The sequence below is a fragment of the Numida meleagris genome, chromosome 2 (genome assembly GCF_002078875.1).
Source record: "Numida meleagris isolate 19003 breed g44 Domestic line chromosome 2, NumMel1.0, whole genome shotgun sequence".
NCBI lineage: Eukaryota > Metazoa > Chordata > Aves > Galliformes > Numididae > Numida > Numida meleagris.
In genome coordinates this window covers 13,989,482-14,108,487 of record NC_034410.1, presented here as the reverse complement: position 1 = coordinate 14,108,487, position 119,006 = coordinate 13,989,482, and the positions used below count along the sequence as shown (strand labels likewise).

At 41.5% G+C, this 119,006-nt stretch overlaps 1 protein-coding gene and 1 long non-coding RNA gene across 19 annotated transcripts; one reads left to right on the top strand and one right to left on the bottom strand.

Annotated features, from left to right (window-relative positions):
• On the bottom strand, positions 32,947-76,870 carry ZNF438 (zinc finger protein 438). 16 transcript variants are annotated; one of them, XM_021386240.1, is made up of 9 exons: positions 76,399-76,869; positions 74,612-74,693; positions 74,092-74,145; positions 50,711-50,767; positions 49,593-49,704; positions 43,129-43,233; positions 38,883-38,906; positions 36,482-38,345; positions 32,947-34,896 (listed from the first exon to the last, which is right to left on the bottom strand). In XM_021386240.1, exons 6-9 carry the CDS (start codon positions 43,178-43,180, stop codon positions 34,284-34,286), a joined length of 2,553 nt encoding a protein of 850 aa, XP_021241915.1. In that variant the 5' UTR covers positions 43,181-43,233; positions 49,593-49,704; positions 50,711-50,767; positions 74,092-74,145; positions 74,612-74,693; positions 76,399-76,869; the 3' UTR covers positions 32,947-34,283. The 16 variants fall into 16 exon arrangements, with proteins under 16 accessions (XP_021241915.1, XP_021241911.1, XP_021241916.1 ...); XM_021386236.1 differs by lacking the exon at positions 49,593-49,704 and having other exon boundaries at positions 76,399-76,870; XM_021386241.1 differs by lacking the exon at positions 74,612-74,693.
• LOC110393397 lies at positions 75,271-104,068 on the top strand. Of its 3 annotated transcripts, XR_002434993.1 has the most exons (5): positions 75,271-75,853; positions 76,862-79,365; positions 80,964-81,049; positions 100,213-100,389; positions 102,014-104,067. It is a non-coding gene; the product is annotated as an uncharacterized LOC110393397 (long non-coding RNA). The 3 variants fall into 3 exon arrangements; XR_002434994.1 differs by lacking the exon at positions 76,862-79,365 and having other exon boundaries at positions 102,014-104,068; XR_002434992.1 differs by lacking the exons at positions 80,964-81,049; positions 100,213-100,389; positions 102,014-104,067 and having other exon boundaries at positions 76,862-79,807.

Below are 119,006 nucleotides of genomic sequence, written 5' to 3'. Positions count from 1 at the left end.
CCCCCCCTCCCACAGTGCCACGTGGCACTGTGTGCTGCGATCCTGGCAAAGGCGAGCCCTTAGTCAAGATTACCAAAGCTCAACCTCATAAACCCTGAAGGCCCTGATACACGGTGGTGACAGAAATGCAAAATGTTCTTTTTTCAAGCCTTTATTGTTCCAGCATGATCTGTCTCGAGTACCCCATGCACTTCACTGTGCAATCATAAAACAACATTTACACAAATGAAAGTCTTGAAAAATACACAAGAAAATAGGTTAATGGGACCAAAACAGCCTCTTTAGTTTCTTAGCAAAACACTTCCCAGATGAGTTATTAAAAAAAAATCTGTTTCAGAGCTTTTGACACTGTGTGGAATGTGTTTGGACATAATGGATCTCTTCTACTTTATGCTTGCAACCTATGAAAAACAGAAACTTATTTAACAAAAATTCTTGGTTTATAGAAAGCCACGTGGCTCAGTGTCAGAGATACAGGCCTCAATGGAGATGTGCTGTGGACATTAATGAGGCCAAGCTCCCCAGATCCATACAGCGAGCACCCCAGCAGGCTGCAGGCCCTTCTGCCCAACCAGGTGCTGCTGTGTCTTCAGTGCTGTCACCCACTCAGGCCTGTGCCTGTCCTGCCAGCCTGCCAAGTTGCTGGAACATGGCAGAGACAGAAAGGAAGTTTTCCACAAAGTCTGTACCCAAAGGAATGGTTCGTCTGGGTCTTCCTCCCTAACACGGATGGGGGTGTGCAAGTGCCCAATTTCCAGGCATTTTTTCTGGAGAGCCCTTCAGTGTTCCTGAGGTAAGCCCTCCATGAGCGGAGCAGCTGAGTGCTGTCAGCACCTGCCTCCGTGCTTGGAAATGGAGGAAGCCAGCAGCATCAAAGCCCAGGGAAGCATTAGCCGTTTCATCCCACACACCACATATCCCAAAGGCATGCTCTCTTCAGCCACATCTCCTTTACCACCTCTGGAGGCCGAGGTGACCCTGCTGTCCTTTGACTTGTACCTTTGTCTCCACAAAGTCCTGTTTTCCCTCCAGGCATACACAGTGGATTGAGCAATTTATTGTCCTTAAAGCTGGGGTCCCCCTGTGAGAAAGTGTCTTTTCCCACATCTGCAGGTCTTGCAATCACTTTGAAATCTGAGATACACTTATGGTTTGGCTCCGTTGCTTTCTGCACATGTTCGCGTTAGTGAATGTGGGATTTCCATGCAACTTGAGACAGAGTTGCTTTGGTCACCACATTCGTGACCTGCCTGAACCCTGTCACTGAGGGTCCTTTGGCAGCCTCCAGCCCCCACTTTTAGTTTGCACAGCTCTCTCCTCTCATGCTCAATAGGAACTTCCTGTAAACATTCTCCATTTTCTCTAAAAATCTTTTCTACTATGATGGCTATGAAAAGCTTTCTAAAGACCAGTGTTTGCTGTTCATGAGGATGATAGTGTCCCCACATTCCCTTGGGCCCGAGCCTGTACTGTACACTGCCTGGGCAGGACCAGCATCGTGTCTGTCCTCTGCACTGCACCTGGAGGGGGTGGTCCAGGATGAGCCATACTGTTCAAGATTGCAGTTAAAGAAGTGAACAAGTGCTCAGAGCAGTGCCAGGGAAGGTACTTACTGGAGCACTGGTAGGAGAAAGCAAGAAATTCCTCTAAAAAGTAAGTTATTCCAAATACCTTCCTTCGTCCAGATCAGGCTGTCAGGACCAGCGCTGATCGAGCTGACTGCCTTTACCCTCACCACAGCCTGCTTCCTCACTCTTCTCTTTGAGAGCCTGCAGACATAAATCAATTGGAAATAAAAGTTAATTTGCAACATCAAAAACAGTCACATTTGGAAACAGCCTAATTTCCTGACACTCAAAAGCACATCACATTATAATTTATCAACCGTCACATTTTTAATGATGTCAGACATTTGTCATAAAATCACCATTAGATTGGTATCTAATGGCTTCTAATAAATGTCAAAACGAACTTGCAGATACCTATTTGAAATATATTAGAAGCCATTAAACAGCAATTAAAAGGAAGCTTCACAAATAATGTTTTATATTTGGTATGTCACAGAGCCACATGAGGAAGGGACAATGACATTTTGAGGAACCTTTAAAGTACTCCCTTGTTTCACACACTTCTGTAGTGATGCGGTGCATACTTCCCCACTAAGCAGCCCCCATCCAGCGCCCTTCCTGCAGAACGAGCAGGGCTACGAGTGGAAGGCAGCTGAGAAAATATCATAGAGGCATCATAAGATGGCTTGGGCTGGAAAGGACCTCAAAGATCAGCTAGTTCCGACCTCCTGTTGTGGGCAGGGCTGCCCCCCAGCAGCTCAGGCTGCCCAGGGCCCCATCCAACCCAGCCTTGAGTGCCTCCAGGGATGGGGTGCCTACAGCTTCTGTGGGCAAAGAGGGGCACACAGCTGTGCAGAGGGGCAGCGTGAGGCCACCATGGTGCACATGCATTAAGTACTGGAGCATGTGCTGCTTACTAATGACTCAGAGAAAAGAGCTCACACCACTGTGCCGCTCTCCCTGCTGCCCTTTCAGTTTTTGCTGAGTTTCTCCAGTCCACGTCTGAGCAAGCCTCACCTCGTGTCATTGGCACAGTGTGGAATGGTCATGTCCCAGGATCTCCTGGCAGTGCTCTGCAGATCCCTTTGCCTTCTGGTCCAAACTCCTGCAGAAGCAGCGTTGTGCTGAGAGCCCCCAAAGGCCCGTGCTGCATGCTGCTGCTCTGGGGCTGTTGTTTGAAAGGTGTGGTTTATCTACACACTAAGTGTGTGTGCAGACATGTATACATTTTACATAAAATATATGCCCAGGTATGATGCTCTTGGTTTCTCTCACGCACTAAGCCTTCTTGGAGCTGCTGTACCTTGCAAATGTCCGACATTTAACCTTTAGGCATTAGCAAGAATCCCCTGACCTTCACGTGCCTGTCCGATCACCACTCAGACACGGTTAAAAGGAAGGACTTAATCCCAGTGTGCACCATTCTCAAGTGAGGCTCCCTCTCTTTTCACCTCAGCCCCCAGAGAGGAGAAGGGAGGTGTGTGGCTGGGCCTGGGCTCATCCTGCTGGGGCTCAGGGAGCTGCGGATGGATGGGACAGGACGTTCGGGGGGGACGAGCAGCGGGCCAGTGCGTTACAGGGAGGTGTGAGCAGCCAGTGACAGCCCTTGTGTCAGTGCACAACTATGTTGCTACGTTCCACCTTCCGTCCTGTTTGTTTCTTGTGGTACTATGGCTACTTTCCTCTCCCATTTACACAGCTGAGAACTGATCCCGACTCAGAAGAGTGAGAAACAGCCCCGCTGCCTCCACCCACCCCATCACCTGCTCCTCGGAGGACCCGTTTATACAGCAGTACAAGAGGGTGTGTATTTGCATATTAAATGGATGGAGAAAATATGTAGCATATGCTGCAAACAGAACTAATGTCTAAACACACATGTAAACCTGGGCTAACGGGTCCTGCCAAAATATTGTAACCATCTGTTTTTACTTAGCTGTTTTTGAACAAATTATGTTTATTATGTTAATTTATTTTACTGTCAACAGCACCAAATGACAGAGTTGCCGCTAAACAACATCATTATATATCACATTCTGGCATAATACCAGCAGGTTTTTTTTAATGTGACAGGAATAAATGCATATTAAAATGTCAATTTGTTTAAAACCTAGTTTGGGCTGGTAAATACATCTGCACAAACCCAGCGTGTTCCAACATGCACTGTCTGTACAGAGACTCCTTAAAGACGGGCTCGGAGAAGGACGTGGGGTGCAGGGGTCCTGCCTGGATACCCAGGGGAGGGGAGGAGGGGGGCTGCTAAGTTCCTGCTGTGCCACATTGAAGAGCTGTGAGAAGCTTTCTGCATGGCTGCCTTCGTTTGCAGCATCCCAGAGTGCTCCCTCTGACAAAACAAGACAAAACAACTGAGAGCATGGAGGAAGCGATCTTCATTCCAGGACCACGTCCTGTTCCCCAGCACACCCTGTGTGTGTCCAGGTGGGAGTCCTCAGGAGTGAGGGATGGTGAGGGCTGCTCTGGGGGCCCAGCACCCTCTCACAAAGTTGCGCAGTGTCTTCCTGCAGTGGCACAGGCTGCTTCTGATGGCCACATCTGCAGTCTCTTGCACAGAGCAAAGACCCTGCTCCTCCTAGCCACCAGGTCAGGGAGATGGCCGGAAAACTCCAGCCCACCTCAGTTCCTTTACTGGGAAAATAGGCTCTCCCCTGCACAGCTGGAAGCAGAGAGTTTCATGATCTCCAGAAGATGGCTAGGAAAATGAGAGAAGCGGGAGTCCTCTGGTTCATGAGCCAAAACCAGGCAGAAGACAGCAGAAGACACTATCCCACCCAAATATTCCTCTCCAGACAAACGTCTTCAGATATATCTTCAGAAACCCTAAAGGACTGGAATGGAACAGGATGAAAGAGAAGCAAGTGGGAAAGGCCAAGGCGAGACCACGAGGGCAAGGAGTGCTCCGTGGCCTTTACAAACCCCCATGCCTCTAGCAGTCTGCTCAGGTAGCTGAAGGTACTCGTGACATATAAGCCAGTGACAAGGTGATATATTACAGGATATGGTACAACATAAAATGCAATCAGGCTGCAGCCTTGCAAAGATTCGTGGGTTTGCGTAACGATGCACACGAGCAGCGCTGCGAGCCCCGCGGACGGCTGCTGCACAGATGGTTAAAAGCCCTGCAGAGGTTATGGCCAGCGAGGAACTCTCCAGCCCTGAGAAATTCTAAAATAGCCCAATGCTGCCTCTAATATTGAATCAATTAGCTGAGAAACGACCAGAAATGTGACACTGCTTTCTGGGATCGTGAAGCAGGCATCTTGGGACAAAACTGTAAGACGAGGAACAGGCTCCCTTTGATTAACCTCAGGCTTTTGACTAGCACAGTGAAGAAATACCCAGCGCATAAATATTTTGATATCTCACTAACAAATATTATAAGCCATCACACCTTTGTTTAAACCTCCGTCCCCGACAAGTCCGGGGCTGATACGCAGAGCTGTAAAGCAATCAGTGTTTATAGCGTCCATTACAGCACCGGCCCTTGTGAAGTGCGGCGCCACGTGAGGCCGCGCACCAGGGCGCGCACTCGGGGGAGTGCCCCCTCCTCTCTCTAAGTTCTGGTTTTACTAAGAGAAAGGTTACAAGGTTTATATTTCAGGAGTTGAAGTCCTGAGAAAATAAACCTCAGTCCAAGTACTTGTCCAACCTACAACAGATATTCCATAAAACGTATGGGCTGATTTCACGCATATGGCTGCTCATTTTACAAGGGGATGATTAAGATGGTCATGGTTATGTTGGCGTTTAGTCCAGAAATGCCTCAGCTGCTCTGGATTCATTTAAAATCATAATGTACCTCTGTGTGCAGAAAGCGAGCAGCCAGCACTCCCCTGCTCTGCAGCCCTGCAGACCCAGCTCTTTGCTTTTGACAGTGTTTCCAGCACGGTTCATTAGACACCATTTGCTCCATCTCTCTCCTTGCAGCCTGCCATCTCCCCCTCCTCTGGTACCAGAGACCCCCCCAGAGCTTTCATTACCGCTTGCTGGCTGCCACCACTCAGGGCCTGTCAGAATGCAGCCAGCTCGGGTGAGCAATTTGTTGACAAGCAGTGGGAGCACAATTCTAAAGCTTTGCCCACCCCAAAAGTCCTTGTGCCCCAACCCAAAGGAGAAAGGAGCTGGCACCATCAGGAGAAGCAGCCTTCACCCCACCGGGAGGAGAAGGCTTTCACAGCATGTGCATTGCTGGGCTTTATTCCTGCCACAGCCGGTCCCCAGCAGTCACACAGAGAGATTAAAAGGGCAGACTGTGAGTCAAAAGGGGTAACCACCTTTTCCCATTTTAATCTGATTTGGCCGTCTCCAGCTCCTCACGCACACTACTTGATACTTCCTGCTCCATGAGATTGTCTGCAGCTGCCTGGCATCCCCTCCCCTCGCCTCCTCGCAGCTTGTCCTGCTCTCAGTTTATCTCCTTACTGTAAAAAGCAGAGGCATTTATTGCTGCATTCATGTTAAGTGATTACTGGGTAACGAAAATAAACTGCTTGTTCCTATATAATCATAGATCACTTTGCAGAGCGCAGGCTTCAAACAACAGAGGTAAAACTCTGCAGTGTTTTCCTGTGAAGCAATCTTCCTTTCTTAAAAAAAAAAAAAAAAAAAAAACACAACAAAACCTAAAAACCTGAAGTCTGTATCTTCCCACAACTGCAGCTGATTTCCTGCGTAAACTAAAACCATGTGATATTCCACAAATGCTTCCAGCTCTAAATTACAGGAAATGAAAACCATCATGGAAAAGGAAAGCTTTGGAAGAAATTCCCAGATCAGATATCACTATAACTGCGCTCCGGCCTGATGACAGGTCGCTGCTCTCTGATGTACCTGGGCGACATTAGAGGGGCTGACGGCCGATGGTGTGCGCTGTCACCCGGCCCTGTGCAGCACATGGGCACCTCCTACACCCAGAGCAGTGCTGCCTGGGTGCACAGCTGGAATTGGGGCTGAGGGTGTACAAGGAAATGTTTTTACGTGGCCTCTGTGAAGGTCGGTCTCTGAGCCTTCAGCTATGTTGAACTGCATGTGCCCTATGCCGTCACAGCTTGCAATTAGCTGCCCACACGCACCCACAGCTGCACACGCATGTGCTTTCCCACCACCAAGGACTTGGTGGCTCTGCAGCTCTGCACTGCTTAGGAACTCTGCAATAAGAAGCCAGGGTCACACGATGCTGTATGAGCCCATGTTGGTAGAGCACATAGACAGAACAAAAGGTAGGAAAGGAGCGCAACTGAGCTCACCCCATCCCACCTGAGTTTTGAATGTATTTTTGCTTCTTTGCAAGTGTTGCTGCCCACTGCTATCAATGGAGGCTGTGGGAGAGATTTCATAGAATCGCAGAATCATTTGAGTTGGAAGGGACCTTTAAAGGCCATCTGGCCCAACCCCCCTGCAATGAACAGGGACACCTATGCTAGATCAGGTGCTCGGAATATCATCCAGCCTGACCTTGAGTGTCTCCAAGGACAGGGCATCCACCACCTCTCTGGGCACCCTGTGCCAGTGCCTCATTGTTAATACTGTAAAAAAACTTTTTCCTTATATATCCAGCCTTATATATCCAGTCTTATTTATTCAGTCTTATATCAGCCATGCTTGCATGCTACTGTGGTTTGCAGCATTATTTCTAACTATCCAGGTCGTCTCCACTTTTTCAGTAGGTCTCTTGATGGAGAGCCCCTGCCGCCCCCACAGCTGTGGTGATCCTACCACCAGGCACACTCTCCTTTCAGCCTCGTTCTCCTTCCTGGCAAGGCCAGTGGGCAGGCTGAGATTTATAGATGCTTCTCCTGGTGTCCTCCTCCCATAGGTGACTGCAGAAAGGGGACTGGTGCATTCTGCTCATTTCTGTGTACCCCAGGACACTAAATCATTCCAGCACCGCTAAGAAATAGAGGCTCCAGTTCAACAAAGTAATTGCAATGCCCCTAGACAATTTGCTAATTTATATGCTAGGGATATTTTTTTCAGTTTGTTCAGCCAAAATAACTATAAATTTCCCCTTGAACCAATGCAATGAATAATTATCAGACTGAAAAGAAGTTGCAGTGAATTACTTACATTAAGGGCAGTTCTCGGGTACACTGTCATTCATTTGTCATTCCAAACATCAGAGGAGCGAGGCGTCACCCACCTCGTGCACGTGGCTCTCGCTCTGTGTCCAAATGACACCTGAGCACCACAGTGCCCCTTCAAATGCCTGAAGGATTGCCATCACTTCTTCACACATACAACATTTGGGACAACCCCCAGTGCTCTGGATGCGAAGTTCTAGGCTATCCTACTCCTGGTATGATGATACGGACAAGAGTACTTCAGCCATTTGCATGTGGGCTGGCATTGATTTCTGCCTTGATACCAGCATGTGGCGGATTCCTGATGGGGCAGAGCGCCACATGTTTGATGCCAAAGGAACCCAGACTATTTGCACGAACTGAAGAATTCAGCCAATACTTTTTATAAGCTGTTCTTGCTGAACATCCCAAATGAGAGGCTTCGGTGCCAGCAGAATCATTAAAGTGAGCCAGTTTGCCCATTCCCTACCCAGCAGACATTTCTGTTAGTGTAGGTCATTAGTTATTCCTGAGGTGGTTAGGTTATCGCATTGAATCTTAATCCATCTAATTCATCCCAACACACTCCCATTTGTTTCGAGTGCTTGCCTTTTAAAATACCATTAAATCATGTCAAAGGCCTTCTCTGCACCTGCCAAGAAAGCTGCATGTGTGCTGCGATTGTCTTTGCCAGGTGAATTCTAGTTAGCGTGTTCCTGGAGAAGACAGCTCGTTGCAGATCCCATTTCTCCTTCTCCTATTTCTCCTCCCCAAGCAGACTTCCTCACACGCACCAAGGGGTTTTAACTGTAACACCGCCAGGCTGCAGGCAGCCAGCGCTATCCTGGGCAGCTGCTGGCAGGTTCCATCGCCTCCAGCCAGCCTGGGTGTCCCACTTTCTCTTGCTAAGAAGTTATCAGAGGGAAGAGAGAGGATCGCCTCTGATAGCGTAACACAAAAATAAAGAAATCCCAACAAAGCCTGCCCTTATTCTGCATAAAGCCCTTTGGTTAAAAATTCTTAGCAGGACGCTAAAAATAGAGAGACTCTGCTGAGATCAGTGCACAGCTTTAAACCAAACATATAAATTAGTAAAGAAACGACATTCTCGGTGCTAGATAGCCTGTAAGTGAATTAGACCGAGGCTTTTGCAGAACAAAGGAACCCAAAAAACCCTAATTTCACTTTGACGGAAAAAAGTCTCTGATCATTCCACCTGCCACTTCTCTCTGTGCCAAGAGAAACTTGAGCATCCACCACAAATACTGAAGGGGAGTTGAGTGTTGCATTAGATTTATGTACCACTAGAGACTAGGATTGTATGTGCTGACTGAATTTATTCTAATAATGCAGATGGGAAAAATCCATACCGCAAATCACCTTACTTAGGTTGGTTCCACAAGAACTATTTACCCAAGAAGGAAAAAGCCCTGAGTGCTGATTGCTTGCTCTCTCACCCCAGAAGCAAGAGCTATGTATGGCCAGAGCCTCAGATCCTTTTCTAGCACGTCCTGAGGAGCTGGGGGGCACCCCTGGGAGGACAGCAGAGGGAGAAGGCAAAGGTGCCAGCGCTGGGGCAGGGCGCCTGGGAAGGCTTAGCAACAAAGCTGGGAAAATTGCAGGATTTGGAAACTTTGCGGAGAAGCCAGAATGTTTAAGGCCGGCCTGCCTTGCAGCCATGTCTTTAGCAGCCGGTTCGGTGGCTGCGCCCACACAAGGCTCTGCACTGGAACTGCCAGCAAAGCTTCCAATTAGCACCAATTTGGGATTTTAATGGGGCAGATACACCTCCCCTGGGAGGCAGCATGAGACCCCCCACTCACATTGCGTAAGCCACCAAAAAAACATTAAATTTAGTAACCACATTCAGTCACTATCAACCCACACTAGATTTGAACCATCCACTGAAAGGGGAAAGGTTAATGCGAGCTAATTTTTTTAATCATTGCTGTAACATTAGGAAGAAGCTCTGTTAACCTTTTGGGGACTGCTGACTTATTGCCTGGTGTACATTTGGCTGATCCTATAGGCTACAGTCATGATAGGGGAGTTTCCCAAGGGAGCAAATAAAATCCATGAGGTCCATTTTTCTTCTCAGCACTTGCCTGCTATAACACTGAACCCTTTATTAAAAATGTGATAAGCCATGCAATATATTTTCCTGTACATTACAGCCTTTAATCTTTAATGCTAATGACAGAAATGTTACCATTAGCAGGACCGTATTTTGCTCCACACTTTAGACATTCTTTTATAACCACGTTTTCCTGTCCTCTTTCAGGCAGATGGTAACTATTCCAGCTTGAATTCCATTTCATATTAGCAAAAAGAGAATGTGAAAAAGCAAACTAAGCTACAATATAACTGAAATAGAAGAAGTTGTGATGGTGAAATGTCGAACACTTCTTTCTAGCCATGACCACACTCTGACTTTGCTGTTATTAGGTGTGTGCCTCAAAACTGAAGCGAGTTTTGTAAATACTGCTGACAAAGAAGATTCAAACCACCTCCATCACCACGTCACGCCGGCTTGACTTGTGCCCCACACAAATGTTGAGGACAAATTATTGGATGATCAGCTGGAAAATTCATGTGTTTATAGAGCACGTAAAAGGCACGTTGGAGAGTAGGGCTTGGTCCAACAGTTAATAATAATGCTAGTAAAAGAGGAATTCCTATGCTCTAATCCCAGCTACGTGTTTCACTGTGTTCTTGGCACAAATCTTTGCAGCTTCCCCCTTCTTCAACCTTTGTAGCTGTTAAACGTAGATAATAGTACTGACTCCTGTGAGTCACACAGTATTGTGAATATTTGTTAATGGTGTTGTATCTGTTTAAAAGGTCACCACCACATTTCCATACAGTTACAGCCAACACCCAAAAGATTCTATGGGCTAACCACCACACTTCTCCAGGTAGGAAAGCAGTGATGAAGAAATATGTCGGGTGTGAGCTGAGGGCCAGGGGGTGGAGGCATAAGGGACACCTACCTTAGGAGAGGAGGGACACCACAGTGGGCACGTGCTGTGTGGCCCATGTGCTGGCTGCACCAGGAGGCACCTGGGGACTTGAAGAGCCAGTATGAGGGCCTGTCAGGGAAAAGTGATTGGTATGACAGGCCTTGATCTTCACACCTCATGATCTTCCTGGAGGCACAAGCACAGGGACAGGTTTTAAAGAAGATGGACATTCCAGTATTGTGGCCTCCAGTGACTTCTGTTACTTCTGCAAGGCTAAGGAAAGGGATAGGGCACCTGTGCAGTGGCAGACATTAGTGACACTATCACAGGCAAGGCCAAAAGATACAGCGCTAATATAGCAAAGCAGAGGGGAAGAAGCCTGCTCCTGCAATGGGCCTACTTTCCTCATTGTCTCTGGACACAGGGCCCATGGCTTGAAACATCTCCTCACCCCGCTAATGTGCAGGAGAGCCCAAGCACAGCTCCTCTTGCTTTAAACAGTGTAATGGTGTTGGCATGGACTGTATGTTTTATCTTTGAAAATCATTACTTCTTAGTACCAAGACCTTTCTGCAGTCAGCATGGCTCCCTAGGGCAGCAATCCTCTATGCCTGGGCTACAACATCAGCTCCAGCCCCAACGAGCTGGGGAGCAGTGAAGCTGTGTGAGGAGCAAAATGATGTGAGACTCTTCAGTGCCAGGAAGGCATAGGGTCAACCCTCTCCTTGGGGAAAGTCCAGTTCCCTTCCAGCTGCTTGGCTTTTTGCTCAAGGCTGCGGGAAGAGGAGAAGAGCCCTCCTGATTTTAAGGCAGTGACATGACTGCTTGTCCCTCCACTGAGTTTAGTGTTGGCAGTGAGTGCACATCAGGCCTGAATACCAAATTAAGCATTTCCTGAATTAGGCTTGGTCGAGGTGGGACAGGCTGTGCAGTGGGAGACTTCAGAGACCCAGGTAGCATTACTTCTGAAAAGTCAAACACACACAACCTCCCAGGCTTCTGCACAGTTAGATAATTTTTTTCCATTTTTCCTGTGCAAGGCGTGGTCCTGAACACCACACATTTTAGGCATTTATGGACAATTTTTACCTCTTATATGTGATTTTTACTATAATTTTAAGTGGATAAAGCAAATATTTGAAGATCAGCAGCTTCATAACCACAGTGTTTATGTTTTCCCCCCCAAACCTAAACTGTTCAAAATTCCATTTAGAATTGTAGAGGGGTCAGCATGTGAGAGTTTGAGTTGCTGAGAGCCCTGTGATAGTGGAGCATCTCCCAGTAGCCATTCAATGGGAAGATGCTCTCATTAAAATCTTCATGTTTCTGGCCCGATAAATCTGTATTCTTTCAATCTTCTGTTTTCATTAACAGCTCTATATTATAGGGCTGACATCATAATTATTACCTGCTGCTGAGGTTCTGTTGTGATTAATAGTTACAGTGTTTTTCTGCTACTTGCACTTGCAGCTATGCTTGATGTAACCAGTGTTAGTGTCTTTGGAGGCATCAAATTTCTGCATTTAAACTGAATATTGCTTGCAATTACAATACCGTAGTGCTAAAATGTGATCAGTACTCCCTAACTTACAGAGAAAACATTGAGTCAGCAATGGGTTTAACTAGCACGAGGCAAGAAACTTTTGCTCTCCAAGAAGCTGAAGGGCTCTTCCTTGAGAAGAAGGCACACTGATCCTCCTTGCTGTCATCAGTTTGGTTGCAATGTATTTTGTTACATAAAGTTCCTGTCTGGGAGATCTTATCTGTATATTTCCCTGAAAATATACAGCTCAGTAAGTAACAACAATAAATATTAATTATAGACAGTTATGGTTTTATCACACTGTACCTGTCAAAAGCCAAAAGTTTACCTCATCCTTTACTATAATATTAATTACCTTCCTGCCGGCTCTTCAGCTGATTTTTAACCTCTCAGTGAGAGATTAAATCAAGAAGAAGAAGGCAGGGTAGTGGTGAGAATAGCATTGCTCGTCTTGGTAATGATGGAGATCTCTTTCTATCTAAAAAATTACTTAGGTTTCCAATCTTTTTTGTTTCTTGGACTCTCAACAACTTGATCTCTGCTACTAATGACTTCTTGCATCTCCAGGGGGAATAAAGTAACAGAAAGAAGATAACGATTTAATCAAAGGCAACTCAAAACGGTCGCTTTGCTGAGCAGACATCAGCAGAATTACTGGTTTTCTCTACATTCCTTTCTGATAGCAATAAAGAAAATGCTGCACTTGATAAATAAGAGTTAATACACACCTTAAGTAAATATTTTTCTCTTTGAGGAAAGGATTGGTCTAATGTTATTGGTTGAATCATAAAACATTTATGATGCTGTGAAGATGTGTTTATTATACATTTTATCTTCACTTCTTCCTTTATTCCTTACAGTAAAATCAAATAATCACCAATAGCCTGATATTTTGCTGTAAAATTGAACCTGAACCACATGAGAATGTGGAAAATTGCTCAAGTGTGAACCTTTAATGCTCGAACCTTAACTAAGTAATGGACTGATCAGATGCTTTACATTACTCCAAGGTTCACTATCTCTCATTTTAAAGTGCTACTGGCATAAACATGTAGCCAGTGTATGGAGGAGTTTTCCTGCCATTAGTAATGGTGGATGGAGGCATCTTAAAAATTGATTTACCTCATGTCTTCGTTTCAACTTGGGAGAAAATGGCATAATCAAATCTATCATACTAAGAATACTACAGATTAGGTACCTGCTTTATTGTCCGGCCATAAATATCTGTACATTACTGTGATGACTTATTTCAGTACTCCTTTCAGTACTCCTTTTTTAGTGGTGCTAACTAGCAATTACTAGGGAACTTCTAAGTGCAAATTTGGTTTGAGTTGTTGGAGACTAACCAGATGAAAGGTGAATTTAGAGTAAAAATAGTGTAAGCAGCTTAAAGGCTTATAACTATAGATGAGAGATTATATTCTGCATGCGAGTTTTGCAGAGAACTCAGGAAAAAAAGTGTGTAATGTCACTCACAAGTTTGTCTCTTTGCATCATAGAAATGTATATTTTAGGATTAGAATCCTCAGCAAATAGGCATGGCAATGTTACAAGCTGCTGGAATGCCTCATTTTCTTTTAAACCTGTAACATTTTGCAGATATTTTATTTTATTCCCTTTCTAAAAAGTAAATAAAGGCAGACTGTGCTACTTAATAGCATTAAGTGTCAGTCTGCTCTGCTGGATGGACCCGGATCAAACAGTGTGGGTCAAAAAGAATATAAATGTTCCTGATATTCCAGCATATCCAGAAATAAACCGCATTCAATAGGAGGACTAAAAAGAAAAAGAATATACTTTTAGTATTTTTATTTCCAGCATTCTTTCACAGTTACTGGATTAACTCACCCTTCATCCCTGCTTTACTCATTCACATCTTGACTCCTTTATCCTCTGCTGGCAAATTGAAGGTCTGCCTTGTGGTCAGAGGTCACTGAATTAATCACTTTAAACAAGAGCTTTGCTGAGGTTTCAGAATTTCTAGCATGACCTATTTCTCCTTTCTGTTTTCCACAGCTTTCCCAGCTTTTCTCGTGTTGTTTGTAAAGGAAAATCGGTGGAGTGCAATCAAGAGACAGAAAGTGCCAGGAAATGAGTGGTGTGGTGGCCCAGGTTACAGGAAAATGAGCGGCTCACATCCCCCATTGGGAGGGGTGGTTTGCTCGTGGCGTCGCTCCGGTGCAGGAGAGCGCCGGTGGGACTCATGGGTGCAGTGATGCTGAGCCCCAGATGACATCTGCTGATGCTAGCTCTGACATCCACCTCCCATCCCAGCAGCTGCAGACAGAACCCAGTTACCCGGCACATCCAGCTGGAATTGCACAATGATTAATCTTACGCCCAAAGTACTTTCCAAATTACCATTCTATGAGTGTCACAGTTGCTTGGGTTTCAATGTTTTTCTTTGTTAAGTATTGATAATAGGCTCTGCAGAGAGCAAACTACCAAAATAAAAGAAATCCTGGGTCTGAAGCATTTTGGAAACCTGGCAGGTGAGCAGGCAGGGTGAACTCAGAGGGGCTGGGGTGCCTGCTGGGGGCTGAACCACAGCAGGACTGCATTGAGGTCAGTGAGGTGCCTGTGAGAGAGACACTGGGGCTTCCACTGAACCAAATAGGATTTAAAGAAAGTGCTGTAAGGCTCAGTGAAATTAGGGCTATGGCTAGGAGCCAGTGCCCAAAAATATTGCTCCTTGTTTTAAGATCTCTTTAGACATAGAGAACAAATTACAAACACAGCATTTCCCACTCACACACGGGGGAGGGGAGCAGATAGGAATTGCAGGCTGCTCTCAGCTGAGCCTCAGCCCCATCGTGCCCACCCAGAGCCCACAGTGCTCTCAGGCATTCTGCAGGCAGTAATTAATTACCATTTGCTGATCTCCTCTATTTTCTGTTCTTTCCATCTCCAGTACAACTTGAAATATTGCATTTAAAATGTAAAATAAAAAAGAACTAAGTCCATTAACTCAAAATAGGTCTCTAATTGACCTCTTAATACAGTATATTTAACATGACACCATACCATTTTCATACGCAAAGACGGTTCTCAATAATTCAGCGTACCTGTTCTCATTCTATAGGATACATCTTCCAGGGGAGTGGGGAGAGAAGTGTGAATTCCTCTCATCTGTCACTCAGATGCAGAAATGAACCTGCAGCTGCCACTGACGTGAAGCAGGGTGTTTAGCGACCGCCTTCCCTCGCTTTGCAGTGCTGAAACTCCCAGATCTTTATAGTTTTCCTATTAATAAACACATCACTAGAAATGTATATGTGAATGAACCTTTTTTAAGCCCTGTCAGCACCAGTGGGATGCAGTAGTGCATCCCGTCACAGGTTGGGCCGAGCCCTGCTGCCACAAGGCCTGCTGCAGGCCCAGGCCTTGCCCTGCCATGGCGGCACTCCGGGGATGCACCTCGCCCACCACAGCCTGCCTGGCTTGGGCACCCACAGCACAACCCATTTAAACAGACTTGATGTCATGGGAATTTGTTTAACTAATTTCTAGTCCTTAATTTTAAGCCCCCAGACCCACTTGAAACACCCCCTCGCTGAGGCAGTCAACAAGGCCTTTAATTTGCATTCGGCCTTGCGTTCAGCTGGGAACTGTGTGTGGTATTGACTGATGCTTGATTATGGTTTGGAAGATACAAACACTTAAATGAAGCACAGCCCCGCTGGAGGAAGGGCTTCATGCAGTCGTTACGCTGTGCAGGGAGCCCTTCCAACACACTATGGCTGCGTTCATTGCTCCCTCTTGCCGTTGGCTCACTGAGGGTGGGCAGTGCCCAGCATGAGGTGTTCTCACTCAAATCAGGTACAGCAGGCGTGGGATGTGTCCTCCCGACATGTGTCCTCCTGGATGGCAGCAGCTTTGCTTGAGAGCACACAGGTCAAATTGTCCCAGCCAGATGTGCAGCATAACTCCATCTCATGGACTTGTGCTGTACATAGCTGCAGGTGTGTTTGTGAAGTTCCACCTCCAGCAGGACAGGACGCACTGTTGAGGTGCACCCAGGCCACAGCATTTCTCCCCCATTGGCCTCCGACATCTGCCACACACTTGCTGCATGGCTGGAACACGAACAGAGCTTTTAATTCTGATCTTTGAGTCTCACATTCCTGTTCTTAAGTACTGCTTGTGTAATTTATGCCTTGCGAGACCACAGAAGTATGGTGGAAGTGAACTTCTTTATTTCAACTCCCTGATGTACAATATTTCTTTTGGCTTATTTTTTTCCTTCTTCTATGCTTATACATTATCATCTGACAAATTCGATGTATTCTCTTCCAGCAAGTTATTTGGACATGTACTTGTAGCTGCTTTTAAGGACAGTACAGCTTTCAGATAATTTCATTGTTATTTTATGTGCCAGATGTGGTTTGTTTTCCACAGCTGGAGTATTAGATAAACGTTGTGTAACGTCCATCCTTTCTTCTACAAACAGAAATTATATTCCACAGATAGAAGATAAGCGGGTCCCTGACTTGCCTGCAGAACCCTGTGCTGCCTTATTTCACTTGTCTCTCCATGCTGAAGGGAGTTCAGCCTTGTTGTCACCTCCCTGCCAAAATGTGAGCTCACTGCTCATCTTCACTATCCCTGGGTATCTACAGCCATGGATGTTCTCTGCACTTAACTGACTGCATTTGATCCAACACACCTACTGACCAGAATGTGAAACACCAAAAGTCATCTTTGTTCTCACCAAAGCAAGTTGAATGAGCCTCTTGATCAAAGCTGCCATGTTGTGCACAGGGGTGCAGCCAGCTTTGCTCCATCCCACCCATGCTCCAGAGTGCCCATAACAGCAGCACCGTGATGATGCAAGTTGCCACCACAAAAGCCTGATTTCATAGAATCATAGAATTAGCTAGGTTGGAAAAGACCTACAAGATCATCTAGTCCAGCCATCCACCTACCACCAATAACCCCACTAAACCATGTCTCTCAACACTATATCTAAATGTTTCTTGAACACCTGCTTTGCTTGTGCTAATCTGCTGGGAAGGCACCCAAAGAAATATTCTTTAAGGAAAGCACTTCACAACAGACATCCCCATGCAAAGCAATGGCAAACGGCTCCATGGAGCTGCCCAGGAGCCTGGAAACACCCATCCCCTCCACACCTAGGGCTGTACCCCAGTGGGATAAACCAATGGAAGGACTCTCCTGGGAGAGCACATCTGGGATGGGAACAGGGAGAGGATGTGCTGCTGGCCTCTCGCTCCCATCAAAGGATGCAAAATGCAAACAAACACATTTAGCTCAGCAGGAACCAAGCGGGGCAGCCAATGCATGTGTCCAACAGAGAGCTGCACGAGGTCTGGGTGACACTGACTTCCTTCAAAGAGAAGGACAGAGAAACAAACAGGTTTTATCAAACCCACAAGAGCTGCCACTGGAAATAACAGCTAGAGAAAACAGAGGTGTCAGCTGAGCAGAAAGCCAGAGTCAGTCCCGAGTTCCAACACAACAGTGCTTTGTTCTCCTTCAGGAACTGCTTCTGTGCATGTGTCTGTGCGTGCACCACTTCAAACGTTTGTGACGTGGTATTTGTCACCGTTTGTCCTTCGGAAAGGGGCCAGCCTCACCAGGGTGTGCACAGAGCGGAAGGGCCTCCGTGGCGCATGTTGACAGGCAGAAACAGACCAGTGCAATGTGGAAAGGCAGGGAGTGCGTAAATCACTGACGTGCCCAATCTGCAGAGATCTACAAAGCAGCATCTTTGAAGCATTCTATGTATTTTAACATTTTAATTAAATCCATGTTTTATGTCTTCATCCCATAAATGCCGTATGGTCACTGACTGTGCAGTTTTCTGAACTTCTACGATAGGGAACATGTGGAAGAAGAGTTCTTCAGACACCAGGATTCAATATCCTCCTGTTTTATTTTCAATTTTATAGGTAAAGCAGGTCAGGAACTCACAGACCAAGTATGAGGGCTTCAAAAGGTTTAAATGCAAGCAATTTTGGCATGAGAAAAGGACATGCACATACAGCATTTTCTCTTTTTGAAGTGTCATGCACACATTAATTAACAGATAGATCTTGCTGTAGCTAGGAAAGTTCTTCTGGCAGTAATGGACGTTCCCCAATGCCAACAGAAAAGGCCTTTATTGTAACTGCTGGAGTTGCACTGGGCACAGATTATATCTTGACTAACGGGATGTGATGTAATAAAAAGCTTTAGAGATAATGAAACCATCTTTTAAAAGTAGTGCATTGAAGTAGGCTGTAATCCATGGCAGGACAGGGTGAGTCGCTGTGCCCCTGCTCTCAGCAGGCAGGACCCTGAAGCTGCTCTCTCCTGACCCCACCACACATCCACCAGCCCACAGCAGCTTCCCTGCTGCCCACTGAAGCACAGCCAGAAGACATTTCATCACTTGGGCACACAGCCCTTGAAGGAATGGCTGACATAGGTGAGTAGGGCGCGATCAGAAAGCCTGACGTGCTGCTTACTTCATTATTCCCAAGCCAAGGTGTCATATAGGTAAATCTTAAGCTCACTGGGGCTAAGAGCTTGTTTTTCCTAATATCTCCATTGGCTCAGCATCGCTATAATTAAAAGGTTCTGCTCTTTTCACAGCATGAACTTGACACCACATACAAATTGTTCAAGATGAGCCCATGTTCAGCACACGCTGGGAGGAAGACCTGACAGCTCTGCTGGCACAGGACCAACGCGGCTGGGCACTGTGAGCCACTCTGCTGATCACACCATTCCTTAATATAGATATCTCCAGGAGAAACATGCTAATGTCACTTGGACAGGACACCTTTTCCCCTCATCTCAAAGCACACTCTAAAAGTGGTGGTATGAAATCACACTTCGAATCAGATCCCAAGAAACTCAATATCAGTGCGCCCAGATTTGGGTCCCTTCAGACCTTCAGGAGTGCTAAGTGGGAAGAAGAGGGGACTGAAACACCACTGCCCTCAGCATGTGCTAACAACCTCTTCTTGGCTTTACAGCCACTCGTGTGGACACCACGCTAATGCCTGAGTGCCTCATGGCATTGTGCAAAGCACTTCTGAGGTTTAATTTGTTGCATTATTCAGAATCATTTTACCAAGCTGCAATCATGCTGCTCAACCTGTTCTCTGGCTTGATGCTAACTTTGCAGTATCCCACTAAGGGACTCTTGTGAGAACTGCAGCTCACGCTCACTGCGGCGGAGCATTGACGAACTGCCACTACTGCAATCATTACAGATCAAAATCACTCAGAAAAAATGTCTTTAAGGAGCAGAGATAAAGTACAGGATTAAAAGAACAGATTCTTATTATTATATGATTATTTATTTCAAATAGCACCTCTGTTTTAATTCTGACCAGTATTTTGTGATCAAGCACGCAAACCTTGCATGTCCTATGCGACAAACATTTATTTTAAAGAGAAGTTCCACTTGGGCAGGTAGGTACTACACTGACTCACAAAGTACCTCCCTGTTTCCTAGATAACATAAAATGAATAACCTCGGGAAAATAATGCCCTGACTGCTGAGAAATGATGCATACAGCGCAGAGACAAATGGGAAGTATGCTCTGTGTACGTATTTACACGTTCCCAAGCTGCTCCTGCCAACAGCTTGCCACATCAACAACACATCTGGTCAGGTATTCTTCTGACACAGACAGCTCTTGGCCGAGCAGGAATTTTTATCTCAAAAGCAGCTGAAACCTTTGTTTACCATCTCATAGGACATACTGCTAGACTCTCCTGCTGAAGATCGCTTTTAATGACATGCTTGATGGGTCTGAACAGTGTATGTACACCAGCTTTCACCTTCACTATTAATAACAGCACAGTTCCTATCTGAAATGTCTTCTATAATTGTGTAATTACACACCTCATTTATCCAATTGTTAAGCCAAGAGTCTGATTAAATATTAACAACTGCTTGGTTCTCCTGGTGTCATTAGTTGGAAAGCAACCCTGTAATCTCAGGTAACACATGATGGTAATTATCCTTCACAGTCGCACTTAGCTGAAAATCCAGCACCATCGGCGCAGATAAGGGTGCCCAGCAGAAAGCACATTGCAGCTCTATTCCCTGTTATCTTCACGGTGCCTGTACTTCTGCATGGGCTTTCCGCTACATAAAAGCAAACAGGCAGGGAGCTGTGCGAGGAGGGCACCGGCTGGCTTTGCTCCTCTAATCCTATACTGCATAACCAGAAACTGCAGTCTGCATTCAAAAGCAAAGATGTGATTTTCATTTTGCATCAAAGAAGGGCCAGGTTGGTTTTGCACCAGCGAGCAGCCTGCTCTGTGACCCTCACAATTTCACTGAAATACATAAACCAGGAGTGAGCCACATTTCTGAAATGCTTTGCTTGGGAGGACCACCAGACTCTCAAAAATAAAATGCAGAAAAGAGCACCAAAGCGTTATAATCAACCCAAAGCAATGGCATGCAAATGTTTGTAGTGAAGCAGCCCCTAGGCAGGAGCCGGGCACGGGGCTGTGTGTGCGGTGGGCATTGCTGACATCCAGCCAGCAGCCCTCCAGCTGCTGCCATGGCGTTAATAGGGACTGCCAAGAGCAGCGGGGCTTTTCCCCCGTTAACATCTTATTACGATGAAAGGCAGCGTTTATACCTCCAGAAGTTATTGCTTCCAGGCCGTCTGTAAACACAGGTGAAACCAGATGTGGGCATCTGGATCAGGTTTCCAGGCTCCTCAGCGAGGACCCAATTCATGTGCAAGGAGTGTGGGAAGGCTGGGGGCGGTGGGCATGGGGCTGCCATCCCCTCCCTGCAGCGTGCTGCCGTGCAGCTGGTGGGCAGTGCATCTGAAGTAAGGCTTGCAAGATCGGGGTCAGAAATCAATGAACTCCATCAGCCGGGCCCTAGCAGCTGTCTGAAACAACGGGCTACAGTGGCTGATGGATACTGTAAGGTAGGGAAAATGAATTAAAAATAAGAACAAAATACGATCAGAAAGCACGCTCTCCAGCTGCTAGCCCTACTAGAGAGAAAAACCCAGGAGGAATAACTACATTCAGGTATGTCCCTTAAAATGCAGCCAGAGCAAGCTCTCCGTGAGGGGATAACACACTTATCTGGTGAGCAGGTTATGCCTGCAATTACCACACAGCTCTTTGAGTTTCAATTGATCAGTTTTGCAGCTCATAAAACTGAGTTATCAGTCATCGTGTTCTTTCCGAAATCTGCTTTAAAGGACTTCTACCCACCCCCTCACAGTAATCTTCCTGTGATATTTGCACCATTTGTATAAATAAAGGCTTTGGTGAGGCACCGTTGTCACTCACAACTCAAGTACCCGATGGGGAATTTGGACTTTCTGCCTTTGCATCTTTTTCCCTTTCTGGCCAAAGCTGTAGGAAAAGGGCCCCATGCTACGAGTGGTGCTCTGGGGCAGGAGGCAGGCATGTCCTGAGAGGTGGTGCCGGTCAGGAGGTGGGCACACAGTGGGGCACCCCGGGGTGCTCGGGGCACAGAGGGGCTGTCCCAGCTTCTCAGCGCGGGCTGGGGACAGAGCTGAGCACCGTCCCCTGCCAGGGGGCTTTCCATCTCTGGAAACATTGCTTCAGCTCATCCAGGAGCTGAGTGCTGAGCCATGAACTAAAATGTGCCAGAGGCACTGGCAGAACGTGGCTGTGACCTGCTGAGATTCCCCAGTGTATCATTCCCTTCAGAAGGTGATCGTTGCCTCCTGTCGTGGGTTTGTGATGTCGAGCAGAGAGCTGGGTGGATGCACTTCCCAGCACACTGCACAGGTCACCCACGGGGAAATGCCATAGTCACCCCTGTGTCATTTTCTGAGGGGAAAACCCATCCCAAGCAGTGTGTCAGAGTGGATGTGCAAATGAAGACTTTGTGGTTGATGAGCGTAAGAAACATCAGTGAGGACACCTGCTTCCAGAGGGTACCCAGTAGCTTCTGCGGGCTCCGAAGGGCCATAGGGAAAGGTGTTTGAAGGGAAGGAGGCACCGAGCTGGCCACTGCCCTGTAGGTGCTTCGGGCTCGTTGCTGTCTTTGAATGTTACAATACACACATAAAAGTCTGTTTAGTTACTTGAAGTGATTATAACAATTGCTCATCAGGAAGCATCTAGCAGGTCTCTGTTGAAAAGTCAAAGAGAATGTATAACTGTGTATATATATAAACAGATTTTTGCAGTACCACACGAGCAATCTTTTGTATTGCAAGAACTTCCACTGAGGAGAAAAACTGCTCAGAGGAATAAATATGTTCCATCAAGCCTGACCTGAATAAAAGCTTTCTTTCCTTCTGGCCCTGCAGATACATCCTAGAAACAACTGATTTCCAAAGCAGTGTTGAACTTGACCAGTTATTGTTTCTGATGCCAGGAAGAGAAGAAATGCAGCTTGCCATTCCTCTTGGCATCGCAAACACAAGCATGGCTGTGCAAAATCCTGCACATTTTCCCAGAAGATGTAGCCAGCAGTTCAGAAAGTCGAAGCACAGCTGAGGAGGAGCACAGCCCGGTGGGATGGCTGCGGCTCCTGCTCCTTCTCGGCGCCGGCTCCAGCAATTACAGTGAGTGGAGATGTGTGATCTCAGGGAGCCACCTGCAAAATCCCACACAAAAGTGTTCCCCAGAAACCTTCCGGCCTCATAAACCTCTCACGGGCCCCCAAAGGCCATAAATTCTGTGGGGGCTCTCATGACTGTTTCAGAATGCTTAATGTTTTCCTTCTGCTCTGCGGTTTTGCTGCCTGCCGTGGGATCTCTGCACCCACCTGGTGCTGGGCCCGGCTCTGTGTGCAAAAAGCACCAGGGAATTCAGCTACACTGCCTGGGCTGACATTTATAACAGGTAACGTCGATGCCACTTTCTTATGATTGGACTTATTTTAAATTGAAAGCAAAGAAGTGATCAAGAAAGTGAGTATTCAAGTCAGGATTTCAATTTCTAATGGCGGTCTTCAAGGAAGAAGTGAAAGAGTTTAATGAAATCAACTGGACTGAGGAACTCAGTGCGGGACAGGCATGAGGCTTCTGTCAGTAAACAAAAATGCTATTCAAATGCCAGCATCCAAAAAGCTGCTAAGGAAAATATCCAATCCTGCCATCTCAGGAAGGATGGAGGGAAGAAATCCCAGATGAGTTACTGGAAACAAAACTGGCAAAGCACAGCTAAGAAGGTACAGGGATGTGAACACTGCCAAATGAAAAGCTGGTAAAATCTTTCAAAGGAAATTCAGGAATGCAAGTGTAAAATGGACAGTGCGCACATCCCACTTCAACAAGATTTCGTTGCACAGAAACTGGGAATGACTGGCATGTCTCCACTGCAAACTCCTTTTGAATGAAGAGCATCCATGCATGAGCAACAAAGAGGCAAAAAGCAATCTCGGCACTTGTAGCATTTTAGTGCATCCTCAATATTGAACTAACACTTGGAAACATTTGAAGTCAAAAGATAATTAAAGTCATAAAGTCCTGCACATACTCCCAAGAGTTATCTACCTTCAATTTAATTTACTATAATTATTTAGCAGGATAAAGGATTTTTTGCACTGTGCAATGCATTAAGTATGAGCAACCTGTGACTCAGTTAAGAGATGCTATGCAAAAAATGGTGATTTAATGAAGTGCATTCACGGTGGGCAAAGGCTGGCTGAGAGAACGCCAGTGTGTGGTTGGGAGGCACCACGGAGAGATGGGCCACAGGCTTGTAGAGCGCCTGGCATTTCAAGACACTTCACAGAATATTTTTAATAAAACCGGTTAAAACGTTAGGAGAATCCTAATGAAATCTGTGAAGAGTTAGCAGGTATTGTAAGTCTGAGGGGAATACTGGAAGAGTTTGCCAGCAACGCCTGCAGTACTGGCCAGGCCAGTAGAGGCATGGGCTGCTCCTCCCCATTCTGCCTCCAGCTCTGGAGCTCCTCCTCTTCACTCTGGGGGGGCCCAAGGGCTGTTGGCTCCCCACGTTCTCTGCAGCTGAAGCAAAGCCTTTCAAGATTTAGGTATCAAAGTGCAACAAACCAAGAAGTACACTGATTATTTTAACATAAAAGTCGGATCAGATTTCCCCGGCAAAGCATTTTATGTGGGATAAAAAGTACCATGTTCCCAATGAAAAATCACTTTTTCTTGCTGGGACACTGCTGGAGATTGCAAACAGCTGCCCTGGTTCAAACATCGTCCCCATGAACACAGCAAGGATGGGAAATGGGGAAATGGCCGAGGCAGGCTCACGTGCCTTCCCCCAGCCCATGTCAGGTCAGCCTCGCTGCTCAGCCTCCTCTGGTTTGTCATTTGTTCATTTCTGATTTGTTTTAATTGCTGGAAAGGATTGTTGCACCCAGGCAGGAGGGGGATATTGATGGAAAGACAACAAAGAATGCTATTCGCCATGGCACATAAGAAAATCAAGCTGCTGTTAAGTTTTCAAGGCCATTTTTCCAAGTGTATTTCAGTCTTTCTCTTTGAAATCCCTGAAAATACTTCCAGACCTGCTTGTCTTAATTACTTTTCCCAGACCACCTATAAAACATCAACCAACCACCAATGCCACAGAAGGAAACTGTGCACGAGGGAGAACAATCTACAGCAAACAATGTAGCTTTACAGTTTGTGAGGAAGAAACTGCTTTGGCCTCCCGTGGCCAGTCCTTCCTAAATCAGCAATTTCTACTCGGACTGACGCACTGCTGCCCTTAGCTGAGATTTGGTGTTGCAGAGGCTTCAATGAAGAATATTACAACACAGGAATGTTCTGCTCTCTGCCCACCCAAGTGGACACCGGGCTGGAGGCACTGTGCTTCGTGCCTGTGCAGCGCTGCTGCTCCCATGGGATGCTCCCGTGTGTGAAAGAGCAAACAGGAGGGCAGGGAAAGCTGCCCAGGGGATTTAACACAGGGCGAGGAACCAAACAGTCTTTACATTTATTCGCCTGCAGCGACTTTGCTGGATGTAAACACCTTTACATCCCTTTTCGGTTACCTTTATTTGCCTTCAACCTCAGAAAATAACCAGCTTTTTCAACTCCTCTCCAGCATTTATTGCCCTAATTTGGTGCCTTCTGCAAGCTGCAATTTGTTCAGTGAGTCCAGACCAATTTATCCCAGTTTGAATTGTTACTGCACACAGCAACTGCCCTCTTTCTCAGTAAATAAATCTACTCCTCGATTCCCTTGTCTCAGCTTAGGCTTCTTGATGGAACCTCACTCTTCCACCTGTGGTGGCAGGGTATCCACCAGGAGGAACATTCACTGAACTCCAAAGGCAGCTCTGGGATTTCTATGACCCATTGTTGGGATCACTGCAGTCAGCACAAGGAATGACACTTTTCCAGTTACACATGCAATTTTAGTAGTTAATGAGAAGACAGAAGACACGCTTGCTCTGCACTTCAAACGAACTCTCGCTTTGCACCACCTGCTTGGCATACACACTCACCAGAGAAGAAAACCCTGTAACAGCCACAGAGAAACCCACAGGGCATGGCTGCCACCTCGCACTTCATCGGCCTCAGGCAGCCTGACGGAATGCTTCCAATAGGGAACACCCATATTGCACCGGCTGAAGTAGCTCTGGCCATCAGCACAGGCAGCTATGAAAGCCAAGTTAAAGAAGGAAGGTGGCTGCATATACCACGCTGCTTTAGTTCTCAGAAGCCCAGCATTTAGGAATAAAGTAATCACTTCAATTTGACAGTGAGCTAAGCACTATTTGCTGTGTTGTCTGAAAGCCTTTAGAAGGATTTGGATGCGTTTAGAGGTTTATTAGGACACCAACACGGTTTGCCTGCAGACAGTGAGGCTGCTGGATGGCTGGGCTGAACTGATGCTGATGTGAATTACATCTAACACCAGTATAATGAGGGGCGGGAAACTTGAAAGGTGAAAAGGTGAATGGCAGGAGGCTTCATTATAATGGCTTGTTTTTTTAAGGTTTCTGACACAGTAAACCAAAAACTCCCTTGCTTCACAGGCTTAAAGGTGATGAAAGTTGTAGCATCTCTGCTCCATGTGAAAGTACCACACTCGTATGATATCAGAGAGGAATACTAGAAACAAATACTGCATATAGAATTGAGCAACAATTCCAAGTGATAATCTTCGTACTCTGCCCCTGCGTCAGTGGGAACGTGTCTTCCAAGTCCTCCAAAGCTTAAAGATCATTTTCCTTCAGTTCTAAAGGACTTCTTAATTATACTTCAGTGTCAACAGAGCTGCTGAGCAGGAAGTCTAATCTACCATGAACTTCATCTGGAAGTTCACTCAGACTGCCTGCATTTGTCGGAGATTTCTTGCCGATTTTTTTCTAGATGCTTTGTTGTGCTGTTTTTACAGCTCACTCTATTTTCCCTTTTTTCTTTTCAGAATCCCTGCTTCGCTGCAGGCACACCTAGACAATGCACTGAGGGCAAAACCTAATTTTTCTTTTAAGTGAGGATGAATCCTTGTAACTGCACGAGGTAGGAAGCCACAAATGTCAGATTCTCCATATTATGGCAGATGTATCAACTAGAACAAAACCTTATTCGGCGCTGAGTAAATACTATTGCACTTTCTCCCCCTAAACTTGCGGATTCATCATCATGCTTTCCTTGAGCAGGGCTGCACAAGGGGCACTAATTCTCACGGCTGACAGTGGAAGCGCGGTGCCCAGGGCCAGACAGCCCGGACACCTGACAGGCTGCTCGAGCCGTGCCTGAAAAATGGGATTCATCTAAATGCTGCAGGGAGGAGGGAAAGGCTGAGCCTAATTGGTCCTGGCTGTAAAACTCAGATCTCAGTTTTCTCTAGAGATGTGCATTGCAGGAAACACTGCTAGTGAGCATGGATCTTTTTTAAAAGGGCTAATATAATCAGGATCTAAAGTAATTTAAAAATACAACACTGTGAGGAGATTTACATACAGTATTTGACAGTAAAAGCCATCAAATGCTTGTCATTAGATGACACCAAATTAATTATTTGGGAGAAATATTTCGTATATTAGCAATAAGGAAAAGGAGCGGTCTCACGTACAATGAAGATTCAGAACAATTTGTCGAGAACTAATTGAAAACCAGCTCTTACCCATTATACACGGAATGAAAACACGAGACTAAACCTCAGAGCTTACAGGAAGTTGACTATGATAAAGATATGGGCACAATTTGTTATCAAGAGACAGACAAAACGAGTTCAGTGTCAAAACATCCTCCTGTGCTGCACATTACACTGGGAGCTTCTCCAGGTGAGCGCTTGGAGGGGGGCTGGAACTAGGTGATCCTAAAGGTCCCTTCCAACCCAAATCATTCTGTGATTCCACGATGCCATCAGCAGCTCTCCTCAAGCCACGTCCCTGTGCCGCTGGCTGAACCCAAGCAGCCCCAACAGCCCCAGCAGGCCCCAAGCAGGCCCAGCAAGGCCAGCAACCCCAGCCCCATGCCCACATAGCTCCCCGGGGGCTCCGCGCCACTTGCTTTTTCAATCCTTCAGCTTATATAAGCACTTCATTTATCAGAGGGAAAAGGGGAAAATCCATTCGCTGCTGAAACAGACTGCCACCTGCACTGCTTCCTAATGTAAGCAAATCCCAGTGGATGGATTCAGCACCAGGCTTTTCCGCTTCACCAATAAATCACTCTCAGAAATATTGTTTAAACCTTACGTGGATTGCTAACGAGCAAGAGCAGCACGTTTTTTTATATGAAATTCAAACAATTCAATAATTAATCCAATTTCCTGGAAGAGCCCAGACAGCCATGGTGTATTTCAGGAATCAGATCGGCCATATATACATTGGTAGTATAACAATCATACTGCTAGTGCACTTAATAAAAGAAAAATAACAGGAGCACATTGTGTACAGTATGGCATTACAATGTCCAAAAAAAAATGTTCCACAGATCTAATTCTTTATAAGTTTGTGTGTGGTGGCTCGTGCATGCGTGTAAAGGGATGGGAAATTCTGCTCCTGGAAAACTTCAGACTATGAACCCGTGCAGACATCATAGTTGTCTCCTGTGGTGCTGGCATCCCATCCATTTCTCAGACCAGCTGTCTCGCCAGGTATAAATAAACCAGTGCTTTGCGTTTAAGGGGATGCAATCAGCGCTCGGAGCCGGGGCCTGCTGCATTCAGGAGTCTCAAAGTGGGTGGGGAGAGCACCACAAACAGCAGCAGAACGAAAACCGCTTCTGCCCTGGAAAACTCCTCCAGCAACGGGGAATAAAAATAAGTGAGCGTTCAAACACTCTGTACCACTTCTCTGTTTCATAGTTCACTGCTATTAATTTTAATTAACTTACTTAATTGAAATGGCCAGAGTTCTGTCCCCTTCAAAAAATGTCTTCTCACAAACTTTGATTAGCTGCACAGAAATACGGCAGATGACTTTAAATGGCACGAAGGTGGATTTATTGGCAGCAGTGTCAGGTTTGCACTTAGCAAGGAATTGGCAGATAGCAGAAAATGGCTGGAGAGGATTCAAGCTCCAAGGGCTCCGAGCTGTAAAAGGATTGATTTGAAAAGCAAAGCGTAACATATTTACTTCAGTTAAAATTAATAAAAGCTTTTAACTAAAAACATGAAGAAATTAAACTTCCACTGGAAAGCGATTGCATTGCTTCAAAGGTATGGACAAAGGGATATTTATTGCTTTCCTCCCTCGCCGTGTCATTTATTGCTTCCAGCAGTAGGAAGGTATATTGATCTCCTTGATCGGGTATATGTTCAGAAGTCAGATTAAACCTGAAGCTGCACAAAATTACTTAGCATACAGGAAATAAAATACTTTATTTTCATCCTAAATCAACTGTAGAAAAAAGCAGTATATTCACTGTGAATGAAAGGCAGAGAGCCCGAAGCCCCAGAAAGCACAGAGCACCGTGAGCAGGAGCCCTTTGTGCAGGTACACAAAGGCCTTGGCCAGGCTCTACAACAACAGAAAGGATGCGGTTTCGTGCCAAAACATGTTCTCACTACTGAAGCATCACCAGCTGAAACCATCACTTTATTTGGTCTTGGGGGGATTTTTTATCCCAAGTTCGGTTCTTTCTTTACAAATGTCACAAAATTGCTTGTAGCGGAGCTTAAAATACCAGCTCCCACACTGACACCTCATTAACGCTGGCAGCCCTGCCACTGGGGAAGGGCCAGCACAGTGCTGCTGACAGAGCGCTTTGCCAAGACGCCGGGCAGGCCAGGCCTGCTGCTACGGGGCTGCCGAGCCTTGCTGCAGCTGCCTCAGCCCCACACATCCCCAGTCTGCCAAGCCATGCACAGCTGCTGCAGCGTCGGGCAGCAGCACAGACATCAGATATGGCACCATTTGATTTTGTTGAGTTGGACATCTCAAAACTGCGTTCAGCCAGAATGGTTCACAGAGGATGCTGAAAAGGCAAGACAGCTTTAACAAGAGAAGAGGAGAAAGGAAGAGAGGGAGGGTAAAGGAAGAAGAGGCAAAAAGATCAGTCAGCATCTCTGCATTGCTGCTTTATGCCATCACACTCGAATGAGACACTTCTATGATAGCAGTGGGACATTTTATCTTTTTTCCAGTGGCACATAAAACGCTCAAATGATATTTAACTGCTTCTGTTTCTTACAGCTATGGTTAGCTTTTTTTCCTACTACTACTTCTCAGTGTTGTATCTGCAGGAAACTGAGCAAGCCACGTTTCCGCTTTGCAGGATGCAGCATTCTATTTCACTTTCTTGGAATAAAGCTGAAAGATGCTTTCCCCAGTAAACTGGCAGGTGATGGGTGCGATCTAGCGGCCTGGATGGAGCTCACCTATCTCCAAGTCTGTAACCAAGGCCCCAGAAGGGGGGGCATTCACAGTCAGCTCTGCTGTTTGGATGAGCTTATGGCCCAGGAAGCCAAAGATGCTACAGGCTCACACATCTCAAGTGACAGCAGACTCTAGAATCACATAACTACAGGCATCAAAAGGAGAAGTTCACAGGAAGGCTACAGCAGAAACTTCCACACACACAGGCCACTAAGGGCCACTCACACATCTTGCATTCAACAGGTTGTGCTGATCCCCATCATCACCGTCTGCTCTGCACATTGCTTCTGCTTTCTTCCACTGAACTATGCTACATGCTGCAAGCGCCTTAGAAAATGCCTGAAGATCATGCCTTGGGCCATGATATGCAGTGGCACGGCACAAATATTGAACAAAATTCAAGTCAGAGACAGCAAGGAATTTTTTAATTCTCACTTCCCCTGGCCACTCTTAATAACTCTGGATTAGAAGAAACTGTTGGCAACTACCAGTGGGTCTATCATCCACAAACTTCATCCACAACTGTGTGCAGAGAAACCCACGCACGGACAGTTTGCTTATATATCTCTTCCCAGAAGAATTTTCTTTTCACTGACTTAATCTGTTATTCTAGATTAAATTGTAAACTTCTGCAAAATAACTTAAGATTAACACACATGCTTTTGTCAGCAGCAGAAATGGTAATTCATCTCATCATTCCTAATGCTTACAAGGAAAAGTCAATAAAACATGAAAAAAGAAGCAGAGAAAGCTCCCTTTGTGCTTGACAGCCCCAGGCCTATCACGTTTTAGAACACTGCTGGCACTGCTACATAAATAAAATTGTCAAACAAAGCACAAATATAGAGGTATGTTACTGTCATTTTTAGAATTTCTTAAAGGTTTGCCAATAAGGAATTAGAAATTCACTCATGTCTGAAAAGTATGCAATTTTTCCACTTCAATGCACAATTTTTACTTTGGAACTGCAGAAAGGTCAGCCACAAAGTCACACACCGAAACCAGATCTTCACGTTGCCCTGCACCGTGCCTGCACAGCACGGTCACCCAGACAATTCAGTCCACAGATGTGTCTGCTTGCAAGGGGAAAGGAAGTCAACACATGCCTTCATGTGTTGAAACTCACTTGCCTGCTTGGGTCCTCTTCAGTCTTAATAACGAAGAAAAATTAGGACAATTTAAGAAAAAGTGGAAGAAACCATGAACTGTGACAGATCAGCTATAAAACCACACACTGAAATGAGGACAAACTCTGCCATTCTTTTTAAGCTATCAGAATTCTCTTCATGAGACCAGATTTTTTTCTGTGTCAGGCTCAGCATGAAGAGATTTTCATTTTTTAGAGCCACAAGGAACTTGACAAGCCAACCTACTATAGTTAATAGTGTGTTAATCTTTATGCATAATGATCGCAAACCTACATTGTACAGGTTTGGTAATAATAACTGACGAGCTGAATTTGAATTATACACTTCTTTCAAAAATAGATGCATATGTAGGTGGATGCGTTGTAGAAATATAATATACTACATGGCTGAGCCTAGATAAGCTGGTGATTCTCAAACGTCAGCATCATCTGCACAAAGTTAGGGTTGAAATCTGCTCTCCTAAATACCTGTTTATCCTTCTTATGACACTGATTCTAAGGAGCTCAGTGAATAGTAGATAAAATAGGTATCTAATGAGGTATGACAGAAACTCTGATGGAGCACAACAGCAGGCATCTAAATTCTAATAAATAAATGAGGTAAAAATTTACTGCCAGCAACTATGTCAAGTTAGCCATAGGAAACTGTAGCTCTGCAGCTGGAGAAGGGCAATACTTGACGAGCCAGAGAAGCAGAGAAACTCATCCAGCTTCGATTATTTATGGTGTGATGATGAAGGAACAATTTTCCATACGAGGAACCGCTTTAAAGTTGAAGAGTGAAGCTGAAACAGAGATTTAATGAAAAATAAGAGGGGAAAAAAACTAAATCTACAGAAACAATAACATTTGTTTTAACAATTTAAAACTATAAGTTACGTGCAAAACCAGATGTTAGCTTGTCCGACTTCAAGGCAAACAACAAACTGCACTCATGACAACCATTCTGTTGAACAGCAAACATGCACTATCTAACGTTACTGTAAGTATGGCTCATTTCATACTTCCAAATGCTATCAAAATGAACGCAAATTCAAAACAAACGCTTTTTTAAAACAAAGAATAGCTCTGCATTAAATACAGATGTGTTTTCAAAAATCCCAACCTTTCATGATCTACCATAATCCTAATAGCTTGAAATGTAAGAATGCTTTCAGGCTCAGAAAAAAAGGCTTCTAATTTTAAACATTTATGAGAACACCGAGAAGCAGCTTAGAACTACGCTTTAAAACACGTTTTCAGGCTTTAAATTGCTGAAAGCTGAGCCCTGTTTACCCATTTGGCCCGGACTACAGAAAGGAAAAGAAGTTCAAGAACATAATGAAAGTGAAGGATTGTACATGAGAATTTGCAGTAAAAAAAGAAAATCAACCAGCTCCTGCGTCCCAAACCTCCCCCAGCAGCACAGCAACCCCCCGCCATATGTGAAGTCAGAGTGACTCTTCTTGGTAAAGAAAATATAGCACCAAACACCACTCATCTATATCACTGGCTCTGATGCATCATTTTTAAAAAATATTTTTGGAAAGTATTTTTGGAAAGAAGGACTACCCAGCCATCATTTGTGTTGTTCCTGCATGGGAGGAACTCGGTGTCAGCGCTGCACTCATTTCAACTACACTTTTTAAACTACACTCAGTATATCGTATACATCAAAACATGTTTCTCACGCAAGCAGAAGAACTGTGTTTTAGAGTAGTTCAGCATACCAAGTATTATCCTAAAGCAACAAAACAACCAGTTGTGTATTCAGAGGGACAGTAAGAAAGAAGTTGCAAAAATCCACAGACACTTCCACCTTACCAAGCCCCCTCGCACTTCTAAGAGACCTTTCCTTTTTTATTTTTTCTCAGCTTCAGTCTTCGAGTTCAACGCTAAGCACAGCACTGTACAAGAAACGACATTCAAAGCCACTGGCTCATAAAACTGCCTTTACTGTTTAAAAACACGTACACAAAATATTCCAACAGCTTCTGGAATTCCCCTTGAAATCCCCAGCATTTTTTAGATCTCTTCACTACAATTTTTGCAAAACAGTGAGAGGCCACACAAGGCATTTTAGGAACGATTCTTTCATCATTGCAATCCCCCAATTACAGTTTGACCACGAGAAGAAATGAATGGAGTAGTAGTTTAGAAATAGTACTGGTGTGTTTTTCAGTTTGCCTTCTGATGACGCTGATGATTTCCGTTGAACAGCGATACAGTGACTTCACAGCATCACAAAGAATGGCTGGAAAGGGCCCCTGGATCCATCTGCACAGTAGATGTGGAAATACAAGTGAAAAAAACTCATTACCTGTATCATAGACTCAGAAGCAGAGGAACAATTTCCCTTTGCAGCTAAGTCTGGGCCAACAACACAGGTACAAAAGAGATACACCAAGAGTGTTAAAGGCAGAGCGCTAAAGGTGTTCACAGCAGTAGTGCCGCAGTCATTGGAGGAGCGTGGAAAGTGCTTGAAGTTCACAGTGAAGCATGTGATCTATTGCAGAATGTCAGACTTCCCTGCAGTAACAAACTCAAATAACTCTTTGTAAAACAACTTTTTTTTTTTCTTTTTTCTTTTTTTTTTCCCCCTCATAAAGCAGTCAAAGCTTTGAGGGTTCCATCTTCACAGGTAGTGACTAACTCTTGTTTTCAATCCAGAGGGGCAAAATAAAAATGTAGATTTTTCACTTTAAAGTCCAAAGATCCCTGCTATTACAAGGACTGAACATAACACCTAAGAAACTTAGTGTCCAAAAAGACTGAAATTCAGAAAACAAGATGTAAAAGATTTTCAAAGATAACTATGCTCCAGAATGCAGGTTGTATGTATGCACCTTCAAATGATCTACAGAACTGTACAGAAATACAGTTTCAGCACAAAATCTAGAAGCACAGTTGGGATTGAAATCACACTTTCAGTCTGGTTTGCCATTTCATTCAAGACTGGGATTACTTCATGTAAACTCATTTATTCCTGTGTGTAAAGTGTAATGGAACTTGAGCATCTTCTTCATTTTAACCATCAGCATCAAGTACTTGCTGCTGCAAATTCCTCATGCATGAGTACTAAGTACAGTATTTCATAACCAGCCTGCATGTACCCATCTGGAAAGATAATGGATTGATACATGTTCTATTTAACAAAACAAAGGTGAGCAAAGATTGTAACTGATAACTAAAAAACCCACCATACTAAGCAAACCTCTGAAGCAGTACATCTCTTGAGTCAGTTCATCAACACAGCATTGTAGAAGTGAGCCTCAATATTCACCAATACTAGGAAGTTCAAGAATTCCCTGTTTTGAAAACAAACTAAAAATTGTCCATAAAATAGAAGAGTCTTCACAGTTATGATGACTTTGCCAATGATTACAAAGCTCCTCTTTTCTTCCAAATAACTGCTTGCATAAAATGCAGTTATATCCAGCTTTAGACCAAAATTCAATTTTTTTGCTTGGTGTACCACAACCTACATTTTGCATCTCCTTGGCTGCTTCGCTACTTCCTGACTGAGTCATTTCACTTCTAGTTAATGTATCAACATTACTTTGATGGTGAAAGTATATTTGTCTTTTCAGTTTTGGAAAAGTATAAAACTCCTCCTCACTGGTACTGCATTTTGCTAAATGTCTTCTTTCATTGCGCTGTTTCCAGAAGTGAGTGGCATATTTGACCAGTTCTCCCCTAGCTCCTCTATTTCCTTGCAGAGCTCCTTCCTTTACTCTTCCCTGGATCTCTTCTCCATGAGAGCATAGTAAGTGAAACTTCATTTCAGCAAAAGACTGTGCAGTGAACTGACACTGACCACATCTAATCTGTAATTTCACTTCTCCTGGGCCATGGAATAGGTCTTCAAAATCGCATCTACTTCCCCTGTTAAAAGAAAGGAAATAGAAACTATTTCAGAACCAGGCATGCACTAAAGAGATGATAGTTTCTGTCCATGCAAGTTCCGAGAAGATATGACATCTATGAAACAGCCTTTTAATTAAGAACAGGTACTGTTACTACAGTATCCAATTTATTAGGAGCAGCTAAAAAAAAATAAATAAATAAAATAACAATAAGGCTGATTGCCTTCATAATAACAAAATAATATCAGTAAAAATAATCTTTTAATGCCACTAACCTTTTAATAAAAGGTGAATAACATTTTTTTTTGAGTTCCTGATTTAGTGATGTCAATTTAAACAGTTCTAGCTCTGTGCTAGAAAAGTGCAAACAAGCATTTCCAGTAGCTGACTACTAACAGAAACTATCCTGTTTGCACCTGACTGATATAAAGTCAAAACCACAGGTCTCACCTCTCACTCTGAGTTGGAAGCAGTGAAACTTCAAAGCTGCTTCTTTTTCTAAAAGTTTGTAAGAGCATTATAAAAGTTTAAAAAAGTAACTTACAACTGGACAGCCCCTTTCACTAATTTAGGACAACTCTGCAGTATGAAGGAAACAGATACATGTATGAGTTAACATGTCCCTGGCTTAAGTTAAGCCAATCAAAAGAAACTCAACAGAACCCTTCTAGCAATGTCTAGGAAACGGAGCACATTGTCATTTATTAGTATGCATTTATCAATACACATTCGACAGATTAGCTAACAAAATGGATATACTAAATGATTCACTGTATGACAACTAGCAAAGGCTGAAAGAAAAGCACTGGTACTTCTTAGTCTCAGCACTTTAAAAATTCTCTAGGTGATGTCCCAGGAAGTGGAACTACGCAAAGCAATACGCACACAGTGTGGTGCTAAGGCATCAGATTAAAGCACCAGGCTTAATAAAGCATACTTAAACAGAAGTAAATGCACAGTGGAGTTAACAAAAACACTTACCATTTTACTGTGCCAAGAAAATTCCCCTCGAACTCATAAAGCAGAAATAATGTTCTATCTACCTCAACATGGTACATACTAACTTTTTTACTTGCAAAGCAATAGCAAAAGCAGAGGTAATCAGCACACAAGACAGATTAGCTCACAGCACTCCAGAGAAGGAAATGGGATAATGATATCTAATAGTGTAAACAAACTACAAGCTAATACCGAAATATGAATTGCTTTTCATTTATTGCACTTCGTTGACTTATCTTCTGGGAAAAAACACAAAGTGGATACAATACAGAGATTCAAAGGATAAACAAAAACTGTTAATCAGAAGCTATCAACTGATCAAAATAGCTCCACTGGAAGTTCGGGTATTCCTAGAATATATGCAAAATTACTTTGGACATTCCAGTGTCAGTAATAATTTATATTCCATAAATCAACTAAAATATACTAGATAGTTTAATGCATTGACTAGATTTCATAGAAAAATATTTAAATCATTATCAATCTCACTTGAGAGAAAAAACATACCATGAAAAATCAACAATTTTCGTAACGGTGATGTTTATGAATTTCCACGGATAATATGAAATTCCATTTTCATTAGCATTTAATCACTGAAAACTCACCTTTCTGTTGCTTCTTCTGCCTCTTTTATATTTGTGTCCCTGTTCCTCAAAGCATCTTGCAGCTGTTGCTCACTACCAGAGGGCTCTGTGCTAATAACAACCCTGTGTACTTCCCTTAGGTGACCAAAGTATACTTTTGCATGGCCAAAAATTTTAGCACAGAACTCACAACACACAAACTTTTTGGGTTTGCCTTCATTGTGATGAAGTTTCATATGTGTGCTCAGGCTTCCAGAATGAATGTAAGCCTTCCGGCAAATTCGGCAAGTGTAGGGTCGTTTGTTTGTGTGTGCATTCATATGGTCCTGAAGATGGTGTTTGAACTGGAAGTTATGGTTACATACATGACACCTATGCCATGGTTTGGGCACAGCTGAGTATGCATTTCTACCTAAATCAGTTGATGTAGCTGATGTGGTATCATTATACTTGTAACTTAAATATTTACTGGCAAGTGAACTGTTTAAAAAAACACTTTTGTCTACATGGTCAGGAGACTTCGCCTCTGCTAGTGCTGCAGAAGTCAGCGGTGCAATCGCCTGCACAACTACCACTGGCTTGGGTCTAATACTACGGTATTTTTTCACTGCCTCTGCTTTTTTGTCTTCAGGTGGCTGAAGATCAGCTTTCACCCTCTCTCTTACTTCTCTAAATTTATTAACGATGCATTTCCTTCGCTTGGCCTGAAAAGCCAATAAATCATCTTGGACTCTTCTCTTCCTGCCTCTCCTTTTAGGGGGTGTGCCATTCAACTTTTTCAGGCTGTCAACATCCACTTTATTGGATGGAGAGAAAGTATTTTCCCGAGAGGTTTGTTTGGGGGCTTGTGTCAGAGATACAGCTAATCGTTTATCAGACGCTTTAGCAGGAGCATGAAAAGTTTTTGCCAAAGCTGGCGTCTTTTCACATTCAGATCTTAGTGAAGTACCAGATATATCCTTCACATTAGCACTTTGCTTAGATTTACAAAACACTGAGTTTTTCATTCTTGAGTAAGGCAAAATAGGAAGTTTTCCTGTTGGTGCTGATGGATTCATCTGCACTGTACTGTCAAAAAGTGCCGGTGACAGGACGGTAACAGAATTTGCAGAATTTGTGGGTTTTTCCTTTAGTTTCTCTGACATAATGAATGACTCTTTTGTGGTGGCAGATGCCGTCTTCACAGAGTCCAGGCTACATTTCACAGGATTACTTGAATTTTCTGACTTGTTTGAAGATTCTTTAACTATAGATGGTCCAGAAACATTGCTGATAGCAGTTTTTGTTTTGTTCACTGAAGGAGATCCAGATTCCACACAACTGTTTTTACTTGGTAATGTAGCAACCATCATTTCAGATGAATCATGGTCTGCTAGCATCACTGGCTCAGATGTATCTGAGCCAGAATGAGTTTTTGGACAGTCCTCAGCTAAGGAAGTCATGGGGGAAGTCTGCAACGAGATCTGTCCTTTGGTAGGAACCTTGCTCTGTGTATTCAAAACAGAGGCTTGGCTTGTTTTTCTGTCACAAAGCAATTTATTTCTTACAGATTGGTACCGAGGGATAGGCAACTTTATGTTTTCAGAATGGGCCATGTTTGATCGCTGGCTTGGCTGTACCATGGCTGGTGTAACATATGGCAAGGCCAAAAGAGAAAAAGTGCCCTCATGACCAGCAACCTGCATGACGGCATAGTTTTGAGCTGGTACCACCAGTGGTTTAGAACCTGCCACCGAAACTGGCGTACTTTGTTCAGGCAAAGATGACTGAAGACAAGAAACCACTCCAGATGTTAAAATTTTTGGCACCATTTTTGGAGCAATGGTCCTGAACTGACTTTTCTTCTGAAAATTTTGTATTATGTCCGTAGGGGATTTGCTGTTATCTGTAATAATAAAATAACACAGACAATAATAAAATATATAGTATTTCTTTTTTAGAATCACCATAGCAGAAATAAAACTGCTTACAAAGGATATCATTAAACACAAACTTATTAAAAATATTAGTTATTTAAATGAGCACTAAGTTTAGAACTGCAAAAGTCTCACAGACAGAACAAAAATACCCTCTGACAGAATGCAAATATGCATATGCAAAAGAAAAACAAGCAAAAAGAACAAGAAAAAACCATTTTCTTTTTCTTATTTTAAACGTTTGTTTCATTCAAGATTACAAGCTACATGACATTTCAGGACATATATGCGCATAAGCCTCTTCTGCCCTGGAAAATCTGCACTAGCATGGCTTCAGTATTCATTTGGAAGAACTGACAGGACATGGATTGTTTTTAACTTTTCACAATGTAGAAGCTTACTGAGCACATGCTTGATCATACCTTTTATTTGGTATCATGCCACCTTTCAAAATTCTCATAACATTTAGAATTTGTGGGTTTTATTAGATACAGACTAAAGCTTACCTGATGAAGCTGTCAAAAAACCAACTGCAATAAAACATGCCAACGTGTAAAAAAAATAAATCAAAGAGGACTTAAGATGAACCATTGCTAAAAACACAATCACACACATCGTTCATCCATTTTTACTGCACAATAGAACAGTACTGTTGAGTAAGTTATTCAATTATTTTCTTAAATATGTAATTTGCCTAAGTTACACTCCAGTTCTTTGCTGTTTCTACTTGTGTTGGTAAATGTCATAAACATTTTTAAGGGAGAATAGAAGGATAATTAAGAAAAATAATAAAAAAAAGAAAAAGGTAACATGTATAAAGTATAAGCCACATTCAGCTGCAGAGATATATATTGACCTTTCACATGCTCCATGAAAAAAGACTTGAAATAAAGCTAAATTGCACGGCTACCATTTCATGTAACAGCCTCATTACCCACTCTCAAGTAAATTCAATTAATGATGCTTCCAGTTCACACAAACTGGAATAGGTTTTCTCAAACAACAAAGCAAACAATAATCCAGCAATCTCAATCACCGAAAATTCAATCACAAAGATACCAGACATAAAAACTATTTTGGAAAGGCAAAATAAAAACGATGCATGTAAGAAGAAACAAATTTAAGAAAAGACTAACATGTGAATAAAACATGTAAAAATAAATGCTGGAATACCGAAATATTGCAATGGCAATGAGGTAATTCCATAGAGAAGTATCTATTCCTTTTTAAACCTTGTATTATGAATGTGTTTATACATCGTTACAGACTGTTACAGACTTAAAGAGGTAACTGTGAGTGACTACCAAGACTGGAAACTCCAGTAAGTTTATTTTAATACTGGATGTTCTTTCCAGACTTCACACACTTCGCAACATGCACTGTAAGTTACAGAGCTATCGCATTTCATGACCGAGACTCCTGGACAGATGCACATGCACACACATGGTAAGCACATGTGCAATAAATCCACTGCCTTCAGGACATGCTAGATTCACTGCTCAATCCCACAGAAACTGTACAGATCATACACAGTAGGGCTGATGCTTCTTCAAAGCCTTCGACCTACAGCATGTTTATAGAGCAACTATACGGAGCACAGTCCTTTGATCCTTTATTGCCATCTAAAGCATCAAAATCCAAGTCTATCATACATCTCCTTGCACACCCCTCCCCCCAATTCAGTGAATCTACTGAGAACCAACTGTACTTTTTTTTTTTTTTTTGCTTAACACCTGTAGAGATATTCACAATTCCTAGATATTCTGTGTAGACTGGACTACTGCATACATGTAAATCCTGCATCCTGCACAAATACCAAGAGATTCCTACACACAGCAACAAAGCCAGACCTCAGAAGTTTGTGCAACGTGAAAAAAGCAGAAACTTTAAAATTATCTTCTTACGTTCCAAAAGCTAGAAGCATGCACTGTTTTTCACTAAGCATTTCTATTTTGCTCCTCTCCAGGCACTTCACATAGATAAATCCTGATCTTTTCAACTGCTAGGATTGCTAATAGCACTGAGATTTTTTGTTTGTGCCCTCCATGGTATCTTCTTGTTGCTGACTTTAAGGCAATATCTTTAAGAGCTTCTGAGAAGTATTATAAATATTAACCAGACTAGACTCTGAACGTCAAAGCCAGTTACAAGTCAAACTGTACAATCTGAATGCATTAGATTATAGAACAAGTGTATTTTTCTTTTAGGGGACTGAGCGTGAGCATACTTCCCAGATTACGCCTGCCATTTACAGATATTAAGTATTCTTTTCAAACAAGCAGCTATTCAGCTTGCCACAGTAATCAAGATGATGCAGTTTCCATTTACTCTTCATGTCTGCCTCATATCTCTCCCTTTTTCTTCCTTTTTAAAATTTCATTCACTGATCTGCATAAACTTTTCAGGAATATCAGTGTTCTAGAGAACTGCTACCTGAGCTGCTTTATGCTGCAGGTTAGGAGGTACCTCCTCTCCAACTAATGGCAGCAAATGCCATGTGCTCAGGAAACTGATTTTGCTGGGGACATGCCACTACAATGATGCAGAGTTGGCAGATGAAGCATCAAGAGTGTTTAATTCATGGTTAGAAGCAAATGTTTGCAGTAATAACATATTACACTGGGTTTAAAAATAAGTACGCGTTTCTCAAATGCATTGATTTGCCTACTGCAATTCAAGATGTAAAAACACTCACACTTAAAGAAGGACCATCTACATTATTTTCACAGTATTCCACAAGAAAGTACCATTCAGCAGGCCAAGACTCTCATAAAAATTAACCGCAAAATGCTGTTTGAAACAAGGTCCATTTAGATCAACATTCTTCTTCTCCGGTTAATATAATGCTAAGTATTGATACAACTGCTTCAGAAGAGATCTTTATACAAATGCTCCTTTTCCAACTAGTGTAATTTTATCATGAATACTTTTTCCAGGCAAACCATGTTTGGTAGCAGTCTTGAGTACAAGTTATTTTTGTTTTGTTTTGCCAAGTTTACATTAGACCTTTTAGTGCAGAAATATTCATTGCCATGCCTCTGGAATGCAAAGGATACTTAGCTCTGTGTTTCCTTCTCATCCCACATAGCTGCTGCAGTTAAGCAGCTTAGCCAGTGCCTAAATATAGAGATAGGCTAGATGCAGAGTAGCTCTCCGATGATCTTTCAGGCTCATTTAAGATTGTGTTGTGGACTGGGAATGCTAATTGGAAGACCTGGTGGAAGATGACTTAGCGTCTCGGATCAGCAAAAAGGACCCTGCCAATCCACAATCTGGAGGTCCTACTGAGCCCACCCAGAGCATCCAAGTATTACCAATGATCAAAACCATTTTTTTTCATTTACACTTTGCTAGAAGTTTCAACAATATGCTTTGGACATACATATTGGTGCAGTAATTCATGTCTTCGCCACCCTGCCACTGAAGCAGTCAAATAACTTGAATATGCTGTGGCTGACACCATTCCAGGCTACCCGGATACTTAATATGCATCTTTCAGGGTCATTCCACTTTTATCCCACCCCATCTTCCAAAGTACTTCCATCACTTCAAACGACTCTTTTTTGACAAGGACTTGCCAGCTGATAGCTGAGCACATCAAGTCTGGCATCTGAGAAGGGGAACTGGCAGTTATAAGAGGCCTTGCGATGGAATTCTTAAAGAAGGCCCTTGTTTTTAGAATACAATCCTTTTACAAGTCATAGTCTACAGGTCTGTCATTGCAGGGCAGCAATTTTTATACTTTCTCCAAAACAATTTCCTTAGAAATAAAGAAAACAAATGAACGCATAGGATGCACATCATTCAGATATTGCAGCCCATTTTTAACTGATGTGTTTTCAGTCTTTCAAATGGGTATGCAGTTGGAGCAATAGGTAGACACTTTTAAATAATTAAGTACAAGGTTAAGTCAAATGCAATTCAATCCATTTGCCTTAAAAGTCTCTGTTGAAAGATTAATGGTTACCACACTCATACATGTGAGTATCAAATCACGGTGATACTTGCAGGATGTCATAAGCTTTCCCTACTCCTAAACTACCTCAAAATTGTATAGGACTGGCCAATGATACACCACTGAAAATCAGTGATGCGTCAAAGCCTCTGATAGAGTCATGCGGAGAAGAGTCCTCTGGAGGAATGAACATCTTCCATTGATCTGCCACTCGTTCATGGCTCCCTTTCCTTCACAAGTCATTCAAATCTAGTTTATTCCAATCTTTTCTGCCTTCTTTTTGTATGTCTTTCTGTTTGTTCTCGATGTACATATATAGCACGCAACACTGGTGAACTCAGGCATCACCAAAAGCACCAGAAGGAATTCTATTTCCCACCTAATCTGCTTCAAACATTAAAAAAAAGTTTAAAAAGAACACAACAAAAAACAGCTCAGAATTCCAGAAGTCACTGTGTATTAATGTCTTTTTTCTTTTTTAAATAACTCTTGTAAGCCTTCCTTACTTGTGCAGCCGTATACTTAATTTGTGTAGGACTGGACAATTGGCAGAATATAACACAGAAGAAGGATCGCTCAGTTTTAAAAGAAAAGGCAAAATATAGACCAAAAAAAGATTAATGATATTGTAATACGCATTTATGCTGTAGCCTTTTGCAAACTTCAAAAGGAAGGCAACTGAGTTCTTTGGGAAACCAAATGCGTAACAACTTTCTAACACACAATACTAGATTTATTTCAGTCAATGCTATACGAAATATCACTAATTTTGCCAAATCTCCATACACACTAAATACCTGTGGATACTGTCTTTCCAGCACAAGTTTCTTGTTTTTGCTGACTCAGCATACTGTGTTGAACACTTTGTTTCTCTGCAGGATTAGCATGCAAAAAACCACCACCTGCAAAAGTGCTTCAGTCAGTTACAAATAGATTCCAGCATAAAAAAAGTATATAAAACATTATCTTTCAGTTAACGCACTAAGAAAGCTACTGTTTCTTGGTCTTCACCATTTTTTTATCCTCAAAATGTTTTAAAATCCAATATATTACATGCCAAATACAAGGCAACAGTTTATAAAGGAGTAAAGCTGGTTAACGTGGTAAACAGACATGATACTTTAGCTTGAGCATCATGGTAGAGATACAACAGTACCAAAACCAAAAGCTCATAAAATTGAATTTTCCATAACTTTACGGAGTTTTTTTTATTATAGAAGGTTAAGTTCTATGCTGATTGACACTTCCCATAATCTTACATAAATTAACAGAATGGCAGCCATTCTAGAAAACAGAATTTGGCCTTTTAAGTTCAAAACTCCTTTTGCTGCATAACTGCAAGATGTGAAGTTGGTAATAAAGTGCGCAAGTCAGGACTGTCCAACACCACATGCTATAAGAAACAATGTTCAGTCATTTCTCTTTGCCAAATACAAATGGTTTGGGTAGAACATTCCATTCTAGCTACTTGCCTCATAATTTTCAAAAATTAACAGAAAATGTCAGCCATCCCCAGGTGCATGTTTTTTTGTTTTTTTTTTTTAAATAAAAATCTAGTAAATTACCAGAGGAAGACATTGACATTTGACACAGCAATTTCTTGTCTTCCAGAAAAGCTGCCCCAATTTGGCCAAAGTTGTAAGCTCTTGGCATACATTCAACAGATATTTTAAGAAAATAACTTTTCCCAATGATTACGTTGTACTGAACGTGCTCATGCTTCAGGCTGAGATGGGTTTTTCCAAAAAGTACAGTTTTAGTTCCAAACACCAATGCTGAAAACAAGGAAATGGTCTCTCTCTCCTTACCTCTTAACTGCTGGGCTCGTACAGCACAAAAGAGAAACTACATACAGACATACATACATACAGACATAAAAGAGAAACTACATACATATACAGAGGGCAAGCAGAAAAAGGACAAAAAAGTTAGAAATGAGATTTGGAAAGTGTCTAGGACAGAGTCAGACTGGGATAAAGGAATTATGAGTAGACTCAAGATGGGAAAGGAACATAACTATGACACGTAATTTGGAATGGAGAAGCACTTAAACTGTGAGGATAATCTCATATCTTGCACTCCTTACCTTACAATGCTTGAAAACATAATTATGTTTACATAGCAATCCTTTTGTGCAATTTAAATTAGATTGGGAAATCAAACACTATAACAAAGTACTCTAATGCAAGATTGGAAAACCACAGTACAACATTTGCAGAAAGACTAAGATACAGAACATACAAACATCTAGAAAACGTGTTCTGACATACCACTGGAGGAACAACATCAAAACAGCTTGTTAAATTTCTAAGAAGGGAAATTACATCTCTTTAAAGCTGCATTTAATTAATATAAATTTTAGCATCAATATAATTTGACAGTTGTGCACAAAGCGTTTTACTATTTAGAGACCTTTGCTTTAAACTCTGTGCAAGTTTATTATTTCATGGGATCGAGATTAAAGCACATTTAAAGAAATTCATTGAGCAGGAGGACACTTCCTGTATTCCTTAAACAGTTTCTGAAAGACTCTTCTTAGCTTCTTACAGTGGTGTTTGAGAACTTTAAAAAAGTTGGTTTTCTTTGAAGGCACTATCTTTCAAATTACAAGCTACTCATTTAATCTTAAGGTTAATATAATAGGCTTTAAACAGATCAAAACGTTTTCATATCAAGAAACAAGAACTGTCACAAGAAGAGCTAGACATAAAGCATCTGTAATTATTAATTTTATTCACAGTTGAAGAAATCACACACATTTTTTCTCTCTGACACAGTAAGAGAATTTAGGAATAATGTTTATGCAAATAAATCTAAGGGTTGCCTTGCCTCTGCAACTATTTCTTATCTTTACGCAGGTGAGAACACTGGTTTTTGTCTGTTTAAGAACAGAACATTTCTGTCTGAGAGATGCTGTTACATACATACACAATAAAAGAGTGCATTCCAGCTTCTACACATCTCTATACTAGATTCAACCATCAACCATGTCAAAACTAAAGCGTGCACTTTCTAGAAATCATGCTGCTCTGACACAGCTCAGTTGATTAAAAAAGTAATGATTTTGGTAGCACCACAGTTCCAGTATTTTACCTTTGTTCTTTTTGCCCAGTCATTCCACTCAGAGGATACCATCCCCAGAGATTAGCAAAGCAAGGCTTCAGTGCTGCAACCACCTGGAGGAACTAACTGTTCATAAAAGATAAAGGGAGGTGATGCAAGCACTAGTTATAAATTCATAAACCTTCAATGGTATTGTGAATATGAATTAGGTACTCTAGGAGGTGGGAACAAACATTAGTTTCAAAAGAAAAGACCAAGTGGATTTTTAGAACTTATCTTCTGGGAGACCTGCCAGCTGAAATTTCTTGAAGTAAGTTTCAAGAAACATACAAACTAAATGCTAATTCATTCATTGTAAAGTTGACGCCAGTGTGAAATCCTTTTTAACAGGACAATCAAGATCACATCAACCTGGACAAAATCCTGATACACCTAATGTAAATGGTAATTAATAGACTTTTTTTTTTTTTTTTAAGTGCAGGAGACAATAATGATGGAGTCTGCTACAAAAACGAAGGCAGAATTCTTCAGAAACTGTGCAGTACAAAAGGTCAAGTAGAACTATTTTATAAATAAGTCATGAAATATTTTGCAACTAGATTCTTGCTCATCTTTCAAATAAGCTGAGAACAGAATCAAATTCCAATTGAGATGAAGACTATTTTTCCTTCCATCCCTCTCTGTGACGGAAAGCATCTACTATTGTTGCAGTAGGGAATTAAGACTATAACATCCCAAACTTTTTTTTTTTTTTTTGCAAATGCTGGTGTGCAAACAAAGCACAAAAAAAAGAGTCAGACTGTTAATCTATTTTTATGTTAAAGTCAAAGCACTTCTATCTAAACAGAGCCCTGTGTAAGAGAAAACAAATGATTAATTCACTCCTTTGTCTTACAGATTCTCCATAGAGCAAATTTGTATTACTTGAGACATTAAAAGCATCTGTCTGGTGCCTTCTGCACTACAAACCTCGAAAGTGTTCCCTCACTGAAAATGAATAAAGGATCAGAAGATGGTTAGACATGGCCTGACTTGTTCTGAGTCTTCCCATATGAATAGCTTTTATTGTTCTCCAAAGAAAAGACCAGAATATAGAACACACTGTTAAACTTAGATGATTTTAGGAGAGTATTTTCAGAATTATTTTTTAAAATAGTTCATTTCTTTTCATAATGACCCAATCCAATTATGTTTTGAATGAGGAATCTCTATGGCTTTTGCTCGGAAATGCTTTTTAAGCTATTCCCTCATCTTCTTTTATCACAACCAAGTTTACTTCAGAATACAGTTATATGGCTTTGTCTGAGATATGCCAAACATTGCTACCTGTAATCAGTTCCCGAAAGGTTTAAAACAAAAGTGAAGATCACAGGATCATCACAATACTCCACATAGATTGGATATTTTTCAAAGGCAAAAACAGCCCCGTAGAGCAAATGAAAGTGAATCTCTACAGAAAGACCCAGGCTAAAACATTAGTTTTCAGAACAGAAAGTTCTCACTTGCTGCTACACCTGAACATGGCTAGGCCTTTCCAGCAGCAGGACATAGCAGAAAATTCAAATTACAGCATCAGAATGCTTCCTCTCACCCCATGCGTAACTCCCATTATCTTCAGTGCTTTCTGACATTACTACATTTGCCCACGCTAGCACTGTGTTACCTAAAGCAGCACTGATTTTCAAAAGATTGTACTGGATGTACTGCAAAGGAATTGATTGAATATGCTGCTGATAAGTGATAATGTATCAGCAAATGCTTGTGAAGAGCACCAACATACAATGGAATTAGAACAGGAACACAATTAGCAAGAATGCAGGCCAGAGATGACATCCTTCATTTGCTGTGTGCAAAAATACCATTACACTTCACATTGAATTCATGTTTATCTGGAGCGCTCACTGTGCTGAGAGTGGCAACGGCTCCTTTAGACAAAGCAGGTCCTGGTCACACAAGTCCAGCAGAGGGAGTCGGGTGTAGCAAAAAAAGCCCCATCCATCCACCCCCGGCATTGGGCTCCTCCGGCCTAAGCACTGAGGTCTAAGCCATTGTTGTTTTGTTCTCCATTGATTCAGTGCCAATTCAGCTTATATATGCGACTCATGCCAGTTAATCTACAGTAATTTTCAAACAAGAGAAAGGCTAGCCTACAAATCTAATTTTTTGTAACAGTAAATACAGCTTCTGCTGAAGAATCTCCAATGTCACAAAATCTTAACATACAGCCTTTACACACTTCCCAAGGTTACATTAGTATTGCAAAATATTCTACGTAGTGCAAACCGTTCCCTCAACTCAGTATTTTGAATAAACTTGAAAATGTGAAAGTCTTGAAGCAAAGCTGTTGAGCCTTCCTGTTAAAATCAGTTAAACAAGGTATTATCTGTTGAGCCTCCCCATTAAACTATTATCTTCTATAGCTGCAGTATAATTTTTTACACAAAATTATTTTAAAAAATAGGTTAGTGGTTTTTTTAATGTTGTTAATATCTCAAATACACCCGCGTTACTAAAAACATCAGTAAATATAACAGATTTTTTTCATAGACATCTGAAAATGAAGTTCTTTTTCCAACATATTTTCCCATCTCAAGCCATACCCTGAAATCTTTGTCAGACTTTCCTGCTTTCATCATTTCTCAGCTCATCACACAAACCATCTGCATAAATAAAGATGTAAGCATCTGCCGTATGGCAAATGGTCTCAGGGGCAGATGTTTTTATCCTTGCACTCATGTCACTGGCTTGGATACATTATTTGAACAGATGTACACAATCTGAAAGTGTCGTGTCCCACAGTGAAATGTCTCCAACTGCTTTCTATCAAAGTGCATAAATGCTATTTGCACCTGCATTTATGTTAATGATATAAAGGCAGCAGGGGTTCCAGCAGAGTGAGGGCTGATGGTAAAGAACACATTTACATGGTTAATTGAAGTTTGAGATCTCCTAGCACCTAGCGACTATACTAACATTGATATTAAACTATTGTATTAAATTATGCAATTCATTTTTAAAGTTATATGATTATTTATTAAAATATACCAAGGAGGAAAACTGTATCAGCATATGAGTATACTTTTCTAATGCATATTTCAGGAAGATGACATGGTATTAAACAAGTTCCTAGAAAAAGCACGATAGTCATATTTTACATAACATTGTACAATACACACCATTATTTCACATTAGAGACATTCAGCAAAAGCATTTTACAAATCTGAAAGTGCCACTCATACAACACCATGGGGATTTTACCTCTTTAAGGTTCAGAGTTATTTTGTGTCATTATAGAGCACTTGTTCAAACGCAAATATCTACATGGATGTGAATGACAGAATATGATATTTCAATTACGATTTTGTAATTTTCCTTGGAACTATGAAATCTCAGAAGTTAACTACTTCTCATTACTCAGAAAAGTGTATCTGTTTTAAATGTATACAATTGATCATTGTATATGAAAAATCACCTTTCTTATATAATATTTTAATATGAAGAAAATATGTGCAGAAGGAGCACGTTTCAGATTACAAAACTCCTGCTACTTCATGACAAATGGTAGCAGTGTAGAGTTTACACTGTCACTCAAATAACTTGCCATCACCATTACTTCCATAATCTACTGAAAAATAACAAGACTGTTGACAGTACAGAAAGGCTGACAAAAATGTTATATCACGTGTAGCTGATGGATAGGTTCTACTTCCAATGCCATTCATTTTCAAACCTTTTATTTGTAAGAGATATACCGATTCTACAGTTGCACATAAATCATAATAAATTGTTAATAACTTTGATATTTTCAAAGGGCCATAACATTTAAAGAATCAAAGGTCATACATGGTACAAGGACAAAAAGAAGTGACAGCCACAGAACACCAAAAATATACTGAGCTCAGAACACTTGTAGAGCATCATGATTTCACAGTGATACAGCTCTTGGTCAGGATCTGGTTATGAGCTCCATCATGAACAACACTTCCAGAATTTAGAACGTGGCTCTTATAATTCACTCCGCATGAAAGCTGGTCATGGGGTACAGACTACAATGGATTTTTCTTAAACAAACAAAATAAAAAACACCAACTTTTTTTTTTTGAGTTTGCAAAAAGCTTCACAATCTATATTCTCCATCAGTTACCCAGAAATAACTTTGTTAAAGTTAACAGAGTTTGACTACATGATGGCCACATACCCTTAATTCACCTTCTCCTTTAAATTATGGGAATTTCAGGTATTTCACTCGCAGGCATATGGATGTAGAGCAGACTGCAGGGTGTATGGCTTTATACAACAGTACGTACTGCCTGTCTTGATAGAACAGTCCCATTAGACAGAACTACATCAAAGATCAATTCACGTGATGTCCTCTCAGAATAGCTTCCTCAGAATTATTACAGACTTGACAGAACGGGTAAAGTATAAACTTATATGACAGCAAAAGCCCTGTGCTTCCCAACAAGTAATGATAATTAAGAAAAGCACTCTGTATAAGTACTAACAATGGAAACTTAACTGACAGCCTACAATGATTCAGAAGGGTCCATTAGGCTTTCTGTCATATCCATCAAACATCCTCTTACAATTAAGAACTACTACTAAAAACAGCGTAAGTTAAAAATCATACTTAAACACTAGTATTACAACACAGAACAACAGGGAAAGGAAACAAAAATTACGGCTGAACATCCAGAGACTTAGGAATATACAGCTGTGGTGCAAATATCTTCATTAATAATGAAGAAAAAAATTCAAGACACTCCACTGAAAAACTACATCAAAAGATGACTTTTGAAGAGACAAAACAGCAGAAATGTAGTCGAACACAAGAAATATTAATAAGGATAGAAATGCTCAAGAAAAGGTGAATCCAAAAATAAGGTCATATTAAGAAAATAGGTAATTTCTTGTTTGCGTTAGTCTTACAGAGCAACTTGCACATAGATCTGAACCCCAATTACATAGGAATCAAATATAACAATGATTTGCAAATATATAGGATAAAAATTGTAATAAACCCTGAATATTTAATTCTGCTAATTCCAACAAGCAGAGTTGTATATATGTTAAATTTTTAGTAACATTAATTAGCCATGTCTTAAAAAGAAAACAATCTTAGCTTCTACAATCATTTAATGTGATAGGTGTTACAGTGTAATAGCTTTTTTAAAAAATAATAAACAGTAATTAAAAATTAGGGCATGAGTTATGCCTACTATTTAAGCTTTTATTAAGGAGGATACTACCTCTTCCATATTTTCAATCACAAATGTCTAATTTCCCAAAGAAAAATGTATAGAAAGTATACTGTACCTGCAGAAAAAGTTAAAGGATTCTGCATTATGCCCTCTAATAGATATGACAACGTTCCTGGAAAGAAGAAATACAGATGCTTAGAAGTTCTGTTACTTTTTAAAAAACTAAAGGAAGTCACTAGTAGCGTAGAGTTGTATGAACAGACTTGCAATAATATTCCCACATTTTGCAGGGAAGATTTTTTAGTTCAAGTGTTAATATAGAGGGAGCAATTACATGTAAGGAGGTTTCTTATCTTCCTATAAATAAAATTTTAAGAAATGAATGTAACTGCTTTGCTATATATTTTTAAATGTACAAATTGAAGAAAACCTTGTGTTCACACTGAGGTCTCAAACTATTTTTAAAGCACTGGATAAAGAAGTAAACAAGTTTCTACTAAGCAAAACTTTTTATGAAAAGTAACATAACTTTTTTTATGCACACTTTTTCTTAACATACTGATAACCCAATTTATTCCTCATGAAACGAGCCAGTAACTAATTCTGAGATACAGTGTACAATCTCGGATCAATACAAAACCAAAACTCTCCCTACATGTCCTAGCAAACATGTTTTGAACTTGGCCTCAAAGGCCAATGTTTGCAGTGATAATTTAGGTCACTTAATCATTGACTCATCTATTGAAACATTCGACATCATACCAATGTTGTACTACATCCAAGGCTTACATAGCATAATGAAAGAAAACAGCAAAGAAAAACACAAATCAATTGCATCACTCTGAAAAGTAATTTGATGATGTTAACTCATCATACATGTTTTCTGTGCCTGTTCTTTTTTTCCATGAAGATCCCTTGACAAATTTTTAGTTACTGTTGGTATCCTGTAAAATGCAAATGTTTTCACATGTCATTTCAACCACTATTGTGCTACTATTGTTCACCTTGCAGAGTCAACACTGAAACTTTATTCAAATTGTAGTAACTTCTGGGTAATAGTAGCTTTTGCTGAAGTACAGAGGTCACAAACAATGACTATCCCTTCCATGCTAATCTTTTAATTTATCTAAGTGAACAAAAGTAAACTCAGAACCAGTGTATTCAGCAGTTCTGTATCTATTCAGCCTTCAATTTTATTTTCAAAGCACACTTCAGTCAATATATGAACTGAGATTGCATTCATGTGCCCATTAATACTCTTTTTCTCATCAGTTCTTCACTCTCAAAAGTGAAATAGCTCACTACGGCTACACACTAACAATGCTAATACATTTTCAAATTTTAACCTTCCAGTTCATTCAAAAAACATCGCACAAAAAGCAAAACCAAAAAGGTCCCTGAAAAAGTAAATCTCTTTCCCCTGTTGAAAAAGACTAAGTCTAGTAACAATAGAAAAATGGCAAGTTTTCCAAAATTATTTCAGCATAGATCCTAGTATGCTTGTACCTCATGCAAACCATACCTGAGTTTTAAACCACGTTTCACTGAATTGCTTATACGCATTCATATTTCAGTTTTTCCTACAACTAACTTAGGTTTCTTGTAATTCAAAAATCTCTGTTAAACTCAAAGAAAGAGAACACGTCATGATTTCCAATGGGACAATGCATTCTAAAGATACATAGTCAACGTAGGCTTAAGCATAAGTTTTCTTTCAAAAATCTGACTGCATGCATCCTCTATAACTGACTGATAAGCAGAATCTTCCATAGATGTCACAATGAGGAACACTAGCATGCATTTGTGAAGTAAACATTACACTGCCACCTCTCCTGAGCTTGACATTGGTTCTTACCACTTTATTTGATGCACAGTGTTTAACATAAATCACTAAGCAGCTACTTGTTAAGAGCTGACTATTTCTTTCCAGTGTGATTTGTCAAGTATGAAAGACATAATACAATTACAACATAAAATTACGCTGTTATCTACTTAGATTTTCTTTGCCATTAAACGGTCTAGCATTTGGAATAGCTGCATCATAGTTTGGTTTGGCTGAACATAACCAGCATGTTAAAGAATGTGACAGGAGTCACACACGGTTTAAAATTCTTGTCCTCCCGATTCTGATTTTGGAGGCTTTGGAAAGGTACCAGTCACAGAGCTCCAACCGAGGCGCAGCAGCGTAGTGCCGGCCGCCCGGGCCCTGTCCGTGGTGCTTAAGCAGCGGCCCGGCCCGGCCTGCCGCGCTTACACTGCTCCGGGCTCCTGGGCACCGCTCCGCGCCTCGGTTACACTCCCCAAGCGCCCCGGGGTCCATCGCGACGGAACGGGCCGTCGGGCTGCAGTCTGGGAACAAGAAGCTTCCAGGGATCGGTGGGGCTTTTACACGCTTACTATATTCACATTTCCATCAACAGCGATGCTGCCTTTTGACCACTGCCAGGCGCTACTCTGGGAACTGGTCCCACTGGCATTTTTCTATAAACACAATGATTAATGGCCCTCGCTCACTGAAAATTTATGACATTTTTCAGCCAGTCAGTAACATGCTTAACAGCTACTCAATAGCCACTCACATTTGATGGCTGCCCTAAAATGTATGCTGCTATCTGTTCAAAAAGTTCTGAAATTCTGAACGAATGCATGGGATTCAGGGATAGAAGATCTACATGGCTACCTGTAACTCACCTTCACATTTCTTTCTTTTTTTCATTTGCTGGCAAGTTTAACTCGTCATGTTTACTTCCTTCTAAAAACATCACTGTGTTCAAAAAGATCCGATCTTAGAAATAAAATTATTAACCGCAGTTTTTACATATTTCACATTCCTATGTCCAGAACAGATATTGTGTTGGCCACCACTTCAGGATGTCCCATTGGTTTTAATTTTTAATGAATACTGAAGTGGAAATCAGCCTTGCATACTTTCTTGTTATTACTGGACTTTGGAGCACTCCTATGGTTCCAATACCACTTCTTTCCGAATACAAAAGATGACAGTGAGCATGAACCAACATAATTAATTTTACATCATTCAACCAAATGACCAAACTTGTACATTTTTATAGAACCTTAAAATCTATTTTGTTCAGCTTGTAACACTAAGATAGGATAGTTAAAAAAGACATTCAAAATGCAGTATTCCAGAATTCAGAATAGTCCCTTGAAATCTGCTGTTAGTGGATCAGAGAATTTCAAGTAAGTGGAGTTCAAGCTGGATAGAATTAAAAAGTTAAATTCATCTTAATGCCACAGAAAAAGCTCTATCATGTTTATAGTACTCCTTATGTTACCACAAAATGAAAGGATCGATACCAGAAGGAAAAAAAAAAAATCAAAGAAAATGAAAAAGAGTCTTAAAACTACACTGTAAATTGGTCTTCACCAATCAAAGGAAGCAGAGCATATACTTCCAATAATTCAAAAGTAATCTTCGCGGAAAGACCCTCACAGGTCTTTATAGGAAACTGGTGTCCTGACAGACACATTGGCTCTGAATATTAGGTGAACTCAATTAACCTAATTTGATGCTTGCCCATACTAGGATGTTTATTTTAGATGTTATACAAAATCCTTTAGGATACTACACAGAAAATGATAAAAAGGCTGTAAAGGTTAAGACATTAATTTTACTGTTATCCTCATGCTTTAAGCAGGTGTCAAAACTAAAAATCTCATCCTCTGGGAAGGGAGAACTATCTACTACTGAAAGTAATTAGAATACTTACTATCTTAATAGTACTAAACTAAACCACTGTGACCCTAACTGAATTTATTTTTGGTACATTTGTTAAAAGAACAAAGCTTCTCGTTGATGACTATACCATCCAATGCAGTGAATATTAGTTCAGGTACTGGAAGAAAGCATTAAATCAAATTTTATAATTTTGTATGAAGTTTAATTACAAATTCTAATTTAAAACAAGGCATGTAATGAAGCATTAGTTAAATAGTATTACGTAATTTAATTTCAGAAGAAAAATATTTAGTCAAAAAGAAAAAAAAATGAAGTACTTAGCACAGTTTAGAAAATATGTTCTCCTAACAGAAGGCCATAAAATGTCAATTAATGTTTAAAAAGCAATTTCATTCACTTCATTTTTCACACCTGTTCTTTCACATACTGTGTCATCTTTTAAACAACGGTTCCACGCAACCACTGTTTCCCAACGTTTCGAAACTTTTTGAGAAACGAAGCTCCCCAGAAAGTACCGATTAGCAATAGCGTCCAGGAAAGTTAGCAAAACCTCAGTATTTAAAGGCTGAGTTAGACTTAAAACAAAAGATTAGAACATTGAAGCTATGCAGTATGACAAAAATCCCGAGGAAATGATAATGACATACATAAAGATTGACTAGTGCAACACACAAAAGGATTTGTTCAAGTAATTGTATTTGCCAAAAGCCTGCAGTGCTTTCACCATCCAAATCTGCAGTCAGAAGCTTTATTTATTATTACTCAAAATGTTCTATTTTAATCCTATTTTCCACATCAGTATTTCACCCTACATCAGTAGTTCCTTATCCTACAACTATGTATCCAAAGAGATATACATACACTAAAACAACAGCTCCCTTATAAGATAGATTACATACTATCAATGTTCCCATACCTAGGTAATTAATCAGGAAGAAATGCGTGTCTGTAGCAGAATTCCTTTGGCTGAGACCACTAGGTGACTTCAGCAGACATCCAAAAAGAAACAGAAGCCTCACTGCAATCGGTCCTTTTTTTTTTTTTTTTCCCTCCAGTAAGAACCCATCAGAACTTAAAACCCAGGCTATTTTTACATGTTTGGTCATCCTCTGTGATGGACCAGCCAGAGCACATTTCCTGAACTTCAAGCTCACTGAACGCCACAGTGGCAATCCTGGACAAAAATTCTTCACTTCGTACCCTGCTATGTGATCTATGTAATGGTACTCTGGCACAACGACATTATGTCCATCTGTCAGAGTGGAACTGTGCCTACATAGCAGGTTCTATGCTACTTTCAGTAATATTGTGTTGATAATGAAAGCTTACTTATGAAACAATACAGTGTAAGTTCAGCTTTTGACTGCATCTTCTGGCTTAAAAGAAAAAGCAACTGAAGGTGATTGCTTTTCTTCAGATGATTTATCTCTTGAAACCAACTTCTTCAATTGCACAAATAAAGACTAACACATACACCACCAGAAATGAGGATATCTCAAAAATTTTCTACTGATGAAGACAGCTCAAGAAGTCGCAGTAATTCATATTTCACAATCGTAACCGTCACTAAGAGAGTAAGCTCAAGGGCCCGAGAAGAATTATATAGAAGTTTCTCAGAAGTGTGCATGGGAGCAACATTAACTGAATGAAGAAGGCGAAATATCAAGTCATCATTTTATGAAATGTATGTGCACAAAATAAGTTGTAGCTGAACAGTTTTTTATGACTGAAAATAATCTATTTTCTATTTGTAAAAAAGACACCATTTCAAAAAATTTAAAAGAGCAAACAACAGAAAAGCTATTATGACTATCATTAGACAACTAGAACACCAAAAATATTTTTTTCCCACATTTCTACAGATTGTCATTTTAAATTTTTGTTCATAAATACCTTCCCCAAGTACTCCTTTAAACATTTGGATTGGATATAAGAAAAAAACTTTTTCACAATAACAGTAGTGAAGCACTGAACAGGTGCCCAGAGGGGTGGTGGATGCCCCATCCCTGAAGGCACTCAAGGTCAGGCTGGATGGCACTCAGAGCACCTGATCTAGTGGAGGTGTCTCTGTTCATTGCAGGGGGGTTGGACCAGATGACCTTTAAGGGTCCCTTACAACACAAACAGTTCTATGATTCTATGAAATGATGAATAAGTATGAATTGCTACGTTTTGTTCTGGATTCTGGACAGTTTGAAACAATAGTTTTGACAAATTCAAACTATTCATTTTTATAAGATACTACATGAAATCTAAGCTGTCAATAATTCTTACAACTTACAATCAAATTAGTTTAATATTTTTAAAAATCATGAGACAGAGACATCTAGCACTCTTACTTGGCAATGACTACTTCTGAATTCATTTTTAAATTCAGACTGTACAGTTCCTTCTTGTACTGCTTTCTTCTGTGCTATCCTAGCTCCAAACTAAGCACTAATTTATTGTTTTGGTCCAAGTCACAAATCTGCTTTGCTGCAGTTCTCAGTAATGCAGGTGCATGAGACGGAACCTATAGATCTTACTATTCTGTTAGCAATATGAAATGCCATTCATGGTGGAATTACAGTACACCATTAAGGTTTTCAGCCACAATGCAGACTGTAAGGACTGACTGAGATTTTTTTTTATTTTATTGATGTTCATAATTAATAATTGCTTTGGCCAAATAAGAACAGAATATATAAATTAGCTTTGCACTATGTATTTGTTAATAGTATCTTAGCTTTCCTTTCAGATAAGGAATGTCACAAATACTAGACAGTGGCCGCCTTGCACTTATAGCACAACTTAGTCAACATTAGAGAAACAGCCATAATTGCATACACCAGCACTCACACAACCATTCATGCTGGCAGGGATCCTGGCAGGCCTTCCAGCCCAAATTCCCTGCTTGGGGCAGGTCAACCTACCTTGAGTTTAAGGCTTTGTCGAGTTGGAGGTTTTCAAAACTCATCTGGACAAATGCCCTTAAAAATCTAATTACGTTTACAACTTGGCCAAATGGATAATCTGAAAAATTACAGTAACATTGAGCCTGTGTATGTATGACATTTTTCCAGCAATTCCTTTTCCAATGCTTTCACTGCACTTCAGAATTAGCTGTAAAGTATTTCATGCTACACCAAAGGATCAAAAAGAATTTGACTTTATGACTGGCAGTGAGAAAAGATACTTTCTAACAGAGTACCACATAGTTTTTTTTATTATTATTTACATACTATTACTCTAAAGATAAGCAAGTTATTTCAAGGGTAGAATGAGGCTTACGTGTTTGACAAAGTTACTAACAAAAATAGTTAAAGATTACTACAGGAAAGACCAAGAAAACATTACTTGTGTATTACTTTCTTTTTCCATCTTCTTCAACTTGAACACTTCAGGAATAAGCTATTACTGGTAGTTTAGTGACATTTTTCTGGCAAAAATTCGCTTTTAGGATCTTATTATCAGTTTAGACTACAGAAATAACCAACCAGGACTGCAATGCTGATAGAAAAGCAAGTGTTCTGTTTTCTTAACTTGGAATTCCTAACATATTTTAAGTATACTCAATACTTCAGAACTTACACACAGTCAAAACGTATTTGAATATCTCAGATAACAAAGCCATAAAGTTCCATTAAAAGTTTAATGGTTAAGGCAAGAATATAGTAAATTCACCTGCACAAGCTGACCAATTGAAGCCTGAAACGTGGCACTGAAGTCCTACATAATCATAGCTGGCCTTCAAATTATATGAAATCTAAATGAGAAACAATCAATCCCTAATCACTATTTCTATTTGGATGATGGTATTTTAGGTTACTTGGACACCGATTCCCTCAGGGGAATCTAAAAAAAGACACCTCTTGTGCCATTCACAAAGGATTTTGTACAGGGTTTTTAGTATTTTAGTAAAGTCTGGAAATGTTGTTAACACTCACCTTAGAAGACAGATAACCAACAGCTGACAACAAATCAGCAATGAAAAAACCACTCCAAACATTGCAAGGTGAAATATCTCTGCAATTCTGACTCAAATAATGGAATTGTTTTTGACTTCACAGCTCCAAAGTCGAATAGTACAAAATTCTGCCAGGTGATGTAAAGTGAGCATCACTTACAGTTGTTCCTGTAAGAATTTCTGCTATGGAGTTCCTTAGAAAGTCAACTAGATAGCTCAGAAAGCTACACTCTCTACCCAATAAAAACATTTGTTTGTGCAGCTACATCCAACATACAGAAAATATAGTACATTTTTTAAAAGCAACTTCAAAGAGTCTTATTTGCAGACTTAAACAAAATAAGCATTCAAAAGCTGGGAAAAAAAAGAGGAGCATACCAGTACACAGCAAAGACAACAAAGTGAGATGGCAAACTTGGAACTGGTTGATCAAGCAACGGATCTGCTAGGCCAAGGTGATATATACTCCCAGTATGTTAAAAATTGAATTGCCTATTGACTAATCACTTTTAAGATGTTTGGTTGTGCAAGATTCCAAGGACTGGCCTCTAACATACACTTTTATGCCTAAGACCAATCAAAGCATAACAGATTCTAAGGCCTAGCTTTCCCTCAGCAAAAACTGAATGATGTTAAACTAACATTGTTAACTATGTTGTATTAAGGACTGCTCTGACTTCTTTTATGCTACACCGATCCTGTCGCCAACCTATGTCTATAGTACCGCTAGCCCAGACTGCTGTGTTTCACTGCTAAGGACCTTTTTTCTGGATAGCTGAGAGCCTACTACACTTCAAGAACACATACTTTCAAAACTAGATATGCAAATATAATAGCTGTGTTTTCTTAATGATGCTATTCAATTAGGAATTATAACCTATGTTTCCCAAACATGGTAAACCAGGAAATGGGACTTAACACTAGGATTTGGAACTTAACAAACCACACTTCAAAAAGCACTGCTCTGTTATCAGCATTGTTTTGGTCACAAATTTAAAACCCAGAACCATAAAGGCTGCTAAGAAGAAACTTAACTCCCTCCAACCAACCAACCCTCGCATAGCACCTCAAGTGTTAACTAACATTGCATAATTTTTCTTCATTTAGATAAAAAGAATTTCAAACATACAACCAATGTATTCAAAACTTTCTTGCAAAATTAAAGCCAGTTCAACTTCCACAGCTCAATAATTGGACTTCAGCTGCAGAACCCTTGTGAAGATTGCATCAAGAGAAGCAATTGCCCAGCTGTGCGCCGAGAACACAAAGAGGCAGCAGCATCCTCCCTCCCTGCTGTTGCATACCCAAGCTGTTATATTCAGTCCTAGCAGAGAGGTTCAGCTGTTCAGACCGCATTCTTCGCTCTTACAGTCATATTTATCTCCTCTTTCAGGAAAGGACACGTCGCTTTGAGTTCTCCGGCACGGAATGCCCTGATTCCCTGGTTGTGAGCTCCCAACAGCCTGATGCAACTGACATCAACTGCTGGGCCAAAGGGACTGAGACACTGTTTCTTTTAAGAATGAGCAGACCATGGAACAGTATTGTTTTTTTTCCCCACTTTACCTGGTATAAATACATTTCCTAATACCAATCAGAAAATTTAGATAGACAAAAATACTCCACAGGCTTATCTACATTCAGAGATATTGCTTGATTGATAAGCAACCAGAAGCAACACAAAATAGTGTCTGTTGTTCAGACTGGAGAGCCATTTGCCACATAGGATACAGGAGAAGATCTGCAAAGTGTATATCCAAATTCTATGATTTACTTAATGATATTTTGTAGGAATTATTATTGTATGTCTGCACAACGTTACCAATAAAACACAGCTTACTACAGAAAATCTTCATGCAGATAAACATGCAAAGAATAAACTGAATTCTAACCTGTCCTACTTCACTGCCTTCATTCATTTATACTGTGTTCCTTTTATTGTGCAGATAATCCTTGCTAATATTATTTTTTCATTTTTGTATCCACTATCCCTGCTTGTTTGAAAAAAGGTTAAGGGTACAGAGCTTCAAAGACTATTAGATGTACTTAATGAAGTGTCCCCCAAACATGTTCATGGAGAAAAATATGTGAACTAAACAAGTCAAAATTATTCCTGGCTGATGTCCAACAACCAGCTGTGGTGCTCAGACTATGCTAACCCTGGGAACATTCTTCTTTCTCTCTGGGCCTCCAGCTTTGCCTTCTGTTCCTAAGGATATTTGTATTCCTAATTTACTCAGTTTAATCTCAATCTAAGCAAAACCAAACTGAATTAGTACTTCAAGAGAAAAAATAATTAAGCATGACCAAGATTTTAAAGCAACCAGGCTTTTGTGGTCTGACAAACAGTACATTTTCAACCACGCCCAGAAAATCTATGGTATTAATGGGACACCTATACTGCTTAAATCATTTCAATCCTTTAAATTCTGAAACTGAAGTTCAATCTGCTTAGCAGACAGAAATAAATATATTTTTGGCTAGTGGGACTAACTCCCATTTTATGGCCAAAACCAAACTTCAGTAGTCATATTAACTGTCTCTAAATTTCAGTAGAATTTAAATTATTTGACACAACGCTTAAGATGCACAAATAGAGTTAGGAAAGGCAACATTCACCTGCTACAGTATCATAAAGGGAAGAAAAGTAGCTTCTACAACAACACCAGCAACAGAAAAAAGGCTGTGCAAAATATGACTCTAACGCATAACACAACTAATGTGTAAGGGAAAAGGGGACCTAGTGACAAAAGGCATAGGAAAGGCTGAGGTACTAACATAATGTTGCCAACAACAGAGAAAGATGCAGTTCAGTAAGAGAATAGTACAGACAACTGGACTTGTACAAATCCATAGGATCATAAAGGATGCATCCAAGATTGCTAGGGGAGCAGGCAAATGTCACTGCAAGGATGCTCTATAACATCTTTTAAAGATAACAGCATAGCATTAAGGGAGATTCTCAAAGACTGAAAAATGGCACACAGCACATTTATCTTCAAGACAGGCAAGAAAGAGGAGCTGGGGAACTACAGGCCAGTCACACTAATCTTGGTCCTCAGCAAGCTTACAGAGCAAACCCTCCTTAGAGCCATTTTCAGCCGTGTGAGGGACAAGGAGGAGGCTGGGAACAGCCAACACAGATTTACCAAGGGTAAACCATCCTGTCACAGAAATTACTAAGTGAGAGCAGTGGGCACTTCCACCTTGGCTTTAGGAATGCCTTTGACATGGTGTCCCATTGTATCCCCACAGCCAAACTGGTAAGAAATGTATTAGGAAGTAGATGATGAAGTGCATGGAAAACTGGCTGGACCATCAGGCTAAGGGGCTGCATAAAATTCAACTGGCAACCAGTTATCAGTGATGTCTTTGGAATCAACACTGGGGCTAATGCAAGGCTTCTATTCAGAAGGACCTAGACAGGCTGGAAGAAAGGGCTATCAGGTATCTGTGACATTCAGTGAAGTTAAACGCAAATCCAAGTGCCTTCACATGAATTAACCCCATGAAGCAGCACAAGCTGGGGGCTGACTAATCCACTTTGATCAACATTAATTATGCAATTCTTCGTTAAATCTCCACTGACTGCCTACTACTATCTGCCTTTTGAAGGTGCTCAGGGTATACTTTTAAAATTTGGGCATGTTAGTTCCACTCCTCTCCAGTCTTCTAGAATCCCTCCACCGTTCCATGATTTGTTAAAACTCAAGATTAATAATTCACTTCGTTTCAAAGCTTCTTTTTTAGTAACCGTAGCTGTCAGTGAAGCAGATATAAAAACATTTTGTGTTAACAGTTGCTGGTACAATGATAATACCTCTTTCCATTACTAATAGCGCAGGAGGTGAGAGGTAAATGCACAATCCAGTCTCTTTCTGAATAGAGGACATAATATTTGCTGAATATTTATGTCTTTCTGTACATTAGAAATTTATCATCCTTAGCTGCTATTGGATTTTTATCATTACCAACCTTTTGTATCTTTATAAGAACACTCTATATATTTAAAGAACTCCATTGTACTCTGCTGCCCACAGATTTTATTAATATCTTTATCAACTCCATCAACTTGTCTCCCAGCTACACAGCACTTGCCATCATCAGCAATTAAACCCCCTTCTTACCTTGTTTTAAACAAATTACATTTTTAAAAACAAGAATTGGTCTAGCAGTATCTAAACGAGCAAGCAATACTCAACTTATTCAGATTCCTAAGTTCATGTATTCCGTAAACTTTGCACTTTTTTTTAAAGACTAAATTAGGAGATCAGAGCCAAGAATAAGTCCTATATAGATACAACACACAAAATTGTTTCACAGTTCCTAATACATCTATGCCATTTGATCTATATGCATCAGAAAGAAAATCTATATGGAATTAATCAGAAGATGGCTTTAATTTGCTACATACATATATACATCTGTATATATGCATGTGTATACATACATACATGAACAAGTATTTCAGGAGGTTCAGAAACTGACCAGTGGCAACGTCATTTATCAGCATAAACTCCCTGTACATGCAGTTGTCCAAATTCCCCTAGTTATCCTTTATTCACTATAGGATGAGTTTTAAGCAACTACTTACATTTCTAGGTCCCCAGTTCAATTTATTAAGAGCTTCTGTTGTATTCTGTCAGCTAAAATACTAGCACAGTACCAGTTCAGATGTTTTCTGAATTGTCACAACTGTTCAAGTAGACCGCAGAATATGTAATATACGAGACCATGAGAAAGTGCAGATGGCTTTGCTGGGACATTTCAGGCCTCATAGAGGTTCTCAAGTAAATGCTCAAAAAATTTGTTTTAAAACACAAGTTACTTGGGTCCATTACCATTTTCATTAGGAACCTATGATTTGCTTTAATTTATCATTTTGTTTTACTTGCACCAAGTACCAGAAATACACAAGTCTGGACAAAGAATATGGAATCTCAAAGATTTAGAAACGATTTTTAACATGGAAAGAACATTACTGAATATATTTCCATAAAAAGAATAAATAAACAGTCTCCCTTGCAGCAAAGCACGAAATCCTAAATATCAATTTCACTTATTACAAAGTTCATTCACCTTTCACTGATAGTGAAATAGCTTAAAATCTGTGTGGAACACTTGCTATTTTTTACATGCCGATTTTTTTTTTTCCCCCCATCAAACATTCATTTATCCACTCCAAATATGTAGCGTTGCAGAATCCAGAGGAAGGCTACTAAGATGCTCAGAGGACTAGTGCACTCTCCCACAAAGAAAGGCTGAGGGAGTTGGACTTGTTCAGCCTGAAGAAGGCTAAAGGGAGACCTTACAGCAGCCTTTCAGTATTTAAAAGGAGCTTACAAACAAGATGGAGAGTGACTTTTTACATGGTCTGGTAGCAACAGGACAAAGGGGAACAGCTTTAAGCTAAGAGAGGAGAGATTTAGATTAGGTATCCAGAGGAAAATTTTTAATTAGAGTGTGGTGAGGTACTGGAATAGGTTGCCCAGAGTGGCTGTGATGTTCCGTACCTGGACATGTTCAAGGTCAGGTTGGCTGCCCAGGGCACATCCTGATCTAGTGGGTGGCAACTCTGTCTACAGCCAGGGGATGGAACTGATGGCCTTTTAAAGGTCCCTTCCAACCCAAGCCACTCTATGATCCTCTGTGAGTTAATGGTTGAACTGTGAAAGACATTTTCTACTCCTTTTCTACAAGTATTTCAGATACGTCAATTCACTTACCGCATGCTTTATTGTATGCAGGCCTCATGATCCATAGCATGTAAATATCACTGATCGTGCTATAAGTCTGGACTTCAATAACTTTAAAAAAAACAGTGTGCAATAGCACTGATAAAGACTTCCACTCAAAACCACATTCTTTTGATTAATCTAAAAAAATACGCATTACCATTGACTCCAGATGAATAGCTACCTCATTTCTTCAGTATTTCAGGCTTCGTAAATATATAATTTGTAAGTATTTGCACAACTGTTCATTGCAGTAGCTGTAACATCTGCTGGATGTAAAGATGATGAAAATCCACAGAATGGAAACCAAATTCGTTTTATACAGATGTAAGAATGAGGTTAAAGTTTCTGAAAAGCAAAGCTTTGGACAGCATTTTTTGAAAGAAGCCACCAATAAGTAACAAATCTAGAGAATATATATATTTTTGATAGATTACATAGAAAGCACAAAACTACTTAAAGCATCAGACCAGATGACAAAAATAGGTATCTTTCTACACAGAGGATATCATGTAGTTATGTTTCCTAATCCCTTTCTAATTGTAAAATATTTTTATTTTCCAAACTGTTCATCTAAAAGCATACAATTAGCAAGTCTTAGAATATGGACAGCACTTCTGTGGTTATTTCATCCCAAATATTAAGTGTTATGACTCTTCATTCTCTCTTGGCACAGAAAAAAATACCTACAGGTCTATCCCTACACTTAAGCCACCTCTCTTTTTTGGCTAAGAAAGCAGTATCTAAACATGGTCAGCTGTGCAGAAAAACTTACCATTAGCTAAGCCTATCAGGCATTTTTATTCCTATATTTACCTACAGGGAACAGAAAATATTTTCACTAGTCAATAATAGCTGCAAATAAGCTATCAATGAATTTGTGTGCTTCCTTTACATGGTCAGAAATAACAGCTACCTGGGATCTTGTTTGTTACACTACTGCAAACATGAATAAACTGCAGCCACGTTTATCTTGCCTCTAAAAATCACTGCCTCCACATTTTTTTGTTAGAAAAAATCCACAACAGTACAAGCTGTATGTGTGTTTTGTAAACTTTGAAAAGAGAGAATTCCAAAAATAACTGTCCAGAAATAAGAAATGGAACTGTTAAATACTGGAAGTGGGAAACACATCATCCAGTACCCATGTGTGTTTGTGTCCCTTTCAAAAGAAAACAACAGGATTTTGTGCCTATCATGAGTCTGACAATACTCCACTAACCAACTTATGACAGTAGCAAAGATTCTCATTTGATTGAAAAATTACTATTTTCAGTGCCAGCTTGTTAAAGCACAGTTGGTCTTGTTGGTGTGTTATCTCATTTTAAAGAGTTTATACAGAAATCATACCCATTCCACTTTTTAGGTGGAAGATGGCAGCTGGTGCTTTGTTGTTGTTGTTTTTTGTTTCATTTTGTTATTGTTTGTTTTTGTTGTTTTTCTTCTCCTTAAAATCAGAGCTCACACCATGAAATTCCAACTGAGTAGTATAACTGTAGAGATTTTAGTCTCAAGAACTAACTGCAGTCTGACAAGCTGGTCTGTTCCTCTCTTCTTCCTTGCATACATTCTGACAAACTCAAATTTGTTTCAAGCTTTTCAGGTCAAATATTTTCACTTTCAGGTAACAAAAACAGACAAGGGAGTATTTAATTCTTCTAAAGTTTGGTTCATAAAACTCTTATTTTCTACTAGGAAGAGGTGCAGGGCAAGACATATCACAATGAACTTTAACTCTACTGCCCCACCTTACAACATTCTAACCTCCAGTACATTGCCAATATTTTATAATAAATATTACAGGATAAGGCTTGAGTGTTTTGAAAGAAAATACAGTGATTATTTCAGTATGCGTATATTAAAATAAAGAATAGCAAAAATACCTGCAGTGTGTCAGGAAGCATTACTAAACATACGCAGCAAGCAGATAGGTAGAATTAAAATGCGGTATGTAAATAATATGTAATGGCAGAGCTTTGCAAAAAGACCTTATGCATGCTCATACTTAAGAACGAGGACTATAGCCAACTCACGTAAGAATACTAGCATTAATATATTGACATATAAATAAATACGCATGTGTGCATGTGTGTAAATACAAAGAACCAAGATGAAGCTTAGAATGCAGAAAGCCTGAAATACACAGCATCTATTTTGAAGTCCATGCTGTCAAACTCATGTAAGTAGCCCAGAAAAACAGTATCTATAAAAGAGACTCTGAAAGATAGTTTTGTTCTGATTTTATTGCATCACAAGCAGCATGCATTCTGAGATCTTCCCATAGGTGGACATGTAGCCGCTTCTGAACTAGGGCAGATCCAAGAAAACTGGAATAGTCTACTGTTTGTTTTACGCACCAGTGGTAAACAACAGAAGTCTATCAGAATGCTAATGAATACTTTAGCAGTACTTGAAGTATATATGATAAAGTATTAAATCACTCAAATAAGTAACATAAAAACTGCCCTCAAAAATGTAGTCAAGCGGCACTCTGCAACTGAACTTCAGCTCGTGAACTTGGAAAGTGAGAAACCACCGCATCTAAAAACAAAACGCCTGCAGTTCTATAAAAATGCATGCCATTACACCTGATGTGTGTTACATTTGTTTACACATTGCTTTTTATAGTCTGTTTCGAACTGAGGCACTTAATTGTGCCTTAGATAAGTTAAATGAATTAATTACTATCAAATCCTAGACATATTTATGCACTTTGTCATAACAGTAATTTGCATGTCTCCTCAAGGAGAGAACTTGTAGAACTCTGAATGTAAAAATACAGTTGAGGACATTGTTTGAAAGCTTAAGAAACTCATCCAATTCCGATTATTCCCTAATTTCATACTAGCTTGCTAAAACCAATCACCCTTTTTCTCTGTACTGAACGCATTAAGATTAGGCCCAGTTCTTCCCTGCATCACAGCTACAAGCATCACCTCGCCTCCAGCACATTAAAGCCAACTAAACTGAAGAGTTTTATTGGAGTTAAACCGCTAGAAGATCAACATGAGCACACACACAGAGAAGATGGCACAAGACCAACAACACCAGCTTATATCCTTTAATGCATCTTCGACACAAAAGGCAGAATGGAATTTGCATAGGACTCTGAAGCCACGTACTTTTTAAAGAACAAAATTCAACACCACTGAGGGAATTTTTTAGTGCAAAGGTGAAATTTATAATGGAAAGTCACGTTTGTTATATTCTAAGCACTTCACAAAGCAAATTCAAGACAGGTCACCTTTAATTATAATATAACATGCAATTCCTCACTGTATTCATCTGAATAGGAGTGGAACAAAACAGGGAGAGAAAGAAGATCTGTATGTCCTGTTAGATGGCAAGCAGACTTTGGTATGGTCATACTTGTCCTCAACTAACTCTGAGTTCCACGTTTTCCTAATACAAAATCAAAAGCAAGCTGTTTTGAAAAAGCTTTAACCAAAAGCACTGCCCAGCTGTACTTGTTGCACAAGACACCCAGAACGCAGCACCAACCGGATGCATTAGGTAAGCCCTATGCGTAGCTGGATTTCTTACAAAATCTCAGGCACCTGGAAATCACATGAAGGTAATGACAAACAACTAAATCACAAACAAACTGTTGAATTTCAAGATACCAGCAGTACCTTCTGTCTGTTCTGTCATATTCATTTAGTGCTTCTTGGTTTCTTGGTTAGTTTTTTTGTTCTTGTGGGTTTTCCCTCCCACCTTCGTTTCCTTTTCTAGCGTGTTCATACTTTATTCCAGGCTCTGCTTCCTGTGTGTTTGAGTAACACGCTGGTAAGAACCTTCAAGTTCGACAACAAATACGCACATATCTGACAGCCACATTACCAACTACATGACAAAGAACGCAGTTAAGAACTGGGCAGAACACCTACCGCATCCCAGCTATAACTAAACCATCAACTTCAACATCCCCTGATAAAAGATGTTTTCATTAAATACACTCATCCTGTCCTTCATTAGCAAATCAGCACAGTTAACAGGAACACCACCTGGTCTAACTTCTATTCATATAGTAAAAGCATAGGCTTTGGAATGTATGAGAATCAAGCTAAGAAAAGGCACTATTTATTACCTTTATTTATTTGTGCCCCACTGAGCTGACACACAGTTATGCATTCACAAGACTTCAGACAGTCACTCGGTTACTATCACCACCCCACATCTTTCTGGATGCTGTGAGAAAGTGGCATAAAGGTCAGAGAAAGCAGAACTCACTGGCATTCTTACAGGTGGCTCTCCCAAATGGAAGCTGAAGAACAGCTTAAATGAAGCACATAGAGCTTTCAGTGCCTTTGCAGAACGGAACACTGCAGTTTCCACACCCCTGAAGCCAGCATTTTTGAGCTGTATGCAGATACTTGTATTAAAAAGGAAAATAATACTTTGTTTACTACTTGCATACCACGAATTGAAAATTAGAAGAAATACATGATAACTGAACTGTAAGTCAAGGAGAGAATCAAGTAGCACCCTCTCATTTTTAGCTAGATAAACAACTACAGCAAAGAATTCAAAAGAAAAAAAAAATCCTGGAAGCTCAACTAAGTAGTTCTACATTTAAACAACCTTAAAACCATTTGGCAATTATAATGGTCAGAAGTGAGACGCTATCTTGACGCAGTCAAGATCTTTTTTTATATCACAACCTATTTTCCAAATGAATTAAGAGAAGAATCTTTAATGTGAACTAGAAGTCATTCAACCAAGATTCAGCAAATTCTAAACCCACACACTTCATTTGCCACGAATTTAGCTGCTAAATCTGACTCTGAAAGGCTGACATGTTACCTTATTATTATTATTTTTTAAAGATTTCTCCTGGGTTTGCGCAGCAAAGGAACAAGTATGTGGCCTATCTTACACAGGAAGCAGAGATTTTTATCCTTAAAAACAGGAGGTTCGCCCACACGATCACCTGGGACAAACTTGGCCAGTGCAAGCAGGCTAGAAGGTTATAGGAGCCTGGGAATGTTTAACATCAAGAAAGTAATTACAGCCCAGCAAGATCAGAAGGAATTACACAGGAAACGTGAACAGTAACCCTTTCATGCCAAAAAAAAAAATCATGAAAAACTGAACTCTCTGCTGCCAAACTATGAGGCTCTACAAACCAATTGTAAAACGCGGGAATGGAAAAAACACTGCATATTACTAGGCTATAAATTCCCAACGATGTGATAAAGCTATACTTCCAAGAACAGAAGAAAACCTCTGGCCTTTCTTGCTGCCATTCACATACCATATAATTAAAGCTCTGAAGAAAAATGAAAACATTTCAAACACCGTGTAAAAATGGGCAATTGCCTCTTCTACATTTTTCCTTTTAATTCGATGCTGACCAAACAGTCTCCTCCCTGGAAGGTGGTCACACATCTTGTTCTTATTTAGTCCTAGGAAACTTCCTTCCAAAACAAACAGTACATTATCCAAGCAAGAATACTAACTCTCTCGGTTATCTACTGGACAAAATGAGTCTCCCAAAATCCTAAATAAACCCCATAGCTTAATGGGATGGCTTCAATCTATCCTATGCATTTGATGGTAAAGAGATTTTTATTCTCTGGAGATGCAAAGAGAATTTGAGTAGTCAATCCAGTTACAAAGCCTCCAAGTGCCATGCTGGAAAGTGAATACGATCATACATTCATGCTCTTCAAATAGACTCACAAAAAATTCCACATTAAGAGATTTTTTTTTTTTAAGCTCACACTGAAGAAAGTTGTATTACCCTATATCTATTGATAGATAATACTGTAAAGTATTAGCAAATAACTGTTACAAGAGATGCAATAAAGCAATGAAGTATCAGTGCTTTTATGAATTTGTTGATTAAAAACTACAATGGATGTATTCTCATCACATTATACAAAAATAAGTTCCTCTATAGTATGAGAGTACAGGTGATCTCCCCACAAATGGAATCTAAAAGTACTTTTCTGATTACAAAAAATCAATAAATCACTCAAACACCAGGCTTCCTAGTTATCATTAAAGTTACAAATCAGAACAGTGCTACTGCTGTCATCACACCTTGCACACGATGACTCATTTATTACAGAAGTCTTTCTTTCCCCAGTTATTCTACATGATTCTCATTCCGTTTCCTTTTCCTTGTTTTCACATCTAAGATAATCCTTTGTGATCCCTAGCTCTGTGTGCAGAACGAACTCCTGCAAGACCAATACCTATCTGCAGTCACTCATTCAGTAGAACCACCAAGGAAACAAAGCTTATGGAATATACAATATATGAAAGCAGAATACAGAAGAAACACACGAGAATGTCTAAAAACAGGCATGTTAATGGGGCAGATACAGTGCAGCAAATAACTAATTAAGGCCAAAAAGTCATTGCTGAAGGCAAGCTTACTTCAAGTCATAACTGCCATTTTGTTGGAAGCAAAAACTGAAATATGAAACAACTATATTTTCTTTATTATCTCTGTGTTCCCGTGTCTATTTATCTGCAGTGCAAAGATACTGAATCATTTTCCAACGCACAAGTCATCTGCCCTGGATAGAAATCAGACTGCTCTAACCTCAGTGGGAATTCCACAACACACTACTGGAGACACCCAAGAGATGTAACACTTTGTTGCTGGAGAATTAAGGCAACTTGGTCTGCAGAATTCCATTTTCAGAATTCTGATATCAAACTGCAGCTCCGGTCTGGGCGCGACATTCTAACAAGGAATTCTAAGAGGAAAAACTGTACCTAGTCTCCATTCAAAATGCTGCAGCTAAAAAGCAAGCTGGTTTGCCCTGCGTTCTTACAGCAGTACATCTACATTGCTCATCAGCAGAAAAAAATGGCAAGACTTGCTCTTAAATCTGAACAGCATACTCCAATCAAGATCTGACAAGCCCTGAGGAGAACAGAGCAAGCATACTAGGTATCTTACAGATACGATGCTTCTGGCAACTCATTCCCCTACAATAATTGCTTTTAAAAAAAAGTCAGACCTTTCCAGTATATTCTGATAAAGTGTACAATAAGTGGGATACAACCCTCTACTTCAAATCCCATCTCTCCAGAAAACGATAAGGGCTGCTACAATCACCATTAGACCATGAACACCCAAAGCAGGAGGCAGCATGGTTTTATAAAACACAAGATAAAGGAGCACCATCTCAAGAAAAATCAGAAGATTTATTGCTATCCTCCTCTCCAGATTACTGTACAAATAAGTAACATTTTTTCACTACAGGAGAACAAATCCCTCAGGCTCTACTAAGCATTAAGTACATCATTATAAATGCACGTCAAGAGCGAGTTGGCACAACTCTCAAACATAGCAACCTGTGATCAAAATCACTGCAAATTAGACCGTATTTGTGTTCTTATCATCTATAAGCTGCATAGTGGCAACAGGTGTTCTTGAAGTGCAGGTAGACAATGAGTGGGGAAAAAATTATTAGTGAGATAAACAAGCAATCATTCCACTAGCTAACTAATTAACACAAAGCACATTCAGAACCAGCCTCCTTACCAAGGCTAAGGTACAATACTCCCAATCTTTCAATAAAGAAAATCAAAAGGCAGTAACTTTTGAAGCATTCTCCCCATTACCAAAGTGCAACAGAGAAACCAATGCAGCCACCTTCCCCAGGATCCCACACACATCTGGCACACGCTGGTTTATGGAAAGACTGGCACCGTGCAGTGGTGGCTTCTGAACGCATATTTTAGAAAAGGCGGTGATCCCTGAGAAGTAAAGCAAAGCTTACTGTTTAGATGTTCCAACCATAAATAATGTTTAAAGTTGACCATTATTTTAGGCTTATCACCCCCGACAGAGTACCTCTTAATTACTGAAGTTTTTCTGTCTTGATGGGGGAATTTCCTGTTTAAGACTCATACAGAGAAAATGTTGCAGTATAAATCTTGACTATTCTAAGCCAGGAAAGTGTCCTACAGGCCAACACGCCTCCTCTTTAAGGCAAGTTCTCCATAATTACAGCATCAATTATAATTTCAGAGGTATATTTTGCTTTATAAATAAACTCTCCACTATTTGAACTGTGGGAAAGAATGCCCGTGCCAACGCACCAACCCTTGCAGCACAGTAAGTTTTGAACTGAATACCAACTCTAAATGTTACAATATGGATTCTAGCAGGGAAAAAACAGGAGGAAGATTTCCCTGTCACCTTCCCCTCAAATTCCCACATGCTTTCTGAACCTTTTTATTCCTCACAGCACCTCCCTGACATTTGTTCTTTGCTGTTCTAGAGCCAAATGTAACAGACTGACTGATTTATTGCTAACTACACCAGAAAGTAAAAACTGCAGCCTCCATTAAACGGGCTGAAAAGAACAGTCCAGTGGGAACGAGCAGGACCTGATTCTGAAGCCTCCTCCTGCTGAATACTGCTTTTGATGCTTTTGTATATAGGGGTTTGTGCCTGAGTTTGATAGAAACCGAAAGCAAACGTAGCTTCTTGGACTTGTCACCCTGCCAGTCTTTTCTCTTGACATGGCTCAAATTGACAAGGACCCAACGTTGCTGCCTAGAAGTTCTCCCTCAATGTCCCCACTGATGAGAAAATCAAAGCAACAAGTGGACACTCCCAAGAGAAAAAGCCATAGTACCTGAGGGGGGCTCCATTGAGATGTGACCTGATGCAGAGATACACAGCACACAGATCAGTAAGATGCAACACCCTTTTCTCCTGTAACCAAGCTAGGGACAAACGGAATTCCTCTACTCGCATCACCAATAGATGTGTGTCGGATGTTTGGATGCTCTCAAATTCCCAAATTAAAATTATCCAGAGGATGCAGAACTCACTTTGGTTTCTGCCTTTTTTTTTTTTTTTAAGAGGGCAAGTAAAGTAATTCCTACAGATATTTCAATCTTCAGTTATCGATAATGTCTGACTTTATACAGGAGACTGAGTACAGCGGTGTTTCTCTGACTGACCCTCTAAATCCAGCCAAACAAGTAAAATTCTCCATGAACTCTGAAGCTACCTAGTAACTCAAACCAAGCCTACTGATAGGAGCAGGTAAGCCTGTCAGATATGGCGTTTTTTCCTCCCACACCTCTTGCATGTTCTTGAATCAAACACTGCCTGAGCTCACTGTCCAGCTCCACAAACTGCGATAACATTTCCTAAAACGTTTAATTATGCTATAAATACCCAGGAATACAGTCCTTTAAAACAGATTTTTGAACGCTTCTCCCGCTCAGTTAATCAGCTTATTAAAGACAAACCAACACCTGCAAGTACTGCACTATAATAAGTCAAAGATGCACTCAAATTACCAAACACCACATAAGAAGCAAGATGGATTCAACCCTGTGGTTCGTGTGCTTTCATGAAGACCAATGGTAATATAGACCAAATAAGAGATGACACAATTCTCCAAATGCCACTTTAAGCAGTAAGAATCTTTTCACCAAGAAAGCAAGAGAAACCAGGGAAACAAGAAATGATCATAAGCTTTTATGTTCAAAGTGTTTTGCAGTCATTAAAGATGTACACCATAGGTATTACTTTAATATTTACATTGTGCAGAAGTCTGCACTTCATTCAACTTTGATAATGACACGCAAATACACTTCATGAAAAAAATGAGTACACCTTGATGATGTTAGAGAAATGATTTCTAAAAACCCAAACAAACAATCGAGTCAAATATGGAAACAAAAACTGCATATGTAACAAGGAAACTGCACATATTAGAGTGAATCTTTTTCTTCTTTGATCCCACTTGAGCAGAACACGGGCAACAGGGTTCTGAAACACTCTGTGGTATTTTCTCAATCCAGTTTTACTGAAAAAAAAAAAAAGCATACAAACCACAGGAAAAGGATACATTCAAAAACAAACAAAAAACCTCCATTCAAATAATGCAAAATTAAGGTGCATCAGCTACCTAAGGCTGTTTGCACCTCTTCATTTAACCTAAGGTAAATGCATAGCAGCTTACTAGAGCTGAAAGGAGGTAAGCCAGATACATCTACCATTGGAAAGAGGTACTACTTATGAAATTAAAATCCCTTCTCACAGTACACAATTTATTTGTACTTAAATACTGAATCAAACATTTCAACATTCTGTATGGATATTTATTGTATTCTTTCAGAGTACCCACCTTGCACATCCTGATCCTGCTATGGCCAATAAAGTATTTCATTCATCTTAATTCCTGTTTTAAAGAAAAAAAAGAGAAAGTCCCAATATCTCACAAAAGGTCAGGACATAATATTAAATTAGAAACAAAGGCATGTGTTTAAGAAAGCAGTAAATAAACAAGACTCCTACTAAAATGTGTTTGTTCTCAGTAGGGACAAATACAACACCATGTCCTTTGAGGCTTATCATACATTTACCATGATTTAGGTTACAAGACACAGTAATAAATGCTTGAATCAATATTGCTGAAATAACCGTAAGTTAACACATGCCTGATTTGACCATTTACATTCAAAACTCTAAGTTTCTGTACCGTAGTAATGTTGCCAGCAAATTTCCTACCTAAGTTACACTTTCACTATTTGACCATTTTCCTTTGACCAGACAACATCCATCTCAGCAGCTGCAAATATATACACAAAACTATCATCATTTCCCTACAAATGCTTACAACATTAAGCCACATCCATAAATATTACCTCTTCACACAAAACTCCTCAAAATACATCAAGTCACTGATGAAGAAAGTTCTGTTGGTCCAACACAGCACAATCACTGAACCTGCACATTAAAAACATATACGTATGACAACTGCCAACCATATCTGAAGTCTTATATGAGAAAGTCAAAAATCTCACCACACGCTGTCACTACCATTGCTAGTTCCAATATTCTCACAAATTAGAATCAGAAGATAAATAGGAAACTAGTATTTCCTTCATGAATGTTTGGATAAGCACTAGTTACAAAATTCACGGTCACCTTAAAATCTATTACTTGAGCAGCCTGTGCAAACGTTAAAAACCTTTGACTCATGTTGCTTTAATTCTGATCCTCCAGCTAGCATCATGCAAGAATTTTTTTCACTGAACCAACACTAAGCACATCACATCAGATCATTACAAAAAATACTTTAAACTGGCATCACAACTGTTGTAAGACTTTTCCTTTCTTTCCTTTCTGATTTTTATGGAACTCGGACAAAGTCCAATTCTTTTAATAGCCAAAGCAGAAAAAGATATGCCCTCATGCTGCAATGTACATTTTGCTTTGCACAAAAATAACTTCTAAAAAATAAACAAAAAGAATGAACTTCAACAGAACTACTACTAAAAATAAGTAGCTATGATAAGATTAAGTGGGAAAAAAAAAAACCAACTGAGTATCTTGGCTGCTGAGCGGCCCTGTAGAAAAACAAGAAGAACAAGCAAAAAAACCAAGCTGCACTCAGCAAATCCTGCGATCCAGGGGAATCGTACATTTACCTTATCTTAGCCATCTCCCTGTGATTTTATTACATAGTAATTATACCATTATTCATATCATGCTACAAATGCATCAGTGCAAGCAAATTCAAGACTGTAACTTCTAACGTGTGCTGCAAACTGCACAGCAGTTATGCGACTGCTGACTGAGACCTTAGCTCCTTACACAGCTCCAAGGAGATACAGTGAGAAAAGAACTGCTACTTTTTGCTTGGCTCCTGGCGTGAAGGGGACAAGACTGCCAGTAAAAGGTAAGGTGTATTCCACAGATTCCAGTTCAAGCACAGAACTGGGCAGTCTTTCAGCAAACGTGACTCTGGGACAAGACAAACTGCAACAAGCCCCTCTCGTGCGTTCTTTCAGGTCTGCTCCACTGAGGACCCGATGGCAGCCCTCCCACAACGCTTCTAGGAAGCCTTCACGCACTTCCTTCTTTGCTTTCCCCACGCCAGCCACGTAAGTGCTTGGGATACGGTCATTATCTCATTAACACGAAGCGCTGAGGCGGTGGGGAAGGGACAGGCCTCAGCCCCAGCCGGGCAGGAGCCCTCCGCCCCGATCTCATCTATTTCCAGAAAACCGAGCCCGGGCGCTCCCAGGCTCCTTCCAGAGCCCGGCAGCGTTACGGGATGGCAGCTCTGCCCGGAGGAGGCAGCAAGGTTTGCTGACGACGCCCGGGCCCGGAGCCGGGCACGGCGCTGACGGGATCTGACCCAGCGCAGCACTTCCGCGCCGCAGCTCCCAGCCCAGCACGGCCCGGCCCAGGCACCGGCGCCTCAGCGCTGACCCGGCCCCGCCGCTGCCCTCCGGAGCGCGGGAAGCGCCCCGTGAAACGGCCTCGGCTCCTCCTCCTCATGCCGAGCCCCGAGCCGCCAGCAGCCTGGCCGACCCCGCCGCCGCCGGCTTCCTGAAGGCCGAGGGAGGGAGCGAGAACCGAGAGCAGCCCCGCCCGCCCGCACGCCGTCCCGCTGCTCCCACCGCCGCGGGGGAAGGGAACTTACACGCGCACCCCTCTGCGTGCCCGCGTTACGCCGCCGGGACGTCACGGCGACGGTGTGGCGTCACGGCCCGCGGGGAGGCCGCTGCCCCGGCGCGGCGCAGGCGTAGTGCTGGCAATGCCGGGTGGCGGGGTTGGCGGGAAAGCGGCGGCCGCGGAGGGGTGGCTGCGGCCTGCGGTCGTTGGCCTCTGGACGCGGGGTTGCGTTAGGCTGCCCGCGCGCTGCATTGCTGCTGCCTGTATTTTGCAGTGGGTGGCTGTGCTCACCCTGAGCCACCCGCCTTATCTGGTCCAGCAGGCCCTTCATTTCTTCCATCTTCACTGGGCCCAGGGCCCCATCCAACCTGGCCTTGAGTTCCCGCAGGGATGAGGCACAGTCCAGCTTCTGTGCACTTTTGTCATATCAGCTGCACCACTCAGCTTAGTGTCTTCTGCTGTCTCCATCACCACAACCTCTTCTCTTGTAGGAGCTAGCTCTGCCAGGACACCCTGAGCCCACATTTACCACAGCTATTCTGTTGTGTCACAGCCATTTGCTGAAAAAGGGGATGACGGGGTCACAGAATCACAGAATGCCAGGGATTGGAAGGAACCTCGAAAGATCATCTAGTCCAGTCCCCCTGCTGGAGCAGGAACACCTAAACTAAGTCACCCAGGAATGTGTCCAGGCAGGTTTTGAATGTCTCCAGAGAAGGAGACCCCACGACCTCTCTGGGCAGCCTGTTCCAGTGTTCTGTCACCCTCACCGTGAAGAAGGGTCACCGCAGCCACTGCTGGGACAATGACAAATCTGTAAAGTTGCACTGGCATAGCTCCTGGGAAGTCAGAGTGGGGAAGGGGAAGTGGGGCTGGGCTAAACGTTTGATTCTGCTATCTGTTGCTGTCATATGAGAAATGCTGTCATAAGAAATTGCAAAAATAGAGGTCAAGGCAGGAGGAGATGCAAGAAACGTTGTACTCCTTTCCAAATCTCTGCATTGTTCCATGTATACCTAAGGCTGAAAAACTGAACTTTGTCATTTACACAGTATGCTAACATTTAAAGTATGTAAATATATATGCAGATTTCTTCATTTTGGCATATGAAATATCAGGTGATAAGACAGACAAATTGACTCAAAATCATTTGAGAATCAAGGTACATTTATAATAACTATACTTTCTTTAGTCAGGTGTTCTGCTTGGAACGTATGTATCTGAACTGTTTCTGTGCATCAGAATACTTCATGTAAAAGTCATTTACAGTTTCAGCAGGAACTGAAATTTAAACATAAATTTATTCTTCACCTTTTTGTGCCTGTTAAATCCAAAGCGTTTGGCAATTACAGAGCCTATAAAATACAATGAATTTGAAGGTGAATCCTCCAATTAGTCTTAAATAGTTGTAATTCCATTTGAAGTCATATAAGTCTAACTTGAGCAAAAATTTTGCTATACTCGTATATGCACTGACTTTTTGAACCACAAATGAGACATAATTACCATAGGATCGTTGTTGATATATTACCTGCCATCTGGAGAGACACAAAATATTCGTTCTGATGTGCAAATGTGTTTGTGCCTTTACCAGCTATTACTTTTCATTTAAAAACATCATAAAATACTACAGTGGATTTATCTGTTGCTGGTGAAAGAAAAGGAGATAACTGATGAAAATAGTGAGACAATATAAACTTCCACGGTAGACTATTCACTATTCACAGAAAAGATCGGTTCCTTCTAATAGAGTATATTAATTTTCCTAAAAGCACACTTCACAATAAACTATAGAAACTTTGTAGCAGTGGTAATTAATTTTAATCTGGAATGTCGAAGTTGTAAAACAGACTACTGGGAAAAAGACTTCATTGCAACTCTTGCTGAAGATGGTATTTTGTGTGGAATAGCCCCTGAGCATCATTGGTTATGATACTCTGAGGTACTGCTCTTTGAATATTTTAGGGAAAAGTGTGTCTCAGGTCCATCTTCCATTTTTTTTGAGAATGACTTTTGCTTAGAAGCAAAGTTGTAGAAGTTTACTCTTAGCACTGAAATTGAGTAGAACTTAAGAACTTGCTAACAATCAGTAATAGCAGAAGAAAATGAGAGTAGTGGTACCCGATGAAGATATTACTTCCTCTTCTTACAAACTACAATGGACAGAGATAATAACCATTCTAAAGATTACATTGGTAATTGTTTAGATTAAATATTATGTTGAGACTTTTTTCCTCCATCCTTTGTATGAATTACAAGAATGATAGTGGAATATCATGTAGAATAAAATGAAGAGTAAGTATACATAATTAAGAATTCTGATCATATGAGGAACTAATGTACAGTATGAACTTGCACTACTTAGAAGAGCATTAGTTGTTTAGAATAATTAAATGGATTAAAAATAGATGTACAAAATCTCACATTCTTTTCTCGTATTTAACAATATGGTATGTTTTCAGAATTAAATCAAGATGTTTGTTTGCATAGTAATACTTTTGCCATTTATCAACACAATTAGAAATGCCAATACATTAGACTGCAGTTTTTTCTCCTGAAGCCTCAGGAGGATCAGTGGTGCCCCATAAGTTTCTGCTTCTCTCTAAGAGGAGCCTAAGGCTACTAGCTCAAATTGACAAATCTCACCTCTTCAGCAGTCAGATACCTTCAGTGTAAGGGGATGGCTAAATGGAGGTTTTCAGCTAGTCATTTTGATCTAAGTTTAAAACTGACTGCACAGTAAGACTGGGACTGAACAAAGATCCAGATGTTAAGCAGAGGATGCATTTCAGTCTGCTTAAGTGGAATAAGATGGACTTGCAGGAGCAGGTAGAAGGAGGAAGTGTCAAATTTAGGGACAGTAAGCATAACAGTCTTGCACATAGTCTCAGCAATAAAAAGAAAGCAGCGCATAGCAATTACTGACTTAGTGATCCTTTTCTTATTAATTATTTCTTAAAGGTTCGGAACATAATTGAGAACTGTGTCATAATGCGTAAGTGTCAGAATAATATTGGTTGACATTTCCTAACTTCTCGGGATGTGATTTCTCAACCTCTAATATTCTTTCATCATAGTTTTTGTGTTGTAATATGAGGGAGGCCAGAATTCATATCCATTGTTATTGCTTCATAGAAGAGAGTAAGAACATATTTTCAGTATTTATTATTATTCTCTTAAGGTGACACTTTCAAGAGCTTCTAAGAAATCGTAAAGTAAGAAAAATGTGTCTTTGAACTGATTTTGTACCAGCTTAGAATGACTGATTTTTCAAAGACAGCAATAGATTTCAGCAACATGAAAGGTTTGACCAATGATGCCAAATAAAAATTTTTCAAAAAGAACAACAGAAACTGCTTGCTCTAAAGTGTTCATTTTATGCCCAACAAGTTGATCTCTATCCTTCAAGGTAATAAAATACTGTGACAAGCCAAGAACACATAGTTCTTGTCTCTTTTTTTGTTTTTCTTAATGAGAAGCCAAGGAAACCTACATGACTGAGAGGAAACCTGCAAGCTTGCAAGCAGGAAGAAGTAAACTCACTTCTCTCGGCGTGACAATTTTTTTTTTTTTTTTTTAGGTTTTGGATTTGTTTTTGGCTGTTTTTGTTGTTGTTGTTGCTACAGATGCAGAGTAAAAAGGCTCTGCAAGGAACTATAGCAATGGGAAGGAAAAAAAAAAGCAGAACTTTTTGGAAATGTAAAACTAAAAGTTATATATAAGTACATAGAGTAAATAAAAACATCAAAAATGGTAGGATAGAAAAAAATGAAATAATACTTACATGTGTGGGGAAAGTAGGCTTTTGCAAGCAGAATAAAGAGGAGAAAAATGGAAAATGCAAATAGATTCAAGATAAATGGAAGGGATTGAACTGAATGATTCAGCAGTAGCAATGTTTTGTGTTCATTTGGAAAACAACTTCCATAAGGGTCGAACAAATTACAATTAACAAACGGCTTATAAAACTTGTTGCTCCTAAAAAGCAGTTAAAAAAACATTTGAGAAATGTGTAAGCCGGTCAGCCAGCCCAGCTGCTGTGCATCCTAGGGGACAAGCGGTATTTTGTAAAAAATTTCCTGTAGCACTTGTTAATGAAGCCTGAAAAGAGGGACAAAAACTAGAAGACTGAAAAAACCCTCAACTATGGCCTCTTTTTCCAAAGAAAATGTAGAATGCCCCTTGTAATTGTAATCCAAAAAATAACACTTCATGTATCTTTTTCTGGGAATGCAGTATGCCAATAGATTATACTATAATTAGAGAAGTATAAAATTAAATTATTTTTGCTTAGAATTCTGAGTTAGTTCATAAAACCATCACATTGATGATGAAGAGAAATCTCATCAAGTCATAAAGATAAACTACCTGGGGTGAAGAACACAGCTCAGGGAGAGATGCAGTGGCTAAAGCAGGGTTCTTGCATAGAGGATTTTTTTAATTTTAACATCAGGAAATTTAAAATACTTCATTAATACCTCTTTAAGTAGTTCTTACATATAATTTCTTTTCTTTTGTCTTAATGAAATCATTCAAGTGCTTTCTCTATATGGTACACACAGAGCAAGAAAACTATTCTCCTTTTCCATTTAGGCTCTGAGCCTGAGTCAAAACTGTGGTCCGTGGAGTGGGCACATGTGAATCATCAAAGAAGGGGTTCAAGACACAGCTCTCAGCAGGTAAAGTGATGCTCACTGTTTTTTTGAGATAGGAAAGGGGTGATCTTTCTGGAATTCCTGGAACCAGGTCTAGCCATCAATTCTGACCTCTGCATTGCAACTCTGAATAAGCTGAAGGCTTGAACTTGCAGAGTCAGGCTGGAGAAGAAGGCAACCTTTCTCTTGCAACACAATCATGCCAGGCCCCATGCCAGTTCCAAGACCGTGGAACACATTGCCAGTCTTGGCTGGACTGTTGTACCATGCCATCATATAGTCCAGATTTGTCACCTTCTGTCTTCTGTCTGTTCGGGTCGATGAAATCTGAACTACAGGGGCAACATCTTCCTGGCAACGGCGCTGTCATAGCAGCTCTGAAACAGTGGTCACCTCCACTGGTGCAGATATTTACCAGCACAGCATGCAGGCTCTTGTTCACTGCTGCAGGAAATATATAGCAGTGGTGGTCACTGTGTTGAAAAATAGCGCTTCATAGCTGAGAATTTGCTCTATCAAATAGTGTTATGTGCTCTTTGTATCTGTTGTGCTTTCCATGGAAATAAACAGGAGGCATTACTTTTAGCACAACCTACCTATTTGTGTAGCTGTGTTTATTGTTGTTTTCTTTTACCATTACTGGCAGTTTTTAATTTCTGCATCCCTTGGTTCAGTGTACCTTACTACACAAGAGAGTTAGAAATAGATCTCAATTTACTTGGTTGCCTCCTGCATTTGTACAGTTCCCACTGAAGCGAGGTCACTGAACTAGAGAACTGACTCACCATCGATTCTCAAGCGCGTATGGCATCACACTGTCATTCTTGGCACGTGGAGCATGACCTCTTGTCCCACAGTGGCCAGGTATATTACCAAGAGTTTTTATTATAGTCACATATGTCACTCTACATTTAATTAGCAATATTTTTTCACATCAATGCTTCTACATGGAAGTTTTATTTCTTGTTTCCATGAATACCTCTGCGGCCTACAAATAGAAGTAAGAAATCAAAGGTCATCATAAAATGTTGCATTTCTGGAAAACAATAACATGGAATAAAGCCTGGGAAAGATATACTCCCCAGATGAATGAAAAAAATCATGGGAACTGGCTTTGGTCACTATGAAGTATCGTGCACTGAAACATCATCACATCAGATATCACCAGCAAAGTTTGGAGTAAACTTCTGGATACAATCAAGTGACCCATGGCCTTGGAAAAAATCTAACTTGAGGATTCGTGGGGAAATAATTTCAGGCTCTTAATTTAATAAAAATCCAAAATAATTGAACCCTGCAAGTCCTACAGTTTAAATGCAGAAATCCCATTTTTATTTGAATAGTGAGATTCTCTGTTGTGAACAGGTATGTCTTTAACAGTTCGTGAGTCAGAGACCTCCTGCAATTTTGCCCTTAATGTGAAAAAATCAGTCACCTTTTTTATACAGCAGGCTTCAGATAAAACACACAGAACCTTGGTGGTTATGAAAAGACTCTTTTTTTTCCAAGATTTTGGTAAGAAGAGGAAGTTAAACGGAATTGTAACCCTTTTTGTGAGTATATTTGAAGTGACTGAGGACCTGATTTTCATCTACATCAAGGCTTCTGCATTAAGCTGAAATAACCTTAAATGGGTACAAGCTGTAATTAGAAGCTAGTCCCCCGTCTCTCCTAGCTTAAGGTATGTGAGGACAGCGAATCTTTAATGTCTATAGATGCAGCTCCAGGGGAGAACCTCTGATGTCCACAGATTCAGCTCTAGGGAATAGTGACAGCCTGGCAGCAGCCCAGAAATACAATTAAACAGAAGTCTGTCTTCTGAACCCTCCTAAAATCTGTAGTTTGAAAGCATTCAAAATTTATTTTATTCTTTATAGTGGCTCTTTTCAAGGTTAATGTTGTACATATACGTGAAACCAACTGTTTTAGTTTTTAATCAATGGTGAAGAAGCCTAATAATTTTCATAGTTCGTTATCTGAACATTTTACATAGTTAACACATTTACTATTATTCTATTTTTCATATGTATTATATATTAATATAGGTATATTATAAGGCTATTGAGTAAGGTCCATCAAGAAGAAAATTGAACTTTACTTAATTGAACAAAGCCAGTTTACATGTTTTATTTATCAATTATTCAAATGCTACATTTCAGAAGGTATGTGTAAAAATAATCTAATATTTATATAGTAGATTGTGATTTCAAATATAGAAGCTATGCAAAGATAAAACCTGATTCTAGTTTTAAAACCAACAATGGTATGTTCTTAAAAGGACACCATCAGGCAGGAAAAGAGGTTCCTGCAAGAGTAAAATCTGTGGACTGTGATTTGCTGTCCATTTTCCCACCTTCATCGCACTCAGGACCGTTCTGGCACTCGCAGTTTTGCAAGGAATGCCAGTGCCAGCGCTAGGATGGTAAGGTGTTGGGCTAGCCTGCATGAGCTTGCTGCCACCTAAAATGTGTAATTATTTATGTCCAACGATACTCCACAATGGCATTAGGATGTTAACTCTTCTTTCTCTCCCTGTCTGTTTATTTCCATAGTAAGAATGTGAATTTTTTTTTTTTAGGTTCTGTCTTTTTCAGTTGTAGATGGAGTTTCTCAGTGGACTTTGTGTTACCATCAGGGCACTGACAGACAGGAAAAAAAAATAGTAGTAATAAAAATTAAAAAAAAAATTAAACCAAAATAAAAATAAAAAATAAAAGTGCTGTTGCAAATGTCTCATTTCCTTATGCAGCCAGGTTAAGGAAAGAAGCCAATAGGTCCTGTGACTGTCCAGCTCTTGACCATGAGAGCAATGAGAGGAAGGAAAAGACAGCAATTCTGAACTGGGATTCTTCAGTGAGAATCCTGTGCCAAGACATCTGTGTCCTGAAAGGAAAGAAATGAAACCACTGTGGTAATTTGTCTCCTGGGTTAAGGGCGAAATATGTCACCAGAAGGATGCAGGATATCCTAGGGAATTACTACCAGTTACAGTCTGCATGGTAACAAGAACACAAATGAGAGGAGATTACTGACTGAATTACTTAGCAGATGTAGGAGAGAAGGAAGGAGATGCCTGGTCCTGGGAACCTTGCGGTATCTCCAGTACAAAGAGCAGCAGAGGAGCAGGGCAGACCCTGGACACTATGCAAGAGGTGCACCGGAGCTGCTGGCAGGACCCATTCTGTTTGCAGGCCACTGGCACCATTTCCATACTGAGGTCTTACTGGGGCCTGGAAACTTCCCGTGTCCTACCTCGTGGGCCCAGGGCAGCAGGGTGGCGGGCACGTAGCGAGGCAGGGAACTGACTGAGCAGGGCTTCTGCTTGGTACAAACGATCTAGCCAGAAGTTCAGCTCATGGAGTAAGGCTAAATATAGATGTTAGTCTAAACCCAATGGCACATAACGTATCTTTTAAAAAAACTGTAGCTGTAGCTAAATTTCCTGGTAGAAGAATAAGGAGTAAGAAAAATGAACAGGAGTGGAGTACTGAGCAGATCTAAAAGTTGATGTATTTTAGTGTTAGCGGTCTATATTTCAACAGAGAGCTTTACGGAAGCATCCTCCTTTTGGTTAGTGTGAAAAGAAAGAAGCATAGGAAAGCAACTTCACGTGAGCCCTGCAATTGAAATGGAAAGCAATCTCCCCAGCGGCATTACATGGGCTGCCAGTTCGTTTGGCTCTCTTACGTCGGTTACGCTTTCGGACACACTCAGGAGTTCACCTGGTTTCAGAGAGCGGGTTGTAAATGTGTGGAAGGAAAATCCACTGACGGCTCATGCATGTTGTAAATGAGCTCTGGGTTAGGTAGCACCGGGGCCATTAATTGCCGATGCTGGGAAATTATCTTAAAGTATTAAAATATGCTTTTTCTGTAATATTCTTCCCTATGCATCTCCTAGGAGGCCGAGTACGGGAACAGATTAAACTTTTGTCAGAAAAGTTTTGTATTTCCTTTTGTTCCTACTTGAGTTACTAAGACACTGCTCTCTGAAGCTAACTGTGTTTCATACTATGGTCAAAGGAATAATTTAGGAAAGCTCTCTCTGATAACAATAATAACACGAAAAAAAAATCCAAAAAAAGAAACCAACCCCAAAACTACCTTTTCATTCATGGGCACACATATCACATAGTTTAAATTCAATGAAAAGGAGAATAGAGACCTATCTAGGGATGAAACATAATGGGTGGAAGTTACACAGCAGGAATGGGGGCTGAGTGTGACAGAGACAGGGCTGGATTCACATTTGGAACAAGGAGAAGCTTTGCTCTCTCCATTATTTTCCCAATTCTCATGGAGAAATGTTGTTTAAATGAACACTAATTAATTGATACTGAACTTGGTGCAAGGTTTTCAAGCCTTTGAAACACAAGTGATTTTTATTTTTATTTTTTAGCTGTAACTGGTCACAGTGGTATTTATTTGTAAAATCCATTGATTTCTATGAGCAGCATCAGGAAAGAACATGTCACTGATACGGAAAAGTTAATTTTTCAGGAGATGCTGCTGGGTTGGTAGTGGTCTGTTTTTAAATATTTACATAGGAACACATAACAGAGCAAGTTCTATATATGTATGAATAACTGCATCACTCCTCTGTGCAGAAGGATCGTGTCTCTGAGTTTGCAGTAGTAAAATTTGAGATGCCAGAATACACACAGCACAAAACCAGAATAAGGGAGAAGGGCTGTTTAGATTTTTAACATAAAAGCTTTCCTCTCAACAGAAGAGAGAAAGAAAGAAAGTTATTGTTGGGATACTCCTAACTGGAACAGGCTTGAAAGCAAAGTATACAAAATTGGAAGCCTTTTTTACAACCAATGGACAGGAAAGATGCAAAGAGTGGATATGCCATGGGGACACTGACAGGGAATTCCTGGAAATGGCTGCTTGGGGTTGTTACATGGGGCTAGTTTATTCATTCATTAAAAGTGCAAGAATTTCACTATGGTAAATAGAAGTGTACCCATACCACCTTTTTCTTCCCCTGGAGTCAAGGTGCTTTTCTTTTTAATCACATACAGTGGAGTCTCCACTGCTCTATTTGAATAAATCCCTCACTATTCTATGAAGCTATTCTGTAGTGCTTCTTTCCAGTGGTCATTTCTAGGATGTCTACCGGAAACTGCTGTTGTTCAGGTCCAGACTGAAAACCAGCAACTCCCGTGTTTCTTCTGGCACCTAATAATTCTGCCAGTGCTGCGGTGGACCTGCTGACAGGCAGCGCAGGGGATGCTGCTGGCGGCCACGATCACGTCCGTCAGTGTACAGGCATTGGCAGGCAAGCAGGCAGGTGGATTTGGCAGTGTAGGTTCATGGGGCTTCTGAGGACATGGGAATATGTTTAATGCAGAAGGGGCAGGAAGGCGAAGTCTGTAGGGCTGTATTTCTGGAATTGCTGCACATGATAGGAAATCTGCCCATGGACTCAGCCCGCTAGCAGGGCTGCTGGGACAGCAGGTGCCTGGCGTTTGCAACAGGTTGTCAGATAGAGGATACTTCCCAGGAATCTCAGAGGTCAGAGGGATGCAGCTCCAGAGCAACCATGTGAAAGTTGTCCACTGCGTGGCAGAAATTGTTTGCTCTTGCCCTTCAGGAGGCCCCGCTGCCTGCTAGCAGTTAACGAGGCTGGGGCCGGCAGATCAGCACCTGGGCTCCGTGCCATGGGTGATTGAGATGTTCCTTTGAATGGTGCTGCTCATCCAGGTGCACACACAGGAGGAACTGGCATCTCTTCAGAAAGCAGAGAGGAGATATTTGTCTCCACTGATATTGGGGAGCACCTTTTCTGCTTCATTTGCTCTGACAGTGCCTTCTAGACGTCTGTGTTCTGTGACGGTTAGGTGGAACTAAACACACCACATATCCGGCACCTCCCAGCACCTCTGCAGCAGTCCATGCCCACGCGTGGCAGTGCGATGGCTGCTGCCCGACACCTGTGGCTCAGCGTGCCTCAGACAGTAGGAGAGGATAAAATAAGGAGTCCCCACGTAGCCCTCTCACACTGATACAGCTTATAAGCACCAAAACGTCACCAGTCCATTCAAGAGCCAAAAATGAGTATAAAACCTGCTGTGGTATTATAGGTGAGCAAGGTAACATTTCTGTTGGGAAGAAATATGTGGATGCCTTGTAACTGTGCGGGCTGGTGGCAGCAGTGGCAGCAGCAGCTGCTCCCAGGCAGGCTGAGCACTTCAGAGAAATTACTGTTATTCCTCCTTTTCTCCCGCATCTCCTCTTGCCTTTACATCCTTACCCAGCTGTAAATAAGGACCTTTAGTTCCACTTCTTCCACGTAAACGAATGAAAAAAATTACTTAGGACAAATTCTGATCTCGGTCCCACATATGTAAAACAAGATTAACGCAGTTTACTTTAATGGCATCAGTTGGGACTTACGTTACTGGAATTCATCAACAGTTAGATCACTTGGCTTGAGTCAAATGCATAAATAACAAAGGTATTTCCAAGGCTTTCTCTGTAAGCTGATTTCGTTTGGCTGTCCTTGGAGTCAGGCTTTGCCACTGAGTTCCAAAAGACCTGGATTTCACCCAGAGGTGTTCCATCAGCATAAATCTCGTTCAAACAACACCAGAATAAGCCCTACCAGCTTCTGGTGAACCACAAGAGCATCCCTTAAACTGCAAGTTTGGGGCTTTTGGTGCACCTGTGCAGTTTTCTGCTGCGGCCACACCACCAACAAGGAGAAAATGAGAACAGAAAAATATTCGTATGTCAGAAGAACAAAATGGTACAGCATAACTTAGAAAAAACCACACACACATCATTGCATAAATATCCTTGTCTGTGGGTCAGGGCTAACTTGTACCATACTCTTTGATGTGGGATTTTATTTTCATACCACTGCAGACACAGACTTCTTCAAAGCAACAACTGTAGCCCTTGCTGCATGCCACTGCCATTTTTAGAAAGAATTACCACAAAATGAGAATTTAAGATAACTTTCATGTGAGACCCATGAACATTTAGATCTACTTAATGAATAGTACATATTCCTATCAAATATTAAGCTATATTTCATTTTTCTCATTTAATAATATCAAGTTATTACATGCTTCTTTTTCTTAGTAGATAACAGGATATACATCATCCATTTTGACTCATCTAACTAGAATCCCTGTTTATTCAGTAACCTCATAAATGTGAATACGGCTTCTAATAGGAAAATTTATGACACTGCCATGCTGAGCAGCACTGCTTTACTCTGTGGTGTAGCTCAGCCAATTCACAGTGGTAGAAGATAGCCTTTGAAGTCAACCATCTTCAGCATCTGCCTGTCTGGGATGCCCAGAACTATGGCTTTTCTAGTGTGCTTTCCAAAGCATGGACAGGCCACTGAGTGTAACACAGTGCCCTAATTTTGTTCCTCAACTCTGTTGTATACATCCTAGTGACAAAGCACGAAGCTCTGGAACTAAGCTGGATACCCATGCCCTTAGCTGCTTGGAGCTGTACTGTAAATAGGCTTTGCAAAGAGTAGAAGGGACTCCAGCATCTTGTCTTCCTTCGCCTCATTTTGTGCAGCTGTCCTCACCATCCCTTGCTGTGTTTTTTGGGGGGTTTCTTTTTGTGGGTTTTTTTTTTGGTGGGGGGATGGAGGTGAAGCAGCAGATAAAGATCAACAAATGTATGTGCATATTCTCCACAATGTTATTTTATATAAATCAAACCCTATCTGCTATTTACATGCTATTTATAAGCACAAGGCAAACTTTCCAGCAGAAAATCGAAGATGACAACTGGAAAGCCAGTTCTAGGAGAAATACACATTTTCAGAGACGTGAAAGTGCTATCTGCTGAGGAGCAAAGCTCTAAGCAATGCATGTCATTTTCTCCCAGACCCCTTTCCTATTGTATTCCTTCCTCTGCCTTTATTGATGCTACAGCACCACAAATGACAGTGCCTTAGGGTTGAGCTGGGAGCCGTAGTTTCTTCCAGCCTTTCTTCCCTTTTCTCGGTAGCAGGAGCTACTGCAAGGCCGCTCTGCAACCAAGGAGAGAAGTTTGTACAATGTCCCAGCTCTGCAGGTTTCAACTGTTCCTCATTTTTCCAGATTAGTGCCTTAATTAAGTCCAAATGTTTTTCATTTTCTCCCTCATGGTCCCTATTCTGAAACCCGATACTGGCCATGGACACTGTCCTCCCGTGACCTTTTCTCTTCCTGTTTCTGCTGCCGACTGACTTTTAAATTGTGAGCAATTGTACAATGGTGACAGTCACACACTTTATCCATCTCCGCACACACCTGTGGGGCTGTTCGCTGTGCACCGGTCAGAAGTCACGTTTGCTTTTTCCCTCTCTACAAGGCAAAAGAGAACAAATTTGTAGGCAGTGAATGAAGAACTTCATACCATCCACCTGAGTCACTCTTGGTGTAAGCTTAATACAGCGCAACAGTCCTTTATCACAGCACATAAAATGTACAAACCAGGCTTCTTAAAACTGGCTATTGATTTTGTGATGGTTATTTTTAGGCACCAATCTTCAAAGTTGGGCTCATTATTTCATTATTAGGACAGGAATTTCATTTCACATTTCATTATTAGGACAGGAAGAGATCTCAAAATGTTCAACCCAGAGGAAAGATTTCAGTAAAACAGAACAGCAGAAATATCGAATGACTCATTTAAAAGTTGACTTGTAAAGACAAAGGGTGAGTTTGGCAATGACAGAGCATCAACAGAACTGCACTGAAGACACCAGAGAAAAATGGAATCACCTGAGAATTTGGTCCCAGAACTTTAGGAAGGAAAACTAAAGAATATAAATAAGGTCTCGGTGCTCTTCTTATGGTGTGAGTAGCCCCTGCTACTGGAACTACAGTGATGTACAATTGTTTTATGTAGCAGAAAAATCAAATCGTATGTCAACTGGAACTGCATTACTGATGGCAAACATAAACATTAAGCATGAAGTCAGAAACTGTGACAATGTGAAGAATATGGCAGTCATATCTCAAAAAAACTTTCGCATGACATTATGAACAAGTTATTTTTTTGGTGATTGATACAGTAGGAGGAAGGGAAGCCATTCAGAGGGACCTGGACAGGCTGGAGAAGCGGGCCCATGAGAACCTAATGAGGTTCAACAAGGCCAAATGCAAGGTGCTGCACTTGGGCTGCAGCAATCCCAGGTATTTATACAGACTGGGGGAAGAACTCCTTGAGAGCAGCCCTGTGGAGAAGGACTTGGGGGTCCTGGTGGACGAGAAGCTGGACATGAGCCAGCAGTGTGCGCTGGCAGCCCCAAAGGCCAACTGTGTTCTGGACTGCATGAAAAGAGGAGTGGCCAGCAGGGAGAGGGAGGGGATTGTGCCCCTCTAACTCAGCTCTTCTGAGGCCCCATCTGGAGTACTGCATCCAGGCCTGGGGCCCCCAGTACAAGAAAGACATGGAGCTCTTGCAGCAGGTCCAGAGAAGGGCCACTAAGATGATCAGAGGGCTGGAGCACCTCTCCTATGAAGAAAGGTTGAGGGAACTGGGCTTGTTTTGCTTGGAGAAAAGAAGGCTCCGGGGAGACCTCATTGTGGCCTTCCAGTACTTGAAGGGAGCGTATAAACAGGAGGGGGAATGACTGTTTACGTGGGTTGATAGTGACAGGACAAGGGGGAATGGTTTTAAACTAAGACAGAGGAGATTTAGGTTAGATATTAGGAGGAAGTTTTCCACACAGAGGGTGGTGACGCACTGGAACAGGTTGCCCAAGGAGGTTGTGGATGCCCCGTCCCTGGAGGCATTCAAGGCCAGGCTGGACGTGGCTCTGGGCAGCCTGGTCTAGTGGTTGGAGACCCTGCACACAGCAGGGGGGTTGAAGCTAGATGATCTTTGAGGTCCTTTCCAACCCAGACCATTCTATGATTCTATGATTCTATGATTTTTTACATCTGCAGAAAATAAAAGAGAGAACTTGTAACACTTTTATAAGCGTATTTTATCTCAAGACAGATGAACAGTGCTTTCTGCCTTTCAAATAAAACTTAGATTCACAAATCTCATTTCTGTCTATGAGGTGCAACAGGATTTGTAGAAATCATGCAGATGTGTCCGTAACAATTGTAAGTAAGTACCAGAAGATGAATGATGTACAGGAAACATGATAGTTTATTTTTTTCCCTCTATGGTCTGTTCATTGTTTCTCTCTGGGAGATACATACACACCATACGCACAGAGTGAAATGAGTACGTCTTTGTTTTTGACACCTTTAAAATTATTAGAATTAAATCTATAGTAATCTAAATGTTTCAATTTAATCAAACTGTGCTGTCATGACTATACTTACATTAAGAGTTTAAGATCCCTGCTTTGCCCTCAGCTAATCCCTCGCGTATGAGGTTTTCATGCTTAAATTGTCTCCTGTGTAAATAATCAAGTACATATGAACGCTGCTGCTAGGGAAATTGAGCATAAGTCTGAATCTCTAAGAATGAATTGCTAAGAAGAGTGGGGTTAAGGAAAGCAGGAGGAACTGGCCTCAGCTACCAGTTCCCCTGATTCTCACTTTTACCTTGCAGTTTTACTCCGGTGAAAATGTTACAGGGAACACTATCTGCCACTGCAACAGGAATTTACTTTCCAGCCATGTGCTCCTGCCGCCACCCTTCATTCTTCTAATCACTCTCTTCTTTATGTTTTGAAGGGCAAGCACCTGTCGTCTTAAAATTTTGAATGTACTTACCAGTAATCTAGGCTTAATCCGGTCCTCTAGGAGCTACAGCATTTCTCTTATAAGAATAGAAACGGTGATCCACTTGATCCTTTCTAATTTTATTTACTACAGGTGGAATAGGTTTGACTGTGTAAAAGGAGTTACATAGTCAGGACTGGTATTAAGAAGTAGTGTCCCTCAAGACTGTACATGGAGCTGTGTTCTGTGCAGACAATGTAAGGAAATTAGTGCTGATCCATGGAGTAAGGTGCAAGACCAAAAGATTACATCATTGTGTAAGAGTCTGCAAGTGTCAGGGAAGTGTGCACAGCAGGAATAAAAAGGGCAACAGCAGCATCAGCAGTCAAGATGATTTTTTTGTAGGATCGGTGGAAAATGTTGTCATCAGAAATGCACTGACTATAAAATGCAAATGGAACGGCCACAGATTCTAAGGAGGATGGAGGAATACCAGCCAAAGCAGTACCACCATGAATTCTAACACAAAAAACGGAATGAAGTGGTACACTTTGGGCCTCTCAGTAATGAGCTCCACCCGAAGGAGGATGTGAACAATTTGTAAGATCAAATGATTAATTGGGCACAGTTTCATACAATTGAATTTATGGCTGAGAAGACAATCAAGAGACCATGTAGGCCACCTCTCTACCCACAATTAGGAAGAACTATTTATTGGTGAATTTTCACGGGTTTTTTTGTCTCATCTGTTCCTAACACCATCCAGTGATGGAAATACTGTGATTCCCCCACCTCCTACCAATTGAATCTACCTTGCCTCTATTTTTACCAGCAGTATGCTTTACCTAATATTTAAATTTACTTAAATTTTAATGTGGTCTTTCACATATTTGAGAAATTATCACGTTCCTTTTCACTCTATCTTCTCTCTGTTGTTTATTTAGGCTGTGCAAGCACAATTTTTTCTCAGATTTTCCTCCCAGGTTGTGTTTCACACCACCAACCATTTCTGTAGGTCTCATCTGGATTGCTCTGAGCTATTTTACATGCTTTTTCGAAGGCCATTGGTAAAACCGGGTATGATGCTCCAGCTGATGCCCCAGCAGTGCTAAGGAGAGCAGGATAAACTCATCCTATACTAAGCCATACTCCTGTTTACACAGCCCAGTATTGAGTCTGTCGTTTCGAAAAGGCACGCCTGTATTGAGCCTCACTCAGCTTGTGATCCACTGCAGCTCCAGATTCCTTTTTGAGGAGCCGACAGCACCTACAACCTGTACTTGTCCAGATTATCACACCTGCCCAAGTGTAGTGTTTGCCCTTGTCCCTGCTCTTTTTCATTCTGCCTTTTCTCAGACCATTTCTTCAAAAAGTTTCTTTAACAACACTGTGAATTGCAAGCCTGTCGTGCAGCCCATCTGTAGTCCCCTCAGTTCCATGTCATCCTCAAACCTTAAATATTAAGGCCCTCAGGATAGAGATCAAGTGGAATGTGATCCAGAACAGTTCCTTGTGGAATCCTTGTGAAAATCTACCTCTACTGTAGTGACAGTGACAGATTTTTTTGATACAGTTTTCAAACCAAGTTTTGTGACATCCTGTTACAGTTGAAACCACAGATGAAGTTTATCAAGCTGGTGCAACCAGTGTGAAAGCACCTAACCTGTCTAAGAATTCCTTAGGCTATTTTCTGTTCTAAGCTGAAGTCACACCCCACAGTCCTTAGCCAAAATTGTGCTAGAAGGCTGGTTAGAGCAATCATCTAAATGAGAACCGAAGCAAAATGATCCAGTTAAGCCTTCTTGGCTTTGTAACTTTCCTTCAGTTTTAAGTAGAAACTATCACGTTCCTGTCATTCACCCTAATTGCAGCTGAACTTGTTAGCTTCATCACTCTTGCTCTTTGCATCTAATTTTGGATCTGAAAAAAAACAGCGTAAAAAAAGATAAAACATAAATTCTGGCCCAACGTGACCAGGCTACTTTTCTTCAGTGTCCCAAGTAATATGACGTGGTTTCATTTTACTTCCTTTTGGCTTATATTATGAATGATCACAGCTTACTCGGTTTCATCTTTTTTCACATTTTCTGCAGTTCCTCTGATGTGGAATGATGTACATGGCTGTACTTAGAAATATTTCTTTGAGGAATTTACAGCTGTCTTTAATGCTTACGTTCACTTAGCTACCAGCTATCCAGGAGTTTATTGAAGTCTCCACACTTCTAGGCCATTACCGTTTTCTGTTCCCTTCATTTCCCTCCCAGAGATCACATACCTTTGACTCCAAGGTTACTCCAACACATGCTGTCTTTCACCTCACACTCTCGTAATTCTTTACTGCTTAGCATCAACTTCGAAAAGCCTGCTTTCTGATTCCTTCCCCACTTTTATAAAGGCACTGCCAGTAACTCCAGGAACTCACTGGACAGTCAGCATTCTGCAGCATTCTTTCACCAATAAATACCTGGATTGTTAACATCCCTCATTAATACAAAATCCTGTCCTTTTGCTGATTCTGCATTTTGCACACGAAAAGCTTCAGATGTTCCTTGTTTCATGCTTAGCAGTTCTTGCAATCAAATCCCTCATGCACTTTTCTCTTTTTATCTTCACAGACTGTGACTTCTTCACGTTCTATATCTCGCAGCACACACATGTACCTGTGAATGCAGGACAGTGTGTCTCATTCCCTATAATCTTGCCTGAGCAAGCGAAAGCTTTGTTTGTTGGTATTCTATCATGCTACCACCTCAGCACAATTCGTGAGTACACCAGTGAAAACAACACCCATTACTGGGTTCAAAACATCCCAGTGCCATTAAGAAGATGCATTTGCTGGAAAGCCCAAGGACTTTAAAAAACTGAAAAAGAAGTAGAGGATGTCTTCTGGGGAAGAAGGAAACTCTCAGAAGCACGAGACAGAGCAGACTGCAGCACAGCAGCAAGCCGAGTTCATACCTAGAGGCAGGAGCTGAGCAGGACTGGATAAGTGCTCTGAGGGATCCGAGGAGCCCTTCCAGTGTGGCTGTGCTTATTGGACACTGAGGCAGGGAAAGTCAGAACAGTTCACTTGCATAGGGAGATCCAAAAAATGGAATAAATACATTTTGAAAGGAGCATTTTCCACTACCTACAAGGAGAGAAATCTTTGGAGACATGGCTGGTGCCAAATATTTTCCTATGCTTGATGCATCAGCAGGATTCTGGCAGGTGTCCTTGGGAAAACAGCACATGTTTGTGCACGTTTTGCACCGCCTTCAGGAGACACTGTTTCTGCAGATGGCTGTTTGCGTTGTGTTTGGCACACACAGTATTTCACAGGAAAATACAGAAGAAGGTAATGATGGTGGTGAGGGTTCTAGGTAATAGGTGGTATATTTACCTAAAAAAAATAGTAGAAAAACATGACCAGAAGCTCTGAGTGTCAAGAGCCAGAGCTGCTGGTCTTTACTTATATGCCAGCAATTAATTTGTTTCAACAGAAACAGCACATGTGGGAGAAACATCAGGCAGAATGCAGATAGGTGACCATAAGGCCATCCCCAGAACATTTAGACAAGCACAGTAAACAGGAAGGGTAAAAACTGAATTCCTTGGCTGTCCCTGGAAGGCAGGGAGAGTGCCGGCTGTCCAAGCTGTGCTTCTCCAAACCTATAGGGTCCAATGGCTTTGATCTCCATGACTCACTGGGACAGTCCTTCATGGCTCATCAGCAGCAATGGCAACTTGCAGAACAGCTAGATTCGGTGAGGAAGGGGCTTTAATGGAGTGCAGTTCTACCCAGCATATGCAAAGCCAGAGACCAGCAACAGACACACAGTGCACACAAACAGAAACAGTGCCTCTGTGCTCACATACAGAAGGAGGCTTCAGCATGAAATCATGGGTGAAAAATGACCATTCTGTGGAAAACTGAGGCTGTGTTGGCAGACCATAAGTCATTATCAGGAAGGACCTAGTAAATGTCCTATAAGAATTTGGAATTTATTTTTACAGCTACACATATCTGATTTAAAAATCAAATGCAAAGCTAGGAAAGATTAGTAGATGCAAATACATTTTCTATAGCAAAAAAAAATGCAGAGAGCAAAATCCAGAAGCAAATTTCTCATAGGTCAGTCTGATAAAACAAAACAGCATAGCTTTGGCCAAAGTGATTGCCAGAGGTTCCTGAACATATTAGACAGAGCACCACTGTCCTTTTTTTTACACTCTTCTCTAAGTAATCACAACTGAGCTCTGTTGGTGACAAGGTACTTGGCTAGGTAACCTCTGGCGGTTATTTTGTTCCTCAGAACTACTCGTGAGAACAGGGTGTACAGAAGGTCATGAAATATATGAACAATAGTGCAGCTGGTACAGCACATTTCCTTGCCCTGCTGAGATGGAGTTCTTATTGCTTGGAAGTATTTCGTTTAACGGCACCAAGTAGTGATTCCAAAGGCACCACAAAAATGTGCTTAAAAGGATACGGGAAAGTCCAGTGAGGGACTGAAAAATCTAAGGGAAGGGCCAGGGATGTTTTATATTGGCCTTAAGTAAACAGTGCCATTGTGGGAAGTTAAATATGGTAGCATCTGCCAAAAATACTATTCAAGCAAAAGAGCCTATGTTGGTAGCAAAAGAAATATCACCCCTTTCTTCCTCCCCTGGCACGAAGCAGGCATAGGATTGTTTATGTTGGCTATATAAACTTTGTTTCTCCAAGAGAATTACTCTCAATTCCTGAAATAGCCTCATTTGAAGACATTAGAACAAAAAATACGATCCCGTGTAGCAACTTTATTTCAGTGCAGCTGACTTATCTCTGTTATCAGGCATTACAGTTAAGCCCATGCCAATTTGGACGTGTGACTGGCACAGAAGTAGGACAGAACAAGAACTGAATCAGTCACGTTTGTCGAGAGAGCCTCATACAGGCAGGGTCCACATGAGAGTGAGAAACTTGAGTCCCAGAACACAGTGTAAACATAACGAAAAGGTTTACAACCAACCTGAGAGTATGAGACCTGTGGAGTATGATTTGTCCCTCAACTGAGTAAACACAGTAGCTGCACTTTACTGCTCCGAATTCAAAAGGTCACTCCTGCCTGAAAAAGTACCACATGTGCTTAATATCCATTGGAAACCACCATTATCTGAGCTTTAGCCAGTCCAGTAAGCAGGTCACCAAGGAAAACTACCTTCAGAACACACAGAGGAATACATGCAGTAAGACAGCACTTGTGTCTGGAGAACCACCAAGGGCGGAAAAAATACAAAGAGTTTGCCTAATGCCACTGCATCTGAACAATGACTGTGAATGTGCTTCTTACATAAAGAAAAACTGCACAAACCACAATTTCTTCAGCCTGAGAATGAGCAGAGCACTGAGCCAACATCCCGCCTGCATCTGAGTTAGCCATTTTCTGCAACAAGAGCATCATATTTAATCCAACAGGGAGATCCCATTAGGGTCTCTCCTGAATGCTGTCCTCAGTTTAATGATTCAAGCTGCCCTCATACCTTTACAGATATAATATTAAAGGGACGGAAAAGAGCTATTTGCCTTTGAGATTCATTACTATCAGAAAAAAAATACAATTTTTATGTGGTGTATGATACTAAAGAAAATTACTCTGCTGGGGTATAGCTCAGTGCTGGCAGAAAGCATGAAAGAGACAATTTCTGGAACTGCTGTGAAAGACTGAAGAGATTTGTTTTTTACTATCATAATAAACAATGTATGCATTTAAATTTTATTCTGCAAAAGACCATATACTAGCATTCATTAAATAAGGCCTTGTTGGCTTTTTGTTATATTTCCTCCCAGGCATTTTATTCAAGTCATACTCGGAAATGAACAACGAGGACATCAAATTTAAACTTTTACATTAAGTTACACAAGAGCAGAATAGACTGAGTGCACTCAGAGAAAAATGCTAAAGATCTTATTTTCTCCACTTAATCATTCTGGTTACATTTTTCTATTGTTCTGTCTTAATGACATGCAGGAAGAAAACTGTATTTATAGCACGAAGTAAATTTCACTTAACATCTTTTATGCTTTTATGCAAATGGAAGATGTTATGAAAATACCACAGGTTAAGATTTTTATTCATAAAAATATATATTGTTGTGTTTCAAGTGGTCTTTGTACCTAGAGAATATAAGTAATTGAATTTGACAGTTAATTTCTAATCAGCTCCTTTATCATACCTCGCATTGTAAATCCTACTTCACCTCTTCTTTGGACTTCATTCTGGTCTTTGCATTCCTGTGGCTGTTTTCATGCCTCAGCTTTCTTTTCTATGCCCTAATATGTGCTTCAGGATCCATCCTCAGGACTCCACTGTCTTGCAAAGCCTACAGGCACCTCACATTTAGAAACATTACAGTAAAGTAGGGAAGGAGGTTTATAACGGGATTTTTCTCAATGTACTTAGTACATTTGTTGGTGTATATCCTTTTAGCATGTCTTCTTCTGCCATAATTCGCATGAGAAAATGATTGGCAACTGATAAAACAAGTTGGTGAGACCTCATCTGAAACACCATGTCCAGCAATAGCCCTCTGGTTCAAAGATGTCCTGGGAACAAATGCAGCAAACAGGCACTGTACGATGGGGAATGGAAGTCCTGCCTTTGTAAGGAGACTGGGAGAACTTGGCTTCTTTAGTGCAGCAAAACAAAAGCTGATATGGAATGCCATTGCTCCCTATACATACATCAAGAGGTTAAACATCAAGGAAGGAAAAGATCTTTTCAAGATAAAGCACAGTGTTGGCACAAGAACAAATGGGCATGAACTGTCCATGAATGCATTTTAACTGAAAACTGAAAGATGGTTTTCTAGCCAGTTGAACAATCAAGGCTGGACTTCCAATGCAAGTATGGGGGCACAGAGAGGCTGTAAGATGGAGTGGGAATAACTGATGAAAGGCATTGTGTGATGTGGCCTGGGGCTAGCGGGGGACTGGGCTCAGAGACACAGGGGGTCCCTTCCAGCCCTCTGTTCCTTTGTTTGAATTTTCCTCAAAGGTATTTGGAGATTCAGCATGGTGATGTATCACAGCTGGTAAAGGATACGGCTCAGAGAAGAAAAAGAAATAAGCAACATGTCTTAGCTCGCCAGATGTATGTTATTACTTTATTCCCAATTCACAGGAAATGAACAATCATTTAGTACTGACAGGTACATACTGAAACTTACTATCTTTCTTTTAAACCTTAAAATAATGTACCACAGAAGTTTAGCGTTAACCTTAAAGTAGGCCACACATTTTTTGCCAAGGTTACTGTGATATCTCGTTAAACTTTTAGAGGAAAAAAGAAGAAAGAAGCAGAGGGCAGAAACTATCTAAATTGCTGCCAGCAAGACTGAAATGTTAGCAAGGTTAAAAAAATACATCATCGAAAACTCATAGAGATACCTTGGCTAGAGGTCTCTTGGGAGCTGCAGAAGGTTAGGTATGTCTGACTTTAATTGGGGTGTAACCCAAATCACCTGCTTAATAGACCATTAGATCTAACACAAAAGTAATGGTAAAAGCAGCAAGTGCCTCCCTGAATCAAAGCGCTCCAGTTTGTTATCTGTATGAAATAGAGTGGGCTACAAATAGACAAGGGTATGTCATTGCAAGATGTAAGAGGAGGGCAATCTGCTTTGCATTTATTTTGCATTTGTTTACTGGGACAATTCATTTTGTCTTTGCATATAGCTTGTTAGTGTTTGCCTCTGAAGAGGTGAAGGTTATGCATGGTATCAACTAAATAAAAGATCAGGCCAATGCTTCACAAACAGCATACCTTTCTTTTGCCTTTCTTTAAAAACAGAGAAGGTTGGACTCTCAGAAAACTCCACCAGAGAAGGAGGAATCTGAATAGTATCTGCAGCCCAGCAGACCAGAGTACCACCAAGCTAAACTGGATACTTCACTTCATACAAGGTCCCTGAGGGCCAAGTGGAAGGGAATAGTCAATTCCTTCAACCTGCTGGCTTTACTCTTCGTAATGCATGGGTGCCCAACCTTTTGGGTCGCCTGGGCCTCACTGAGTGAAGAAGAATTGTCTGGGGCAGCATATATGTAGATTGCTCTGAAAGTAGTACCCCCTATTTATTTCCATAGAAACTACAACAGATACAATGAGTACATTAACTCTGATAGAGCAAATTCTCAGCTACAAAACACTATTTTTCAACACAGTCGTGACCATGAGCTAAGCATTTTCACCAGCAATGAACAAGACCCTGCATGCCGCGCTCATCAAAACCTGCAGCACCAGAGGTGACCCACTGCAACCAGAAGTGCCAGATCCTTCCTGACCAGCCACGGCCACGCCAGCTGTCTGCAGCCTGTCTTGCTGCATGGGGTGATTTCAGCTCAGGTGCAAGACTTGTATTTCCCTTTGGTGAACTGTATAAGTTTCCTTACAGCCTATTTCTCTGGCTTGTCAAGGTCCTCCTGAATGGTAGCTCTACCCTCCCCTCTGTTGACCCGTCATCCCCATTTGATGTTGTCTGCAAACGTGCTGAGCGTGCTTTCTGGCTTATTGTCCAGGTACCTAAGGATGGCTGGCCTTCATCCCAAGGCTTTCAGATCTCAGATTTCCTGACAAACTGTCCTAATCTTACTTGGCTCATGAATCCACACACACACCTTTAAAAAGAAAGTAAGCAGAGGCCACAGCCCTTCCTTTATTCATCATTTTGGGTGAGCCAGACTTAAAGGATCCAGGTAAGAAAGCTAACTTTGCTTTTCAGTTTCCTTCCTTGCATTTGTCCCCCGTGTGTACTCAAATTTGTTTCACTAGAATCTATAAAGTCTATATTCCTCTTTTTATGTTGTGCTTGGGGGGATATAAATGGACTAGCACCCTTTTTTTAAAGCTTATGCACATTCTCATTTTCTTTTCTGGATTTTTAAATGAATATTCACGTGGCTTTGACCAAACTGCAGTCTTGCAAATAACTGTAAGGCCGAACTACCTGCAGGTAATTTTTAGTACCCTCAGAGGAATGCAGTTAACTTCAACTCATCTCCAGTCTGATTCGGTGCTTTTTGAAGTAGGTCTTTGTGGGGTGAACAGGAAGACTATGAGGGTTTTATTATAGTTGGCTTCCCTTACTGCATTAGCGTTTATATTTTCCCAGTAGAAATCCCCAAATTGAAAATAGAGAGGTGTCGGCTAGCACCACTTTAGTTAAGGTTGTGTCAACATTTCCTATAAACTTTGTTTTTCTAGGGTTTATAACTAGACCGTAAAAATGTGCTCGGCACTGAAACTTGGCATAGAACTATTCAGCCTGGGAGAGAATTTTCACAATTAAAAAATAAGAAAGTCAGATCAGCTTTTTTTAACTAATATCCATGTAATTAAATGGAAATCAGTTGATTTAGAGATATATTGTTTTTCAGAAAAATTCAAGGCAAGCTTTTATTTAAAAATGAAAACCATCAAGGGACAATTCCATTCATGTTGTCTTGTTGCACTTGGTAATTTTGAAAAGTCAAAATGAGTGAGCAATTGCACGCTAGGAAATGATGACTGTATCTGCAAATACTAGTTTGTACAAAGCTCTTTGCTACATGTAAGGAAATATTTTTAATAGGCGGAGCTAATAGCACAGAATATGAAGTTTGCCCAAAATTTCCTATTATAAAAGCACATTTTCAGACGTTGCCAAACTTTAACCTTTAGAGCTGGTATTTTATATTCCAGATGTATGCCTAGGGCTGGATTTTTTGGAAAAAAACTTAGGCCAAAGTCTTTATCAGATTCTGAGAACAGGGATTGAGAAAATGTGTTGTTTTGTTCATACTACAAAAATAAAAAAGAAAAAAGCTAACAATCTGCTTTTCAGAAAGGTCTGATTTCCTGAGGTTGTGTAGCTATGACTCAAAAAGCAGGAGGGGAGCCAAGAAGATCTCTTCAGTTGTGAGATGCCTGTGCTGTCCTTATAGAACAGTGTCTCATTTAGGCCAAGTCAGAAACTTTTGAAATGAAACCACACTTCTTGCATGCTCAGTAAAGTCATTTTTATTGGATCAGCTAACACCTCCATACATCCAACCTTTCAGGAGCATATGCAGGTTTCTCAGGGCTGCTGGAGCCAAGCAGAGAAGATGCCAGCCATCCTCATGGAGTGAGGGCATGAAGTGCTCTGTCCCCTCATGGTTCCTGCCTGGGACCAAGCTGATGTGTTCATCTTCACCACAGGCTGAACATACTCCATCCAGATACAAAGAAGTTGTATTGCTCCAACAGTGTTTGTTCCGAGTAAAAGTAGGGGATGAGTGCATGCTCTGAAAGCAGTGCTCCCAATAAAGCCCTTGTACAATTATATCAATTTTTATATAGGCAACAGATGTGACTGAAGATGTTCAGCCACCGCTGGAGATGAGCCACGCCACACTGGTGAAGGGGAGAGGTTAATCTTCCAAGAACAGAGGATGAGTGCCCATAGCACAGCCGCCTTTACAGCTCAAGTCTGTCTTTTGGATTGTCTGAGAATCCTTGTTTGAGTGAAACACCAGAATTTGGTGCCCTAAATGTCTTTTTTTTTTTCTTTTTTTTTTCTGAGCAAATAGTGGAACAATAGCAGAGTGAAAGATTTAACAGAAACCTTTGGTGCTGAGCTGTATAAGCTGGAAATACTGCATATCCCAATTAAATACAAGCAGGCTGTTTGAACTGCTCTGTTTCAGTAAGCAAGCAGTGTATCACAGCAACACCTGAGGGTGCTGCTTTGATCACAGCCTGTCAGCAATTCCACCGAGCACTTTGTTTATTAGAGGTTGGCTGAAGAAGATCCCTATATGCTGAAATTTAAGTGCAAACAGTGACAGTCAGCAGTAAAGGGAATCAGGGTAATAGCATCTCACAGAGTAGTACTCCTCTGTGGTATTTTTGTTTTAAAATCTGAGGGTTTTTTCATTCCCAAAAACAAAAGTTTATATATCATCTCAAAAGTGCATTAATCCTTACTGCGTACTGAAGAAGAAAATCAAACATCTGAATTATTAAGAGAGGTGCTTGAATGGCTGAAAAACTACTCATCAAATTTTCATCCATTCATTTTGTACAGTTTTCAGGACACAAACGAAGCATTCCTCATCCTGTCTTCCTACTGGACTCTAAGATGGTTAAACCACATCTAGCTGGCACAGCAGACCGGGTGGGGGAGAGAAGAGAAAGGAAGTGTCACATCCTCTGCTGTGAATAGCTAACACGCTAGCAGCCACGCTGTGATGAATGCTTAAATCCTTCCTCTGCCTGCTTTGGAGCAGGGGCCTGGGATTGGGCCCTTCTGCTGTGTGCCTTAATCAGTGGGTCTCACTGCCCGGGTCTCTCTCAGGCTTCCCTGCTGAAACTGCTCTGCTTTGTACAAACTAATTAAATATTCAGAGGATTGGAGTGAAAAGGGATCTGTGGCTTGGGGTGGGGGTGCTCATCCAGAAGGCCTGCTTCTAGTCTCTGCTGCCATGAATATTTAATTGCTTTGTACAGAGGGGAAGAGTTTCAAAAGGAATCCCTGAAATTTCTGGCTCGGCAGCTTTGGTATTTAACAGAGGAGAGCGAGCCTTGGGTTGGAGCCCCTTTTCGGTATTAGGCAGCAGATGGTATTCAGAAGTAAAACCCCAAGAAATGCTTTGAACCACTTTGCTCTCCTTGACATAATTTCAGAGCCCATGTGTGAGATGTGGCATTCACTGGTAGGTACCATTTGTAGTTACTCAGCTGAGTGGAAGGAGGCCTGTCTGCCCACCCAAATTAGCTCTGCAGCACATCTCCTATAGACCTGTGCAGCCAGTGCCAGGCTTTCCTTGCTGGTACCGCAGCACTGCAACTCCCTCCAGGCACCACATGAGGAGAGCAAGGTACTCACCCAGCTGTGCAATGCATAAGGGACAGAGGGGAGATAAAATTTCAGCACTGCAATGTCTCTACAGCTAAGTGCCTCTGAGACTTTTTGCTTTGGGGCTGTCATTTAGTAATGTAGTTTTGCACCTACCTGACAAGACTTTAGCTGTTGCCTTCGGCAGCAGCGAGGTTGTTTGCTTGCTTCTGGTAATGCACAGCCTGCAAAGCGCACAGGGTCTGAGTGGGTCCCCTCAGGTCAGCATGGGAACACAGTGCTGGTCAGCTTGCATTGCAATATTCTTGGTACTGTATTTCTCTTTAAGAGCACTAAGGATTCTTTGTCACTGCGATATGTGTATAAAATGGAGAAAAAAAAATCTGCTTGTAGGTGTTTGGCCTGTTGTGCTGGGATTGCAACAACCTTCCCTATATATTTTTATAACTGCATAGGAAAGGTAACCATGTATCATAGAATCATAGAATGGTTTGAGTCAGAAGGAACCCCTAAGATCATCTAGTTCGAACCCCCCTGCTACAGGCAGGAACACCTCCCTCTACACCAGGTTGCTTGAAGCCCCATCCAGCCTGGCCTTGAATGCCTCCACGGAGCGGGCATCCACAACCTTGCTGGGCAACCTGTTCCAGTGCCTCACCACCCTCACAGTAAAGAATTTCTTCCTGATACCTAGTCTAAATCTATCCTCTTCCAGTTTAAAGTCATTTCACTTCATCCTGTCGCTACATGCTCTTCTAAAAAGTCCCTCCCCAGCTTTCCTGTAGGCCTCCTTCAGGTATTAAAATGCCGCTATAAAGTCTCTTATGAGCCTTCTCTTCTCCAGGCTGAAGAGCTCTCAGCCTGTCCCTGTAGGGGAGGTGCACCAGCCCTCTGATCATCTTCACGGTCCTCCTCTGGACCCACTCTAACAGCTCCATGTCCTTCTTGCATTGGGGGCACCAGAACTGGATGCAGTACGCCAGGTGGGGTCCTCATGAGAGCAGAGTAGAGAGGCAGAATCCCCTCCCTCAACCTGCTGGTCATGCTTCTCTTGATGCAGCCCAGGATACAGTCGGCCTTCTGGGCTGCAAGCACACATTGCCAACTCATGTTGAATCTCATCAACTGACACCCTCAAATCCTTCTCCTCAGGGCTGCTCTCAAGCCATTCTCCGCCCAACCTGTATCCGCGCTTGGGATTGCCCTGACCCAGGTGCAGGACCTTGCACTTGGCCTTGTTGAACTTCATAAGGCTGGCATGGGCCCACCCCTCAGGGCTGTCCAGGTCCCTCTGGATGGCATCCCTTCCCTCTAGCATGTCAACAGCACCACTCAGCCTGGTGTTGTCTGCAAACTTGCTAAGGGTGCACTTGATCCCACTGTCCATGTCACCTACAAAGATGTTAAATAACACCGCTCCTAGCACCAATTCCTGAGGAATGCCACTTGTCAGTAGTTATAGACTGAGACAATTCTACCTGTACCTTAATCTGTATGTGATATACGTATCTATATCAATTAAACTTTAGTGTTTACAGCCTATAAATGATTGTTTCTGGACATAATAAAGCTCTCCTCCCCAGCTCCCTGCCAAGCTTCACTTATCTTATCACTTCAGCAATTAAACAAGAAGTTCATTACAGATAGCCTGGACTCAGAAAAATGCTTACAGGCGTGCTTAACTTTCTGTGAGCGAAGCCCCACCCCTACTCAGTAACACGATTTCAGCAAAGCACAGCGGCAGAACCAGGCCTCACATCCCGATGCTGATGCTCCCCTGCCGCCCACCAGCACTGCCTGAAGGTGACTGCTTCGGGACTGGACCTCGCTAAGACCCCGTGCCGCGGTCCCGCCGGGCAGCGCAACCCCGGCAGCGGAGCGGCCCTGCCCCCCGCGCAGATGGCCCGCCTGGCCGTCCCGCCCCGCCGCCACATGGGAGATGCCGGTCGGGAAATCTGCCGCCGTCGGCAGAAGACAAAACCGCTGGCAAGCCGGGGGCCGGCGATGAAAGGGAGCGGGAGCGGCCCCACAGAGGCCCCTCCGGAACAATGGCGGTCCCTCCGGAGCCCGCGGCCGAGCGCTGACAAAGGCGCTGGCTGCCCCCGGGCCGCAGCTGCTGCCTCGTGGCACAACGAGGGAGCGCGCGTTACTTTCGTCCAAATCCTTTTCGGCAGCGTGACTGCCGGGAGCGGGCAGCGCCCTCACGCTCCGCACCGCCCCGTGCGGGCAGCCGGGACGGCTGCGGTCGGCGCGAGGTGCGCTCTCTCCAGCGCTTCGCCCTGTGGGGACGCAGCGGGGAGAGGGGCGGCGGAGGGACGCGGGGACGGAGCGCGCCGCCTCTGCGGTGCTCTGCCGGGAAGCGCTGAACTTCTCATGTGCTGAAGAGGCAGATGAGCAGCACAAGTCATTAGTCACCCAGGTATTTACAGTGTTTTTCCTATTTCCTTTCTCCCATGGCCTCTGTGGTCAGCAGTATAAAATTCCTAGGCACTCCCACCTAAACACAAGTTTCCTGTTTATGCTCTCAGTGGCTTTTATGTTTAGCTGTTAAAACCCGTTGTCTAAAGTACCATAAAACAATACGAACGGAGTCTGCAGGTGAGCAAGTGGGAAAAAAAAAAGGAAAGAGCAGAGAAAATGAAAGGCACGGTGGCCCAGCAGCTCGGATCTCACTGTGCGGGGGACGTGGGTGGGGGTACACAAGGCCCACGTGTGCTGAAAAGGCCCACTAAGTGACTGCTCAAGTTCACTGATGTTGGCAGGATTGATATGTCAAACAATTACAGGTTTTTTTTTCACGTTTTCATTGCATGTGTAAGTTGCCGGTTGAATGTCGGTAAAATCTGCTTCATCCTGAAACCTAGGAGAAAAGCTGGCAGTGAGAACAATGCTGAGGCGTTCCGGACCTAGAGCAAGCAAGAAGTCCTGGTGAATCATTGGAGATGTCCTAGCAGCCAATGTACATTCCCGTTCTGCCGTAGATCTTTCCACAGCTTGGTCAGAAAAGGCTGTTTTCAAGTCATGCTGTCATCACAACAACCATAGGGACATGGAATCATAGAATCACCAAAGTTGGAAAAGACCTCTGATCCAGCCACCCACCCACCACCAATATTTCCCTGCCAAACCATGTCCCTTAATGCAACATCTAAACATGAAACCAGTTGAAGATGTGCTGCCGTGAGCACACGTTGATAGCACTGAATCCATCAAACTTTTGGCACTCGCACATTCAGGCAACTCTTCTTGGAGCTTTCAGGTGCATTTTATCAGAATACATATGTAACAAGATGATATTACACACTGATTGACTCATTTTTACTTTCCCTCCGATACGCCAACTGTTAAATATAACATTCTCATTAGCTTGTATTACCACAGAATTAAAAAATAATCATAGCAGATCGAACTAGACCTCAACCTACCAGAAAATTCATACTTCAGACTAACGTGGTTTCTGTGACAAGCTTTTATTCACAGCAGTGTGATGTAAGGGCAAAGTGTCAATATTGTCTTTTAATTTTTGATTGATTTGGCTGGCAAGACACTTACAGCTATTTAAACACTGTTTTGTGTATTTAATTATATCATACATGATGTCATTTTTTACTACAGACACCTTTGACATTTAATTTATTTCAGCCAATAATTACTAAACAATAATTAAGCTTTTACTACTATAACTGCTTGTCACGATCCGTGTATCCTGCCGAGCAGGTGACAGCAGGAGCAGCAGAGTTTACGTTTCATATATTTATTTGCTTTCAGATATTGAGATTTATTTGCTTTCAGCTTATACATTGGTAATTTTACAGAGTTTCTGTATACGAAGAAAGGACTGGGACCAAAACATCATGTTAAAAATCAGAACATATGTAGGGAGACTATTTTATGTGTATACATATATGAAATGCTTTACACATATCTACGTATATGTATCAAATATAAATCTATTTATATACGAAATGTGTTACACATATCTTATCTACGTATATGTATCAAATATAAATCTATTTATGCAGTGAGATTAATGGGTTTCTAAAATGTCTAGAAGAGCTTCATATACAGTAACTGGTATCTTTTAGACATCTCTGTTTTTGTACTGGTAACTCTCACATGAGTGGTATCTCACTTCACATTTTCTTTCTAAACACAGTTATAGAGCACAGATGATCTTTTTCCCAAACATTATTAGGCTTTCTGTGTATGGCGCACAGTGGAGCAGTGGCTGTTGTTCCTTACTTCACGTTGAAGGTTTGATTTTTCACTATTTTGAGCCTAAAATGGAGCCCCTCAGCAGCTGCCCCGTGGAAATGACATGCTGCCTGGAGTGTGGCATGGACTAAATTCTTGTTTGTGGCTGGAGTGCACCCGGTGGACTCCTGGAGCACATTTTCAAGTGTATGTTTTGTCTGAAAGACATTGGGTTCATCTTTTCCATATCTGCTCCTCAATTCAAAACAGAGCGCAGTAAGTGGGAACAACTGGGAGTTTTGCTTTGAAGGTGGGTTCCTGATCCAAACTAAGTAACGCTGATGCACCAAAGCATTCGGGCTTGGACCTAAGCATCACAGTGCTTTCGGATCCTCCATTTAAGGATCACAACGACATGTTTCCGAACCGCAGCTTGTGATAATTTCTTCATAGCCCTGATGAAATGAGTTCTTTCCCTGTATTCCCACAGTCCTCCTGGTCCCCAGCTGGCATCCCTCTCCCCCACTGCAGAGAGAAAATAGTCTATTTGAAAGCACTTCTCTGACCTGGCTGTCAATGGAAAACAAACATAGACTCTGCAGACCAAGCTAATTTGTAGATGTAATGAAACATTACAAAAAGCGAGAGAGGAAAAGAGAAAAGAGACAGGAAATCTTTTAAAAAGTCAACAAAAAGGAAATGCTTGAATATAGTCTTGATTCAGCAAATCCCTTTGGTTTCACGCTCAACATCGTGGCGAAGGCAGCGGCACCTGGGCCCCGTGTAGGCAGAAGGTGTCTGGGAAGTGACTCACTGGCACAGGAATAGTGAGAGGAAGTCTCAGAACATGGGTGTGGGGGTTTCTGCATGGAGAAGAAAGTTTCTCAGTTCACACAAGGTTACAAACCTCCACATCTGTGGAAGGGCCAGCTCTGGGTATTTTCAAGCTAGTATTTTCAAGAGGCAGTGCTAGAAACATCTGACTGTCAGTACCATTCTAACAGCAGCTGAGAAAGTAGGAAGGGAAAAGGCTCCTTTAAGACAAGCAATCAGAAACCTATCTTGAATTTTACAAGCAATAAAACTTTTGCCAAGCCCGCAGCAGACCTGACCACAGGATGGATCTTCTGCAGTGAGACATGGAGCCAGGTAGACACCAACAGGGTGCCCAGGCCAAGGGTGACTCGAGCCCGCAGTCACAAACGTTTTAGCAGAAGTGGGCCAATTTCTTCTTCCAGGTAGGAGTCAGACAAAACTCTGTGGCTTTGTCTGTTTTTCTGAAAATCCTGCAACAAAGCCTAGCTCAGCAGTTTGGGAGAAGCTTGGCTCCGTCCCTGTGAATTTAATAGAGAACAAATCCGTGCAAACCCAAACTTCTCAGAACAGCCTTAAGAATCCCTGAAGCTAGAACTGCTGAAATTAATTTAGTGTCCCAGCTTACTTCCCCAGTATAAGCGCACAGTGGTTTCTGCTGGTCGGCTCCCATGAAGTCAGTATGAGTTTTGTAGCACGTTCCATTGCTACTTTCCATTATGCATGGGTGTTTCTCCACTGGCAGATAAGCTGCATCCCCAGCCCGAGCCAGCTGAGCCAGCTCCATGCAGCTCTGCTGGGCCAGGGCTCTCAGCTCAGCCCTGACCCATGGCTCTGGGTGACCATGGGCTGGCTGCTCCGCTCCGCTGTGAAGTTGGGAGGAGTTTCAGAGGGCTGGGAAGGGGAAAGGGAGGACAACAGAAAGCAGTAACCGAGCTGTGTGCAAAGGGTATTTCTAAGCCTTTGAAAAGCAGTTAGATATGAGATGTGTGCATGAGCATTCACTCTTCACTCAATTCACTATTGGTTGCGTTTATTTTTAAACTGAAAGAAAAGGGTGAAATGCAGAAAACATCTGTTGCCCAAATACAAGTTGATCCTACACAGCTCTAATATACACAGTCCTGGCTCGATAAAGGACACCACGTGCACTGCGTGTATACATTTGTACGTACACAGCCACATGTTGTATGGCAAGTTATCTGTGGGATGGAGTCTTGGAGCTGTTGTCAGGTCAAGGAGGGATGCAACTACAGAAATTTTTGGAGCAATTGTGAAAAGAGATTTTATTGATAAGTAATCCAAAGGAAAGGGTGTTAACAAGTACTTGAAGTATACACAGTAAAGGATAAAAAAGTAGTAAGCATGGAAAAAAGAGAAGCTCAAACTGCCGAGGACATATAAAATAGGACTCTTTAATCAAACCTTTCTATTTCCAAGCAATGAATTTATGTTCCTGGAGCTCTGCACCTCCCAGCCTCCTGTCCCCTCCCTTTCTGTGAGTTTGTGTGGTGAGGGAACTGTCTCCATCCATACAGCACAGATGTATCTTTTGTGAGTGGCACAAACGGCCTTCCTACTGTCCCCTAACAACAGCACTATAATACATTCTTCCCTCTGGACTTCTATATCCCACAAGATTTTTCAAAGATGCATAACTGCTCTAAAAATATCAACCCACTGCTAGCTAATTTTCAGATGAGACAGACACCCAAAACAGCCCGGGCTAAGACATCCTGGCTTTTGCTGTATTTTACTGAGCATTCAGAAGCGTTGTGTTGTTCCCCACTGAATTCAGAGCTGAACTGCCAGGTCTGCATTGAGGTTCATTTTAAGGCCAGATCTGGCACTTTCTTTATCTCAGTGATGTACAGCTGCTGACACCAGTGCCTTCTCAAACCAAACTGTGTGCTAAAAGAGAAATACACCAGTGAGTGCAGCTCTCCTTCCAGCTCTGTGCAGGTTCACCCCGCAGGGCTGGCACAAGGAGGATTGGGATGTGCCCTGCAGCCAGTCACACGCAGGTAGGGATGAGCCTCACAAGGGCTCTCTCTCGTCGTAGCTTTGCTCCACAAAGCTGCAAGAAGCTTCAATAGAAATTCTATAATATTGCCTATGAGGAACCAGCTTACAGTTCTGGTCAAAAACACCCAGGTCTCCAGACACTGAAGGCAGTCTGGGGCTCTGTAGCCATGTCACCAGCAGCTCCTGGGGGCATGTTCTGCAAAGCACTGTTGAGCTACGGCAGTCTTCTGCCTCCTGTGTGGGGACAAAGAGACACAGGACCCTAAGAACAAGGGTGAGCCAAAGGTGTCCCCAGATCACAGCAGTAAAGGCCACTCTGACAAAACCACTACACACTGAATGAGCACAAGAGAGAAAGCTGCAACGCTTTGGTAACCTCATGTGTGTGACTGATGGCAGGGTTTTTTTTTAACTGAAAGACTTAAGCGCCTTCAAGCTGAAAACTTCACTAAGGGTCAAGGAACAGAGAATCCTCTCCTCCCAAACAAGGCTCTCCTTAATACATGGCTCCCAAAGTACCAAGAGCAGGAGGCGGCACAAGTAACAATCAGCTCGAGGTGTGTGGGATGAGAGAAGGAGCCTCAGACACAGACACTGCCGGAGATCTGGCAGGGCATCCTGTCAAGCAGAGTGAAAATTTCAGACATCAGCAGTTTGGTCTCAACCTACTGTTTTCTATGTGGGTTTTACTAACTCAAGCTTGTACAACAGATGCCACAGAATGTCCCCAGACATGTCTAAATAGGCAACTGACAAGCAGCTCCTGCCTTCCTACACATTTTATGGGTTTAATCCATAATGCGAGAGTTTAATCTCAGTCATATAAATGTTTGAACTAAATGCTTGGTTTGGACCTGGCTCCCCATTCTGTCTTATTTCTGCTTGGGTTTGTTGGGAATACAAACCTTCAGACCGTGGATGTGTCATCTATTTTGTTTCTGCTGACTTTGGCATGTGAACCTATCCTGCTTGTAAAGATGACAAGGCTGGCCCCCACTGCGGCCAGCTGGATGTGTCTCATAAGGGACTACCTCCTGTTGAAGTAAATTGTTTTCTTCTTCAACAGAAGCCAGGAGACTTCTGCAATAAATGGCCCAAGATACTGAAATGCTCGAAATCTTAAAAAAAATAGGTTGTCAGAGCATTACATGTTAAGTGTGGTGAGGGGTGGCCCACAGAACTGGTCCTCCAAAATTTCATTTCTGGAAAGGGAGCTAACATAGCTACTGTAGTGGGGATCAGTACCAGAGCTCGCTATGCCTTAATCTCCCTGAGCTGAAAGCAGTATAGTCACCCACCAAATCAACAGTATTCAATATTCTCACATTTTCTCCTCTTAAAACTTTTTATGCTGGATATGAAATGCAAATGGCCCCAAGAATAATGGTGTAGGTAAGGGGCAGATGGTTGAACCCATGTGCACATTGCTCTCCTCCTCAATCTGTTTCACAGTGGCTACATTACCAGTTAAAGGAGCTCAAGGAAAGCCTGAGAGTGCAAAGGATCCAGATGAAATTTTACTTATCACATATTTGAGTAATTATTTCTACAGTGACATGATTCACTTTTCATTCTTTGTAAATTCCTCCGCAGTGTACTCCTAGGAGTCCACTATCTGTTCCAAAAGCTTTTGCATCCTCTCTTTAATGAGGATCAGATGCATCCTTTTAATTTGGACCAGCTTATTCAAGTTTGGACTGCTGTAACACAACTCATAGAAATATATTCTACGCTCATTTGGGAAGAAAATGACACAGTAATCAAAGGCAACAAAGAGAACCGGGCCCATTGGAACAGAGCCATACTGATGCTATTCAACCTAAAAGCAGCCAAACAGAACACTAAATGTTTTATGTAAAGGGAGAAGGTACTTGCCAGTGTCGCATACGTTTCAACATGTGCCCATACCCTGAATTAGTCCCACCACTTTCTAATCTAAGCAGAATCCCAGCTTCCCTTTCTCTTCTCTTTTTCTCTCCCCAGAGTGGAGGAGGTCAGTCCTATGGACTGTGGTCCAGAAAGCCCAGATGTGTCTGAAAACAAGCCTTTCTTGCCATTTTGCCTCTAAATTTCCCTTCTGCACTGAAGACCCACTGTGAATACAGACATATGTTTTTAAAGAGACACAGTTTTGTCTTGCTGATCGCAGTGTAATTAGAAAGCTATTTGGCACATGCAGGAACTTCTGTACTAATTTGGCACTATCCCATCCTGCTACTGGCAGTGTTGGTTTTGCTCCCCGTTGGCGAGTCTCCTAGATGTCTTACAGCTCCTGGAAACATCAGCCATGCCTATTCAGGGAATAAGTCTGGCAGGATGCTAACACCTCGTGCAATACATGCAGCAGCAATGTGGCTGTGTGATGTTGGCTCATTATCAGACTCCACCATGATATCGTCTGATGGGGTATAGCGTTATAGAGACAGGTGCATGGTTTGCATTATGAAACCCAGCACGACATTTCCCATTGACTCAGCTTTAATACAGTGCTTTATCCGAGTTACACTTTAAAATGGGGCTCTATTTCAATTCCTCATTATGTTTTTTCTAAGGAACTTAATGGAGAAAGCAAGCATTTTCCCCTTGGTCCTCACTTGCTTTAATAGGAAAAGACTCATCCAGATCATGAGTTCTGATGTTTCAGATTTCAAGGGTCTCAGTCGTCCTTGCTGATGACCCATGGGTACATGAGTCACTTTAACATGACACAGTCTCCAACAGTCCCCTATCACTTAAGCTGGTAATGAGCAATGCTGCTTCTGATGTGGCAAATCAAGAAGAGCTCGTAACCTTTACAGAAGAGTGTTCTTATTGCAGTAACTTGACCAATGACCGTTTTGTTCCTTCTCTTTGGTTAATTCAGCTGCCCCACTAATTCAGTCAATGCTGTCTGTGTGAGCACAAATGAAATAACCCAGCATCCTGAAGCCTTTGCTTGCTCTTCTGCAAGACTGAGCCCTCCTTCTTGGGGCAATGGTTCTTCATTCTCAGCAATCATTTGGAATCCAGCATTCTTTCCTGTCTGATGGGCTGTTTGAGCTTCTTCCAGAGCCTACTTCAGAGAATTTTGGAATGGGAACACACAAAGCTACTTTCTCTTTCCTAGCTCTTCCCTCCTTTTCCTCAGTCTCACCGTGCTGTGACCAGGTTTTGGTGCCTCCTCATGCCTGTTGAAGCACTCCTCTCATCTCCCATCTCTAGAAGCTTTTTCCAGTATTGTCAACACTAATCACTCACTTATCATGATCTATCAAAAAAAACTTCTGCCTATTTCATTTTCATTTTCTTTTTGCTTTTTTTTTTTTTTTTTGAGAATCTAGAGTCAGATTTTCAACCTTCTATCAACAGGTATGAAAACAAACTATTTTCTTCCTTCTTTTAAAGAAAACTTCGATTTTCACACAGTATTACCACCACTGAAAAAAGCCACAGCCAATACTGGGATGATGTCCCTAATAAATGGGTATAGCTGCTTGTGCCCTCTGACTTGGACTAAACTCGGTCCCTGGGCCAGGCCAGGCCTGTGCTGCTTTGAAGGGAAAACATTTCTGCTCTCAGCATCATTTTGCAGTCACTGGAACGTTCATAAATGAAGGCTACAGGTTTGTTCTATCCTACTTATCCACAATTCTCTTTATCTGCTTTAAGTGCGTTGCCTTTTAAATGCAAGCATACCATTTTCCTTGTTTTCTGGGACAGGCACTACGGGAGTGTCTGACTTGCAAAGATGTTGATCCCCTGTTCTCATGAAAATGTGAGCGGAATTAGGTCCTTCCTGCAGATTTGACTGCCTTCTCCAGAACCTAAGCTTTCATTTAAAAAGCTAATGAAGTGTTTAGCCCTTCTGGTTGCAAAGATAACCATGCGTCAGTTTGCGTTTTGTGGAGGTTATCTTGTTGTGTCAAAGCCAGAGAGTCTGTAACAAAACCACAGAGTTATGAGCTTCCTCTATTCATCTTAAAAGCTGTAAAACGATGCGTCAGGGATGCTGGTGCACCACAGACCTGGAGACAAAGAAGGGCTTTGCTGAGGAGAGGCTGACTGAGATGTCGGTCTGCGTGGTTCTATGGCCTTGTGGCTCCTCTCCTCGTTCCCCACTGGGACCGCTTCCCTCTGCTTTGTCCCTCAGCCCTTCCCTGCAGGTCTCCTTCATGAGTCCTGGCTGACACCACTTCACTTTCCCACATGAGTTTATGAATCCAGACCAAAATATGATGGTATTTAATAAACATGAGAGGCAATGACCCTGGTGGGAAAATGACAGAGAGGGGAGACTTTGGCAGAAGCAATTGGAAATATTCTGGGAAGGAGAAGCAGGGCCAATGCTAATGAAGAGTCTGAGTGCGCAGGCACCCCTCATGCCAACCCAGATCTTCCCAGGCTCCCAGCTCCGGGTGCACTGCCGGAGGGACTCGCGGGCTCCTGGATGCAAGTGACCAACTGCATCATCCTCATCCCATCTACTCACTAGGGAAAGGTGAATAATTCAGATGTTCTTTTGTCAAGTTCACATTTTACAAGCAGTATCTGAACTCACAGTGGATGAGGAGTCATCCCTGTGTGCACGTGTGGCTACACGTGCTGTCACCTCCATGCACCAGTGTAACGCATTCCCATCCTCTTCTTAACACGTCCCCCACTTCACTGTCCCAGGTGCATATTGTGCTACTGCTGCTCAGTATCTTCACTGAGTTGCTCACAATAATGCTCAGCTCTTTCCCCCATAGATTACAGTTAATTCAGAAGCCATCAGTGTGTCAGAGTAGTTTAAATTATTTCTTTCAAACGCATTACCTTTTATTTCAAGTTCATCTGCCATCCTGTTAGGACAACCACTGGTTGTATTAGAGTTGTCTCGTGTTTCAAGCAATCCTTTGGAGCTTTTCCTTTTCTGAGCAAGCTTTTATCAGCAACACAGTCTGACATTTCATTGTTCATCTAATTCTTAGCAGTGCTTAAGCAAATTCACTGAAACGACCATCACAGTCTTGAGACATAAGAAGTAATTCTAAAATTCTCTGAAGAACTTAACACGTATGTATTTTCCTTATCTGCAACTCTGTATTCACCTCCTCTTTGTTGTAAACAGATCCTCAGAGTAACTGAAGGAAACTGCTGCAGTGTATGTAGAGCACAGCCACCCGCGCAAGGACAGGTACAGAGCAGTCCTTACAGACATCCTTAGGGCACTTCGCTCCTAATGTTTTTCAACCTCAGGCTGCAGACATTTATTCCCCCTGCCAGCTTGTCTCCTCAGCAGTTGTTAATCCAGGACAAGCCTTTACCTCACCTTCTTGTTACCAGACTTCTTTCACAGTCTCATGGGCAAAATGCTATTGAAAGCTTTTCAACACACTAAATAAATTATATTCATCATCTTGCCTTAATGTACTATTTTTTTTAAATTCAGAGTATTCTAGTTTAGAAAAGCATAATTTACTTCTGTATATGCCATGATTTTATTTCTCCGTCAAATGATATAGACTCATTTGTTTTGTGACTAATTATTTTTCTCAATTTTCTATGAACTGCTATTTGATTCAGTAACTATCCTTAACTCCTCTTTTACATATGGGCTTCCACCGATGCCTCAGCTTCTACTTCATGTGAAGCAAAGTTTTCCCAGCTTTTCAATCCCAAGCTGCCTTCAGATATTGCAGCAACCTGGTCAGCTCTTGGAATTGACTACTGTGGGGAAAGATACATACATTGAAATGAGGGCTTTCAACATTTTTTTTAATAAGAGATCATTGACAGATAACTATTACACTCCAAACATTCACCACAGCTTTAACAAATCTTGTTACTGTGATTCACTGGGTGTAGTGCACCGGCTACTGTGGCACGGTTGTTTTGGTAAATGGCTTTATGGGGAACATTACTGCAAACTGAGGGAAACAAAAGCTCTGTGGGAACCTGAGCGATACCGAGTAGAGCACTGTACTTAGATATGAGGACTGTTATTAACCCAGTTACAGAAGCTGTTACTTGAATAATGAATGAGCTATTACTGCATGCTGTAGGCTGTGAGATTTGAAAAGAGGAGTTGAAAGTGTTCACTCAGAGCAGTGAAGGAAAAATAAGGAAGGAAAAAGGAAGTCTGGTGTTTTCTTTGACAAATATTTAACTTGTCTATCAGGTTCGTTTTGGGAAGGTATTGATCACCATCTGAGGACAGCGATCTTCTTCTCAAAGACTATAATGAAAATTAGCGCATGTGGGGAAGTGCACCGTCAAAGACTGGAATATGGTTAGCCATGAAACATGAAATTCCTAAATTTTTCTTCTGTGCAGAAATGGGCCCTTTTCCAACTCCCTCACTTTTGCCCCACACAACACAATGTTTAATCCAGCCTAGGAATGCCACAGTTGGACTGTGCTGAGGCAGTCACTTGGCAGCCCCGAACTCCAGCTGCGGTCTGAGTCCTGCTGCCTAAGAGATGCCCAACAGCACCACAGTGCCAGAAACTCAGTGACTGCAGTGCCCAGAAGAGACAGCGATGCAGAGGAGCTGTGGCTATCCTGAGCCATGTCCCATCACTTCTGGATGCCCCTTCCTCCAGTGATCCTCACCTATCTGGAGAGCCAAAGTTGAAGTAAATTATATTGTAATTTCTCCCTTCCGTACCCACGCACTAATAAGGTATCCTGTTCACTACCAGCAGACTCACTGAACCCCTTGAAGGCAGCCTGTTGCCAACAGACTGAAAAAAAAAAGCTTACTTTTTTTCTCCGTATTTTTATTTCTAGGGTTACTTTTGCTGCAAAAATAAAAATAAAATAAAAATAAAACCCTACAATAATTCCATGCTGTATTTTTAACTGGAGATGATTTGTTTCTTCTTGTGGATTCATACAAGAAGGATTTCCATTTTCCAAAGATGCCTGCTTGGCCCCAAAAACTGTCTGTTGGTCGGTGTGGCAGAGGGAGCTGCAGGGACAGAGCCCCACTCTCTGTGCATGTACTTCACCAAACCTAGTGTCTGCTCCTCTCACAGAGGGAATCACCCTGCCACGTCCCAGCGCCAACTTTAGCTTCATATTTGTGCTCTCGTAGCTCAGTCCTGTGACGAGGCTGAGATAAACACTCACCAAACAGGATGTGCTACAGAGCAGCCTAGATCAGATCAGACGTGCTGCAGAAAGCAGAGGGGCTGCACCACAGTCGCTGGGAAGACCTCATTGCTTTGAAACTTCTGGCTTCAGCACGCATTTTTATTAGGTTCGCTTGCCAGACCTTTTTCCCCCGTCTCGACTCATTTTTCCACCTAGAAAATAATCCAGAGTTTATACGTTGACACAAAAGTCATTGGAAGTAAGACTAGATTAATTTTTGTAGTGCAGTCATTGCAAGAAACGGCATAGCTAATATTGTGCCTGAGGGTAGAACATACGTGGACTGCTTTCATATTTTAATGAAAAGTATATTCCACCGAGTATTAACACTAAACAACATTACCTAGAGATATGTTAATAATAGTTTTGTAGCTTACTGAAAGATTAAGGTTTGACAATTCCCAGAGAAGCACAGCATTCTATGTAAATTCCTCTTATGCCCTAACAGCAGGACTGCAGAACTGATCATTTATTTATTTTTAAAATGTCAGCAGGGTATGGCCACTGAGACGAAACATCTCATTTTCAAGAACATCTTCAGGGATGATGGCAAATTACAGACACTCACAGCGATGCACTCGGCATTAAAGAATACAGTGTAAAATCAAATATGACAAGCAGAGGGCCTGTTTTGTTTTGTTGCTTTTTCTTATAAACAGAACAATAAATTAGCTTAAAAGCTAGATAAATTGTGATAGGATGTAATATTCTGTACTGTGATGTTCTGGTCCAATGGCTTAGAATAACTAAAGAATCTTATTTGGTTTTTACTTCAGAGAATTTAAACTCTGTCACCTTCACAGCTCTCAGTCCGCATCAGTTATTGAACAGAAAATGATATTGCTCTAGATGAAGAAATAAGAACCCAATAAACAGCAAAAACAGCTTTCTGCAACTGGATTTCTTTCACTCTTGTCATGGAGTTTCCCGCTGCTGCTTTATGTAAGATCATTTTGTGGACTATGTTTTTTCTCTTACATAAAGTACTTTTTCCCCCCCATTTTATCATTAATTTTTATGTAAGATATTTTTTCAAATAAAAAAAATCTCAAACTTAGTACTGTGTCACAGAAGTAACCCTATGACCAAAACTTACCAATGACATGAAAAGTCTTCTTCTGCCAAAATAAAAACACAAGCAGTTTAATAAAAACAGTTCTCTTTCCATTGAAGCAACAATAAACTGGGAATTACCCCATTGGTAACTGTGCATCCGAAGTCCACAGAAGATACACAACAACTTAATGGCTCAGTGTAAGATTTTCCTTGCGAAGAATGGCATGCTCTACATTTTTATTTCCTTTAGCAATACTGACTTTGTAGAAAATGTCCTTTTGCAAAAAAGAC

What these genes read in the sequence shown, in the direction of transcription:
- ZNF438 (XM_021386233.1), bottom strand. Translation starts at nt 67,633, where the DNA reads ATGAATATGACAGAACAGACAGAAG. An exon ending in TCCTTTAACTTTTTCTGCAG is followed by an intron (nt 43,234 to 50,710) that starts GTACAGTATACT and finishes GCACTTTTGCAG; the next exon opens with GTGGTGGTTTTTTGCATGCT. An exon ending in TGGAAAGACAGTATCCACAG is followed by an intron (nt 38,907 to 43,128) that starts GTATTTAGTGTG and finishes GTTTTATTGCAG; the next exon opens with TTGGTTTTTTGACAGCTTCA.